We start from the raw sequence: 143,666 nt of genomic DNA, 5'->3' as shown, positions 1-143,666 counted from the left end.
CTCCTGCCAGATCACGGGAGCCGTGGTGGCACGCCTGCGAGTGAGAGGCTGTGCACTGTGAGGCACATGTGCTAAAGAAGGCGGTGAGCCTTGTACTCACGCCTGCCACTTCCACCAAACCCATCAAAACGCGGCCAAAATGGATTGTCGGGTGCACTAGATAGTCCCAGGGGAGTTGGTGGGTTAGGCGTGCACCTCCTGCCAAGTCACGGGAGCCGTGGTGGCACGCCTGCGAGTGAGAGGCCGTGCACTGTGAGGCACATGTGCTAAAGAAGGCGGTGAGCCTTGTACTCACGCCTGCCACTTCCAGCAAACCCATCAGAACGCGGCCAAAATGGATTCTCGGGTGCACTAGATAGTCCCAGGGGAATTGGTGGGGTAGGCGCGCACCTCCTGCAAGTCACGGGAGCCGTGGTGGCACGCCTGCGAGTGAGAGGCCGTGCACTGTGAGGCACATGTGCTAAAGAAGGCGGTGAGCCTTGTACTCACGCCTGTCACTTCCACCAAACCCATCAGAACGCGGCCAAAATGAAATCCCAGGTGCACTAGACCCAGGGAAACCTCGCCAATGGACGCGCAACTCCGGCAAATGACGGGCGACGGAGTGGCATGCGTGAGAGTGAGAGGATGTGCAAGAGGAAGGGGTGAGCCTTGTACTCACGCCTGCTACTTCCACGAAACACATCACCACGCGGCCAAAACGGATTCCCGGGTGCACTAGATAGTCCCAGGGGAGTTGGAGAGTAGGCGCGCACCTCCTGCCAGATCACGGGAGCCCTGGTGGCACGCCTGCGAGTGAGAGGCTGTGCACTGTGAGGCACATGTGCTAAAGAAGGCGGTGAGCCTTGTACTCACGCCTGCCACTTCCACCAAACCCATCAAAACGCGGCCAAAATGGATTCTCGGGTGCACTAGATAGTCCCAGGGGAATTGGTGGGGTAGGCGCGCACCTCCTGCAAGTCACGGGAGCCGTGGTGGCACGCCTGCGAGTGAGAGGCCGTGCACTGTGAGGCACATGTGCTAAAGAAGGCGGTGAGCCAATGTACTCACGCCTGCCACTTCCACCAAAGCCATCACAACGCGGCCAAAATGAAATGCCAGGTGCACTAGACCCAGGGGAACCTCGCCAATGGACGCGCAACTCCGGCAAATGACGGGCGACGGAGTGGCATGCGTGAGAGTGAGAGGATGTTTAAGAGGAAGGGGTGAGCCTTGTACTCACGCCTGCTACTTCCACGAAACACATCACCACGCGGCCAAAACGGATTCCCGGGTGCACTAGATAGTCCCAGGGGAGTTAAAGAGTAGGCGCGCACCTCCTGCCAGATCACGGGAGCCCTGGTGGCACGCCTGCGAGTGAGAGGCTGTGCACTGTGAGGCACGTGTGCTAAAGAAGGCGGTGAGTCTTGTACTCACGCCTGCCACCTCCACCAAACACATCACCACGCGGCCAAAAGGGATTCTCGGGTGCACTAGATAGTCCCAGGGGAGTTGGGGGGGTAGGCGTGCACCTCCTGCCAAATCACGGGAGCCGTGGGGGCACGCCTGCGAGTGAGAGGCCGTGCACTGTGAGGCACATGTGCTAAAGAAGGCGGTGAGCCTTGTACTCACGCCTGCCACTTCCAGCAAACCCATCAGAAAGCAGCCAAAATGGATTCTCGGGTGCACTAGATAGTCCCAGGGGAATTGGTGGGGTAGGCGCGCACCTCCTGCAAGTCACGGGAGCCGTGGTGGCACGCCTGCGAGTGAGAGGCCGTGCACTGTGAGGCACATGTGCTAAAGAAGGCGGTGAGCCAATGTACTCACGCCTGCCACTTCCACCAAACCCATCACAACGCGGCCAAAATGAAATCCCAGGTGCACTAGACCCAGGGGAACCTCGCCAATGGACGCGCAACTCCGGCAAATGACGGGCGACGGAGTGGCATGCGTGAGAGTGAGAGGATGTGCAAGAGGAAGGGGTAAGCCTTGTACTCACGCCTGCTACTTCCACGAAACACATCACCACGCGGCCAAAACGGATTCCCGGGTGCACTAGATAGTCCCAGGGGAGTTGGAGAGTAGGCGCGCACCTCCTGCCAGATCACGGGAGCCGTGGTGGCACGCCTGCGAGTGAGAGGCTGTGCACTGTGAGGCACATGTGCTAAAGAAGGCGGTGAGCCTTGTACTCACGCCTGCCACTTCCACCAAACCCATCAAAACGCGGCCAAAATGGATTCTCGGGTGCACTAGATAGTCCCAGGGGAGTTGGTGGGTTAGGCGTGCACCTCCTGCCAAGTCACGGGAGCCGTGGTGGCACGCCTGCGAGTGAGAGGCCGTGCACTGTGAGGCACATGTGCTAAAGAAGGCGGTGAGCCTTGTACTCACGCCTGCCACTTCCAGCAAACCCATCAGAACGCGGCCAAAATGGATTCTCGGGTGCACTAGATAGTCCCAGGGGAATTGGTGGGGTAGGCGCGCACCTCCTGCAAGTCACGGGAGCCGTGGTGGCACGCCTGCGAGTGAGAGGCCGTGCACTGTGAGGCACATGTGCTAAAGAAGGCGGTGAGCCTTGTACTCCCGCCTGTCACTTCCACCAAACCCATCAGAACGCGGCCAAAATGAAATCCCAGGTGCACTAGACCCAGGGAAACCTCGCCAATGGACGCGCAACTCCGGCAAATGACGGGCGACGGAGTGGCATGCGTGAGAGTGAGAGGATGTGCAAGAGGAAGGGGTGAGCCTTGTACTCACGCCTGCTACTTCCACGAAACACATCACCACGCGGCCAAAACGGATTCCCGGGTGCACTAGATAGTCCCAGGGGAGTTGGAGAGTAGGCGCGCACCTCCTGCCAGATCACGGGAGCCCTGGTGGCACGCCTGCGAGTGAGAGGCTGTGCACTGTGAGGCACATGTGCTAAAGAAGGCGGTGAGCCTTGTACTCACGCCTGCCACTTCCACCAAACCCATCAAAACGCGGCCAAAATGGATTCTCGGGTGCACTAGATAGTCCCAGGGGAATTGGTGGGGTAGGCGCGCACCTCCTGCAAGTCACGGGAGCCGTGGTGGCACGCCTGCGAGTGAGAGGCCGTGCACTGTGAGGCACATGTGCTAAAGAAGGCGGTGAGCCAATGTACTCACGCCTGCCACTTCCACCAAAGCCATCACAACGCGGCCAAAATGAAATGCCAGGTGCACTAGACCCAGGGGAACCTCGCCAATGGACGCGCAACTCCGGCAAATGACGGGCGACGGAGTGGCATGCGTGAGAGTGAGAGGATGTTTAAGAGGAAGGGGTGAGCCTTGTACTCACGCCTGCTACTTCCACGAAACACATCACCACGCGGCCAAAACGGATTCCCGGGTGCACTAGATAGTCCCAGGGGAGTTAAAGAGTAGGCGCGCACCTCCTGCCAGATCACGGGAGCCCTGGTGGCACGCCTGCGAGTGAGAGGCTGTGCACTGTGAGGCACGTGTGCTAAAGAAGGCGGTGAGTCTTGTACTCACGCCTGCCACCTCCACCAAACACATCACCACGCGGCCAAAAGGGATTCTCGGGTGCACTAGATAGTCCCAGGGGAGTTGGGGGGGTAGGCGTGCACCTCCTGCCAAATCACGGGAGCCGTGGGGGCACGCCTGCGAGTGAGAGGCCGTGCACTGTGAGGCACATGTGCTAAAGAAGGCGGTGAGCCTTGTACTCACGCCTGCCACTTCCAGCAAACCCATCAGAAAGCGGCCAAAATGGATTCTCGGGTGCACTAGATAGTCCCAGGGGAATTGGTGGGGTAGGCGCGCACCTCCTGCAAGTCACGGGAGCCGTGGTGGCACGCCTGCGAGTGAGAGGCCGTGCACTGTGAGGCACATGTGCTAAAGAAGGCGGTGAGCCAATGTACTCACGCCTGCCACTTCCACCAAACCCATCACAACGCGGCCAAAATGAAATCCCAGGTGCACTAGACCCAGGGGAACCTCGCCAATGGACGCGCAACTCCGGCAAATGACGGGCGACGGAGTGGCATGCGTGAGAGTGAGAGGATGTGCAAGAGGAAGGGGTAAGCCTTGTACTCACGCCTGCTACTTCCACGAAACACATCACCACGCGGCCAAAACGGATTCCCGGGTGCACTAGATAGTCCCAGGGGAGTTGGAGAGTAGGCGCGCACCTCCTGCCAGATCACGGGAGCCGTGGTGGCACGCCTGCGAGTGAGAGGCTGTGCACTGTGAGGCACATGTGCTAAAGAAGGCGGTGAGCCTTGTACTCACGCCTGCCACTTCCACCAAACCCATCAAAACGCGGCCAAAATGGATTCTCGGGTGCACTAGATAGTCCCAGGGGAGTTGGTGGGTTAGGCGTGCACCTCCTGCCAAGTCACGGGAGCCGTGGTGGCACGCCTGCGAGTGAGAGGCCGTGCACTGTGAGGCACATGTGCTAAAGAAGGCGGTGAGCCTTGTACTCACGCCTGCCACTTCCAGCAAACCCATCAGAACGCGGCCAAAATGGATTCTCGGGTGCACTAGATAGTCCCAGGGGAATTGGTGGGGTAGGCGCGCACCTCCTGCAAGTCACGGGAGCCGTGGTGGCACGCCTGCGAGTGAGAGGCCGTGCACTGTGAGGCACATGTGCTAAAGAAGGCGGTGAGCCTTGTACTCACGCCTGTCACTTCCACCAAACCCATCAGAACGCGGCCAAAATGAAATCCCAGGTGCACTAGACCCAGGGAAACCTCGCCAATGGACGCGCAACTCCGGCAAATGACGGGCGACGGAGTGGCATGCGTGAGAGTGAGAGGATGTGCAAGAGGAAGGGGTGAGCCTTGTACTCACGCCTGCTACTTCCACGAAACACATCACCACGCGGCCAAAACGGATTCCCGGGTGCACTAGATAGTCCCAGGGGAGTTGGAGAGTAGGCGCGCACCTCCTGCCAGATCACGGGAGCCCTGGTGGCACGCCTGCGAGTGAGAGGCTGTGCACTGTGAGGCACATGTGCTAAAGAAGGCGGTGAGCCTTGTACTCACGCCTGCCACTTCCACCAAACCCATCAAAACGCGGCCAAAATGGATTCTCGGGTGCACTAGATAGTCCCAGGGGAATTGGTGGGGTAGGCGCGCACCTCCTGCAAGTCACGGGAGCCGTGGTGGCACGCCTGCGAGTGAGAGGCCGTGCACTGTGAGGCACATGTGCTAAAGAAGGCGGTGAGCCAATGTACTCACGCCTGCCACTTCCACCAAAGCCATCACAACGCGGCCAAAATGAAATGCCAGGTGCACTAGACCCAGGGGAACCTCGCCAATGGACGCGCAACTCCGGCAAATGACGGGCGACGGAGTGGCATGCGTGAGAGTGAGAGGATGTTTAAGAGGAAGGGGTGAGCCTTGTACTCACGCCTGCTACTTCCACGAAACACATCACCACGCGGCCAAAACGGATTCCCGGGTGCACTAGATAGTCCCAGGGGAGTTAAAGAGTAGGCGCGCACCTCCTGCCAGATCACGGGAGCCCTGGTGGCACGCCTGCGAGTGAGAGGCTGTGCACTGTGAGGCACGTGTGCTAAAGAAGGCGGTGAGTCTTGTACTCACGCCTGCCACCTCCACCAAACACATCACCACGCGGCCAAAAGGGATTCTCGGGTGCACTAGATAGTCCCAGGGGAGTTGGGGGGGTAGGCGTGCACCTCCTGCCAAATCACGGGAGCCGTGGGGGCACGCCTGCGAGTGAGAGGCCGTGCACTGTGAGGCACATGTGCTAAAGAAGGCGGTGAGCCTTGTACTCACGCCTGCCACTTCCAGCAAACCCATCAGAAAGCGGCCAAAATGGATTCTCGGGTGCACTAGATAGTCCCAGGGGAATTGGTGGGGTAGGCGCGCACCTCCTGCAAGTCACGGGAGCCGTGGTGGCACGCCTGCGAGTGAGAGGCCGTGCACTGTGAGGCACATGTGCTAAAGAAGGCGGTGAGCCAATGTACTCACGCCTGCCACTTCCACCAAACCCATCACAACGCGGCCAAAATGAAATCCCAGGTGCACTAGACCCAGGGGAACCTCGCCAATGGACGCGCAACTCCGGCAAATGACGGGCGACGGAGTGGCATGCGTGAGAGTGAGAGGATGTGCAAGAGGAAGGGGTAAGCCTTGTACTCACGCCTGCTACTTCCACGAAACACATCACCACGCGGCCAAAACGGATTCCCGGGTGCACTAGATAGTCCCAGGGGAGTTGGAGAGTAGGCGCGCACCTCCTGCCAGATCACGGGAGCCGTGGTGGCACGCCTGCGAGTGAGAGGCTGTGCACTGTGAGGCACATGTGCTAAAGAAGGCGGTGAGCCTTGTACTCACGCCTGCCACTTCCACCAAACCCATCAAAACGCGGCCAAAATGGATTCTCGGGTGCACTAGATAGTCCCAGGGGAGTTGGTGGGTTAGGCGTGCACCTCCTGCCAAGTCACGGGAGCCGTGGTGGCACGCCTGCGAGTGAGAGGCCGTGCACTGTGAGGCACATGTGCTAAAGAAGGCGGTGAGCCTTGTACTCACGCCTGCCACTTCCAGCAAACCCATCAGAACGCGGCCAAAATGGATTCTCGGGTGCACTAGATAGTCCCAGGGGAATTGGTGGGGTAGGCGCGCACCTCCTGCAAGTCACGGGAGCCGTGGTGGCACGCCTGCGAGTGAGAGGCCGTGCACTGTGAGGCACATGTGCTAAAGAAGGCGGTGAGCCTTGTACTCACGCCTGTCACTTCCACCAAACCCATCAGAACGCGGCCAAAATGAAATCCCAGGTGCACTAGACCCAGGGAAACCTCGCCAATGGACGCGCAACTCCGGCAAATGACGGGCGACGGAGTGGCATGCGTGAGAGTGAGAGGATGTGCAAGAGGAAGGGGTGAGCCTTGTACTCACGCCTGCTACTTCCACGAAACACATCACCACGCGGCCAAAACGGATTCCCGGGTGCACTAGATAGTCCCAGGGGAGTTGGAGAGTAGGCGCGCACCTCCTGCCAGATCACGGGAGCCCTGGTGGCACGCCTGCGAGTGAGAGGCTGTGCACTGTGAGGCACATGTGCTAAAGAAGGCGGTGAGCCTTGTACTCACGCCTGCCACTTCCACCAAACCCATCAAAACGCGGCCAAAATGGATTCTCGGGTGCACTAGATAGTCCCAGGGGAATTGGTGGGGTAGGCGCGCACCTCCTGCAAGTCACGGGAGCCGTGGTGGCACGCCTGCGAGTGAGAGGCCGTGCACTGTGAGGCACATGTGCTAAAGAAGGCGGTGAGCCAATGTACTCACGCCTGCCACTTCCACCAAAGCCATCACAACGCGGCCAAAATGAAATGCCAGGTGCACTAGACCCAGGGGAACCTCGCCAATGGACGCGCAACTCCGGCAAATGACGGGCGACGGAGTGGCATGCGTGAGAGTGAGAGGATGTTTAAGAGGAAGGGGTGAGCCTTGTACTCACGCCTGCTACTTCCACGAAACACATCACCACGCGGCCAAAACGGATTCCCGGGTGCACTAGATAGTCCCAGGGGAGTTAAAGAGTAGGCGCGCACCTCCTGCCAGATCACGGGAGCCCTGGTGGCACGCCTGCGAGTGAGAGGCTGTGCACTGTGAGGCACGTGTGCTAAAGAAGGCGGTGAGTCTTGTACTCACGCCTGCCACCTCCACCAAACACATCACCACGCGGCCAAAAGGGATTCTCGGGTGCACTAGATAGTCCCAGGGGAGTTGGGGGGGTAGGCGTGCACCTCCTGCCAAATCACGGGAGCCGTGGGGGCACGCCTGCGAGTGAGAGGCCGTGCACTCTGAGGCACATGTGCTAAAGAAGGCGGTGAGCCTTGTACTCACGCCTGCCACTTCCAGCAAACCCATCAGAAAGCGGCCAAAATGGATTCTCGGGTGCACTAGATAGTCCCAGGGGAATTGGTGGGGTAGGCGCGCACCTCCTGCAAGTCACGGGAGCCGTGGTGGCACGCCTGCGAGTGAGAGGCCGTGCACTGTGAGGCACATGTGCTAAAGAAGGCGGTGAGCCAATGTACTCACGCCTGCCACTTCCACCAAACCCATCACAACGCGGCCAAAATGAAATCCCAGGTGCACTAGACCCAGGGGAACCTCGCCAATGGACGCGCAACTCCGGCAAATGACGGGCGACGGAGTGGCATGCGTGAGAGTGAGAGGATGTGCAAGAGGAAGGGGTAAGCCTTGTACTCACGCCTGCTACTTCCACGAAACACATCACCACGCGGCCAAAACGGATTCCCGGGTGCACTAGATAGTCCCAGGGGAGTTGGAGAGTAGGCGCGCACCTCCTGCCAGATCACGGGAGCCGTGGTGGCACGCCTGCGAGTGAGAGGCTGTGCACTGTGAGGCACATGTGCTAAAGAAGGCGGTGAGCCTTGTACTCACGCCTGCCACTTCCACCAAACCCATCAAAACGCGGCCAAAATGGATTCTCGGGTGCACTAGATAGTCCCAGGGGAGTTGGTGGGTTAGGCGTGCACCTCCTGCCAAGTCACGGGAGCCGTGGTGGCACGCCTGCGAGTGAGAGGCCGTGCACTGTGAGGCACATGTGCTAAAGAAGGCGGTGAGCCTTGTACTCACGCCTGCCACTTCCAGCAAACCCATCAGAACGCGGCCAAAATGGATTCTCGGGTGCACTAGATAGTCCCAGGGGAATTGGTGGGGTAGGCGCGCACCTCCTGCAAGTCACGGGAGCCGTGGTGGCACGCCTGCGAGTGAGAGGCCGTGCACTGTGAGGCACATGTGCTAAAGAAGGCGGTGAGCCTTGTACTCACGCCTGTCACTTCCACCAAACCCATCAGAACGCGGCCAAAATGAAATCCCAGGTGCACTAGACCCAGGGAAACCTCGCCAATGGACGCGCAACTCCGGCAAATGACGGGCGACGGAGTGGCATGCGTGAGAGTGAGAGGATGTGCAAGAGGAAGGGGTGAGCCTTGTACTCACGCCTGCTACTTCCACGAAACACATCACCACGCGGCCAAAACGGATTCCCGGGTGCACTAGATAGTCCCAGGGGAGTTGGAGAGTAGGCGCGCACCTCCTGCCAGATCACGGGAGCCCTGGTGGCACGCCTGCGAGTGAGAGGCTGTGCACTGTGAGGCACATGTGCTAAAGAAGGCGGTGAGCCTTGTACTCACGCCTGCCACTTCCACCAAACCCATCAAAACGCGGCCAAAATGGATTCTCGGGTGCACTAGATAGTCCCAGGGGAATTGGTGGGGTAGGCGCGCACCTCCTGCAAGTCACGGGAGCCGTGGTGGCACGCCTGCGAGTGAGAGGCCGTGCACTGTGAGGCACATGTGCTAAAGAAGGCGGTGAGCCAATGTACTCACGCCTGCCACTTCCACCAAAGCCATCACAACGCGGCCAAAATGAAATGCCAGGTGCACTAGACCCAGGGGAACCTCGCCAATGGACGCGCAACTCCGGCAAATGACGGGCGACGGAGTGGCATGCGTGAGAGTGAGAGGATGTTTAAGAGGAAGGGGTGAGCCTTGTACTCACGCCTGCTACTTCCACGAAACACATCACCACGCGGCCAAAACGGATTCCCGGGTGCACTAGATAGTCCCAGGGGAGTTAAAGAGTAGGCGCGCACCTCCTGCCAGATCACGGGAGCCCTGGTGGCACGCCTGCGAGTGAGAGGCTGTGCACTGTGAGGCACGTGTGCTAAAGAAGGCGGTGAGTCTTGTACTCACGCCTGCCACCTCCACCAAACACATCACCACGCGGCCAAAAGGGATTCTCGGGTGCACTAGATAGTCCCAGGGGAGTTGGGGGGGCTAGGCGTGCACCTCCTGCCAAATCACGGGAGCCGTGGGGGCACGCCTGCGAGTGAGAGGCCGTGCACTGTGAGGCACATGTGCTAAAGAAGGCGGTGAGCCTTGTACTCACGCCTGCCACTTCCAGCAAACCCATCAGAAAGCGGCCAAAATGGATTCTCGGGTGCACTAGATAGTCCCAGGGGAATTGGTGGGGTAGGCGCGCACCTCCTGCAAGTCACGGGAGCCGTGGTGGCACGCCTGCGAGTGAGAGGCCGTGCACTGTGAGGCACATGTGCTAAAGAAGGCGGTGAGCCAATGTACTCACGCCTGCCACTTCCACCAAACCCATCACAACGCGGCCAAAATGAAATCCCAGGTGCACTAGACCCAGGGGAACCTCGCCAATGGACGCGCAACTCCGGCAAATGACGGGCGACGGAGTGGCATGCGTGAGAGTGAGAGGATGTGCAAGAGGAAGGGGTAAGCCTTGTACTCACGCCTGCTACTTCCACGAAACACATCACCACGCGGCCAAAACGGATTCCCGGGTGCACTAGATAGTCCCAGGGGAGTTGGAGAGTAGGCGCGCACCTCCTGCCAGATCACGGGAGCCGTGGTGGCACGCCTGCGAGTGAGAGGCTGTGCACTGTGAGGCACATGTGCTAAAGAAGGCGGTGAGCCTTGTACTCACGCCTGCCACTTCCACCAAACCCATCAAAACGCGGCCAAAATGGATTGTCGGGTGCACTAGATAGTCCCAGGGGAGTTGGTGGGTTAGGCGTGCACCTCCTGCCAAGTCACGGGAGCCGTGGTGGCACGCCTGCGAGTGAGAGGCCGTGCACTGTGAGGCACATGTGCTAAAGAAGGCGGTGAGCCTTGTACTCACGCCTGCCACTTCCAGCAAACCCATCAGAACGCGGCCAAAATGGATTCTCGGGTGCACTAGATAGTCCCAGGGGAATTGGTGGGGTAGGCGCGCACCTCCTGCAAGTCACGGGAGCCGTGGTGGCACGCCTGCGAGTGAGAGGCCGTGCACTGTGAGGCACATGTGCTAAAGAAGGCGGTGAGCCTTGTACTCACGCCTGTCACTTCCACCAAACCCATCAGAACGCGGCCAAAATGAAATCCCAGGTGCACTAGACCCAGGGAAACCTCGCCAATGGACGCGCAACTCCGGCAAATGACGGGCGACGGAGTGGCATGCGTGAGAGTGAGAGGATGTGCAAGAGGAAGGGGTGAGCCTTGTACTCACGCCTGCTACTTCCACGAAACACATCACCACGCGGCCAAAACGGATTCCCGGGTGCACTAGATAGTCCCAGGGGAGTTGGAGAGTAGGCGCGCACCTCCTGCCAGATCACGGGAGCCCTGGTGGCACGCCTGCGAGTGAGAGGCTGTGCACTGTGAGGCACATGTGCTAAAGAAGGCGGTGAGCCTTGTACTCACGCCTGCCACTTCCACCAAACCCATCAAAACGCGGCCAAAATGGATTCTCGGGTGCACTAGATAGTCCCAGGGGAATTGGTGGGGTAGGCGCGCACCTCCTGCAAGTCACGGGAGCCGTGGTGGCACGCCTGCGAGTGAGAGGCCGTGCACTGTGAGGCACATGTGCTAAAGAAGGCGGTGAGCCAATGTACTCACGCCTGCCACTTCCACCAAAGCCATCACAACGCGGCCAAAATGAAATGCCAGGTGCACTAGACCCAGGGGAACCTCGCCAATGGACGCGCAACTCCGGCAAATGACGGGCGACGGAGTGGCATGCGTGAGAGTGAGAGGATGTTTAAGAGGAAGGGGTGAGCCTTGTACTCACGCCTGCTACTTCCACGAAACACATCACCACGCGGCCAAAACGGATTCCCGGGTGCACTAGATAGTCCCAGGGGAGTTAAAGAGTAGGCGCGCACCTCCTGCCAGATCACGGGAGCCCTGGTGGCACGCCTGCGAGTGAGAGGCTGTGCACTGTGAGGCACGTGTGCTAAAGAAGGCGGTGAGTCTTGTACTCACGCCTGCCACCTCCACCAAACACATCACCACGCGGCCAAAAGGGATTCTCGGGTGCACTAGATAGTCCCAGGGGAGTTGGGGGGGTAGGCGTGCACCTCCTGCCAAATCACGGGAGCCGTGGGGGCACGCCTGCGAGTGAGAGGCCGTGCACTGTGAGGCACATGTGCTAAAGAAGGCGGTGAGCCTTGTACTCACGCCTGCCACTTCCAGCAAACCCATCAGAAAGCGGCCAAAATGGATTCTCGGGTGCACTAGATAGTCCCAGGGGAATTGGTGGGGTAGGCGCGCACCTCCTGCAAGTCACGGGAGCCGTGGTGGCACGCCTGCGAGTGAGAGGCCGTGCACTGTGAGGCACATGTGCTAAAGAAGGCGGTGAGCCAATGTACTCACGCCTGCCACTTCCACCAAACCCATCACAACGCGGCCAAAATGAAATCCCAGGTGCACTAGACCCAGGGGAACCTCGCCAATGGACGCGCAACTCCGGCAAATGACGGGCGACGGAGTGGCATGCGTGAGAGTGAGAGGATGTGCAAGAGGAAGGGGTAAGCCTTGTACTCACGCCTGCTACTTCCACGAAACACATCACCACGCGGCCAAAACGGATTCCCGGGTGCACTAGATAGTCCCAGGGGAGTTGGAGAGTAGGCGCGCACCTCCTGCCAGATCACGGGAGCCGTGGTGGCACGCCTGCGAGTGAGAGGCTGTGCACTGTGAGGCACATGTGCTAAAGAAGGCGGTGAGCCTTGTACTCACGCCTGCCACTTCCACCAAACCCATCAAAACGCGGCCAAAATGGATTGTCGGGTGCACTAGATAGTCCCAGGGGAGTTGGTGGGTTAGGCGTGCACCTCCTGCCAAGTCACGGGAGCCGTGGTGGCACGCCTGCGAGTGAGAGGCCGTGCACTGTGAGGCACATGTGCTAAAGAAGGCGGTGAGCCTTGTACTCACGCCTGCCACTTCCAGCAAACCCATCAGAACGCGGCCAAAATGGATTCTCGGGTGCACTAGATAGTCCCAGGGGAATTGGTGGGGTAGGCGCGCACCTCCTGCAAGTCACGGGAGCCGTGGTGGCACGCCTGCGAGTGAGAGGCCGTGCACTGTGAGGCACATGTGCTAAAGAAGGCGGTGAGCCTTGTACTCACGCCTGTCACTTCCACCAAACCCATCAGAACGCGGCCAAAATGAAATCCCAGGTGCACTAGACCCAGGGAAACCTCGCCAATGGACGCGCAACTCCGGCAAATGACGGGCGACGGAGTGGCATGCGTGAGAGTGAGAGGATGTGCAAGAGGAAGGGGTGAGCCTTGTACTCACGCCTGCTACTTCCACGAAACACATCACCACGCGGCCAAAACGGATTCCCGGGTGCACTAGATAGTCCCAGGGGAGTTGGAGAGTAGGCGCGCACCTCCTGCCAGATCACGGGAGCCCTGGTGGCACGCCTGCGAGTGAGAGGCTGTGCACTGTGAGGCACATGTGCTAAAGAAGGCGGTGAGCCTTGTACTCACGCCTGCCACTTCCACCAAACCCATCAAAACGCGGCCAAAATGGATTCTCGGGTGCACTAGATAGTCCCAGGGGAATTGGTGGGGTAGGCGCGCACCTCCTGCAAGTCACGGGAGCCGTGGTGGCACGCCTGCGAGTGAGAGGCCGTGCACTGTGAGGCACATGTGCTAAAGAAGGCGGTGAGCCAATGTACTCACGCCTGCCACTTCCACCAAAGCCATCACAACGCGGCCAAAATGAAATGCCAGGTGCACTAGACCCAGGGGAACCTCGCCAATGGACGCGCAACTCCGGCAAATGACGGGCGACGGAGTGGCATGCGTGAGAGTGAGAGGATGTTTAAGAGGAAGGGGTGAGCCTTGTACTCACGCCTGCTACTTCCACGAAACACATCACCACGCGGCCAAAACGGATTCCCGGGTGCACTAGATAGTCCCAGGGGAGTTAAAGAGTAGGCGCGCACCTCCTGCCAGATCACGGGAGCCCTGGTGGCACGCCTGCGAGTGAGAGGCTGTGCACTGTGAGGCACGTGTGCTAAAGAAGGCGGTGAGTCTTGTACTCACGCCTGCCACCTCCACCAAACACATCACCACGCGGCCAAAAGGGATTCTCGGGTGCACTAGATAGTCCCAGGGGAGTTGGGGGGGTAGGCGTGCACCTCCTGCCAAATCACGGGAGCCGTGGGGGCACGCCTGCGAGTGAGAGGCCGTGCACTGTGAGGCACATGTGCTAAAGAAGGCGGTGAGCCTTGTACTCACGCCTGCCACTTCCAGCAAACCCATCAGAAAGCGGCCAAAATGGATTCTCGGGTGCACTAGATAGTCCCAGGGGAATTGGTGGGGTAGGCGCGCACCTCCTGCAAGTCACGGGAGCCGTGGTGGCACGCCTGCGAGTGAGAGGCCGTGCACTGTGAGGCACATGTGCTAAAGAAGGCGGTGAGCCAATGTACTCACGCCTGCCACTTCCACCAAACCCATCACAACGCGGCCAAAATGAAATCCCAGGTGCACTAGACCCAGGGGAACCTCGCCAATGGACGCGCAACTCCGGCAAATGACGGGCGACGGAGTGGCATGCGTGAGAGTGAGAGGATGTGCAAGAGGAAGGGGTAAGCCTTGTACTCACGCCTGCTACTTCCACGAAACACATCACCACGCGGCCAAAACGGATTCCCGGGTGCACTAGATAGTCCCAGGGGAGTTGGAGAGTAGGCGCGCACCTCCTGCCAGATCACGGGAGCCGTGGTGGCACGCCTGCGAGTGAGAGGCTGTGCACTGTGAGGCACATGTGCTAAAGAAGGCGGTGAGCCTTGTACTCACGCCTGCCACTTCCACCAAACCCATCAAAACGCGGCCAAAATGGATTGTCGGGTGCACTAGATAGTCCCAGGGGAGTTGGTGGGTTAGGCGTGCACCTCCTGCCAAGTCACGGGAGCCGTGGTGGCACGCCTGCGAGTGAGAGGCCGTGCACTGTGAGGCACATGTGCTAAAGAAGGCGGTGAGCCTTGTACTCACGCCTGCCACTTCCAGCAAACCCATCAGAACGCGGCCAAAATGGATTCTCGGGTGCACTAGATAGTCCCAGGGGAATTGGTGGGGTAGGCGCGCACCTCCTGCAAGTCACGGGAGCCGTGGTGGCACGCCTGCGAGTGAGAGGCCGTGCACTGTGAGGCACATGTGCTAAAGAAGGCGGTGAGCCTTGTACTCACGCCTGTCACTTCCACCAAACCCATCAGAACGCGGCCAAAATGAAATCCCAGGTGCACTAGACCCAGGGAAACCTCGCCAATGGACGCGCAACTCCGGCAAATGACGGGCGACGGAGTGGCATGCGTGAGAGTGAGAGGATGTGCAAGAGGAAGGGGTGAGCCTTGTACTCACGCCTGCTACTTCCACGAAACACATCACCACGCGGCCAAAACGGATTCCCGGGTGCACTAGATAGTCCCAGGGGAGTTGGAGAGTAGGCGCGCACCTCCTGCCAGATCACGGGAGCCCTGGTGGCACGCCTGCGAGTGAGAGGCTGTGCACTGTGAGGCACATGTGCTAAAGAAGGCGGTGAGCCTTGTACTCACGCCTGCCACTTCCACCAAACCCATCAAAACGCGGCCAAAATGGATTCTCGGGTGCACTAGATAGTCCCAGGGGAATTGGTGGGGTAGGCGCGCACCTCCTGCAAGTCACGGGAGCCGTGGTGGCACGCCTGCGAGTGAGAGGCCGTGCACTGTGAGGCACATGTGCTAAAGAAGGCGGTGAGCCAATGTACTCACGCCTGCCACTTCCACCAAAGCCATCACAACGCGGCCAAAATGAAATGCCAGGTGCACTAGACCCAGGGGAACCTCGCCAATGGACGCGCAACTCCGGCAAATGACGGGCGACGGAGTGGCATGCGTGAGAGTGAGAGGATGTTTAAGAGGAAGGGGTGAGCCTTGTACTCACGCCTGCTACTTCCACGAAACACATCACCACGCGGCCAAAACGGATTCCCGGGTGCACTAGATAGTCCCAGGGGAGTTAAAGAGTAGGCGCGCACCTCCTGCCAGATCACGGGAGCCCTGGTGGCACGCCTGCGAGTGAGAGGCTGTGCACTGTGAGGCACGTGTGCTAAAGAAGGCGGTGAGTCTTGTACTCACGCCTGCCACCTCCACCAAACACATCACCACGCGGCCAAAAGGGATTCTCGGGTGCACTAGATAGTCCCAGGGGAGTTGGGGGGGTAGGCGTGCACCTCCTGCCAAATCACGGGAGCCGTGGGGGCACGCCTGCGAGTGAGAGGCCGTGCACTGTGAGGCACATGTGCTAAAGAAGGCGGTGAGCCTTGTACTCACGCCTGCCACTTCCAGCAAACCCATCAGAAAGCGGCCAAAATGGATTCTCGGGTGCACTAGATAGTCCCAGGGGAATTGGTGGGGTAGGCGCGCACCTCCTGCAAGTCACGGGAGCCGTGGTGGCACGCCTGCGAGTGAGAGGCCGTGCACTGTGAGGCACATGTGCTAAAGAAGGCGGTGAGCCAATGTACTCACGCCTGCCACTTCCACCAAACCCATCACAACGCGGCCAAAATGAAATCCCAGGTGCACTAGACCCAGGGGAACCTCGCCAATGGACGCGCAACTCCGGCAAATGACGGGCGACGGAGTGGCATGCGTGAGAGTGAGAGGATGTGCAAGAGGAAGGGGTAAGCCTTGTACTCACGCCTGCTACTTCCACGAAACACATCACCACGCGGCCAAAACGGATTCCCGGGTGCACTAGATAGTCCCAGGGGAGTTGGAGAGTAGGCGCGCACCTCCTGCCAGATCACGGGAGCCGTGGTGGCACGCCTGCGAGTGAGAGGCTGTGCACTGTGAGGCACATGTGCTAAAGAAGGCGGTGAGCCTTGTACTCACGCCTGCCACTTCCACCAAACCCATCAAAACGCGGCCAAAATGGATTGTCGGGTGCACTAGATAGTCCCAGGGGAGTTGGTGGGTTAGGCGTGCACCTCCTGCCAAGTCACGGGAGCCGTGGTGGCACGCCTGCGAGTGAGAGGCCGTGCACTGTGAGGCACATGTGCTAAAGAAGGCGGTGAGCCTTGTACTCACGCCTGCCACTTCCAGCAAACCCATCAGAACGCGGCCAAAATGGATTCTCGGGTGCACTAGATAGTCCCAGGGGAATTGGTGGGGTAGGCGCGCACCTCCTGCAAGTCACGGGAGCCGTGGTGGCACGCCTGCGAGTGAGAGGCCGTGCACTGTGAGGCACATGTGCTAAAGAAGGCGGTGAGCCTTGTACTCACGCCTGTCACTTCCACCAAACCCATCAGAACGCGGCCAAAATGAAATCCCAGGTGCACTAGACCCAGGGAAACCTCGCCAATGGACGCGCAACTCCGGCAAATGACGGGCGACGGAGTGGCATGCGTGAGAGTGAGAGGATGTGCAAGAGGAAGGGGTGAGCCTTGTACTCACGCCTGCTACTTCCACGAAACACATCACCACGCGGCCAAAACGGATTCCCGGGTGCACTAGATAGTCCCAGGGGAGTTGGAGAGTAGGCGCGCACCTCCTGCCAGATCACGGGAGCCCTGGTGGCACGCCTGCGAGTGAGAGGCTGTGCACTGTGAGGCACATGTGCTAAAGAAGGCGGTGAGCCTTGTACTCACGCCTGCCACTTCCACCAAACCCATCAAAACGCGGCCAAAATGGATTCTCGGGTGCACTAGATAGTCCCAGGGGAATTGGTGGGGTAGGCGCGCACCTCCTGCAAGTCACGGGAGCCGTGGTGGCACGCCTGCGAGTGAGAGGCCGTGCACTGTGAGGCACATGTGCTAAAGAAGGCGGTGAGCCAATGTACTCACGCCTGCCACTTCCACCAAAGCCATCACAACGCGGCCAAAATGAAATGCCAGGTGCACTAGACCCAGGGGAACCTCGCCAATGGACGCGCAACTCCGGCAAATGACGGGCGACGGAGTGGCATGCGTGAGAGTGAGAGGATGTTTAAGAGGAAGGGGTGAGCCTTGTACTCACGCCTGCTACTTCCACGAAACACATCACCACGCGGCCAAAACGGATTCCCGGGTGCACTAGATAGTCCCAGGGGAGTTAAAGAGTAGGCGCGCACCTCCTGCCAGATCACGGGAGCCCTGGTGGCACGCCTGCGAGTGAGAGGCTGTGCACTGTGAGGCACGTGTGCTAAAGAAGGCGGTGAGTCTTGTACTCACGCCTGCCACCTCCACCAAACACATCACCACGCGGCCAAAAGGGATTCTCGGGTGCACTAGATAGTCCCAGGGGAGTTGGGGGGGTAGGCGTGCACCTCCTGCCAAATCACGGGAGCCGTGGGGGCACGCCTGCGAGTGAGAGGCCGTGCACTGTGAGGCACATGTGCTAAAGAAGGCGGTGAGCCTTGTACTCACGCCTGCCACTTCCAGCAAACCCATCAGAAAGCGGCCAAAATGGATTCTCGGGTGCACTAGATAGTCCCAGGGGAATTGGTGGGGTAGGCGCGCACCTCCTGCAAGTCACGGGAGCCGTGGTGGCACGCCTGCGAGTGAGAGGCCGTGCACTGTGAGGCACATGTGCTAAAGAAGGCGGTGAGCCAATGTACTCACGCCTGCCACTTCCACCAAACCCATCACAACGCGGCCAAAATGAAATCCCAGGTGCACTAGACCCAGGGGAACCTCGCCAATGGACGCGCAACTCCGGCAAATGACGGGCGACGGAGTGGCATGCGTGAGAGTGAGAGGATGTGCAAGAGGAAGGGGTAAGCCTTGTACTCACGCCTGCTACTTCCACGAAACACATCACCACGCGGCCAAAACGGATTCCCGGGTGCACTAGATAGTCCCAGGGGAGTTGGAGAGTAGGCGCGCACCTCCTGCCAGATCACGGGAGCCGTGGTGGCACGCCTGCGAGTGAGAGGCTGTGCACTGTGAGGCACATGTGCTAAAGAAGGCGGTGAGCCTTGTACTCACGCCTGCCACTTCCACCAAACCCATCAAAACGCGGCCAAAATGGATTCTCGGGTGCACTAGATAGTCCCAGGGGAGTTGGTGGGTTAGGCGTGCACCTCCTGCCAAGTCACGGGAGCCGTGGTGGCACGCCTGCGAGTGAGAGGCCGTGCACTGTGAGGCACATGTGCTAAAGAAGGCGGTGAGCCTTGTACTCACGCCTGCCACTTCCAGCAAACCCATCAGAACGCGGCCAAAATGGATTCTCGGGTGCACTAGATAGTCCCAGGGGAATTGGTGGGGTAGGCGCGCACCTCCTGCAAGTCACGGGAGCCGTGGTGGTACGCCTGCGAGTGAGAGGCCGTGCACTGTGAGGCACATGTGCTAAAGAAGGCGGTGAGCCTTGTACTCACGCCTGTCACTTCCACCAAACCCATCAGAACGCGGCCAAAATGAAATCCCAGGTGCACTAGACCCAGGGAAACCTCGCCAATGGACGCGCAACTCCGGCAAATGACGGGCGACGGAGTGGCATGCGTGAGAGTGAGAGGATGTGCAAGAGGAAGGGGTGAGCCTTGTACTCACGCCTGCTACTTCCACGAAACACATCACCACGCGGCCAAAACGGATTCCCGGGTGCACTAGATAGTCCCAGGGGAGTTGGAGAGTAGGCGCGCACCTCCTGCCAGATCACGGGAGCCCTGGTGGCACGCCTGCGAGTGAGAGGCTGTGCACTGTGAGGCACATGTGCTAAAGAAGGCGGTGAGCCTTGTACTCACGCCTGCCACTTCCACCAAACCCATCAAAACGCGGCCAAAATGGATTCTCGGGTGCACTAGATAGTCCCAGGGGAATTGGTGGGGTAGGCGCGCACCTCCTGCAAGTCACGGGAGCCGTGGTGGCACGCCTGCGAGTGAGAGGCCGTGCACTGTGAGGCACATGTGCTAAAGAAGGCGGTGAGCCAATGTACTCACGCCTGCCACTTCCACCAAAGCCATCACAACGCGGCCAAAATGAAATGCCAGGTGCACTAGACCCAGGGGAACCTCGCCAATGGACGCGCAACTCCGGCAAATGACGGGCGACGGAGTGGCATGCGTGAGAGTGAGAGGATGTTTAAGAGGAAGGGGTGAGCCTTGTACTCACGCCTGCTACTTCCACGAAACACATCACCACGCGGCCAAAACGGATTCCCGGGTGCACTAGATAGTCCCAGGGGAGTTAAAGAGTAGGCGCGCACCTCCTGCCAGATCACGGGAGCCCTGGTGGCACGCCTGCGAGTGAGAGGCTGTGCACTGTGAGGCACGTGTGCTAAAGAAGGCGGTGAGTCTTGTACTCACGCCTGCCACCTCCACCAAACACATCACCACGCGGCCAAAAGGGATTCTCGGGTGCACTAGATAGTCCCAGGGGAGTTGGGGGGGTAGGCGTGCACCTCCTGCCAAATCACGGGAGCCGTGGGGGCACGCCTGCGAGTGAGAGGCCGTGCACTGTGAGGCACATGTGCTAAAGAAGGCGGTGAGCCTTGTACTCACGCCTGCCACTTCCAGCAAACCCATCAGAAAGCGGCCAAAATGGATTCTCGGGTGCACTAGATAGTCCCAGGGGAATTGGTGGGGTAGGCGCGCACCTCCTGCAAGTCACGGGAGCCGTGGTGGCACGCCTGCGAGTGAGAGGCCGTGCACTGTGAGGCACATGTGCTAAAGAAGGCGGTGAGCCAATGTACTCACGCCTGCCACTTCCACCAAACCCATCACAACGCGGCCAAAATGAAATCCCAGGTGCACTAGACCCAGGGGAACCTCGCCAATGGACGCGCAACTCCGGCAAATGACGGGCGACGGAGTGGCATGCGTGAGAGTGAGAGGATGTGCAAGAGGAAGGGGTAAGCCTTGTACTCACGCCTGCTACTTCCACGAAACACATCACCACGCGGCCAAAACGGATTCCCGGGTGCACTAGATAGTCCCAGGGGAGTTGGAGAGTAGGCGCGCACCTCCTGCCAGATCACGGGAGCCGTGGTGGCACGCCTGCGAGTGAGAGGCTGTGCACTGTGAGGCACATGTGCTAAAGAAGGCGGTGAGCCTTGTACTCACGCCTGCCACTTCCACCAAACCCATCAAAACGCGGCCAAAATGGATTGTCGGGTGCACTAGATAGTCCCAGGGGAGTTGGTGGGTTAGGCGTGCACCTCCTGCCAAGTCACGGGAGCCGTGGTGGCACGCCTGCGAGTGAGAGGCCGTGCACTGTGAGGCACATGTGCTAAAGAAGGCGGTGAGCCTTGTACTCACGCCTGCCACTTCCAGCAAACCCATCAGAACGCGGCCAAAATGGATTCTCGGGTGCACTAGATAGTCCCAGGGGAATTGGTGGGGTAGGCGCGCACCTCCTGCAAGTCACGGGAGCCGTGGTGGCACGCCTGCGAGTGAGAGGCCGTGCACTGTGAGGCACATGTGCTAAAGAAGGCGGTGAGCCTTGTACTCCCGCCTGTCACTTCCACCAAACCCATCAGAACGCGGCCAAAATGAAATCCCAGGTGCACTAGACCCAGGGAAACCTCGCCAATGGACGCGCAACTCCGGCAAATGACGGGCGACGGAGTGGCATGCGTGAGAGTGAGAGGATGTGCAAGAGGAAGGGGTGAGCCTTGTACTCACGCCTGCTACTTCCACGAAACACATCACCACGCGGCCAAAACGGATTCCCGGGTGCACTAGATAGTCCCAGGGGAGTTGGAGAGTAGGCGCGCACCTCCTGCCAGATCACGGGAGCCCTGGTGGCACGCCTGCGAGTGAGAGGCTGTGCACTGTGAGGCACATGTGCTAAAGAAGGCGGTGAGCCTTGTACTCACGCCTGCCACTTCCACCAAACCCATCAAAACGCGGCCAAAATGGATTCTCGGGTGCACTAGATAGTCCCAGGGGAATTGGTGGGGTAGGCGCGCACCTCCTGCAAGTCACGGGAGCCGTGGTGGCACGCCTGCGAGTGAGAGGCCGTGCACTGTGAGGCACATGTGCTAAAGAAGGCGGTGAGCCAATGTACTCACGCCTGCCACTTCCACCAAAGCCATCACAACGCGGCCAAAATGAAATGCCAGGTGCACTAGACCCAGGGGAACCTCGCCAATGGACGCGCAACTCCGGCAAATGACGGGCGACGGAGTGGCATGCGTGAGAGTGAGAGGATGTTTAAGAGGAAGGGGTGAGCCTTGTACTCACGCCTGCTACTTCCACGAAACACATCACCACGCGGCCAAAACGGATTCCCGGGTGCACTAGATAGTCCCAGGGGAGTTAAAGAGTAGGCGCGCACCTCCTGCCAGATCACGGGAGCCCTGGTGGCACGCCTGCGAGTGAGAGGCTGTGCACTGTGAGGCACGTGTGCTAAAGAAGGCGGTGAGTCTTGTACTCACGCCTGCCACCTCCACCAAACACATCACCACGCGGCCAAAAGGGATTCTCGGGTGCACTAGATAGTCCCAGGGGAGTTGGGGGGGTAGGCGTGCACCTCCTGCCAAATCACGGGAGCCGTGGGGGCACGCCTGCGAGTGAGAGGCCGTGCACTGTGAGGCACATGTGCTAAAGAAGGCGGTGAGCCTTGTACTCACGCCTGCCACTTCCAGCAAACCCATCAGAAAGCGGCCAAAATGGATTCTCGGGTGCACTAGATAGTCCCAGGGGAATTGGTGGGGTAGGCGCGCACCTCCTGCAAGTCACGGGAGCCGTGGTGGCACGCCTGCGAGTGAGAGGCCGTGCACTGTGAGGCACATGTGCTAAAGAAGGCGGTGAGCCAATGTACTCACGCCTGCCACTTCCACCAAACCCATCACAACGCGGCCAAAATGAAATCCCAGGTGCACTAGACCCAGGGGAACCTCGCCAATGGACGCGCAACTCCGGCAAATGACGGGCGACGGAGTGGCATGCGTGAGAGTGAGAGGATGTGCAAGAGGAAGGGGTAAGCCTTGTACTCACGCCTGCTACTTCCACGAAACACATCACCACGCGGCCAAAACGGATTCCCGGGTGCACTAGATAGTCCCAGGGGAGTTGGAGAGTAGGCGCGCACCTCCTGCCAGATCACGGGAGCCGTGGTGGCACGCCTGCGAGTGAGAGGCTGTGCACTGTGAGGCACATGTGCTAAAGAAGGCGGTGAGCCTTGTACTCACGCCTGCCACTTCCACCAAACCCATCAAAACGCGGCCAAAATGGATTGTCGGGTGCACTAGATAGTCCCAGGGGAGTTGGTGGGTTAGGCGTGCACCTCCTGCCAAGTCACGGGAGCCGTGGTGGCACGCCTGCGAGTGAGAGGCCGTGCACTGTGAGGCACATGTGCTAAAGAAGGCGGTGAGCCTTGTACTCACGCCTGCCACTTCCAGCAAACCCATCAGAACGCGGCCAAAATGGATTCTCGGGTGCACTAGATAGTCCCAGGGGAATTGGTGGGGTAGGCGCGCACCTCCTGCAAGTCACGGGAGCCGTGGTGGCACGCCTGCGAGTGAGAGGCCGTGCACTGTGAGGCACATGTGCTAAAGAAGGCGGTGAGCCTTGTACTCACGCCTGTCACTTCCACCAAACCCATCAGAACGCGGCCAAAATGAAATCCCAGGTGCACTAGACCCAGGGAAACCTCGCCAATGGACGCGCAACTCCGGCAAATGACGGGCGACGGAGTGGCATGCGTGAGAGTGAGAGGATGTGCAAGAGGAAGGGGTGAGCCTTGTACTCACGCCTGCTACTTCCACGAAACACATCACCACGCGGCCAAAACGGATTCCCGGGTGCACTAGATAGTCCCAGGGGAGTTGGAGAGTAGGCGCGCACCTCCTGCCAGATCACGGGAGCCCTGGTGGCACGCCTGCGAGTGAGAGGCTGTGCACTGTGAGGCACATGTGCTAAAGAAGGCGGTGAGCCTTGTACTCACGCCTGCCACTTCCACCAAACCCATCAAAACGCGGCCAAAATGGATTCTCGGGTGCACTAGATAGTCCCAGGGGAATTGGTGGGGTAGGCGCGCACCTCCTGCAAGTCACGGGAGCCGTGGTGGCACGCCTGCGAGTGAGAGGCCGTGCACTGTGAGGCACATGTGCTAAAGAAGGCGGTGAGCCAATGTACTCACGCCTGCCACTTCCACCAAAGCCATCACAACGCGGCCAAAATGAAATGCCAGGTGCACTAGACCCAGGGGAACCTCGCCAATGGACGCGCAACTCCGGCAAATGACGGGCGACGGAGTGGCATGCGTGAGAGTGAGAGGATGTTTAAGAGGAAGGGGTGAGCCTTGTACTCACGCCTGCTACTTCCACGAAACACATCACCACGCGGCCAAAACGGATTCCCGGGTGCACTAGATAGTCCCAGGGGAGTTAAAGAGTAGGCGCGCACCTCCTGCCAGATGACGGGAGCCGTGGTGGCACGCCTGCGAGTGAGAGGCTGTGCACTGTGAGGCACGTGTGCTAAAGAAGGCGGTGAGTCTTGTACTCACGCCTGCCACCTCCACCAAACACATCACCACGCGGCCAAAAGGGATTCTCGGGTGCACTAGATAGTCCCAGGGGAGTTGGGGGGGTAGGCGTGCACCTCCTGCCAAATCACGGGAGCCGTGGGGGCACGCCTGCGAGTGAGAGGCCGTGCACTGTGAGGCACATGTGCTAAAGAAGGCGGTGAGCCTTGTACTCACGCCTGCCACTTCCAGCAAACCCATCAGAAAGCGGCCAAAATGGATTCTCGGGTGCACTAGATAGTCCCAGGGGAATTGGTGGGGTAGGCGCGCACCTCCTGCAAGTCACGGGAGCCGTGGTGGCACGCCTGCGAGTGAGAGGCCGTGCACTGTGAGGCACATGTGCTAAAGAAGGCGGTGAGCCAATGTACTCACGCCTGCCACTTCCACCAAACCCATCACAACGCGGCCAAAATGAAATCCCAGGTGCACTAGACCCAGGGGAACCTCGCCAATGGACGCGCAACTCCAGCAAATGACGGGCGACGGAGTGGCATGCGTGAGAGTGAGAGGATGTGCAAGAGGAAGGGGTAAGCCTTGTACTCACGCCTGCTACTTCCACGAAACACATCACCACGCGGCCAAAACGGATTCCCGGGTGCACTAGATAGTCCCAGGGGAGTTGGAGAGTAGGCGCGCACCTCCTGCCAGATGACGGGAGCCGTGGTGGCACGCCTGCGAGTGAGAGGCTGTGCACTGTGAGGCACATGTGCTAAAGAAGGCGGTGAGCCTTGTACTCACGCCTGCCACTTCCACCAAACCCATCAAAACGCGGCCAAAATGGATTCTCGGGTGCACTAGATAGTCCCAGGGGAGTTGGTGGGTTAGGCGTGCACCTCCTGCCAAGTCACGGGAGCCGTGGTGGCACGCCTGCGAGTGAGAGGCCGTGCACTGTGAGGCACATGTGCTAAAGAAGGCGGTGAGCCTTGTACTCACGCCTGCCACTTCCAGCAAACCCATCAGAACGCGGCCAAAATGGATTCTCGGGTGCACTAGATAGTCCCAGGGGAATTGGTGGGGTAGGCGCGCACCTCCTGCAAGTCACGGGAGCCGTGGTGGCACGCCTGCGAGTGAGAGGCCGTGCACTGTGAGGCACATGTGCTAAAGAAGGCGGTGAGCCTTGTACTCACGCCTGTCACTTCCACCAAACCCATCAGAACGCGGCCAAAATGAAATCCCAGGTGCACTAGACCCAGGGAAACCTCGCCAATGGACGCGCAACTCCGGCAAATGACGGGCGACGGAGTGGCATGCGTGAGAGTGAGAGGATGTGCAAGAGGAAGGGGTGAGCCTTGTACTCACGCCTGCTACTTCCACGAAACACATCACCACGCGGCCAAAACGGATTCCCGGGTGCACTAGATAGTCCCAGGGGAGTTGGAGAGTAGGCGCGCACCTCCTGCCAGATCACGGGAGCCCTGGTGGCACGCATGCGAGTGAGAGGCTGTGCACTGTGAGGCACATGTGCTAAAGAAGGCGGTGAGCCTTGTACTCACGCCTGCCACTTCCACCAAACCCATCAAAACGCGGCCAAAATGGATTCTCGGGTGCACTAGATAGTCCCAGGGGAATTGGTGGGGTAGGCGCGCACCTCCTGCAAGTCACGGGAGCCGTGGTGGCACGCCTGCGAGTGAGAGGCCGTGCACTGTGAGGCACATGTGCTAAAGAAGGCGGTGAGCCAATGTACTCACGCCTGCCACTTCCACCAAAGCCATCACAACGCGGCCAAAATGAAATGCCAGGTGCACTAGACCCAGGGGAACCTCGCCAATGGACGCGCAACTCCGGCAAATGACGGGCGACGGAGTGGCATGCGTGAGAGTGAGAGGATGTTTAAGAGGAAGGGGTGAGCCTTGTACTCACGCCTGCTACTTCCACGAAACACATCACCACGCGGCCAAAACGGATTCCCGGGTGCACTAGATAGTCCCAGGGGAGTTAAAGAGTAGGCGCGCACCTCCTGCCAGATCACGGGAGCCCTGGTGGCACGCCTGCGAGTGAGAGGCTGTGCACTGTGAGGCACGTGTGCTAAAGAAGGCGGTGAGTCTTGTACTCACGCCTGCCACCTCCACCAAACACATCACCACGCGGCCAAAAGGGATTCTCGGGTGCACTAGATAGTCCCAGGGGAGTTGGGGGGGTAGGCGTGCACCTCCTGCCAAATCACGGGAGCCGTGGGGGCACGCCTGCGAGTGAGAGGCCGTGCACTCTGAGGCACATGTGCTAAAGAAGGCGGTGAGCCTTGTACTCACGCCTGCCACTTCCAGCAAACCCATCAGAAAGCGGCCAAAATGGATTCTCGGGTGCACTAGATAGTCCCAGGGGAATTGGTGGGGTAGGCGCGCACCTCCTGCAAGTCACGGGAGCCGTGGTGGCACGCCTGCGAGTGAGAGGCCGTGCACTGTGAGGCACATGTGCTAAAGAAGGCGGTGAGCCAATGTACTCACGCCTGCCACTTCCACCAAACCCATCACAACGCGGCCAAAATGAAATCCCAGGTGCACTAGACCCAGGGGAACCTCGCCAATGGACGCGCAACTCCGGCAAATGACGGGCGACGGAGTGGCATGCGTGAGAGTGAGAGGATGTGCAAGAGGAAGGGGTAAGCCTTGTACTCACGCCTGCTACTTCCACGAAACACATCACCACGCGGCCAAAACGGATTCCCGGGTGCACTAGATAGTCCCAGGGGAGTTGGAGAGTAGGCGCGCACCTCCTGCCAGATCACGGGAGCCGTGGTGGCACGCCTGCGAGTGAGAGGCTGTGCACTGTGAGGCACATGTGCTAAAGAAGGCGGTGAGCCTTGTACTCACGCCTGCCACTTCCACCAAACCCATCAAAACGCGGCCAAAATGGATTCTCGGGTGCACTAGATAGTCCCAGGGGAGTTGGTGGGTTAGGCGTGCACCTCCTGCCAAGTCACGGGAGCCGTGGTGGCACGCCTGCGAGTGAGAGGCCGTGCACTGTGAGGCACATGTGCTAAAGAAGGCGGTGAGCCTTGTACTCACGCCTGCCACTTCCAGCAAACCCATCAGAACGCGGCCAAAATGGATTCTCGGGTGCACTAGATAGTCCCAGGGGAATTGGTGGGGTAGGCGCGCACCTCCTGCAAGTCACGGGAGCCGTGGTGGCACGCCTGCGAGTGAGAGGCCGTGCACTGTGAGGCACATGTGCTAAAGAAGGCGGTGAGCCTTGTACTCACGCCTGTCACTTCCACCAAACCCATCAGAACGCGGCCAAAATGAAATCCCAGGTGCACTAGACCCAGGGAAACCTCGCCAATGGACGCGCAACTCCGGCAAATGACGGGCGACGGAGTGGCATGCGTGAGAGTGAGAGGATGTGCAAGAGGAAGGGGTGAGCCTTGTACTCACGCCTGCTACTTCCACGAAACACATCACCACGCGGCCAAAACGGATTCCCGGGTGCACTAGATAGTCCCAGGGGAGTTGGAGAGTAGGCGCGCACCTCCTGCCAGATCACGGGAGCCCTGGTGGCACGCCTGCGAGTGAGAGGCTGTGCACTGTGAGGCACATGTGCTAAAGAAGGCGGTGAGCCTTGTACTCACGCCTGCCACTTCCACCAAACCCATCAAAACGCGGCCAAAATGGATTCTCGGGTGCACTAGATAGTCCCAGGGGAATTGGTGGGGTAGGCGCGCACCTCCTGCAAGTCACGGGAGCCGTGGTGGCACGCCTGCGAGTGAGAGGCCGTGCACTGTGAGGCACATGTGCTAAAGAAGGCGGTGAGCCAATGTACTCACGCCTGCCACTTCCACCAAAGCCATCACAACGCGGCCAAAATGAAATGCCAGGTGCACTAGACCCAGGGGAACCTCGCCAATGGACGCGCAACTCCGGCAAATGACGGGCGACGGAGTGGCATGCGTGAGAGTGAGAGGATGTTTAAGAGGAAGGGGTGAGCCTTGTACTCACGCCTGCTACTTCCACGAAACACATCACCACGCGGCCAAAACGGATTCCCGGGTGCACTAGATAGTCCCAGGGGAGTTAAAGAGTAGGCGCGCACCTCCTGCCAGATCACGGGAGCCCTGGTGGCACGCCTGCGAGTGAGAGGCTGTGCACTGTGAGGCACGTGTGCTAAAGAAGGCGGTGAGTCTTGTACTCACGCCTGCCACCTCCACCAAACACATCACCACGCGGCCAAAAGGGATTCTCGGGTGCACTAGATAGTCCCAGGGGAGTTGGGGGGGTAGGCGTGCACCTCCTGCCAAATCACGGGAGCCGTGGGGGCACGCCTGCGAGTGAGAGGCCGTGCACTGTGAGGCACATGTGCTAAAGAAGGCGGTGAGCCTTGTACTCACGCCTGCCACTTCCAGCAAACCCATCAGAAAGCAACCAAAATGGATTCTCGGGTGCACTAGATAGTCCCAGGGGAATTGGTGGGGTAGGCGCGCACCTCCTGCAAGTCACGGGAGCCGTGGTGGCACGCCTGCGAGTGAGAGGCCGTGCACTGTGAGGCACATGTGCTAAAGAAGGCGGTGAGCCAATGTACTCACGCCTGCCACTTCCACCAAACCCATCACAACGCGGCCAAAATGAAATCCCAGGTGCACTAGACCCAGGGGAACCTCGCCAATGGACGCGCAACTCCGGCAAATGACGGGCGACGGAGTGGCATGCGTGAGAGTGAGAGGATGTGCAAGAGGAAGGGGTAAGCCTTGTACTCACGCCTGCTACTTCCACGAAACACATCACCACGCGGCCAAAACGGATTCCCGGGTGCACTAGATAGTCCCAGGGGAGTTGGAGAGTAGGCGCGCACCTCCTGCCAGATCACGGGAGCCGTGGTGGCACGCCTGCGAGTGAGAGGCTGTGCACTGTGAGGCACATGTGCTAAAGAAGGCGGTGAGCCTTGTACTCACGCCTGCCACTTCCACCAAACCCATCAAAACGCGGCCAAAATGGATTGTCGGGTGCACTAGATAGTCCCAGGGGAGTTGGTGGGTTAGGCGTGCACCTCCTGCCAAGTCACGGGAGCCGTGGTGGCACGCCTGCGAGTGAGAGGCCGTGCACTGTGAGGCACATGTGCTAAAGAAGGCGGTGAGCCTTGTACTCACGCCTGCCACTTCCAGCAAACCCATCAGAACGCGGCCAAAATGGATTCTCGGGTGCACTAGATAGTCCCAGGGGAATTGGTGGGGTAGGCGCGCACCTCCTGCAAGTCACGGGAGCCGTGGTGGCACGCCTGCGAGTGAGAGGCCGTGCACTGTGAGGCACATGTGCTAAAGAAGGCGGTGAGCCTTGTACTCACGCCTGTCACTTCCACCAAACCCATCAGAACGCGGCCAAAATGAAATCCCAGGTGCACTAGACCCAGGGAAACCTCGCCAATGGACGCGCAACTCCGGCAAATGACGGGCGACGGAGTGGCATGCGTGAGAGTGAGAGGATGTGCAAGAGGAAGGGGTGAGCCTTGTACTCACGCCTGCTACTTCCACGAAACACATCACCACGCGGCCAAAACGGATTCCCGGGTGCACTAGATAGTCCCAGGGGAGTTGGAGAGTAGGCGCGCACCTCCTGCCAGATCACGGGAGCCCTGGTGGCACGCCTGCGAGTGAGAGGCTGTGCACTGTGAGGCACATGTGCTAAAGAAGGCGGTGAGCCTTGTACTCACGCCTGCCACTTCCACCAAACCCATCAAAACGCGGCCAAAATGGATTCTCGGGTGCACTAGATAGTCCCAGGGGAATTGGTGGGGTAGGCGCGCACCTCCTGCAAGTCACGGGAGCCGTGGTGGCACGCCTGCGAGTGAGAGGCCGTGCACTGTGAGGCACATGTGCTAAAGAAGGCGGTGAGCCAATGTACTCACGCCTGCCACTTCCACCAAAGCCATCACAACGCGGCCAAAATGAAATGCCAGGTGCACTAGACCCAGGGGAACCTCGCCAATGGACGCGCAACTCCGGCAAATGACGGGCGACGGAGTGGCATGCGTGAGAGTGAGAGGATGTTTAAGAGGAAGGGGTGAGCCTTGTACTCACGCCTGCTACTTCCACGAAACACATCACCACGCGGCCAAAACGGATTCCCGGGTGCACTAGATAGTCCCAGGGGAGTTAAAGAGTAGGCGCGCACCTCCTGCCAGATCACGGGAGCCCTGGTGGCACGCCTGCGAGTGAGAGGCTGTGCACTGTGAGGCACGTGTGCTAAAGAAGGCGGTGAGTCTTGTACTCACGCCTGCCACCTCCACCAAACACATCACCACGCGGCCAAAAGGGATTCTCGGGTGCACTAGATAGTCCCAGGGGAGTTGGGGGGGTAGGCGTGCACCTCCTGCCAAATCACGGGAGCCGTGGGGGCACGCCTGCGAGTGAGAGGCCGTGCACTGTGAGGCACATGTGCTAAAGAAGGCGGTGAGCCTTGTACTCACGCCTGCCACTTCCAGCAAACCCATCAGAAAGCGGCCAAAATGGATTCTCGGGTGCACTAGATAGTCCCAGGGGAATTGGTGGGGTAGGCGCGCACCTCCTGCAAGTCACGGGAGCCGTGGTGGCACGCCTGCGAGTGAGAGGCCGTGCACTGTGAGGCACATGTGCTAAAGAAGGCGGTGAGCCAATGTACTCACGCCTGCCACTTCCACCAAACCCATCACAACGCGGCCAAAATGAAATCCCAGGTGCACTAGACCCAGGGGAACCTCGCCAATGGACGCGCAACTCCGGCAAATGACGGGCGACGGAGTGGCATGCGTGAGAGTGAGAGGATGTGCAAGAGGAAGGGGTAAGCCTTGTACTCACGCCTGCTACTTCCACGAAACACATCACCACGCGGCCAAAACGGATTCCCGGGTGCACTAGATAGTCCCAGGGGAGTTGGAGAGTAGGCGCGCACCTCCTGCCAGATCACGGGAGCCGTGGTGGCACGCCTGCGAGTGAGAGGCTGTGCACTGTGAGGCACATGTGCTAAAGAAGGCGGTGAGCCTTGTACTCACGCCTGCCACTTCCACCAAACCCATCAAAACGCGGCCAAAATGGATTGTCGGGTGCACTAGATAGTCCCAGGGGAGTTGGTGGGTTAGGCGTGCACCTCCTGCCAAGTCACGGGAGCCGTGGTGGCACGCCTGCGAGTGAGAGGCCGTGCACTGTGAGGCACATGTGCTAAAGAAGGCGGTGAGCCTTGTACTCACGCCTGCCACTTCCAGCAAACCCATCAGAACGCGGCCAAAATGGATTCTCGGGTGCACTAGATAGTCCCAGGGGAATTGGTGGGGTAGGCGCGCACCTCCTGCAAGTCACGGGAGCCGTGGTGGCACGCCTGCGAGTGAGAGGCCGTGCACTGTGAGGCACATGTGCTAAAGAAGGCGGTGAGCCTTGTACTCACGCCTGTCACTTCCACCAAACCCATCAGAACGCGGCCAAAATGAAATCCCAGGTGCACTAGACCCAGGGAAACCTCGCCAATGGACGCGCAACTCCGGCAAATGACGGGCGACGGAGTGGCATGCGTGAGAGTGAGAGGATGTGCAAGAGGAAGGGGTGAGCCTTGTACTCACGCCTGCTACTTCCACGAAACACATCACCACGCGGCCAAAACGGATTCCCGGGTGCACTAGATAGTCCCAGGGGAGTTGGAGAGTAGGCGCGCACCTCCTGCCAGATCACGGGAGCCCTGGTGGCACGCCTGCGAGTGAGAGGCTGTGCACTGTGAGGCACATGTGCTAAAGAAGGCGGTGAGCCTTGTACTCACGCCTGCCACTTCCACCAAACCCATCAAAACGCGGCCAAAATGGATTCTCGGGTGCACTAGATAGTCCCAGGGGAATTGGTGGGGTAGGCGCGCACCTCCTGCAAGTCACGGGAGCCGTGGTGGCACGCCTGCGAGTGAGAGGCCGTGCACTGTGAGGCACATGTGCTAAAGAAGGCGGTGAGCCAATGTACTCACGCCTGCCACTTCCACCAAAGCCATCACAACGCGGCCAAAATGAAATGCCAGGTGCACTAGACCCAGGGGAACCTCGCCAATGGACGCGCAACTCCGGCAAATGACGGGCGACGGAGTGGCATGCGTGAGAGTGAGAGGATGTTTAAGAGGAAGGGGTGAGCCTTGTACTCACGCCTGCTACTTCCACGAAACACATCACCACGCGGCCAAAACGGATTCCCGGGTGCACTAGATAGTCCCAGGGGAGTTAAAGAGTAGGCGCGCACCTCCTGCCAGATCACGGGAGCCCTGGTGGCACGCCTGCGAGTGAGAGGCTGTGCACTGTGAGGCACGTGTGCTAAAGAAGGCGGTGAGTCTTGTACTCACGCCTGCCACCTCCACCAAACACATCACCACGCGGCCAAAAGGGATTCTCGGGTGCACTAGATAGTCCCAGGGGAGTTGGGGGGGTAGGCGTGCACCTCCTGCCAAATCACGGGAGCCGTGGGGGCACGCCTGCGAGTGAGAGGCCGTGCACTGTGAGGCACATGTGCTAAAGAAGGCGGTGAGCCTTGTACTCACGCCTGCCACTTCCAGCAAACCCATCAGAAAGCGGCCAAAATGGATTCTCGGGTGCACTAGATAGTCCCAGGGGAATTGGTGGGGTAGGCGCGCACCTCCTGCAAGTCACGGGAGCCGTGGTGGCACGCCTGCGAGTGAGAGGCCGTGCACTGTGAGGCACATGTGCTAAAGAAGGCGGTGAGCCAATGTACTCACGCCTGCCACTTCCACCAAACCCATCACAACGCGGCCAAAATGAAATCCCAGGTGCACTAGACCCAGGGGAACCTCGCCAATGGACGCGCAACTCCGGCAAATGACGGGCGACGGAGTGGCATGCGTGAGAGTGAGAGGATGTGCAAGAGGAAGGGGTAAGCCTTGTACTCACGCCTGCTACTTCCACGAAACACATCACCACGCGGCCAAAACGGATTCCCGGGTGCACTAGATAGTCCCAGGGGAGTTGGAGAGTACGCGCGCACCTCCTGCCAGATCACGGGAGCCGTGGTGGCACGCCTGCGAGTGAGAGGCTGTGCACTGTGAGGCACATGTGCTAAAGAAGGCGGTGAGCCTTGTACTCACGCCTGCCACTTCCACCAAACCCATCAAAACGCGGCCAAAATGGATTGTCGGGTGCACTAGATAGTCCCAGGGGAGTTGGTGGGTTAGGCGTGCACCTCCTGCCAAGTCACGGGAGCCGTGGTGGCACGCCTGCGAGTGAGAGGCCGTGCACTGTGAGGCACATGTGCTAAAGAAGGCGGTGAGCCTTGTACTCACGCCTGCCACTTCCAGCAAACCCATCAGAACGCGGCCAAAATGGATTCTCGGGTGCACTAGATAGTCCCAGGGGAATTGGTGGGGTAGGCGCGCACCTCCTGCAAGTCACGGGAGCCGTGGTGGCACGCCTGCGAGTGAGAGGCCGTGCACTGTGAGGCACATGTGCTAAAGAAGGCGGTGAGCCTTGTACTCACGCCTGTCACTTCCACCAAACCCATCAGAACGCGGCCAAAATGAAATCCCAGGTGCACTAGACCCAGGGAAACCTCGCCAATGGACGCGCAACTCCGGCAAATGACGGGCGACGGAGTGGCATGCGTGAGAGTGAGAGGATGTGCAAGAGGAAGGGGTGAGCCTTGTACTCACGCCTGCTACTTCCACGAAACACATCACCACGCGGCCAAAACGGATTCCCGGGTGCACTAGATAGTCCCAGGGGAGTTGGAGAGTAGGCGCGCACCTCCTGCCAGATCACGGGAGCCCTGGTGGCACGCCTGCGAGTGAGAGGCTGTGCACTGTGAGGCACATGTGCTAAAGAAGGCGGTGAGCCTTGTACTCACGCCTGCCACTTCCACCAAACCCATCAAAACGCGGCCAAAATGGATTCTCGGGTGCACTAGATAGTCCCAGGGGAATTGGTGGGGTAGGCGCGCACCTCCTGCAAGTCACGGGAGCCGTGGTGGCACGCCTGCGAGTGAGAGGCCGTGCACTGTGAGGCACATGTGCTAAAGAAGGCGGTGAGCCAATGTACTCACGCCTGCCACTTCCACCAAAGCCATCACAACGCGGCCAAAATGAAATGCCAGGTGCACTAGACCCAGGGGAACCTCGCCAATGGACGCGCAACTCCGGCAAATGACGGGCGACGGAGTGGCATGCGTGAGAGTGAGAGGATGTTTAAGAGGAAGGGGTGAGCCTTGTACTCACGCCTGCTACTTCCACGAAACACATCACCACGCGGCCAAAACGGATTCCCGGGTGCACTAGATAGTCCCAGGGGAGTTAAAGAGTAGGCGCGCACCTCCTGCCAGATCACGGGAGCCCTGGTGGCACGCCTGCGAGTGAGAGGCTGTGCACTGTGAGGCACGTGTGCTAAAGAAGGCGGTGAGTCTTGTACTCACGCCTGCCACCTCCACCAAACACATCACCACGCGGCCAAAAGGGATTCTCGGGTGCACTAGATAGTCCCAGGGGAGTTGGGGGGGTAGGCGTGCACCTCCTGCCAAATCACGGGAGCCGTGGGGGCACGCCTGCGAGTGAGAGGCCGTGCACTGTGAGGCACATGTGCTAAAGAAGGCGGTGAGCCTTGTACTCACGCCTGCCACTTCCAGCAAACCCATCAGAAAGCGGCCAAAATGGATTCTCGGGTGCACTAGATAGTCCCAGGGGAATTGGTGGGGTAGGCGCGCACCTCCTGCAAGTCACGGGAGCCGTGGTGGCACGCCTGCGAGTGAGAGGCCGTGCACTGTGAGGCACATGTGCTAAAGAAGGCGGTGAGCCAATGTACTCACGCCTGCCACTTCCACCAAACCCATCACAACGCGGCCAAAATGAAATCCCAGGTGCACTAGACCCAGGGGAACCTCGCCAATGGACGCGCAACTCCGGCAAATGACGGGCGACGGAGTGGCATGCGTGAGAGTGAGAGGATGTGCAAGAGGAAGGGGTAAGCCTTGTACTCACGCCTGCTACTTCCACGAAACACATCACCACGCGGCCAAAACGGATTCCCGGGTGCACTAGATAGTCCCAGGGGAGTTGGAGAGTAGGCGCGCACCTCCTGCCAGATCACGGGAGCCGTGGTGGCACGCCTGCGAGTGAGAGGCTGTGCACTGTGAGGCACATGTGCTAAAGAAGGCGGTGAGCCTTGTACTCACGCCTGCCACTTCCACCAAACCCATCAAAACGCGGCCAAAATGGATTGTCGGGTGCACTAGATAGTCCCAGGGGAGTTGGTGGGTTAGGCGTGCACCTCCTGCCAAGTCACGGGAGCCGTGGTGGCACGCCTGCGAGTGAGAGGCCGTGCACTGTGAGGCACATGTGCTAAAGAAGGCGGTGAGCCTTGTACTCACGCCTGCCACTTCCAGCAAACCCATCAGAACGCGGCCAAAATGGATTCTCGGGTGCACTAGATAGTCCCAGGGGAATTGGTGGGGTAGGCGCGCACCTCCTGCAAGTCACGGGAGCCGTGGTGGCACGCCTGCGAGTGAGAGGCCGTGCACTGTGAGGCACATGTGCTAAAGAAGGCGGTGAGCCTTGTACTCACGCCTGTCACTTCCACCAAACCCATCAGAACGCGGCCAAAATGAAATCCCAGGTGCACTAGACCCAGGGAAACCTCGCCAATGGACGCGCAACTCCGGCAAATGACGGGCGACGGAGTGGCATGCGTGAGAGTCAGAGGATGTGCAAGAGGAAGGAGTGAGCCTTGTACTCACGCCTGCTACTTCCACGAAACACATCACCACGCGGCCAAAACGGATTCCCGGGTGCACTAGATAGTCCCAGGGGAGTTGGAGAGTAGGCGCGCACCTCCTGCCAGATCACGGGAGCCCTGGTGGCACGCCTGCGAGTGAGAGGCTGTGCACTGTGAGGCACATGTGCTAAAGAAGGCGGTGAGCCTTGTACTCACGCCTGCCACTTCCACCAAACCCATCAAAACGCGGCCAAAATGGATTGTCGGGTGCACTAGATAGTCCCAGGGGAGTTGGTGGGTTAGGCGTGCACCTCCTGCCAAGTCACGGGAGCCGTGGTGGCACGCCTGCGAGTGAGAGGCCGTGCACTGTGAGGCACATGTGCTAAAGAAGGCGGTGAGCCTTGTACTCACGCCTGCCACTTCCAGCAAACCCATCAGAACGCGGCCAAAATGGATTCTCGGGTGCACTAGATAGTCCCAGGGGAATTGGTGGGGTAGGCGCGCACCTCCTGCAAGTCACGGGAGCGGTGGTGGCACGCCTGCGAGTGAGAGGCCGTGCACTGTGAGGCACATGTGCTAAAGAAGGCGGTGAGCCTTGTACTCACGCCTGTCACTTCCACCAAACCCATCAGAACGCGGCCAAAATGAAATCCCAGGTGCACTAGACCCAGGGAAACCTCGCCAATGGACGCGCAACTCCGGCAAATGACGGGCGACGGAGTGGCATGCGTGAGAGTGAGAGGATGTGCAAGAGGAAGGGGTGAGCCTTGTACTCACGCCTGCTACTTCCACGAAACACATCACCACGCGGCCAAAACGGATTCCCGGGTGCACTAGATAGTCCCAGGGGAGTTGGAGAGTAGGCGCGCACCTCCTGCCAGATCACGGGAGCCCTGGTGGCACGCCTGCGAGTGAGAGGCTGTGCACTGTGAGGCACATGTGCTAAAGAAGGCGGTGAGCCTTGTACTCACGCCTGCCACTTCCACCAAACCCATCAAAACGCGGCCAAAATGGATTCTCGGGTGCACTAGATAGTCCCAGGGGAATTGGTGGGGTAGGCGCGCACCTCCTGCAAGTCACGGGAGCCGTGGTGGCACGCCTGCGAGTGAGAGGCCGTGCACTGTGAGGCACATGTGCTAAAGAAGGCGGTGAGCCAATGTACTCACGCCTGCCACTTCCACCAAAGCCATCACAACGCGGCCAAAATGAAATGCCAGGTGCACTAGACCCAGGGGAACCTCGCCAATGGACGCGCAACTCCGGCAAATGACGGGCGACGGAGTGGCATGCGTGAGAGTGAGAGGATGTTTAAGAGGAAGGGGTGAGCCTTGTACTCACGCCTGCTACTTCCACGAAACACATCACCACGCGGCCAAAACGGATTCCCGGGTGCACTAGATAGTCCCAGGGGAGTTAAAGAGTAGGCGCGCACCTCCTGCCAGATCACGGGAGCCCTGGTGGCACGCCTGCGAGTGAGAGGCTGTGCACTGTGAGGCACGTGTGCTAAAGAAGGCGGTGAGTCTTGTACTCACGCCTGCCACCTCCACCAAACACATCACCACGCGGCCAAAAGGGATTCTCGGGTGCACTAGATAGTCCCAGGGGAGTTGGGGGGGTAGGCGTGCACCTCCTGCCAAATCACGGGAGCCGTGGGGGCACGCCTGCGAGTGAGAGGCCGTGCACTGTGAGGCACATGTGCTAAAGAAGGCGGTGAGCCTTGTACTCACGCCTGCCACTTCCAGCAAACCCATCAGAAAGCGGCCAAAATGGATTCTCGGGTGCACTAGATAGTCCCAGGGGAATTGGTGGGGTAGGCGCGCACCTCCTGCAAGTCACGGGAGCCGTGGTGGCACGCCTGCGAGTGAGAGGCCGTGCACTGTGAGGCACATGTGCTAAAGAAGGCGGTGAGCCAATGTACTCACGCCTGCCACTTCCACCAAACCCATCACAACGCGGCCAAAATGAAATCCCAGGTGCACTAGACCCAGGGGAACCTCGCCAATGGACGCGCAACTCCGGCAAATGACGGGCGACGGAGTGGCATGCGTGAGAGTGAGAGGATGTGCAAGAGGAAGGGGTAAGCCTTGTACTCACGCCTGCTACTTCCACGAAACACATCACCACGCGGCCAAAACGGATTCCCGGGTGCACTAGATAGTCCCAGGGGAGTTGGAGAGTAGGCGCGCACCTCCTGCCAGATCACGGGAGCCGTGGTGGCACGCCTGCGAGTGAGAGGCTGTGCACTGTGAGGCACATGTGCTAAAGAAGGCGGTGAGCCTTGTACTCACGCCTGCCACTTCCACCAAACCCATCAAAACGCGGCCAAAATGGATTGTCGGGTGCACTAGATAGTCCCAGGGGAGTTGGTGGGTTAGGCGTGCACCTCCTGCCAAGTCACGGGAGCCGTGGTGGCACGCCTGCGAGTGAGAGGCCGTGCACTGTGAGGCACATGTGCTAAAGAAGGCGGTGAGCCTTGTACTCACGCCTGCCACTTCCAGCAAACCCATCAGAACGCGGCCAAAATGGATTCTCGGGTGCACTAGATAGTCCCAGGGGAATTGGTGGGGTAGGCGCGCACCTCCTGCAAGTCACGGGAGCCGTGGTGGCACGCCTGCGAGTGAGAGGCCGTGCACTGTGAGGCACATGTGCTAAAGAAGGCGGTGAGCCTTGTACTCACGCCTGTCACTTCCACCAAACCCATCAGAACGCGGCCAAAATGAAATCCCAGGTGCACTAGACCCAGGGAAACCTCGCCAATGGACGCGCAACTCCGGCAAATGACGGGCGACGGAGTGGCATGCGTGAGAGTGAGAGGATGTGCAAGAGGAAGGGGTGAGCCTTGTACTCACGCCTGCTACTTCCACGAAACACATCACCACGCGGCCAAAACGGATTCCCGGGTGCACTAGATAGTCCCAGGGGAGTTGGAGAGTAGGCGCGCACCTCCTGCCAGATCACGGGAGCCCTGGTGGCACGCCTGCGAGTGAGAGGCTGTGCACTGTGAGGCACATGTGCTAAAGAAGGCGGTGAGCCTTGTACTCACGCCTGCCACTTCCACCAAACCCATCAAAACGCGGCCAAAATGGATTCTCGGGTGCACTAGATAGTCCCAGGGGAATTGGTGGGGTAGGCGCGCACCTCCTGCAAGTCACGGGAGCCGTGGTGGCACGCCTGCGAGTGAGAGGCCGTGCACTGTGAGGCACATGTGCTAAAGAAGGCGGTGAGCCAATGTACTCACGCCTGCCACTTCCACCAAAGCCATCACAACGCGGCCAAAATGAAATGCCAGGTGCACTAGACCCAGGGGAACCTCGCCAATGGACGCGCAACTCCGGCAAATGACGGGCGACGGAGTGGCATGCGTGAGAGTGAGAGGATGTTTAAGAGGAAGGGGTGAGCCTTGTACTCACGCCTGCTACTTCCACGAAACACATCACCACGCGGCCAAAACGGATTCCCGGGTGCACTAGATAGTCCCAGGGGAGTTAAAGAGTAGGCGCGCACCTCCTGCCAGATCACGGGAGCCCTGGTGGCACGCCTGCGAGTGAGAGGCTGTGCACTGTGAGGCACGTGTGCTAAAGAAGGCGGTGAGTCTTGTACTCACGCCTGCCACCTCCACCAAACACATCACCACGCGGCCAAAAGGGATTCTCGGGTGCACTAGATAGTCCCAGGGGAGTTGGGGGGGTAGGCGTGCACCTCCTGCCAAATCACGGGAGCCGTGGGGGCACGCCTGCGAGTGAGAGGCCGTGCACTGTGAGGCACATGTGCTAAAGAAGGCGGTGAGCCTTGTACTCACGCCTGCCACTTCCAGCAAACCCATCAGAAAGCGGCCAAAATGGATTCTCGGGTGCACTAGATAGTCCCAGGGGAATTGGTGGGGTAGGCGCGCACCTCCTGCAAGTCACGGGAGCCGTGGTGGCACGCCTGCGAGTGAGAGGCCGTGCACTGTGAGGCACATGTGCTAAAGAAGGCGGTGAGCCAATGTACTCACGCCTGCCACTTCCACCAAACCCATCACAACGCGGCCAAAATGAAATCCCAGGTGCACTAGACCCAGGGGAACCTCGCCAATGGACGCGCAACTCCGGCAAATGACGGGCGACGGAGTGGCATGCGTGAGAGTGAGAGGATGTGCAAGAGGAAGGGGTAAGCCTTGTACTCACGCCTGCTACTTCCACGAAACACATCACCACGCGGCCAAAACGGATTCCCGGGTGCACTAGATAGTCCCAGGGGAGTTGGAGAGTAGGCGCGCACCTCCTGCCAGATCACGGGAGCCGTGGTGGCACGCCTGCGAGTGAGAGGCTGTGCACTGTGAGGCACATGTGCTAAAGAAGGCGGTGAGCCTTGTACTCACGCCTGCCACTTCCACCAAACCCATCAAAACGCGGCCAAAATGGATTGTCGGGTGCACTAGATAGTCCCAGGGGAGTTGGTGGGTTAGGCGTGCACCTCCTGCCAAGTCACGGGAGCCGTGGTGGCACGCCTGCGAGTGAGAGGCCGTGCACTGTGAGGCACATGTGCTAAAGAAGGCGGTGAGCCTTGTACTCACGCCTGCCACTTCCAGCAAACCCATCAGAACGCGGCCAAAATGGATTCTCGGGTGCACTAGATAGTCCCAGGGGAATTGGTGGGGTAGGCGCGCACCTCCTGCAAGTCACGGGAGCCGTGGTGGCACGCCTGCGAGTGAGAGGCCGTGCACTGTGAGGCACATGTGCTAAAGAAGGCGGTGAGCCTTGTACTCACGCCTGTCACTTCCACCAAACCCATCAGAACGCGGCCAAAATGAAATCCCAGGTGCACTAGACCCAGGGAAACCTCGCCAATGGACGCGCAACTCCGGCAAATGACGGGCGACGGAGTGGCATGCGTGAGAGTGAGAGGATGTGCAAGAGGAAGGGGTGAGCCTTGTACTCACGCCTGCTACTTCCACGAAACACATCACCACGCGGCCAAAACGGATTCCCGGGTGCACTAGATAGTCCCAGGGGAGTTGGAGAGTAGGCGCGCACCTCCTGCCAGATCACGGGAGCCCTGGTGGCACGCCTGCGAGTGAGAGGCTGTGCACTGTGAGGCACATGTGCTAAAGAAGGCGGTGAGCCTTGTACTCACGCCTGCCACTTCCACCAAACCCATCAAAACGCGGCCAAAATGGATTCTCGGGTGCACTAGATAGTCCCAGGGGAATTGGTGGGGTAGGCGCGCACCTCCTGCAAGTCACGGGAGCCGTGGTGGCACGCCTGCGAGTAAGAGGCCGTGCACTGTGAGGCACATGTGCTAAAGAAGGCGGTGAGCCAATGTACTCACGCCTGCCACTTCCACCAAAGCCATCACAACGCGGCCAAAATGAAATGCCAGGTGCACTAGACCCAGGGGAACCTCGCCAATGGACGCGCAACTCCGGCAAATGACGGGCGACGGAGTGGCATGCGTGAGAGTGAGAGGATGTTTAAGAGGAAGGGGTGAGCCTTGTACTCACGCCTGCTACTTCCACGAAACACATCACCACGCGGCCAAAACGGATTCCCGGGTGCACTAGATAGTCCCAGGGGAGTTAAAGAGTAGGCGCGCACCTCCTGCCAGATCACGGGAGCCCTGGTGGCACGCCTGCGAGTGAGAGGCTGTGCACTGTGAGGCACGTGTGCTAAAGAAGGCGGTGAGTCTTGTACTCACGCCTGCCACCTCCACCAAACACATCACCACGCGGCCAAAAGGGATTCTCGGGTGCACTAGATAGTCCCAGGGGAGTTGGGGGGGTAGGCGTGCACCTCCTGCCAAATCACGGGAGCCGTGGGGGCACGCCTGCGAGTGAGAGGCCGTGCACTGTGAGGCACATGTGCTAAAGAAGGCGGTGAGCCTTGTACTCACGCCTGCCACTTCCAGCAAACCCATCAGAAAGCGGCCAAAATGGATTCTCGGGTGCACTAGATAGTCCCAGGGGAATTGGTGGGGTAGGCGCGCACCTCCTGCAAGTCACGGGAGCCGTGGTGGCACGCCTGCGAGTGAGAGGCCGTGCACTGTGAGGCACATGTGCAAAAGAAGGCGGTGAGCCAATGTACTCACGCCTGCCACTTCCACCAAACCCATCACAACGCGGCCAAAATGAAATCCCAGGTGCACTAGACCCAGGGGAACCTCGCCAATGGACGTGCAACTCCGGCAAATGACGGGCGACGGAGTGGCATGCGTGAGAGTGAGAGGATGTGCAAGAGGAAGGGGTAAGCCTTGTACTCACGCCTGCTACTTCCACGAAACACATCACCACGCGGCCAAAACGGATTCCCGGGTGCACTAGATAGTCCCAGGGGAGTTGGAGAGTAGGCGCGCACCTCCTGCCAGATCACGGGAGCCGTGGTGGCACGCCTGCGAGTGAGAGGCTGTGCACTGTGAGGCACATGTGCTAAAGAAGGCGGTGAGCCTTGTACTCACGCCTGCCACTTCCACCAAACCCATCAAAACGCGGCCAAAATGGATTGTCGGGTGCACTAGATAGTCCCAGGGGAGTTGGTGGGTTAGGCGTGCACCTCCTGCCAAGTCACGGGAGCCGTGGTGGCACGCCTGCGAGTGAGAGGCCGTGCACTGTGAGGCACATGTGCTAAAGAAGGCGGTGAGCCTTGTACTCACGCCTGCCACTTCCAGCAAACCCATCAGAACGCGGCCAAAATGGATTCTCGGGTGCACTAGATAGTCCCAGGGGAATTGGTGGGGTAGGCGCGCACCTCCTGCAAGTCACGGGAGCCGTGGTGGCACGCCTGCGAGTGAGAGGCCGTGCACTGTGAGGCACATGTGCTAAAGAAGGCGGTGAGCCTTGTACTCACGCCTGTCACTTCCACCAAACCCATCAGAACGCGGCCAAAATGAAATCCCAGGTGCACTAGACCCAGGGAAACCTCGCCAATGGACGCGCAACTCCGGCAAATGACGGGCGACGGAGTGGCATGCGTGAGAGTGAGAGGATGTGCAAGAGGAAGGGGTGAGCCTTGTACTCACGCCTGCTACTTCCACGAAACACATCACCACGCGGCCAAAACGGATTCCCGGGTGCACTAGATAGTCCCAGGGGAGTTGGAGAGTAGGCGCGCACCTCCTGCCAGATCACGGGAGCCCTGGTGGCACGCCTGCGAGTGAGAGGCTGTGCACTGTGAGGCACATGTGCTAAAGAAGGCGGTGAGCCTTGTACTCACGCCTGCCACTTCCACCAAACCCATCAAAACGCGGCCAAAATGGATTCTCGGGTGCACTAGATAGTCCCAGGGGAATTGGTGGGGTAGGCGCGCACCTCCTGCAAGTCACGGGAGCCGTGGTGGCACGCCTGCGAGTGAGAGGCCGTGCACTGTGAGGCACATGTGCTAAAGAAGGCGGTGAGCCAATGTACTCACGCCTGCCACTTCCACCAAAGCCATCACAACGCGGCCAAAATGAAATGCCAGGTGCACTAGACCCAGGGGAACCTCGCCAATGGACGCGCAACTCCGGCAAATGACGGGCGACGGAGTGGCATGCGTGAGAGTGAGAGGATGTTTAAGAGGAAGGGGTGAGCCTTGTACTCACGCCTGCTACTTCCACGAAACACATCACCACGCGGCCAAAACGGATTCCCGGGTGCACTAGATAGTCCCAGGGGAGTTAAAGAGTAGGCGCGACCCTCCTGCCAGATCACGGGAGCCCTGGTGGCACGCCTGCGAGTGAGAGGCTGTGCACTGTGAGGCACGTGTGCTAAAGAAGGCGGTGAGTCTTGTACTCACGCCTGCCACCTCCACCAAACACATCACCACGCGGCCAAAAGGGATTCTCGGGTGCACTAGATAGTCCCAGGGGAGTTGGGGGGGTAGGCGTGCACCTCCTGCCAAATCACGGGAGCCGTGGGGGCACGCCTGCGAGTGAGAGGCCGTGCACTGTGAGGCACATGTGCTAAAGAAGGCGGTGAGCCTTGTACTCACGCCTGCCACTTCCAGCAAACCCATCAGAAAGCGGCCAAAATGGATTCTCGGGTGCACTAGATAGTCCCAGGGGAATTGGTGGGGTAGGCGCGCACCTCCTGCAAGTCACGGGAGCCGTGGTGGCACGCCTGCGAGTGAGAGGCCGTGCACTGTGAGGCACATGTGCTAAAGAAGGCGGTGAGCCAATGTACTCACGCCTGCCACTTCCACCAAACCCATCACAACGCGGCCAAAATGAAATCCCAGGTGCACTAGACCCAGGGGAACCTCGCCAATGGACGCGCAACTCCGGCAAATGACGGGCGACGGAGTGGCATGCGTGAGAGTGAGAGGATGTGCAAGAGGAAGGGGTAAGCCTTGTACTCACGCCTGCTACTTCCACGAAACACATCACCACGCGGCCAAAACGGATTCCCGGGTGCACTAGATAGTCCCAGGGGAGTTGGAGAGTAGGCGCGCACCTCCTGCCAGATCACGGGAGCCGTGGTGGCACGCCTGCGAGTGAGAGGCTGTGCACTGTGAGGCACATGTGCTAAAGAAGGCGGTGAGCCTTGTACTCACGCCTGCCACTTCCACCAAACCCATCAAAACGCGGCCAAAATGGATTGTCGGGTGCACTAGATAGTCCCAGGGGAGTTGGTGGGTTAGGCGTGCACCTCCTGCCAAGTCACGGGAGCCGTGGTGGCACGCCTGCGAGTGAGAGGCCGTGCACTGTGAGGCACATGTGCTAAAGAAGGCGGTGAGCCTTGTACTCACGCCTGCCACTTCCAGCAAACCCATCAGAACGCGGCCAAAATGGATTCTCGGGTGCACTAGATAGTCCCAGGGGAATTGGTGGGGTAGGCGCGCACCTCCTGCAAGTCACGGGAGCCGTGGTGGCACGCCTGCGAGTGAGAGGCCGTGCACTGTGAGGCACATGTGCTAAAGAAGGCGGTGAGCCTTGTACTCACGCCTGTCACTTCCACCAAACCCATCAGAACGCGGCCAAAATGAAATCCCAGGTGCACTAGACCCAGGGAAACCTCGCCAATGGACGCGCAACTCCGGCAAATGACGGGCGACGGAGTGGCATGCGTGAGAGTGAGAGGATGTGCAAGAGGAAGGGGTGAGCCTTGTACTCACGCCTGCTACTTCCACGAAACACATCACCACGCGGCCAAAACGGATTCCCGGGTGCACTAGATAGTCCCAGGGGAGTTGGAGAGTAGGCGCGCACCTCCTGCCAGATCACGGGAGCCCTGGTGGCACGCCTGCGAGTGAGAGGCTGTGCACTGTGAGGCACATGTGCTAAAGAAGGCGGTGAGCCTTGTACTCACGCCTGCCACTTCCACCAAACCCATCAAAACGCGGCCAAAATGGATTCTCGGGTGCACTAGATAGTCCCAGGGGAATTGGTGGGGTAGGCGCGCACCTCCTGCAAGTCACGGGAGCCGTGGTGGCACGCCTGCGAGTGAGAGGCCGTGCACTGTGAGGCACATGTGCTAAAGAAGGCGGTGAGCCAATGTACTCACGCCTGCCACTTCCACCAAAGCCATCACAACGCGGCCAAAATGAAATGCCAGGTGCACTAGACCCAGGGGAACCTCGCCAATGGACGCGCAACTCCGGCAAATGACGGGCGACGGAGTGGCATGCGTGAGAGTGAGAGGATGTTTAAGAGGAAGGGGTGAGCCTTGTACTCACGCCTGCTACTTCCACGAAACACATCACCACGCGGCCAAAACGGATTCCCGGGTGCACTAGATAGTCCCAGGGGAGTTAAAGAGTAGGCGCGCACCTCCTGCCAGATCACGGGAGCCCTGGTGGCACGCCTGCGAGTGAGAGGCTGTGCACTGTGAGGCACGTGTGCTAAAGAAGGCGGTGAGTCTTGTACTCACGCCTGCCACCTCCACCAAACACATCACCACGCGGCCAAAAGGGATTCTCGGGTGCACTAGATAGTCCCAGGGGAGTTGGGGGGGTAGGCGTGCACCTCCTGCCAAATCACGGGAGCCGTGGGGGCACGCCTGCGAGTGAGAGGCCGTGCACTGTGAGGCACATGTGCTAAAGAAGGCGGTGAGCCTTGTACTCACGCCTGCCACTTCCAGCAAACCCATCAGAAAGCGGCCAAAATGGATTCTCGGGTGCACTAGATAGTCCCAGGGGAATTGGTGGGGTAGGCGCGCACCTCCTGCAAGTCACGGGAGCCGTGGTGGCACGCCTGCGAGTGAGAGGCCGTGCACTGTGAGGCACATGTGCTAAAGAAGGCGGTGAGCCAATGTACTCACGCCTGCCACTTCCACCAAACCCATCACAACGCGGCCAAAATGAAATCCCAGGTGCACTAGACCCAGGGGAACCTCGCCAATGGACGCGCAACTCCGGCAAATGACGGGCGACGGAGTGGCATGCGTGAGAGTGAGAGGATGTGCAAGAGGAAGGGGTAAGCCTTGTACTCACGCCTGCTACTTCCACGAAACACATCACCACGCGGCCAAAACGGATTCCCGGGTGCACTAGATAGTCCCAGGGGAGTTGGAGAGTAGGCGCGCACCTCCTGCCAGATCACGGGAGCCGTGGTGGCACGCCTGCGAGTGAGAGGCTGTGCACTGTGAGGCACATGTGCTAAAGAAGGCGGTGAGCCTTGTACTCACGCCTGCCACTTCCACCAAACCCATCAAAACGCGGCCAAAATGGATTGTCGGGTGCACTAGATAGTCCCAGGGGAGTTGGTGGGTTAGGCGTGCACCTCCTGCCAAGTCACGGGAGCCGTGGTGGCACGCCTGCGAGTGAGAGGCCGTGCACTGTGAGGCACATGTGCTAAAGAAGGCGGTGAGCCTTGTACTCACGCCTGCCACTTCCAGCAAACCCATCAGAACGCGGCCAAAATGGATTCTCGGGTGCACTAGATAGTCCCAGGGGAATTGGTGGGGTAGGCGCGCACCTCCTGCAAGTCACGGGAGCCGTGGTGGCACGCCTGCGAGTGAGAGGCCGTGCACTGTGAGGCACATGTGCTAAAGAAGGCGGTGAGCCTTGTACTCACGCCTGTCACTTCCACCAAACCCATCAGAACGCGGCCAAAATGAAATCCCAGGTGCACTAGACCCAGGGAAACCTCGCCAATGGACGCGCAACTCCGGCAAATGACGGGCGACGGAGTGGCATGCGTGAGAGTGAGAGGATGTGCAAGAGGAAGGGGTGAGCCTTGTACTCACGCCTGCTACTTCCACGAAACACATCACCACGCGGCCAAAACGGATTCCCGGGTGCACTAGATAGTCCCAGGGGAGTTGGAGAGTAGGCGCGCACCTCCTGCCAGATCACGGGAGCCCTGGTGGCACGCCTGCGAGTGAGAGGCTGTGCACTGTGAGGCACATGTGCTAAAGAAGGCGGTGAGCCTTGTACTCACGCCTGCCACTTCCACCAAACCCATCAAAACGCGGCCAAAATGGATTCTCGGGTGCACTAGATAGTCCCAGGGGAATTGGTGGGGTAGGCGCGCACCTCCTGCAAGTCACGGGAGCCGTGGTGGCACGCCTGCGAGTGAGAGGCCGTGCACTGTGAGGCACATGTGCTAAAGAAGGCGGTGAGCCAATGTACTCACGCCTGCCACTTCCACCAAAGCCATCACAACGCGGCCAAAATGAAATGCCAGGTGCACTAGACCCAGGGGAACCTCGCCAATGGACGCGCAACTCCGGCAAATGACGGGCGACGGAGTGGCATGCGTGAGAGTGAGAGGATGTTTAAGAGGAAGGGGTGAGCCTTGTACTCACGCCTGCTACTTCCACGAAACACATCACCACGCGGCCAAAACGGATTCCCGGGTGCACTAGATAGTCCCAGGGGAGTTAAAGAGTAGGCGCGCACCTCCTGCCAGATCACGGGAGCCCTGGTGGCACGCCTGCGAGTGAGAGGCTGTGCACTGTGAGGCACGTGTGCTAAAGAAGGCGGTGAGTCTTGTACTCACGCCTGCCACCTCCACCAAACACATCACCACGCGGCCAAAAGGGATTCTCGGGTGCACTAGATAGTCCCAGGGGAGTTGGGGGGGTAGGCGTGCACCTCCTGCCAAATCACGGGAGCCGTGGGGGCACGCCTGCGAGTGAGAGGCCGTGCACTGTGAGGCACATGTGCTAAAGAAGGCGGTGAGCCTTGTACTCACGCCTGCCACTTCCAGCAAACCCATCAGAAAGCGGCCAAAATGGATTCTCGGGTGCACTAGATAGTCCCAGGGGAATTGGTGGGGTAGGCGCGCACCTCCTGCAAGTCACGGGAGCCGTGGTGGCACGCCTGCGAGTGAGAGGCCGTGCACTGTGAGGCACATGTGCTAAAGAAGGCGGTGAGCCAATGTACTCACGCCTGCCACTTCCACCAAACCCATCACAACGCGGCCAAAATGAAATCCCAGGTGCACTAGACCCAGGGGAACCTCGCCAATGGACGCGCAACTCCGGCAAATGACGGGCGACGGAGTGGCATGCGTGAGAGTGAGAGGATGTGCAAGAGGAAGGGGTAAGCCTTGTACTCACGCCTGCTACTTCCACGAAACACATCACCACGCGGCCAAAACGGATTCCCGGGTGCACTAGATAGTCCCAGGGGAGTTGGAGAGTAGGCGCGCACCTCCTGCCAGATCACGGGAGCCGTGGTGGCACGCCTGCGAGTGAGAGGCTGTGCACTGTGAGGCACATGTGCTAAAGAAGGCGGTGAGCCTTGTACTCACGCCTGCCACTTCCACCAAACCCATCAAAACGCGGCCAAAATGGATTGTCGGGTGCACTAGATAGTCCCAGGGGAGTTGGTGGGTTAGGCGTGCACCTCCTGCCAAGTCACGGGAGCCGTGGTGGCACGCCTGCGAGTGAGAGGCCGTGCACTGTGAGGCACATGTGCTAAAGAAGGCGGTGAGCCTTGTACTCACGCCTGCCACTTCCAGCAAACCCATCAGAACGCGGCCAAAATGGATTCTCGGGTGCACTAGATAGTCCCAGGGGAATTGGTGGGGTAGGCGCGCACCTCCTGCAAGTCACGGGAGCCGTGGTGGCACGCCTGCGAGTGAGAGGCCGTGCACTGTGAGGCACATGTGCTAAAGAAGGCGGTGAGCCTTGTACTCACGCCTGTCACTTCCACCAAACCCATCAGAACGCGGCCAAAATGAAATCCCAGGTGCACTAGACCCAGGGAAACCTCGCCAATGGACGCGCAACTCCGGCAAATGACGGGCGACGGAGTGGCATGCGTGAGAGTGAGAGGATGTGCAAGAGGAAGGGGTGAGCCTTGTACTCACGCCTGCTACTTCCACGAAACACATCACCACGCGGCCAAAACGGATTCCCGGGTGCACTAGATAGTCCCAGGGGAGTTGGAGAGTAGGCGCGCACCTCCTGCCAGATCACGGGAGCCCTGGTGGCACGCCTGCGAGTGAGAGGCTGTGCACTGTGAGGCACATGTGCTAAAGAAGGCGGTGAGCCTTGTACTCACGCCTGCCACTTCCACCAAACCCATCAAAACGCGGCCAAAATGGATTCTCGGGTGCACTAGATAGTCCCAGGGGAATTGGTGGGGTAGGCGCGCACCTCCTGCAAGTCACGGGAGCCGTGGTGGCACGCCTGCGAGTGAGAGGCCGTGCACTGTGAGGCACATGTGCTAAAGAAGGCGGTGAGCCAATGTACTCACGCCTGCCACTTCCACCAAAGCCATCACAACGCGGCCAAAATGAAATGCCAGGTGCACTAGACCCAGGGGAACCTCGCCAATGGACGCGCAACTCCGGCAAATGACGGGCGACGGAGTGGCATGCGTGAGAGTGAGAGGATGTTTAAGAGGAAGGGGTGAGCCTTGTACTCACGCCTGCTACTTCCACGAAACACATCACCACGCGGCCAAAACGGATTCCCGGGTGCACTAGATAGTCCCAGGGGAGTTAAAGAGTAGGCGCGCACCTCCTGCCAGATCACGGGAGCCCTGGTGGCACGCCTGCGAGTGAGAGGCTGTGCACTGTGAGGCACGTGTGCTAAAGAAGGCGGTGAGTCTTGTACTCACGCCTGCCACCTCCACCAAACACATCACCACGCGGCCAAAAGGGATTCTCGGGTGCACTAGATAGTCCCAGGGGAGTTGGGGGGGTAGGCGTGCACCTCCTGCCAAATCACGGGAGCCGTGGGGGCACGCCTGCGAGTGAGAGGCCGTGCACTGTGAGGCACATGTGCTAAAGAAGGCGGTGAGCCTTGTACTCACGCCTGCCACTTCCAGCAAACCCATCAGAAAGCGGCCAAAATGGATTCTCGGGTGCACTAGATAGTCCCAGGGGAATTGGTGGGGTAGGCGCGCACCTCCTGCAAGTCACGGGAGCCGTGGTGGCACGCCTGCGAGTGAGAGGCCGTGCACTGTGAGGCACATGTGCTAAAGAAGGCGGTGAGCCAATGTACTCACGCCTGCCACTTCCACCAAACCCATCACAACGCGGCCAAAATGAAATCCCAGGTGCACTAGACCCAGGGGAACCTCGCCAATGGACGCGCAACTCCGGCAAATGACGGGCGACGGAGTGGCATGCGTGAGAGTGAGAGGATGTGCAAGAGGAAGGGGTAAGCCTTGTACTCACGCCTGCTACTTCCACGAAACACATCACCACGCGGCCAAAACGGATTCCCGGGTGCACTAGATAGTCCCAGGGGAGTTGGAGAGTAGGCGCGCACCTCCTGCCAGATCACGGGAGCCGTGGTGGCACGCCTGCGAGTGAGAGGCTGTGCACTGTGAGGCACATGTGCTAAAGAAGGCGGTGAGCCTTGTACTCACGCCTGCCACTTCCACCAAACCCATCAAAACGCGGCCAAAATGGATTGTCGGGTGCACTAGATAGTCCCAGGGGAGTTGGTGGGTTAGGCGTGCACCTCCTGCCAAGTCACGGGAGCCGTGGTGGCACGCCTGCGAGTGAGAGGCCGTGCACTGTGAGGCACATGTGCTAAAGAAGGCGGTGAGCCTTGTACTCACGCCTGCCACTTCCAGCAAACCCATCAGAACGCGGCCAAAATGGATTCTCGGGTGCACTAGATAGTCCCAGGGGAATTGGTGGGGTAGGCGCGCACCTCCTGCAAGTCACGGGAGCCGTGGTGGCACGCCTGCGAGTGAGAGGCCGTGCACTGTGAGGCACATGTGCTAAAGAAGGCGGTGAGCCTTGTACTCACGCCTGTCACTTCCACCAAACCCATCAGAACGCGGCCAAAATGAAATCCCAGGTGCACTAGACCCAGGGAAACCTCGCCAATGGACGCGCAACTCCGGCAAATGACGGGCGACGGAGTGGCATGCGTGAGAGTGAGAGGATGTGCAAGAGGAAGGGGTGAGCCTTGTACTCACGCCTGCTACTTCCACGAAACACATCACCACGCGGCCAAAACGGATTCCCGGGTGCACTAGATAGTCCCAGGGGAGTTGGAGAGTAGGCGCGCACCTCCTGCCAGATCACGGGAGCCCTGGTGGCACGCCTGCGAGTGAGAGGCTGTGCACTGTGAGGCACATGTGCTAAAGAAGGCGGTGAGCCTTGTACTCACGCCTGCCACTTCCACCAAACCCATCAAAACGCGGCCAAAATGGATTCTCGGGTGCACTAGATAGTCCCAGGGGAATTGGTGGGGTAGGCGCGCACCTCCTGCAAGTCACGGGAGCCGTGGTGGCACGCCTGCGAGTGAGAGGCCGTGCACTGTGAGGCACATGTGCTAAAGAAGGCGGTGAGCCAATGTACTCACGCCTGCCACTTCCACCAAAGCCATCACAACGCGGCCAAAATGAAATGCCAGGTGCACTAGACCCAGGGGAACCTCGCCAATGGACGCGCAACTCCGGCAAATGACGGGCGACGGAGTGGCATGCGTGAGAGTGAGAGGATGTTTAAGAGGAAGGGGTGAGCCTTGTACTCACGCCTGCTACTTCCACGAAACACATCACCACGCGGCCAAAACGGATTCCCGGGTGCACTAGATAGTCCCAGGGGAGTTAAAGAGTAGGCGCGCACCTCCTGCCAGATCACGGGAGCCCTGGTGGCACGCCTGCGAGTGAGAGGCTGTGCACTGTGAGGCACGTGTGCTAAAGAAGGCGGTGAGTCTTGTACTCACGCCTGCCACCTCCACCAAACACATCACCACGCGGCCAAAAGGGATTCTCGGGTGCACTAGATAGTCCCAGGGGAGTTGGGGGGGTAGGCGTGCACCTCCTGCCAAATCACGGGAGCCGTGGGGGCACGCCTGCGAGTGAGAGGCCGTGCACTGTGAGGCACATGTGCTAAAGAAGGCGGTGAGCCTTGTACTCACGCCTGCCACTTCCAGCAAACCCATCAGAAAGCGGCCAAAATGGATTCTCGGGTGCACTAGATAGTCCCAGGGGAATTGGTGGGGTAGGCGCGCACCTCCTGCAAGTCACGGGAGCCGTGGTGGCACGCCTGCGAGTGAGAGGCCGTGCACTGTGAGGCACATGTGCTAAAGAAGGCGGTGAGCCAATGTACTCACGCCTGCCACTTCCACCAAACCCATCACAACGCGGCCAAAATGAAATCCCAGGTGCACTAGACCCAGGGGAACCTCGCCAATGGACGCGCAACTCCGGCAAATGACGGGCGACGGAGTGGCATGCGTGAGAGTGAGAGGATGTGCAAGAGGAAGGGGTAAGCCTTGTACTCACGCCTGCTACTTCCACGAAACACATCACCACGCGGCCAAAACGGATTCCCGGGTGCACTAGATAGTCCCAGGGGAGTTGGAGAGTAGGCGCGCACCTCCTGCCAGATCACGGGAGCCGTGGTGGCACGCCTGCGAGTGAGAGGCTGTGCACTGTGAGGCACATGTGCTAAAGAAGGCGGTGAGCCTTGTACTCACGCCTGCCACTTCCACCAAACCCATCAAAACGCGGCCAAAATGGATTGTCGGGTGCACTAGATAGTCCCAGGGGAGTTGGTGGGTTAGGCGTGCACCTCCTGCCAAGTCACGGGAGCCGTGGTGGCACGCCTGCGAGTGAGAGGCCGTGCACTGTGAGGCACATGTGCTAAAGAAGGCGGTGAGCCTTGTACTCACGCCTGCCACTTCCAGCAAACCCATCAGAACGCGGCCAAAATGGATTCTCGGGTGCACTAGATAGTCGCAGGGGAATTGGTGGGGTAGGCGCGCACCTCCTGCAAGTCACGGGAGCCGTGGTGGCACGCCTGCGAGTGAGAGGCCGTGCACTGTGAGGCACATGTGCTAAAGAAGTCGGTGAGCCTTGTACTCACGCCTGTCACTTCCACCAAACCCATCAGAACGCGGCCAAAATGAAATCCCAGGTGCACTAGACCCAGGGAAACCTCGCCAATGGACGCGCAACTCCGGCAAATGACGGGCGACGGAGTGGCATGCGTGAGAGTGAGAGGATGTGCAAGAGGAAGGGGTGAGCCTTGTACTCACGCCTGCTACTTCCACGAAACACATCACCACGCGGCCAAAACGGATTCCCGGGTGCACTAGATAGTCCCAGGGGAGTTGGAGAGTAGGCGCGCACCTCCTGCCAGATCACGGGAGCCCTGGTGGCACGCCTGCGAGTGAGAGGCTGTGCACTGTGAGGCACATGTGCTAAAGAAGGCGGTGAGCCTTGTACTCACGCCTGCCACTTCCACCAAACCCATCAAAACGCGGCCAAAATGGATTCTCGGGTGCACTAGATAGTCCCAGGGGAATTGGTGGGGTAGGCGCGCACCTCCTGCAAGTCACGGGAGCCGTGGTGGCACGCCTGCGAGTGAGAGGCCGTGCACTGTGAGGCACATGTGCTAAAGAAGGCGGTGAGCCAATGTACTCACGCCTGCCACTTCCACCAAAGCCATCACAACGCGGCCAAAATGAAATGCCAGGTGCACTAGACCCAGGGGAACCTCGCCAATGGACGCGCAACTCCGGCAAATGACGGGCGACGGAGTGGCATGCGTGAGAGTGAGAGGATGTTTAAGAGGAAGGGGTGAGCCTTGTACTCACGCCTGCTACTTCCACGAAACACATCACCACGCGGCCAAAACGGATTCCCGGGTGCACTAGATAGTCCCAGGGGAGTTAAAGAGTAGGCGCGCACCTCCTGCCAGATCACGGGAGCCCTGGTGGCACGCCTGCGAGTGAGAGGCTGTGCACTGTGAGGCACGTGTGCTAAAGAAGGCGGTGAGTCTTGTACTCACGCCTGCCACCTCCACCAAACACATCACCACGCGGCCAAAAGGGATTCTCGGGTGCACTAGATAGTCCCAGGGGAGTTGGGGGGGTAGGCGTGCACCTCCTGCCAAATCACGGGAGCCGTGGGGGCACGCCTGCGAGTGAGAGGCCGTGCACTGTGAGGCACATGTGCTAAAGAAGGCGGTGAGCCTTGTACTCACGCCTGCCACTTCCAGCAAACCCATCAGAAAGCGGCCAAAATGGATTCTCGGGTGCACTAGATAGTCCCAGGGGAATTGGTGGGGTAGGCGCGCACCTCCTGCAAGTCACGGGAGCCGTGGTGGCACGCCTGCGAGTGAGAGGCCGTGCACTGTGAGGCACATGTGCTAAAGAAGGCGGTGAGCCAATGTACTCACGCCTGCCACTTCCACCAAACCCATCACAACGCGGCCAAAATGAAATCCCAGGTGCACTAGACCCAGGGGAACCTCGCCAATGGACGCGCAACTCCGGCAAATGACGGGCGACGGAGTGGCATGCGTGAGAGTGAGAGGATGTGCAAGAGGAAGGGGTAAGCCTTGTACTCACGCCTGCTACTTCCACGAAACACATCACCACGCGGCCAAAACGGATTCCCGGGTGCACTAGATAGTCCCAGGGGAGTTGGAGAGTAGGCGCGCACCTCCTGCCAGATCACGGGAGCCGTGGTGGCACGCCTGCGAGTGAGAGGCTGTGCACTGTGAGGCACATGTGCTAAAGAAGGCGGTGAGCCTTGTACTCACGCCTGCCACTTCCACCAAACCCATCAAAACGCGGCCAAAATGGATTGTCGGGTGCACTAGATAGTCCCAGGGGAGTTGGTGGGTTAGGCGTGCACCTCCTGCCAAGTCACGGGAGCCGTGGTGGCACGCCTGCGAGTGAGAGGCCGTGCACTGTGAGGCACATGTGCTAAAGAAGGCGGTGAGCCTTGTACTCACGCCTGCCACTTCCAGCAAACCCATCAGAACGCGGCCAAAATGGATTCTCGGGTGCACTAGATAGTCCCAGGGGAATTGGTGGGGTAGGCGCGCACCTCCTGCAAGTCACGGGAGCCGTGGTGGCACGCCTGCGAGTGAGAGGCCGTGCACTGTGAGGCACATGTGCTAAAGAAGGCGGTGAGCCTTGTACTCACGCCTGTCACTTCCACCAAACCCATCAGAACGCGGCCAAAATGAAATCCCAGGTGCACTAGACCCAGGGAAACCTCGCCAATGGACGCGCAACTCCGGCAAATGACGGGCGACGGAGTGGCATGCGTGAGAGTGAGAGGATGTGCAAGAGGAAGGGGTGAGCCTTGTACTCACGCCTGCTACTTCCACGAAACACATCACCACGCGGCCAAAACGGATTCCCGGGTGCACTAGATAGTCCCAGGGGAGTTGGAGAGTAGGCGCGCACCTCCTGCCAGATCACGGGAGCCCTGGTGGCACGCCTGCGAGTGAGAGGCTGTGCACTGTGAGGCACATGTGCTAAAGAAGGCGGTGAGCCTTGTACTCACGCCTGCCACTTCCACCAAACCCATCAAAACGCGGCCAAAATGGATTCTCGGGTGCACTAGATAGTCCCAGGGGAATTGGTGGGGTAGGCGCGCACCTCCTGCAAGTCACGGGAGCCGTGGTGGCACGCCTGCGAGTGAGAGGCCGTGCACTGTGAGGCACATGTGCTAAAGAAGGCGGTGAGCCAATGTACTCACGCCTGCCACTTCCACCAAAGCCATCACAACGCGGCCAAAATGAAATGCCAGGTGCACTAGACCCAGGGGAACCTCGCCAATGGACGCGCAACTCCGGCAAATGACGGGCGACGGAGTGGCATGCGTGAGAGTGAGAGGATGTTTAAGAGGAAGGGGTGAGCCTTGTACTCACGCCTGCTACTTCCACGAAACACATCACCACGCGGCCAAAACGGATTCCCGGGTGCACTAGATAGTCCCAGGGGAGTTAAAGAGTAGGCGCGCACCTCCTGCCAGATCACGGGAGCCCTGGTGGCACGCCTGCGAGTGAGAGGCTGTGCACTGTGAGGCACGTGTGCTAAAGAAGGCGGTGAGTCTTGTACTCACGCCTGCCACCTCCACCAAACACATCACCACGCGGCCAAAAGGGATTCTCGGGTGCACTAGATAGTCCCAGGGGAGTTGGGGGGGTAGGCGTGCACCTCCTGCCAAATCACGGGAGCCGTGGGGGCACGCCTGCGAGTGAGAGGCCGTGCACTGTGAGGCACATGTGCTAAAGAAGGCGGTGAGCCTTGTACTCACGCCTGCCACTTCCAGCAAACCCATCAGAAAGCGGCCAAAATGGATTCTCGGGTGCACTAGATAGTCCCAGGGGAATTGGTGGGGTAGGCGCGCACCTCCTGCAAGTCACGGGAGCCGTGGTGGCACGCCTGCGAGTGAGAGGCCGTGCACTGTGAGGCACATGTGCTAAAGAAGGCGGTGAGCCAATGTACTCACGCCTGCCACTTCCACCAAACCCATCACAACGCGGCCAAAATGAAATCCCAGGTGCACTAGACCCAGGGGAACCTCGCCAATGGACGCGCAACTCCGGCAAATGACGGGCGACGGAGTGGCATGCGTGAGAGTGAGAGGATGTGCAAGAGGAAGGGGTAAGCCTTGTACTCACGCCTGCTACTTCCACGAAACACATCACCACGCGGCCAAAACGGATTCCCGGGTGCACTAGATAGTCCCAGGGGAGTTGGAGAGTAGGCGCGCACCTCCTGCCAGATCACGGGAGCCGTGGTGGCACGCCTGCGAGTGAGAGGCTGTGCACTGTGAGGCACATGTGCTAAAGAAGGCGGTGAGCCTTGTACTCACGCCTGCCACTTCCACCAAACCCATCAAAACGCGGCCAAAATGGATTGTCGGGTGCACTAGATAGTCCCAGGGGAGTTGGTGGGTTAGGCGTGCACCTCCTGCCAAGTCACGGGAGCCGTGGTGGCACGCCTGCGAGTGAGAGGCCGTGCACTGTGAGGCACATGTGCTAAAGAAGGCGGTGAGCCTTGTACTCACGCCTGCCACTTCCAGCAAACCCATCAGAACGCGGCCAAAATGGATTCTCGGGTGCACTAGATAGTCTCAGGGGAATTGGTGGGGTAGGCGCGCACCTCCTGCAAGTCACGGGAGCCGTGGTGGCACGCCTGCGAGTGAGAGGCCGTGCACTGTGAGGCACATGTGCTAAAGAAGGCGGTGAGCCTTGTACTCACGCCTGTCACTTCCACCAAACCCATCAGAACGCGGCCAAAATGAAATCCCAGGTGCACTAGACCCAGGGAAACCTCGCCAATGGACGCGCAACTCCGGCAAATGACGGGCGACGGAGTGGCATGCGTGAGAGTGAGAGGATGTGCAAGAGGAAGGGGTGAGCCTTGTACTCACGCCTGCTACTTCCACGAAACACATCACCACGCGGCCAAAACGGATTCCCGGGTGCACTAGATAGTCCCAGGGGAGTTGGAGAGTAGGCGCGCACCTCCTGCCAGATCACGGGAGCCCTGGTGGCACGCCTGCGAGTGAGAGGCTGTGCACTGTGAGGCACATGTGCTAAAGAAGGCGGTGAGCCTTGTACTCACGCCTGCCACTTCCACCAAACCCATCAAAACGCGGCCAAAATGGATTCTCGGGTGCACTAGATAGTCCCAGGGGAATTGGTGGGGTAGGCGCGCACCTCCTGCAAGTCACGGGAGCCGTGGTGGCACGCCTGCGAGTGAGAGGCCGTGCACTGTGAGGCACACGTGCTAAAGAAGGCGGTGAGCCAATGTACTCACGCCTGCCACTTCCACCAAAGCCATCACAACGCGGCCAAAATGAAACGCCAGGTGCACTAGACCCAGGGGAACCTCGCCAATGGACGCGCAACTCCGGCAAATAACGGGCGACGGAGTGGCATGCGTGAGAGTGAGAGGATGTTTAAGAGGAAGGGGTGAGCCTTGTACTCACGCCTGCTACTTCCACGAAACACATCACCACGCGGCCAAAACGGATTCCCGGGTGCACTAGATAGTCCCAGGGGAGTTAAAGAGTAGGCGCGCACCTCCTGCCAGATCACGGGAGCCCTGGTGGCACGCCTGCGAGTGAGAGGCTGTGCACTGTGAGGCACGTGTGCTAAAGAAGGCGGTGAGTCTTGTACTCACGCCTGCCACCTCCACCAAACACATCACCACGCGGCCAAAAGGGATTCTCGGGTGCACTAGATAGTCTAAGGGGAGTTGGGGGGGTAGGCGTGCACCTCCTGCCAAATCACGGGAGCCGTGGGGGCACGCCTGCGAGTGAGAGGCCGTGCACTGTGAGGCACATGTGCTAAAGAAGGCGGTGAGCCTTGTACTCACGCCTGCCACTTCCAGCAAACCCATCAGAAAGCGGCCAAAATGGATTCTCGGGTGCACTAGATAGTCCCAGGGGAATTGGTGGGGTAGGCGCGCACCTCCTGCAAGTCACGGGAGCCGTGGTGGCACGCCTGCGAGTGAGAGGCCGTGCACTGTGAGGCACATGTGCTAAAGAAGGCGGTGAGCCAATGTACTCACGCCTGCCACTTCCACCAAACCCATCACAACGCGGCCAAAATGAAATCCCAGGTGCACTAGACCCAGGGGAACCTCGCCAATGGACGCGCAACTCCGGCAAATGACGGGCGACGGAGTGGCATGCGTGAGAGTGAGAGGATGTGCAAGAGGAAGGGGTAAGCCTTGTACTCACGCCTGCTACTTCCACGAAACACATCACCACGCGGCCAAAACGGATTCCCGGGTGCACTAGATAGTCCCAGGGGAGTTGGAGAGTAGGCGCGCACCTCCTGCCAGATCACGGGAGCCGTGGTGGCACGCCTGCGAGTGAGAGGCTGTGCACTGTGAGGCACATGTGCTAAAGAAGGCGGTGAGCCTTGTACTCACGCCTGCCACTTCCACCAAACCCATCAAAACGCGGCCAAAATGGATTGTCGGGTGCACTAGATAGTCCCAGGGGAGTTGGTGGGTTAGGCGTGCACCTCCTGCCAAGTCACGGGAGCCGTGGTGGCACGCCTGCGAGTGAGAGGCCGTGCACTGTGAGGCACATGTGCTAAAGAAGGCGGTGAGCCTTGTACTCACGCCTGCCACTTCCAGCAAACCCATCAGAACGCGGCCAAAATGGATTCTCGGGTGCACTAGATAGTCTCAGGGGAATTGGTGGGGTAGGCGCGCACCTCCTGCAAGTCACGGGAGCCGTGGTGGCACGCCTGCGAGTGAGAGGCCGTGCACTGTGAGGCACATGTGCTAAAGAAGGCGGTGAGCCTTGTACTCACGCCTGTCACTTCCACCAAACCCATCAGAACGCGGCCAAAATGAAATCCCAGGTGCACTAGACCCAGGGAAACCTCGCCAATGGACGCGCAACTCCGGCAAATGACGGGCGACGGAGTGGCATGCGTGAGAGTGAGAGGATGTGCAAGAGGAAGGGGTGAGCCTTGTACTCACGCCTGCTACTTCCACGAAACACATCACCACGCGGCCAAAACGGATTCCCGGGTGCACTAGATAGTCCCAGGGGAGTTGGAGAGTAGGCGCGCACCTCCTGCCAGATCACGGGAGCCCTGGTGGCACGCCTGCGAGTGAGAGGCTGTGCACTGTGAGGCACATGTGCTAAAGAAGGCGGTGAGCCTTGTACTCACGCCTGCCACTTCCACCAAACCCATCAAAACGCGGCCAAAATGGATTCTCGGGTGCACTAGATAGTCCCAGGGGAATTGGTGGGGTAGGCGCGCACCTCCTGCAAGTCACGGGAGCCGTGGTGGCACGCCTGCGAGTGAGAGGCCGTGCACTGTGAGGCACACGTGCTAAAGAAGGCGGTGAGCCAATGTACTCACGCCTGCCACTTCCACCAAAGCCATCACAACGCGGCCAAAATGAAACGCCAGGTGCACTAGACCAAGGGGAACCTCGCCAATGGACGCGCAACTCCGGCAAATGACGGGCGACGGAGTGGCATGCGTGAGAGTGAGAGGATGTTTAAGAGGAAGGGGTGAGCCTTGTACTCACGCCTGCTACTTCCACGAAACACATCACCACGCGGCCAAAACGGATTCCCGGGTGCACTAGATAGTCCCAGGGGAGTTAAAGAGTAGGCGCGCACCTCCTGCCAGATCACGGGAGCCCTGGTGGCACGCCTGCGAGTGAGAGGCTGTGCACTGTGAGGCACGTGTGCTAAAGAAGGCGGTGAGTCTTGTACTCACGCCTGCCACCTCCACCAAACACATCACCACGCGGCCAAAAGGGATTCTCGGGTGCACTAGATAGTCTAAGGGGAGTTGGGGGGGTAGGCGTGCACCTCCTGCCAAATCACGGGAGCCGTGGGGGCACGCCTGCGAGTGAGAGGCCGTGCACTGTGAGGCACATGTGCTAAAGAAGGCGGTGAGCCTTGTACTCACGCCTGCCACTTCCAGCAAACCCATCAGAAAGCGGCCAAAATGGATTCTCGGGTGCACTAGATAGTCCCAGGGGAATTGGTGGGGTAGGCGCGCACCTCCTGCAAGTCACGGGAGCCGTGGTGGCACGCCTGCGAGTGAGAGGCCGTGCACTGTGAGGCACATGTGCTAAAGAAGGCGGTGAGCCAATGTACTCACGCCTGCCACTTCCACCAAACCCATCACAACGCGGCCAAAATGAAATCCCAGGTGCACTAGACCCAGGGGAACCTCGCCAATGGACGCGCAACTCCGGCAAATGACGGGCGACGGAGTGGCATGCGTGAGAGTGAGAGGATGTGCAAGAGGAAGGGGTAAGCCTTGTACTCACGCCTGCTACTTCCACGAAACACATCACCACGCGGCCAAAACGGATTCCCGGGTGCACTAGATAGTCCCAGGGGAGTTGGAGAGTAGGCGCGCACCTCCTGCCAGATCACGGGAGCCGTGGTGGCACGCCTGCGAGTGAGAGGCTGTGCACTGTGAGGCACATGTGCTAAAGAAGGCGGTGAGCCTTGTACTCACGCCTGCCACTTCCACCAAACCCATCAAAACGCGGCCAAAATGGATTGTCGGGTGCACTAGATAGTCCCAGGGGAGTTGGTGGGTTAGGCGTGCACCTCCTGCCAAGTCACGGGAGCCGTGGTGGCACGCCTGCGAGTGAGAGGCCGTGCACTGTGAGGCACATGTGCTAAAGAAGGCGGTGAGCCTTGTACTCACGCCTGCCACTTCCAGCAAACCCATCAGAACGCGGCCAAAATGGATTCTCGGGTGCACTAGATAGTCCCAGGGGAATTGGTGGGGTAGGCGCGCACCTCCTGCAAGTCACGGGAGCCGTGGTGGCACGCCTGCGAGTGAGAGGCCGTGCACTGTGAGGCACATGTGCTAAAGAAGGCGGTGAGCCTTGTACTCACGCCTGTCACTTCCACCAAACCCATCAGAACGCGGCCAAAATGAAATCCCAGGTGCACTAGACCCAGGGAAACCTCGCCAATGGACGCGCAACTCCGGCAAATGACGGGCGACGGAGTGGCATGCGTGAGAGTGAGAGGATGTGCAAGAGGAAGGGGTGAGCCTTGTACTCACGCCTGCTACTTCCACGAAACACATCACCACGCGGCCAAAACGGATTCCCGGGTGCACTAGATAGTCCCAGGGGAGTTGGAGAGTAGGCGCGCACCTCCTGCCAGATCACGGGAGCCCTGGTGGCACGCCTGCGAGTGAGAGGCTGTGCACTGTGAGGCACATGTGCTAAAGAAGGCGGTGAGCCTTGTACTCACGCCTGCCACTTCCACCAAACCCATCAAAACGCGGCCAAAATGGATTCTCGGGTGCACTAGATAGTCCCAGGGGAATTGGTGGGGTAGGCGCGCACCTCCTGCAAGTCACGGGAGCCGTGGTGGCACGCCTGCGAGTGAGAGGCCGTGCACTGTGAGGCACATGTGCTAAAGAAGGCGGTGAGCCAATGTACTCACGCCTGCCACTTCCACCAAAGCCATCACAACGCGGCCAAAATGAAATGCCAGGTGCACTAGACCCAGGGGAACCTCGCCAATGGACGCGCAACTCCGGCAAATGACGGGCGACGGAGTGGCATGCGTGAGAGTGAGAGGATGTTTAAGAGGAAGGGGTGAGCCTTGTACTCACGCCTGCTACTTCCACGAAACACATCACCACGCGGCCAAAACGGATTCCCGGGTGCACTAGATAGTCCCAGGGGAGTTAAAGAGTAGGCGCGCACCTCCTGCCAGATCACGGGAGCCCTGGTGGCACGCCTGCGAGTGAGAGGCTGTGCACTGTGAGGCACGTGTGCTAAAGAAGGCGGTGAGTCTTGTACTCACGCCTGCCACCTCCACCAAACACATCACCACGCGGCCAAAAGGGATTCTCGGGTGCACTAGATAGTCCCAGGGGAGTTGGGGGGGTAGGCGTGCACCTCCTGCCAAATCACGGGAGCCGTGGGGGCACGCCTGCGAGTGAGAGGCCGTGCACTGTGAGGCACATGTGCTAAAGAAGGCGGTGAGCCTTGTACTCACGCCTGCCACTTCCAGCAAACCCATCAGAAAGCGGCCAAAATGGATTCTCGGGTGCACTAGATAGTCCCAGGGGAATTGGTGGGGTAGGCGCGCACCTCCTGCAAGTCACGGGAGCCGTGGTGGCACGCCTGCGAGTGAGAGGCCGTGCACTGTGAGGCACATGTGCTAAAGAAGGCGGTGAGCCAATGTACTCACGCCTGCCACTTCCACCAAACCCATCACAACGCGGCCAAAATGAAATCCCAGGTGCACTAGACCCAGGGGAACCTCGCCAATGGACGCGCAACTCCGGCAAATGACGGGCGACGGAGTGGCATGCGTGAGAGTGAGAGGATGTGCAAGAGGAAGGGGTAAGCCTTGTACTCACGCCTGCTACTTCCACGAAACACATCACCACGCGGCCAAAACGGATTCCCGGGTGCACTAGATAGTCCCAGGGGAGTTGGAGAGTAGGCGCGCACCTCCTGCCAGATCACGGGAGCCGTGGTGGCACGCCTGCGAGTGAGAGGCTGTGCACTGTGAGGCACATGTGCTAAAGAAGGCGGTGAGCCTTGTACTCACGCCTGCCACTTCCACCAAACCCATCAAAACGCGGCCAAAATGGATTGTCGGGTGCACTAGATAGTCCCAGGGGAGTTGGTGGGTTAGGCGTGCACCTCCTGCCAAGTCACGGGAGCCGTGGTGGCACGCCTGCGAGTGAGAGGCCGTGCACTGTGAGGCACATGTGCTAAAGAAGGCGGTGAGCCTTGTACTCACGCCTGCCACTTCCAGCAAACCCATCAGAACGCGGCCAAAATGGATTCTCGGGTGCACTAGATAGTCCCAGGGGAATTGGTGGGGTAGGCGCGCACCTCCTGCAAGTCACGGGAGCCGTGGTGGCACGCCTGCGAGTGAGAGGCCGTGCACTGTGAGGCACATGTGCTAAAGAAGGCGGTGAGCCTTGTACTCACGCCTGTCACTTCCACCAAACCCATCAGAACGCGGCCAAAATGAAATCCCAGGTGCACTAGACCCAGGGAAACCTCGCCAATGGACGCGCAACTCCGGCAAATGACGGGCGACGGAGTGGCATGCGTGAGAGTGAGAGGATGTGCAAGAGGAAGGGGTGAGCCTTGTACTCACGCCTGCTACTTCCACGAAACACATCACCACGCGGCCAAAACGGATTCCCGGGTGCACTAGATAGTCCCAGGGGAGTTGGAGAGTAGGCGCGCACCTCCTGCCAGATCACGGGAGCCCTGGTGGCACGCCTGCGAGTGAGAGGCTGTGCACTGTGAGGCACATGTGCTAAAGAAGGCGGTGAGCCTTGTACTCACGCCTGCCACTTCCACCAAACCCATCAAAACGCGGCCAAAATGGATTCTCGGGTGCACTAGATAGTCCCAGGGGAATTGGTGGGGTAGGCGCGCACCTCCTGCAAGTCACGGGAGCCGTGGTGGCACGCCTGCGAGTGAGAGGCCGTGCACTGTGAGGCACATGTGCTAAAGAAGGCGGTGAGCCAATGTACTCACGCCTGCCACTTCCACCAAAGCCATCACAACGCGGCCAAAATGAAATGCCAGGTGCACTAGACCCAGGGGAACCTCGCCAATGGACGCGCAACTCCGGCAAATGACGGGCGACGGAGTGGCATGCGTGAGAGTGAGAGGATGTTTAAGAGGAAGGGGTGAGCCTTGTACTCACGCCTGCTACTTCCACGAAACACATCACCACGCGGCCAAAACGGATTCCCGGGTGCACTAGATAGTCCCAGGGGAGTTAAAGAGTAGGCGCGCACCTCCTGCCAGATCACGGGAGCCCTGGTGGCACGCCTGCGAGTGAGAGGCTGTGCACTGTGAGGCACGTGTGCTAAAGAAGGCGGTGAGTCTTGTACTCACGCCTGCCACCTCCACCAAACACATCACCACGCGGCCAAAAGGGATTCTCGGGTGCACTAGATAGTCCCAGGGGAGTTGGGGGGGTAGGCGTGCACCTCCTGCCAAATCACGGGAGCCGTGGGGGCACGCCTGCGAGTGAGAGGCCGTGCACTGTGAGGCACATGTGCTAAAGAAGGCGGTGAGCCTTGTACTCACGCCTGCCACTTCCAGCAAACCCATCAGAAAGCGGCCAAAATGGATTCTCGGGTGCACTAGATAGTCCCAGGGGAATTGGTGGGGTAGGCGCGCACCTCCTGCAAGTCACGGGAGCCGTGGTGGCACGCCTGCGAGTGAGAGGCCGTGCACTGTGAGGCACATGTGCTAAAGAAGGCGGTGAGCCAATGTACTCACGCCTGCCACTTCCACCAAACCCATCACAACGCGGCCAAAATGAAATCCCAGGTGCACTAGACCCAGGGGAACCTCGCCAATGGACGCGCAACTCCGGCAAATGACGGGCGACGGAGTGGCATGCGTGAGAGTGAGAGGATGTGCAAGAGGAAGGGGTAAGCCTTGTACTCACGCCTGCTACTTCCACGAAACACATCACCACGCGGCCAAAACGGATTCCCGGGTGCACTAGATAGTCCCAGGGGAGTTGGAGAGTAGGCGCGCACCTCCTGCCAGATCACGGGAGCCGTGGTGGCACGCCTGCGAGTGAGAGGCTGTGTACTGTGAGGCACATGTGCTAAAGAAGGCGGTGAGCCTTGTACTCACGCCTGCCACTTCCACCAAACCCATCAAAACGCGGCCAAAATGGATTGTCGGGTGCACTAGATAGTCCCAGGGGAGTTGGTGGGTTAGGCGTGCACCTCCTGCCAAGTCACGGGAGCCGTGGTGGCACGCCTGCGAGTGAGAGGCCGTGCACTGTGAGGCACATGTGCTAAAGAAGGCGGTGAGCCTTGTACTCACGCCTGCCACTTCCAGCAAACCCATCAGAACGCGGCCAAAATGGATTCTCGGGTGCACTAGATAGTCCCAGGGGAATTGGTGGGGTAGGCGCGCACCTCCTGCAAGTCACGGGAGCCGTGGTGGCACGCCTGCGAGTGAGAGGCCGTGCACTGTGAGGCACATGTGCTAAAGAAGGCGGTGAGCCTTGTACTCACGCCTGTCACTTCCACCAAACCCATCAGAACGCGGCCAAAATGAAATCCCAGGTGCACTAGACCCAGGGAAACCTCGCCAATGGACGCGCAACTCCGGCAAATGACGGGCGACGGAGTGGCATGCGTGAGAGTGAGAGGATGTGCAAGAGGAAGGGGTGAGCCTTGTACTCACGCCTGCTACTTCCACGAAACACATCACCACGCGGCCAAAACGGATTCCCGGGTGCACTAGATAGTCCCAGGGGAGTTGGAGAGTAGGCGCGCACCTCCTGCCAGATCACGGGAGCCCTGGTGGCACGCCTGCGAGTGAGAGGCTGTGCACTGTGAGGCACATGTGCTAAAGAAGGCGGTGAGCCTTGTACTCACGCCTGCCACTTCCACCAAACCCATCAAAACGCGGCCAAAATGGATTCTCGGGTGCACTAGATAGTCCCAGGGGAATTGGTGGGGTAGGCGCGCACCTCCTGCAAGTCACGGGAGCCGTGGTGGCACGCCTGCGAGTGAGAGGCCGTGCACTGTGAGGCACATGTGCTAAAGAAGGCGGTGAGCCAATGTACTCACGCCTGCCACTTCCACCAAAGCCATCACAACGCGGCCAAAATGAAATGCCAGGTGCACTAGACCCAGGGGAACCTCGCCAATGGACGCGCAACTCCGGCAAATGACGGGCGACGGAGTGGCATGCGTGAGAGTGAGAGGATGTTTAAGAGGAAGGGGTGAGCCTTGTACTCACGCCTGCTACTTCCACGAAACACATCACCACGCGGCCAAAACGGATTCCCGGGTGCACTAGATAGTCCCAGGGGAGTTAAAGAGTAGGCGCGCACCTCCTGCCAGATCACGGGAGCCCTGGTGGCACGCCTGCGAGTGAGAGGCTGTGCACTGTGAGGCACGTGTGCTAAAGAAGGCGGTGAGTCTTGTACTCACGCCTGCCACCTCCACCAAACACATCACCACGCGGCCAAAAGGGATTCTCGGGTGCACTAGATAGTCCCAGGGGAGTTGGGGGGGTAGGCGTGCACCTCCTGCCAAATCACGGGAGCCGTGGGGGCACGCCTGCGAGTGAGAGGCCGTGCACTGTGAGGCACATGTGCTAAAGAAGGCGGTGAGCCTTGTACTCACGCCTGCCACTTCCAGCAAACCCATCAGAAAGCGGCCAAAATGGATTCTCGGGTGCACTAGATAGTCCCAGGGGAATTGGTGGGGTAGGCGCGCACCTCCTGCAAGTCACGGGAGCCGTGGTGGCACGCCTGCGAGTGAGAGGCCGTGCACTGTGAGGCACATGTGCTAAAGAAGGCGGTGAGCCAATGTACTCACGCCTGCCACTTCCACCAAACCCATCACAACGCGGCCAAAATGAAATCCCAGGTGCACTAGACCCAGGGGAACCTCGCCAATGGACGCGCAACTCCGGCAAATGACGGGCGACGGAGTGGCATGCGTGAGAGTGAGAGGATGTGCAAGAGGAAGGGGTAAGCCTTGTACTCACGCCTGCTACTTCCACGAAACACATCACCACGCGGCCAAAACGGATTCCCGGGTGCACTAGATAGTCCCAGGGGAGTTGGAGAGTAGGCGCGCACCTCCTGCCAGATCACGGGAGCCGTGGTGGCACGCCTGCGAGTGAGAGGCTGTGCACTGTGAGGCACATGTGCTAAAGAAGGCGGTGAGCCTTGTACTCACGCCTGCCACTTCCACCAAACCCATCAAAACGCGGCCAAAATGGATTGTCGGGTGCACTAGATAGTCCCAGGGGAGTTGGTGGGTTAGGCGTGCACCTCCTGCCAAGTCACGGGAGCCGTGGTGGCACGCCTGCGAGTGAGAGGCCGTGCACTGTGAGGCACATGTGCTAAAGAAGGCGGTGAGCCTTGTACTCACGCCTGCCACTTCCAGCAAACCCATCAGAACGCGGCCAAAATGGATTCTCGGGTGCACTAGATAGTCCCAGGGGAATTGGTGGGGTAGGCGCGCACCTCCTGCAAGTCACGGGAGCCGTGGTGGCACGCCTGCGAGTGAGAGGCCGTGCACTGTGAGGCACATGTGCTAAAGAAGGCGGTGAGCCTTGTACTCACGCCTGTCACTTCCACCAAACCCATCAGAACGCGGCCAAAATGAAATCCCAGGTGCACTAGACCCAGGGAAACCTCGCCAATGGACGCGCAACTCCGGCAAATGACGGGCGACGGAGTGGCATGCGTGAGAGTGAGAGGATGTGCAAGAGGAAGGGGTGAGCCTTGTACTCACGCCTGCTACTTCCACGAAACACATCACCACGCGGCCAAAACGGATTCCCGGGTGCACTAGATAGTCCCAGGGGAGTTGGAGAGTAGGCGCGCACCTCCTGCCAGATCACGGGAGCCCTGGTGGCACGCCTGCGAGTGAGAGGCTGTGCACTGTGAGGCACATGTGCTAAAGAAGGCGGTGAGCCTTGTACTCACGCCTGCCACTTCCACCAAACCCATCAAAACGCGGCCAAAATGGATTCTCGGGTGCACTAGATAGTCCCAGGGGAATTGGTGGGGTAGGCGCGCACCTCCTGCAAGTCACGGGAGCCGTGGTGGCACGCCTGCGAGTGAGAGGCCGTGCACTGTGAGGCACATGTGCTAAAGAAGGCGGTGAGCCAATGTACTCACGCCTGCCACTTCCACCAAAGCCATCACAACGCGGCCAAAATGAAATGCCAGGTGCACTAGACCCAGGGGAACCTCGCCAATGGACGCGCAACTCCGGCAAATGACGGGCGACGGAGTGGCATGCGTGAGAGTGAGAGGATGTTTAAGAGGAAGGGGTGAGCCTTGTACTCACGCCTGCTACTTCCACGAAACACATCACCACGCGGCCAAAACGGATTCCCGGGTGCACTAGATAGTCCCAGGGGAGTTAAAGAGTAGGCGCGCACCTCCTGCCAGATCACGGGAGCCCTGGTGGCACGCCTGCGAGTGAGAGGCTGTGCACTGTGAGGCACGTGTGCTAAAGAAGGCGGTGAGTCTTGTACTCACGCCTGCCACCTCCACCAAACACATCACCACGCGGCCAAAAGGGATTCTCGGGTGCACTAGATAGTCCCAGGGGAGTTGGGGGGGTAGGCGTGCACCTCCTGCCAAATCACGGGAGCCGTGGGGGCACGCCTGCGAGTGAGAGGCCGTGCACTGTGAGGCACATGTGCTAAAGAAGGCGGTGAGCCTTGTACTCACGCCTGCCACTTCCAGCAAACCCATCAGAAAGCGGCCAAAATGGATTCTCGGGTGCACTAGATAGTCCCAGGGGAATTGGTGGGGTAGGCGCGCACCTCCTGCAAGTCACGGGAGCCGTGGTGGCACGCCTGCGAGTGAGAGGCCGTGCACTGTGAGGCACATGTGCTAAAGAAGGCGGTGAGCCAATGTACTCACGCCTGCCACTTCCACCAAACCCATCACAACGCGGCCAAAATGAAATCCCAGGTGCACTAGACCCAGGGGAACCTCGCCAATGGACGCGCAACTCCGGCAAATGACGGGCGACGGAGTGGCATGCGTGAGAGTGAGAGGATGTGCAAGAGGAAGGGGTAAGCCTTGTACTCACGCCTGCTACTTCCACGAAACACATCACCACGCGGCCAAAACGGATTCCCGGGTGCACTAGATAGTCCCAGGGGAGTTGGAGAGTAGGCGCGCACCTCCTGCCAGATCACGGGAGCCGTGGTGGCACGCCTGCGAGTGAGAGGCTGTGCACTGTGAGGCACATGTGCTAAAGAAGGCGGTGAGCCTTGTACTCACGCCTGCCACTTCCACCAAACCCATCAAAACGCGGCCAAAATGGATTGTCGGGTGCACTAGATAGTCCCAGGGGAGTTGGTGGGTTAGGCGTGCACCTCCTGCCAAGTCACGGGAGCCGTGGTGGCACGCCTGCGAGTGAGAGGCCGTGCACTGTGAGGCACATGTGCTAAAGAAGGCGGTGAGCCTTGTACTCACGCCTGCCACTTCCAGCAAACCCATCAGAACGCGGCCAAAATGGATTCTCGGGTGCACTAGATAGTCCCAGGGGAATTGGTGGGGTAGGCGCGCACCTCCTGCAAGTCACGGGAGCCGTGGTGGCACGCCTGCGAGTGAGAGGCCGTGCACTGTGAGGCACATGTGCTAAAGAAGGCGGTGAGCCTTGTACTCACGCCTGTCACTTCCACCAAACCCATCAGAACGCGGCCAAAATGAAATCCCAGGTGCACTAGACCCAGGGAAACCTCGCCAATGGACGCGCAACTCCGGCAAATGACGGGCGACGGAGTGGCATGCGTGAGAGTGAGAGGATGTGCAAGAGGAAGGGGTGAGCCTTGTACTCACGCCTGCTACTTCCACGAAACACATCACCACGCGGCCAAAACGGATTCCCGGGTGCACTAGATAGTCCCAGGGGAGTTGGAGAGTAGGCGCGCACCTCCTGCCAGATCACGGGAGCCCTGGTGGCACGCCTGCGAGTGAGAGGCTGTGCACTGTGAGGCACATGTGCTAAAGAAGGCGGTGAGCCTTGTACTCACGCCTGCCACTTCCACCAAACCCATCAAAACGCGGCCAAAATGGATTCTCGGGTGCACTAGATAGTCCCAGGGGAATTGGTGGGGTAGGCGCGCACCTCCTGCAAGTCACGGGAGCCGTGGTGGCACGCCTGCGAGTGAGAGGCCGTGCACTGTGAGGCACATGTGCTAAAGAAGGCGGTGAGCCAATGTACTCACGCCTGCCACTTCCACCAAAGCCATCACAACGCGGCCAAAATGAAATGCCAGGTGCACTAGACCCAGGGGAACCTCGCCAATGGACGCGCAACTCCGGCAAATGACGGGCGACGGAGTGGCATGCGTGAGAGTGAGAGGATGTTTAAGAGGAAGGGGTGAGCCTTGTACTCACGCCTGCTACTTCCACGAAACACATCACCACGCGGCCAAAACGGATTCCCGGGTGCACTAGATAGTCCCAGGGGAGTTAAAGAGTAGGCGCGCACCTCCTGCCAGATCACGGGAGCCCTGGTGGCACGCCTGCGAGTGAGAGGCTGTGCACTGTGAGGCACGTGTGCTAAAGAAGGCGGTGAGTCTTGTACTCACGCCTGCCACCTCCACCAAACACATCACCACGCGGCCAAAAGGGATTCTCGGGTGCACTAGATAGTCCCAGGGGAGTTGGGGGGGTAGGCGTGCACCTCCTGCCAAATCACGGGAGCCGTGGGGGCACGCCTGCGAGTGAGAGGCCGTGCACTGTGAGGCACATGTGCTAAAGAAGGCGGTGAGCCTTGTACTCACGCCTGCCACTTCCAGCAAACCCATCAGAAAGCGGCCAAAATGGATTCTCGGGTGCACTAGATAGTCCCAGGGGAATTGGTGGGGTAGGCGCGCACCTCCTGCAAGTCACGGGAGCCGTGGTGGCACGCCTGCGAGTGAGAGGCCGTGCACTGTGAGGCACATGTGCTAAAGAAGGCGGTGAGCCAATGTACTCACGCCTGCCACTTCCACCAAACCCATCACAACGCGGCCAAAATGAAATCCCAGGTGCACTAGACCCAGGGGAACCTCGCCAATGGACGCGCAACTCCGGCAAATGACGGGCGACGGAGTGGCATGCGTGAGAGTGAGAGGATGTGCAAGAGGAAGGGGTAAGCCTTGTACTCACGCCTGCTACTTCCACGAAACACATCACCACGCGGCCAAAACGGATTCCCGGGTGCACTAGATAGTCCCAGGGGAGTTGGAGAGTAGGCGCGCACCTCCTGCCAGATCACGGGAGCCGTGGTGGCACGCCTGCGAGTGAGAGGCTGTGCACTGTGAGGCACATGTGCTAAAGAAGGCGGTGAGCCTTGTACTCACGCCTGCCACTTCCACCAAACCCATCAAAACGCGGCCAAAATGGATTGTCGGGTGCACTAGATAGTCCCAGGGGAGTTGGTGGGTTAGGCGTGCACCTCCTGCCAAGTCACGGGAGCCGTGGTGGCACGCCTGCGAGTGAGAGGCCGTGCACTGTGAGGCACATGTGCTAAAGAAGGCGGTGAGCCTTGTACTCACGCCTGCCACTTCCAGCAAACCCATCAGAACGCGGCCAAAATGGATTCTCGGGTGCACTAGATAGTCCCAGGGGAATTGGTGGGGTAGGCGCGCACCTCCTGCAAGTCACGGGAGCCGTGGTGGCACGCCTGCGAGTGAGAGGCCGTGCACTGTGAGGCACATGTGCTAAAGAAGGCGGTGAGCCTTGTACTCACGCCTGTCACTTCCACCAAACCCATCAGAACGCGGCCAAAATGAAATCCCAGGTGCACTAGACCCAGGGAAACCTCGCCAATGGACGCGCAACTCCGGCAAATGACGGGCGACGGAGTGGCATGCGTGAGAGTGAGAGGATGTGCAAGAGGAAGGGGTGAGCCTTGTACTCACGCCTGCTACTTCCACGAAACACATCACCACGCGGCCAAAACGGATTCCCGGGTGCACTAGATAGTCCCAGGGGAGTTGGAGAGTAGGCGCGCACCTCCTGCCAGATCACGGGAGCCCTGGTGGCACGCCTGCGAGTGAGAGGCTGTGCACTGTGAGGCACATGTGCTAAAGAAGGCGGTGAGCCTTGTACTCACGCCTGCCACTTCCACCAAACCCATCAAAACGCGGCCAAAATGGATTCTCGGGTGCACTAGATAGTCCCAGGGGAATTGGTGGGGTAGGCGCGCACCTCCTGCAAGTCACGGGAGCCGTGGTGGCACGCCTGCGAGTGAGAGGCCGTGCACTGTGAGGCACATGTGCTAAAGAAGGCGGTGAGCCAATGTACTCACGCCTGCCACTTCCACCAAAGCCATCACAACGCGGCCAAAATGAAATGCCAGGTGCACTAGACCCAGGGGAACCTCGCCAATGGACGCGCAACTCCGGCAAATGACGGGCGACGGAGTGGCATGCGTGAGAGTGAGAGGATGTTTAAGAGGAAGGGGTGAGCCTTGTACTCACGCCTGCTACTTCCACGAAACACATCACCACGCGGCCAAAACGGATTCCCGGGTGCACTAGATAGTCCCAGGGGAGTTAAAGAGTAGGCGCGCACCTCCTGCCAGATCACGGGAGCCCTGGTGGCACGCCTGCGAGTGAGAGGCTGTGCACTGTGAGGCACGTGTGCTAAAGAAGGCGGTGAGTCTTGTACTCACGCCTGCCACCTCCACCAAACACATCACCACGCGGCCAAAAGGGATTCTCGGGTGCACTAGATAGTCCCAGGGGAGTTGGGGGGGTAGGCGTGCACCTCCTGCCAAATCACGGGAGCCGTGGGGGCACGCCTGCGAGTGAGAGGCCGTGCACTGTGAGGCACATGTGCTAAAGAAGGCGGTGAGCCTTGTACTCACGCCTGCCACTTCCAGCAAACCCATCAGAAAGCGGCCAAAATGGATTCTCGGGTGCACTAGATAGTCCCAGGGGAATTGGTGGGGTAGGCGCGCACCTCCTGCAAGTCACGGGAGCCGTGGTGGCACGCCTGCGAGTGAGAGGCCGTGCACTGTGAGGCACATGTGCTAAAGAAGGCGGTGAGCCAATGTACTCACGCCTGCCACTTCCACCAAACCCATCACAACGCGGCCAAAATGAAATCCCAGGTGCACTAGACCCAGGGGAACCTCGCCAATGGACGCGCAACTCCGGCAAATGACGGGCGACGGAGTGGCATGCGTGAGAGTGAGAGGATGTGCAAGAGGAAGGGGTAAGCCTTGTACTCACGCCTGCTACTTCCACGAAACACATCACCACGCGGCCAAAACGGATTCCCGGGTGCACTAGATAGTCCCAGGGGAGTTGGAGAGTAGGCGCGCACCTCCTGCCAGATCACGGGAGCCGTGGTGGCACGCCTGCGAGTGAGAGGCTGTGCACTGTGAGGCACATGTGCTAAAGAAGGCGGTGAGCCTTGTACTCACGCCTGCCACTTCCACCAAACCCATCAAAACGCGGCCAAAATGGATTGTCGGGTGCACTAGATAGTCCCAGGGGAGTTGGTGGGTTAGGCGTGCACCTCCTGCCAAGTCACGGGAGCCGTGGTGGCACGCCTGCGAGTGAGAGGCCGTGCACTGTGAGGCACATGTGCTAAAGAAGGCGGTGAGCCTTGTACTCACGCCTGCCACTTCCAGCAAACCCATCAGAACGCGGCCAAAATGGATTCTCGGGTGCACTAGATAGTCCCAGGGGAATTGGTGGGGTAGGCGCGCACCTCCTGCAAGTCACGGGAGCCGTGGTGGCACGCCTGCGAGTGAGAGGCCGTGCACTGTGAGGCACATGTGCTAAAGAAGGCGGTGAGCCTTGTACTCACGCCTGTCACTTCCACCAAACCCATCAGAACGCGGCCAAAATGAAATCCCAGGTGCACTAGACCCAGGGAAACCTCGCCAATGGTTGCGCAACTCCGGCAAATGACGGGCGACGGAGTGGCATGCGTGAGAGTGAGAGGATGTGCAAGAGGAAGGGGTGAGCCTTGTACTCACGCCTGCTACTTCCACGAAACACATCACCACGCGGCCAAAACGGATTCCCGGGTGCACTAGATAGTCCCAGGGGAGTTGGAGAGTAGGCGCGCACCTCCTGCCAGATCACGGGAGCCCTGGTGGCACGCCTGCGAGTGAGAGGCTGTGCACTGTGAGGCACATGTGCTAAAGAAGGCGGTGAGCCTTGTACTCACGCCTGCCACTTCCACCAAACCCATCAAAACGCGGCCAAAATGGATTCTCGGGTGCACTAGATAGTCCCAGGGGAATTGGTGGGGTAGGCGCGCACCTCCTGCAAGTCACGGGAGCCGTGGTGGCACGCCTGCGAGTGAGAGGCCGTGCACTGTGAGGCACATGTGCTAAAGAAGGCGGTGAGCCAATGTACTCACGCCTGCCACTTCCACCAAAGCCATCACAACGCGGCCAAAATGAAATGCCAGGTGCACTAGACCCAGGGGAACCTCGCCAATGGACGCGCAACTCCGGCAAATGACGGGCGACGGAGTGGCATGCGTGAGAGTGAGAGGATGTTTAAGAGGAAGGGGTGAGCCTTGTACTCACGCCTGCTACTTCCACGAAACACATCACCACGCGGCCAAAACGGATTCCCGGGTGCACTAGATAGTCCCAGGGGAGTTAAAGAGTAGGCGCGCACCTCCTGCCAGATCACGGGAGCCGTGGTGGCACGCCTGCGAGTGAGAGGCTGTGCACTGTGAGGCACGTGTGCTAAAGAAGGCGGTGAGTCTTGTACTCACGCCTGCCACCTCCACCAAACACATCACCACGCGGCCAAAAGGGATTCTCGGGTGCACTAGATAGTCCCAGGGGAGTTGGGGGGGTAGGCGTGCACCTCCTGCCAAATCACGGGAGCCGTGGGGGCACGCCTGCGAGTGAGAGGCCGTGCACTGTGAGGCACATGTGCTAAAGAAGGCGGTGAGCCTTGTACTCACGCCTGCCACTTCCAGCAAACCCATCAGAAAGCGGCCAAAATGGATTCTCGGGTGCACTAGATAGTCCCAGGGGAATTGGTGGGGTAGGCGCGCACCTCCTGCAAGTCACGGGAGCCGTGGTGGCACGCCTGCGAGTGAGAGGCCGTGCACTGTGAGGCACATGTGCTAAAGAAGGCGGTGAGCCAATGTACTCACGCCTGCCACTTCCACCAAACCCATCACAACGCGGCCAAAATGAAATCCCAGGTGCACTAGACCCAGGGGAACCTCGCCAATGGACGCGCAACTCCGGCAAATGACGGGCGACGGAGTGGCATGCGTGAGAGTGAGAGGATGTGCAAGAGGAAGGGGTAAGCCTTGTACTCACGCCTGCTACTTCCACGAAACACATCACCACGCGGCCAAAACGGATTCCCGGGTGCACTAGATAGTCCCAGGGGAGTTGGAGAGTAGGCGCGCACCTCCTGCCAGATCACGGGAGCCGTGGTGGCACGCCTGCGAGTGAGAGGCTGTGCACTGTGAGGCACATGTGCTAAAGAAGGCGGTGAGCCTTGTACTCACGCCTGCCACTTCCACCAAACCCATCAAAACGCGGCCAAAATGGATTGTCGGGTGCACTAGATAGTCCCAGGGGAGTTGGTGGGTTAGGCGTGCACCTCCTGCCAAGTCACGGGAGCCGTGGTGGCACGCCTGCGAGTGAGAGGCCGTGCACTGTGAGGCACATGTGCTAAAGAAGGCGGTGAGCCTTGTACTCACGCCTGCCACTTCCAGCAAACCCATCAGAACGCGGCCAAAATGGATTCTCGGGTGCACTAGATAGTCCCAGGGGAATTGGTGGGGTAGGCGCGCACCTCCTGCAAGTCACGGGAGCCGTGGTGGCACGCCTGCGAGTGAGAGGCCGTGCACTGTGAGGCACATGTGCTAAAGAAGGCGGTGAGCCTTGTACTCACGCCTGTCACTTCCACCAAACCCATCAGAACGCGGCCAAAATGAAATCCCAGGTGCACTAGACCCAGGGAAACCTCGCCAATGGACGCGCAACTCCGGCAAATGACGGGCGACGGAGTGGCATGCGTGAGAGTGAGAGGATGTGCAAGAGGAAGGGGTGAGCCTTGTACTCACGCCTGCTACTTCCACGAAACACATCACCACGCGGCCAAAACGGATTCCCGGGTGCACTAGATAGTCCCAGGGGAGTTGGAGAGTAGGCGCGCACCTCCTGCCAGATCACGGGAGCCCTGGTGGCACGCCTGCGAGTGAGAGGCTGTGCACTGTGAGGCACATGTGCTAAAGAAGGCGGTGAGCCTTGTACTCACGCCTGCCACTTCCACCAAACCCATCAAAACGCGGCCAAAATGGATTCTCGGGTGCACTAGATAGTCCCAGGGGAATTGGTGGGGTAGGCGCGCACCTCCTGCAAGTCACGGGAGCCGTGGTGGCACGCCTGCGAGTGAGAGGCCGTGCACTGTGAGGCACATGTGCTAAAGAAGGCGGTGAGCCAATGTACTCACGCCTGCCACTTCCACCAAAGCCATCACAACGCGGCCAAAATGAAATGCCAGGTGCACTAGACCCAGGGGAACCTCGCCAATGGACGCGCAACTCCGGCAAATGACGGGCGACGGAGTGGCATGCGTGAGAGTGAGAGGATGTTTAAGAGGAAGGGGTGAGCCTTGTACTCACGCCTGCTACTTCCACGAAACACATCACCACGCGGCCAAAACGGATTCCCGGGTGCACTAGATAGTCCCAGGGGAGTTAAAGAGTAGGCGCGCACCTCCTGCCAGATCACGGGAGCCCTGGTGGCACGCCTGCGAGTGAGAGGCTGTGCACTGTGAGGCACGTGTGCTAAAGAAGGCGGTGAGTCTTGTACTCACGCCTGCCACCTCCACCAAACACATCACCACGCGGCCAAAAGGGATTCTCGGGTGCACTAGATAGTCCCAGGGGAGTTGGGGGGGTAGGCGTGCACCTCCTGCCAAATCACGGGAGCCGTGGGGGCACGCCTGCGAGTGAGAGGCCGTGCACTGTGAGGCACATGTGCTAAAGAAGGCGGTGAGCCTTGTACTCACGCCTGCCACTTCCAGCAAACCCATCAGAAAGCGGCCAAAATGGATTCTCGGGTGCACTAGATAGTCCCAGGGGAATTGGTGGGGTAGGCGCGCACCTCCTGCAAGTCACGGGAGCCGTGGTGGCACGCCTGCGAGTGAGAGGCCGTGCACTGTGAGGCACATGTGCTAAAGAAGGCGGTGAGCCAATGTACTCACGCCTGCCACTTCCACCAAACCCATCACAACGCGGCCAAAATGAAATCCCAGGTGCACTAGACCCAGGGGAACCTCGCCAATGGACGCGCAACTCCGGCAAATGACGGGCGACGGAGTGGCATGCGTGAGAGTGAGAGGATGTGCAAGAGGAAGGGGTAAGCCTTGTACTCACGCCTGCTACTTCCACGAAACACATCACCACGCGGCCAAAACGGATTCCCGGGTGCACTAGATAGTCCCAGGGGAGTTGGAGAGTAGGCGCGCACCTCCTGCCAGATCACGGGAGCCGTGGTGGCACGCCTGCGAGTGAGAGGCTGTGCACTGTGAGGCACATGTGCTAAAGAAGGCGGTGAGCCTTGTACTCACGCCTGCCACTTCCACCAAACCCATCAAAACGCGGCCAAAATGGATTGTCGGGTGCACTAGATAGTCCCAGGGGAGTTGGTGGGTTAGGCGTGCACCTCCTGCCAAGTCACGGGAGCCGTGGTGGCACGCCTGCGAGTGAGAGGCCGTGCACTGTGAGGCACATGTGCTAAAGAAGGCGGTGAGCCTTGTACTCACGCCTGCCACTTCCAGCAAACCCATCAGAACGCGGCCAAAATGGATTCTCGGGTGCACTAGATAGTCCCAGGGGAATTGGTGGGGTAGGCGCGCACCTCCTGCAAGTCACGGGAGCCGTGGTGGCACGCCTGCGAGTGAGAGGCCGTGCACTGTGAGGCACATGTGCTAAAGAAGGCGGTGAGCCTTGTACTCACGCCTGTCACTTCCACCAAACCCATCAGAACGCGGCCAAAATGAAATCCCAGGTGCACTAGACCCAGGGAAACCTCGCCAATGGACGCGCAACTCCGGCAAATGACGGGCGACGGAGTGGCATGCGTGAGAGTGAGAGGATGTGCAAGAGGAAGGGGTGAGCCTTGTACTCACGCCTGCTACTTCCACGAAACACATCACCACGCGGCCAAAACGGATTCCCGGGTGCACTAGATAGTCCCAGGGGAGTTGGAGAGTAGGCGCGCACCTCCTGCCAGATCACGGGAGCCCTGGTGGCACGCCTGCGAGTGAGAGGCTGTGCACTGTGAGGCACATGTGCTAAAGAAGGCGGTGAGCCTTGTACTCACGCCTGCCACTTCCACCAAACCCATCAAAACGCGGCCAAAATGGATTCTCGGGTGCACTAGATAGTCCCAGGGGAATTGGTGGGGTAGGCGCGCACCTCCTGCAAGTCACGGGAGCCGTGGTGGCACGCCTGCGAGTGAGAGGCCGTGCACTGTGAGGCACATGTGCTAAAGAAGGCGGTGAGCCAATGTACTCACGCCTGCCACTTCCACCAAAGCCATCACAACGCGGCCAAAATGAAATGCCAGGTGCACTAGACCCAGGGGAACCTCGCCAATGGACGCGCAACTCCGGCAAATGACGGGCGACGGAGTGGCATGCGTGAGAGTGAGAGGATGTTTAAGAGGAAGGGGTGAGCCTTGTACTCACGCCTGCTACTTCCACGAAACACATCACCACGCGGCCAAAACGGATTCCCGGGTGCACTAGATAGTCCCAGCGGAGTTAAAGAGTAGGCGCGCACCTCCTGCCAGATCACGGGAGCCCTGGTGGCACGCCTGCGAGTGAGAGGCTGTGCACTGTGAGGCACGTGTGCTAAAGAAGGCGGTGAGTCTTGTACTCACGCCTGCCACCTCCACCAAACACATCACCACGCGGCCAAAAGGGATTCTCGGGTGCACTAGATAGTCCCAGGGGAGTTGGGGGGGTAGGCGTGCACCTCCTGCCAAATCACGGGAGCCGTGGGGGCACGCCTGCGAGTGAGAGGCCGTGCACTGTGAGGCACATGTGCTAAAGAAGGCGGTGAGCCTTGTACTCACGCCTGCCACTTCCAGCAAACCCATCAGAAAGCGGCCAAAATGGATTCTCGGGTGCACTAGATAGTCCCAGGGGAATTGGTGGGGTAGGCGCGCACCTCCTGCAAGTCACGGGAGCCGTGGTGGCACGCCTGCGAGTGAGAGGCCGTGCACTGTGAGGCACATGTGCTAAAGAAGGCGGTGAGCCAATGTACTCACGCCTGCCACTTCCACCAAACCCATCACAACGCGGCCAAAATGAAATCCCAGGTGCACTAGACCCAGGGGAACCTCGCCAATGGACGCGCAACTCCGGCAAATGACGGGCGACGGAGTGGCATGCGTGAGAGTGAGAGGATGTGCAAGAGGAAGGGGTAAGCCTTGTACTCACGCCTGCTACTTCCACGAAACACATCACCACGCGGCCAAAACGGATTCCCGGGTGCACTAGATAGTCCCAGGGGAGTTGGAGAGTAGGCGCGCACCTCCTGCCAGATCACGGGAGCCGTGGTGGCACGCCTGCGAGTGAGAGGCTGTGCACTGTGAGGCACATGTGCTAAAGAAGGCGGTGAGCCTTGTACTCACGCCTGCCACTTCCACCAAACCCATCAAAACGCGGCCAAAATGGATTGTCGGGTGCACTAGATAGTCCCAGGGGAGTTGGTGGGTTAGGCGTGCACCTCCTGCCAAGTCACGGGAGCCGTGGTGGCACGCCTGCGAGTGAGAGACCGTGCACTGTGAGGCACATGTGCTAAAGAAGGCGGTGAGCCTTGTACTCACGCCTGCCACTTCCAGCAAACCCATCAGAACGCGGCCAAAATGGATTCTCGGGTGCACTAGATAGTCCCAGGGGAATTGGTGGGGTAGGCGCGCACCTCCTGCAAGTCACGGGAGCCGTGGTGGCACGCCTGCGAGTGAGAGGCCGTGCACTGTGAGGCACATGTGCTAAAGAAGGCGGTGAGCCTTGTACTCACGCCTGTCACTTCCACCAAACCCATCAGAACGCGGCCAAAATGAAATCCCAGGTGCACTAGACCCAGGGAAACCTCGCCAATGGACGCGCAACTCCGGCAAATGACGGGCGACGGAGTGGCATGCGTGAGAGTGAGAGGATGTGCAAGAGGAAGGGGTGAGCCTTGTACTCACGCCTGCTACTTCCACGAAACACATCACCACGCGGCCAAAACGGATTCCCGGGTGCACTAGATAGTCCCAGGGGAGTTGGAGAGTAGGCGCGCACCTCCTGCCAGATCACGGGAGCCCTGGTGGCACGCCTGCGAGTGAGAGGCTGTGCACTGTGAGGCACATGTGCTAAAGAAGGCGGTGAGCCTTGTACTCACGCCTGCCACTTCCACCAAACCCATCAAAACGCGGCCAAAATGGATTCTCGGGTGCACTAGATAGTCCCAGGGGAATTGGTGGGGTAGGCGCGCACCTCCTGCAAGTCACGGGAGCCGTGGTGGCACGCCTGCGAGTGAGAGGCCGTGCACTGTGAGGCACATGTGCTAAAGAAGGCGGTGAGCCAATGTACTCACGCCTGCCACTTCCACCAAAGCCATCACAACGCGGCCAAAATGAAATGCCAGGTGCACTAGACCCAGGGGAACCTCGCCAATGGACGCGCAACTCCGGCAAATGACGGGCGACGGAGTGGCATGCGTGAGAGTGAGAGGATGTTTAAGAGGAAGGGGTGAGCCTTGTACTCACGCCTGCTACTTCCACGAAACACATCACCACGCGGCCAAAACGGATTCCCGGGTGCACTAGATAGTCCCAGGGGAGTTAAAGAGTAGGCGCGCACCTCCTGCCAGATCACGGGAGCCCTGGTGGCACGCCTGCGAGTAAGAGGCTGTGCACTGTGAGGCACGTGTGCTAAAGAAGGCGGTGAGTCTTGTACTCACGCCTGCCACTTCCACCAAACCCATCACCACGCGGCCAAAAGGGATTCTCGGGTGCACTAGATAGTCCCAGGGGAGTTGGTGGGTTAGGCGTGCACCTCCTGCCAAGTCACGGGAGCCGTGGTGGCACGCCTGCGAGTGAGAGGCCGTGCACTGTGAGGCACATGTGCTAAAGAAGGCGGTGAGCCTTGTACTCACGCCTGCCACTTCCAGCAAACCCATCAGAACGCGGCCAAAATGGATTCTCGGGTGCCCTAGATAGTCCCAGGGGAATTGGTGGGGTAGGCGCGCACCTCCTGCAAGTCACGGGAGCCGTGGTGGCACGCCTGCGAGTGAGAGGCCGTGCACTGTGAGGCACATGTGCTAAAGAAGGCGGTGAGCCTTGTACTCACGCCTGTCACTTCCACCAAACCCATCAGAACGCGGCCAAAATGAAATCCCAGGTGCACTAGACCCAGGGAAACCTCGCCAATGGACGCGCAACTCCGGCAAATGACGGGCGACGGAGTGGCATGCGTGAGAGTGAGAGGATGTGCAAGAGGAAGGGGTGAGCCTTGTACTCACGCCTGCTACTTCCACGAAACACATCACCACGCGGCCAAAACGGATTCCCGGGTGCACTAGATAGTCCCAGGGGAGTTGGAGAGTAGGCGCGCACCTCCTGCCAGATCACGGGAGCCCTGGTGGCACGCCTGCGAGTGAGAGGCTGTGCACTGTGAGGCACATGTGCTAAAGAAGGCGGTGAGCCTTGTACTCACGCCTGCCACTTCCACCAAACCCATCAAAACGCGGCCAAAATGGATTCTCGGGTGCACTAGATAGTCCCAGGGGAATTGGTGGGGTAGGCGCGCACCTCCTGCAAGTCACGGGAGCCGTGGTGGCACGCCTGCGAGTGAGAGGCCGTGCACTGTGAGGCACATGTGCTAAAGAAGGCGGTGAGCCAATGTACTCACGCCTGCCACTTCCACCAAAGCCATCACAACGCGGCCAAAATGAAATGCCAGGTGCACTAGACCCAGGGGAACCTCGCCAATGGACGCGCAACTCCGGCAAATGACGGGCGACGGAGTGGCATGCGTGAGAGTGAGAGGATGTTTAAGAGGAAGGGGTGAGCCTTGTACTCACGCCTGCTACTTCCACGAAACACATCACCACGCGGCCAAAACGGATTCCCGGGTGCACTAGATAGTCCCAGGGGAGTTAAAGAGTAGGCGCGCACCTCCTGCCAGATCACGGGAGCCCTGGTGGCACGCCTGCGAGTGAGAGGCTGTGCACTGTGAGGCACGTGTGCTAAAGAAGGCGGTGAGTCTTGTACTCACGCCTGCCACCTCCACCAAACACATCACCACGCGGCCAAAAGGGATTCTCGGGTGCACTAGATAGTCCCAGGGGAGTTGGGGGGGTAGGCGTGCACCTCCTGCCAAATCACGGGAGCCGTGGGGGCACGCCTGCGAGTGAGAGGCCGTGCACTGTGAGGCACATGTGCTAAAGAAGGCGGTGAGCCTTGTACTCACGCGTGCCACTTCCAGCAAACCCATCAGAAAGCGGCCAAAATGGATTCTCGGGTGCACTAGATAGTCCCAGGGGAATTGGTGGGGTAGGCGCGCACCTCCTGCAAGTCACGGGAGCCGTGGTGGCACGCCTGCGAGTGAGAGGCCGTGCACTGTGAGGCACATGTGCTAAAGAAGGCGGTGAGCCAATGTACTCACGCCTGCCACTTCCACCAAACCCATCACAACGCGGCCAAAATGAAATCCCAGGTGCACTAGACCCAGGGGAACCTCGCCAATGGACGCGCAACTCCGGCAAATGACGGGCGACGGAGTGGCATGCGTGAGAGTGAGAGGATGTGCAAGAGGAAGGGGTAAGCCTTGTACTCACGCCTGCTACTTCCACGAAACACATCACCACGCGGCCAAAACGGATTCCCGGGTGCACTAGATAGTCCCAGGGGAGTTGGAGAGTAGGCGCGCACCTCCTGCCAGATCACGGGAGCCGTGGTGGCACGCCTGCGAGTGAGAGGCTGTGCACTGTGAGGCACATGTGCTAAAGAAGGCGGTGAGCCTTGTACTCACGCCTGCCACTTCCACCAAACCCATCAAAACGCGGCCAAAATGGATTGTCGGGTGCACTAGATAGTCCCAGGGGAGTTGGTGGGTTAGGCGTGCACCTCCTGCCAAGTCACGGGAGCCGTGGTGGCACGCCTGCGAGTGAGAGGCCGTGCACTGTGAGGCACATGTGCTAAAGAAGGCGGTGAGCCTTGTACTCACGCCTGCCACTTCCAGCAAACCCATCAGAACGCGGCCAAAATGGATTCTCGGGTGCACTAGATAGTCCCAGGGGAATTGGTGGGGTAGGCGCGCACCTCCTGCAAGTCACGGGAGCCGTGGTGGCACGCCTGCGAGTGAGAGGCCGTGCACTGTGAGGCACATGTGCTAAAGAAGGCGGTGAGCCTTGTACTCACGCCTGTCACTTCCACCAAACCCATCAGAACGCGGCCAAAATGAAATCCCAGGTGCACTAGACCCAGGGAAACCTCGCCAATGGACGCGCAACTCCGGCAAATGACGGGCGACGGAGTGGCATGCGTGAGAGTGAGAGGATGTGCAAGAGGAAGGGGTGAGCCTTGTACTCACGCCTGCTACTTCCACGAAACACATCACCACGCGGCCAAAACGGATTCCCGGGTGCACTAGATAGTCCCAGGGGAGTTGGAGAGTAGGCGCGCACCTCCTGCCAGATCACGGGAGCCCTGGTGGCACGCCTGCGAGTGAGAGGCTGTGCACTGTGAGGCACATGTGCTAAAGAAGGCGGTGAGCCTTGTACTCACGCCTGCCACTTCCACCAAACCCATCAAAACGCGGCCAAAATGGATTCTCGGGTGCACTAGATAGTCCCAGGGGAATTGGTGGGGTAGGCGCGCACCTCCTGCAAGTCACGGGAGCCGTGGTGGCACGCCTGCGAGTGAGAGGCCGTGCACTGTGAGGCACATGTGCTAAAGAAGGCGGTGAGCCAATGTACTCACGCCTGCCACTTCCACCAAAGCCATCACAACGCGGCCAAAATGAAATGCCAGGTGCACTAGACCCAGGGGAACCTCGCCAATGGACGCGCAACTCCGGCAAATGACGGGCGACGGAGTGGCATGCGTGAGAGTGAGAGGATGTTTAAGAGGAAGGGGTGAGCCTTGTACTCACGCCTGCTACTTCCACGAAACACATCACCACGCGGCCAAAACGGATTCCCGGGTGCACTAGATAGTCCCAGGGGAGTTAAAGAGTAGGCGCGCACCTCCTGCCAGATCACGGGAGCCCTGGTGGCACGCCTGCGAGTGAGAGGCTGTGCACTGTGAGGCACGTGTGCTAAAGAAGGCGGTGAGTCTTGTACTCACGCCTGCCACTTCCACCAAACCCATCACCACGCGGCCAAAAGGGATTCTCGGGTGCACTAGATAGTCCCAGGGGAGTTGGTGGGTTAGGCGTGCACCTCCTGCCAAGTCACGGGAGCCGTGGTGGCACGCCTGCGAGTGAGAGGCCGTGCACTGTGAGGCACATGTGCTAAAGAAGGCGGTGAGCCTTGTACTCACGCCTGCCACTTCCAGCAAACCCATCAGAACGCGGCCAAAATGGATTCTCGGGTGCACTAGATAGTCCCAGGGGAATTGGTGGGGTAGGCGCGCACCTCCTGCAAGTCACGGGAGCCGTGGTGGCACGCCTGCGAGTGAGAGGCCGTGCACTGTGAGGCACATGTGCTAAAGAAGGCGGTGAGCCTTGTACTCACGCCTGTCACTTCCACCAAACCCATCAGAACGCGGCCAAAATGAAATCCCAGGTGCACTAGACCCAGGGAAACCTCGCCAATGGACGCGCAACTCCGGCAAATGACGGGCGACGGAGTGGCATGCGTGAGAGTGAGAGGATGTGCAAGAGGAAGGGGTGAGCCTTGTACTCACGCCTGCTACTTCCACGAAACACATCACCACGCGGCCAAAACGGATTCCCGGGTGCACTAGATAGTCCCAGGGGAGTTGGAGAGTAGGCGCGCACCTCCTGCCAGATCACGGGAGCCCTGGTGGCACGCCTGCGAGTGAGAGGCTGTGCACTGTGAGGCACATGTGCTAAAGAAGGCGGTGAGCCTTGTACTCACGCCTGCCACTTCCACCAAACCCATCAAAACGCGGCCAAAATGGATTCTCGGGTGCACTAGATAGTCCCAGGGGAATTGGTGGGGTAGGCGCGCACCTCCTGCAAGTCACGGGAGCCGTGGTGGCACGCCTGCGAGTGAGAGGCCGTGCACTGTGAGGCACATGTGCTAAAGAAGGCGGTGAGCCAATGTACTCACGCCTGCCACTTCCACCAAAGCCATCACAACGCGGCCAAAATGAAATGCCAGGTGCACTAGACCCAGGGGAACCTCGCCAATGGACGCGCAACTCCGGCAAATGACGGGCGACGGAGTGGCATGCGTGAGAGTGAGAGGATGTTTAAGAGGAAGGGGTGAGCCTTGTACTCACGCCTGCTACTTCCACGAAACACATCACCACGCGGCCAAAACGGATTCCCGGGTGCACTAGATAGTCCCAGGGGAGTTAAAGAGTAGGCGCGCACCTCCTGCCAGATCACGGGAGCCCTGGTGGCACGCCTGCGAGTGAGAGGCTGTGCACTGTGAGGCACGTGTGCTAAAGAAGGCGGTGAGTCTTGTACTCACGCCTGCCACCTCCACCAAACACATCACCACGCGGCCAAAAGGGATTCTCGGGTGCACTAGATAGTCCCAGGGGAGTTGGGGGGGTAGGCGTGCACCTCCTGCCAAATCACGGGAGCCGTGGGGGCACGCCTGCGAGTGAGAGGCCGTGCACTGTGAGGCACATGTGCTAAAGAAGGCGGTGAGCCTTGTACTCACGCCTGCCACTTCCAGCAAACCCATCAGAAAGCGGCCAAAATGGATTCTCGGGTGCACTAGATAGTCCCAGGGGAATTGGTGGGGTAGGCGCGCACCTCCTGCAAGTCACGGGAGCCGTGGTGGCACGCCTGCGAGTGAGAGGCCGTGCACTGTGAGGCACATGTGCTAAAGAAGGCGGTGAGCCAATGTACTCACGCCTGCCACTTCCACCAAACCCATCACAACGCGGCCAAAATGAAATCCCAGGTGCACTAGACCCAGGGGAACCTCGCCAATGGACGCGCAACTCCGGCAAATGACGGGCGACGGAGTGGCATGCGTGAGAGTGAGAGGATGTGCAAGAGGAAGGGGTAAGCCTTGTACTCACGCCTGCTACTTCCACGAAACACATCACCACGCGGCCAAAACGGATTCCCGGGTGCACTAGATAGTCCCAGGGGAGTTGGAGAGTAGGCGCGCACCTCCTGCCAGATCACGGGAGCCGTGGTGGCACGCCTGCGAGTGAGAGGCTGTGCACTGTGAGGCACATGTGCTAAAGAAGGCGGTGAGCCTTGTACTCACGCCTGCCACTTCCACCAAACCCATCAAAACGCGGCCAAAATGGATTGTCGGGTGCACTAGATAGTCCCAGGGGAGTTGGTGGGTTAGGCGTGCACCTCCTGCCAAGTCACGGGAGCCGTGGTGGCACGCCTGCGAGTGAGAGGCCGTGCACTGTGAGGCACATGTGCTAAAGAAGGCGGTGAGCCTTGTACTCACGCCTGCCACTTCCAGCAAACCCATCAGAACGCGGCCAAAATGGATTCTCGGGTGCACTAGATAGTCCCAGGGGAATTGGTGGGGTAGGCGCGCACCTCCTGCAAGTCACGGGAGCCGTGGTGGCACGCCTGCGAGTGAGAGGCCGTGCACTGTGAGGCACATGTGCTAAAGAAGGCGGTGAGCCTTGTACTCACGCCTGTCACTTCCACCAAACCCATCAGAACGCGGCCAAAATGAAATCCCAGGTGCACTAGACCCAGGGAAACCTCGCCAATGGACGCGCAACTCCGGCAAATGACGGGCGACGGAGTGGCATGCGTGAGAGTGAGAGGATGTGCAAGAGGAAGGGGTGAGCCTTGTACTCACGCCTGCTACTTCCACGAAACACATCACCACGCGGCCAAAACGGATTCCCGGGTGCACTAGATAGTCCCAGGGGAGTTGGAGAGTAGGCGCGCACCTCCTGCCAGATCACGGGAGCCCTGGTGGCACGCCTGCGAGTGAGAGGCTGTGCACTGTGAGGCACATGTGCTAAAGAAGGCGGTGAGCCTTGTACTCACGCCTGCCACTTCCACCAAACCCATCAAAACGCGGCCAAAATGGATTCTCGGGTGCACTAGATAGTCCCAGGGGAATTGGTGGGGTAGGCGCGCACCTCCTGCAAGTCACGGGAGCCGTGGTGGCACGCCTGCGAGTGAGAGGCCGTGCACTGTGAGGCACATGTGCTAAAGAAGGCGGTGAGCCAATGTACTCACGCCTGCCACTTCCACCAAAGCCATCACAACGCGGCCAAAATGAAATGCCAGGTGCACTAGACCCAGGGGAACCTCGCCAATGGACGCGCAACTCCGGCAAATGACGGGCGACGGAGTGGCATGCGTGAGAGTGAGAGGATGTTTAAGAGGAAGGGGTGAGCCTTGTACTCACGCCTGCTACTTCCACGAAACACATCACCACGCGGCCAAAACGGATTCCCGGGTGCACTAGATAGTCCCAGGGGAGTTAAAGAGTAGGCGCGCACCTCCTGCCAGATCACGGGAGCCCTGGTGGCACGCCTGCGAGTGAGAGGCTGTGCACTGTGAGGCACGTGTGCTAAAGAAGGCGGTGAGTCTTGTACTCACGCCTGCCACCTCCACCAAACACATCACCACGCGGCCAAAAGGGATTCTCGGGTGCACTAGATAGTCCCAGGGGAGTTGGGGGGGTAGGCGTGCACCTCCTGCCAAATCACGGGAGCCGTGGGGGCACGCCTGCGAGTGAGAGGCCGTGCACTGTGAGGCACATGTGCTAAAGAAGGCGGTGAGCCTTGTACTCACGCCTGCCACTTCCAGCAAACCCATCAGAAAGCGGCCAAAATGGATTCTCGGGTGCACTAGATAGTCCCAGGGGAATTGGTGGGGTAGGCGCGCACCTCCTGCAAGTCACGGGAGCCGTGGTGGCACGCCTGCGAGTGAGAGGCCGTGCACTGTGAGGCACATGTGCTAAAGAAGGCGGTGAGCCAATGTACTCACGCCTGCCACTTCCACCAAACCCATCACAACGCGGCCAAAATGAAATGCCAGGTGCACTAGACCCAGGGGAACCTCGCCAATGGACGCGCAACTCCGGCAAATGACGGGCGACGGAGTGGCATGCGTGAGAGTGAGAGGATGTGCAAGAGGAAGGGGTAAGCCTTGTACTCACGCCTGCTACTTCCACGAAACACATCACCACGCGGCCAAAACGGATTCCCGGGTGCACTAGATAGTCCCAGGGGAGTTGGAGAGTAGGCGCGCACCTCCTGCCAGATCACGGGAGCCGTGGTGGCACGCCTGCGAGTGAGAGGCTGTGCACTGTGAGGCACATGTGCTAAAGAAGGCGGTGAGCCTTGTACTCACGCCTGCCACTTCCACCAAACCCATCAAAACGCGGCCAAAATGGATTGTCGGGTGCACTAGATAGTCCCAGGGGAGTTGGTGGGTTAGGCGTGCACCTCCTGCCAAGTCACGGGAGCCGTGGTGGCACGCCTGCGAGTGAGAGGCCGTGCACTGTGAGGCACATGTGCTAAAGAAGGCGGTGAGCCTTGTACTCACGCCTGCCACTTCCAGCAAACCCATCAGAACGCGGCCAAAATGGATTCTCGGGTGCACTAGATAGTCCCAGGGGAATTGGTGGGGTAGGCGCGCACCTCCTGCAAGTCACGGGAGCCGTGGTGGCACGCCTGCGAGTGAGAGGCCGTGCACTGTGAGGCACATGTGCTAAAGAAGGCGGTGAGCCTTGTACTCACGCCTGTCACTTCCACCAAACCCATCAGAACGCGGCCAAAATGAAATCCCAGGTGCACTAGACCCAGGGAAACCTCGCCAATGGACGCGCAACTCCGGCAAATGACGGGCGACGGAGTGGCATGCGTGAGAGTGAGAGGATGTGCAAGAGGAAGGGGTGAGCCTTGTACTCACGCCTGCTACTTCCACGAAACACATCACCACGCGGCCAAAACGGATTCCCGGGTGCACTAGATAGTCCCAGGGGAGTTGGAGAGTAGGCGCGCACCTCCTGCCAGATCACGGGAGCCCTGGTGGCACGCCTGCGAGTGAGAGGCTGTGCACTGTGAGGCACATGTGCTAAAGAAGGCGGTGAGCCTTGTACTCACGCCTGCCACTTCCACCAAACCCATCAAAACGCGGCCAAAATGGATTCTCGGGTGCACTAGATAGTCCCAGGGGAATTGGTGGGGTAGGCGCGCACCTCCTGCAAGTCACGGGAGCCGTGGTGGCACGCCTGCGAGTGAGAGGCCGTGCACTGTGAGGCACATGTGCTAAAGAAGGCGGTGAGCCAATGTACTCACGCCTGCCACTTCCACCAAAGCCATCACAACGCGGCCAAAATGAAATGCCAGGTGCACTAGACCCAGGGGAACCTCGCCAATGGACGCGCAACTCCGGCAAATGACGGGCGACGGAGTGGCATGCGTGAGAGTGAGAGGATGTTTAAGAGGAAGGGGTGAGCCTTGTACTCACGCCTGCTACTTCCACGAAACACATCACCACGCGGCCAAAACGGATTCCCGGGTGCACTAGATAGTCCCAGGGGAGTTAAAGAGTAGGCGCGCACCTCCTGCCAGATCACGGGAGCCCTGGTGGCACGCCTGCGAGTGAGAGGCTGTGCACTGTGAGGCACGTGTGCTAAAGAAGGCGGTGAGTCTTGTACTCACGCCTGCCACCTCCACCAAACACATCACCACGCGGCCAAAAGGGATTCTCGGGTGCACTAGATAGTCCCAGGGGAGTTGGGGGGGTAGGCGTGCACCTCCTGCCAAATCACGGGAGCCGTGGGGGCACGCCTGCGAGTGAGAGGCCGTGCACTGTGAGGCACATGTGCTAAAGAAGGCGGTGAGCCTTGTACTCACGCCTGCCACTTCCAGCAAACCCATCAGAAAGCGGCCAAAATGGATTCTCGGGTGCACTAGATAGTCCCAGGGGAATTGGTGGGGTAGGCGCGCACCTCCTGCAAGTCACGGGAGCCGTGGTGGCACGCCTGCGAGTGAGAGGCCGTGCACTGTGAGGCACATGTGCTAAAGAAGGCGGTGAGCCAATGTACTCACGCCTGCCACTTCCACCAAACCCATCACAACGCGGCCAAAATGAAATCCCAGGTGCACTAGACCCAGGGGAACCTCGCCAATGGACGCGCAACTCCGGCAAATGACGGGCGACGGAGTGGCATGCGTGAGAGTGAGAGGATGTGCAAGAGGAAGGGGTAAGCCTTGTACTCACGCCTGCTACTTCCACGAAACACATCACCACGCGGCCAAAACGGATTCCCGGGTGCACTAGATAGTCCCAGGGGAGTTGGAGAGTAGGCGCGCACCTCCTGCCAGATCACGGGAGCCGTGGTGGCACGCCTGCGAGTGAGAGGCTGTGCACTGTGAGGCACATGTGCTAAAGAAGGCGGTGAGCCTTGTACTCACGCCTGCCACTTCCACCAAACCCATCAAAACGCGGCCAAAATGGATTGTCGGGTGCACTAGATAGTCCCAGGGGAGTTGGTGGGTTAGGCGTGCACCTCCTGCCAAGTCACGGGAGCCGTGGTGGCACGCCTGCGAGTGAGAGGCCGTGCACTGTGAGGCACATGTGCTAAAGAAGGCGGTGAGCCTTGTACTCACGCCTGCCACTTCCAGCAAACCCATCAGAACGCGGCCAAAATGGATTCTCGGGTGCACTAGATAGTCCCAGGGGAATTGGTGGGGTAGGCGCGCACCTCCTGCAAGTCACGGGAGCCGTGGTGGCACGCCTGCGAGTGAGAGGCCGTGCACTGTGAGGCACATGTGCTAAAGAAGGCGGTGAGCCTTGTACTCACGCCTGTCACTTCCACCAAACCCATCAGAACGCGGCCAAAATGAAATCCCAGGTGCACTAGACCCAGGGAAACCTCGCCAATGGACGCGCAACTCCGGCAAATGACGGGCGACGGAGTGGCATGCGTGAGAGTGAGAGGATGTGCAAGAGGAAGGGGTGAGCCTTGTACTCACGCCTGCTACTTCCACGAAACACATCACCACGCGGCCAAAACGGATTCCCGGGTGCACTAGATAGTCCCAGGGGAGTTGGAGAGTAGGCGCGCACCTCCTGCCAGATCACGGGAGCCCTGGTGGCACGCCTGCGAGTGAGAGGCTGTGCACTGTGAGGCACATGTGCTAAAGAAGGCGGTGAGCCTTGTACTCACGCCTGCCACTTCCACCAAACCCATCAAAACGCGGCCAAAATGGATTCTCGGGTGCACTAGATAGTCCCAGGGGAATTGGTGGGGTAGGCGCGCACCTCCTGCAAGTCACGGGAGCCGTGGTGGCACGCCTGCGAGTGAGAGGCCGTGCACTGTGAGGCACATGTGCTAAAGAAGGCGGTGAGCCAATGTACTCACGCCTGCCACTTCCACCAAAGCCATCACAACGCGGCCAAAATGAAATGCCAGGTGCACTAGACCCAGGGGAACCTCGCCAATGGACGCGCAACTCCGGCAAATGACGGGCGACGGAGTGGCATGCGTGAGAGTGAGAGGATGTTTAAGAGGAAGGGGTGAGCCTTGTACTCACGCCTGCTACTTCCACGAAACACATCACCACGCGGCCAAAACGGATTCCCGGGTGCACTAGATAGTCCCAGGGGAGTTAAAGAGTAGGCGCGCACCTCCTGCCAGATCACGGGAGCCCTGGTGGCACGCCTGCGAGTGAGAGGCTGTGCACTGTGAGGCACGTGTGCTAAAGAAGGCGGTGAGTCTTGTACTCACGCCTGCCACCTCCACCAAACACATCACCACGCGGCCAAAAGGGATTCTCGGGTGCACTAGATAGTCCCAGGGGAGTTGGGGGGGTAGGCGTGCACCTCCTGCCAAATCACGGGAGCCGTGGGGGCACGCCTGCGAGTGAGAGGCCGTGCACTGTGAGGCACATGTGCTAAAGAAGGCGGTGAGCCTTGTACTCACGCCTGCCACTTCCAGCAAACCCATCAGAAAGCGGCCAAAATGGATTCTCGGGTGCACTAGATAGTCCCAGGGGAATTGGTGGGGTAGGCGCGCACCTCCTGCAAGTCACGGGAGCCGTGGTGGCACGCCTGCGAGTGAGAGGCCGTGCACTGTGAGGCACATGTGCTAAAGAAGGCGGTGAGCCAATGTACTCACGCCTGCCACTTCCACCAAACCCATCACAACGCGGCCAAAATGAAATCCCAGGTGCACTAGACCCAGGGGAACCTCGCCAATGGACGCGCAACTCCGGCAAATGACGGGCGACGGAGTGGCATGCGTGAGAGTGAGAGGATGTGCAAGAGGAAGGGGTAAGCCTTGTACTCACGCCTGCTACTTCCACGAAACACATCACCACGCGGCCAAAACGGATTCCCGGGTGCACTAGATAGTCCCAGGGGAGTTGGAGAGTAGGCGCGCACCTCCTGCCAGATCACGGGAGCCGTGGTGGCACGCCTGCGAGTGAGAGGCTGTGCACTGTGAGGCACATGTGCTAAAGAAGGCGGTGAGCCTTGTACTCACGCCTGCCACTTCCACCAAACCCATCAAAACGCGGCCAAAATGGATTGTCGGGTGCACTAGATAGTCCCAGGGGAGTTGGTGGGTTAGGCGTGCACCTCCTGCCAAGTCACGGGAGCCGTGGTGGCACGCCTGCGAGTGAGAGGCCGTGCACTGTGAGGCACATGTGCTAAAGAAGGCGGTGAGCCTTGTACTCACGCCTGCCACTTCCAGCAAACCCATCAGAACGCGGCCAAAATGGATTCTCGGGTGCACTAGATAGTCCCAGGGGAATTGGTGGGGTAGGCGCGCACCTCCTGCAAGTCACGGGAGCCGTGGTGGCACGCCTGCGAGTGAGAGGCCGTGCACTGTGAGGCACATGTGCTAAAGAAGGCGGTGAGCCTTGTACTCACGCCTGTCACTTCCACCAAACCCATCAGAACGCGGCCAAAATGAAATCCCAGGTGCACTAGACCCAGGGAAACCTCGCCAATGGACGCGCAACTCCGGCAAATGACGGGCGACGGAGTGGCATGCGTGAGAGTGAGAGGATGTGCAAGAGGAAGGGGTGAGCCTTGTACTCACGCCTGCTACTTCCACGAAACACATCACCACGCGGCCAAAACGGATTCCCGGGTGCACTAGATAGTCCCAGGGGAGTTGGAGAGTAGGCGCGCACCTCCTGCCAGATCACGGGAGCCCTGGTGGCACGCCTGCGAGTGAGAGGCTGTGCACTGTGAGGCACATGTGCTAAAGAAGGCGGTGAGCCTTGTACTCACGCCTGCCACTTCCACCAAACCCATCAAAACGCGGCCAAAATGGATTCTCGGGTGCACTAGATAGTCCCAGGGGAATTGGTGGGGTAGGCGCGCACCTCCTGCAAGTCACGGGAGCCGTGGTGGCACGCCTGCGAGTGAGAGGCCGTGCACTGTGAGGCACATGTGCTAAAGAAGGCGGTGAGCCAATGTACTCACGCCTGCCACTTCCACCAAAGCCATCACAACGCGGCCAAAATGAAATGCCAGGTGCACTAGACCCAGGGGAACCTCGCCAATGGACGCGCAACTCCGGCAAATGACGGGCGACGGAGTGGCATGCGTGAGAGTGAGAGGATGTTTAAGAGGAAGGGGTGAGCCTTGTACTCACGCCTGCTACTTCCACGAAACACATCACCACGCGGCCAAAACGGATTCCCGGGTGCACTAGATAGTCCCAGGGGAGTTAAAGAGTAGGCGCGCACCTCCTGCCAGATCACGGGAGCCCTGGTGGCACGCCTGCGAGTGAGAGGCTGTGCACTGTGAGGCACGTGTGCTAAAGAAGGCGGTGAGTCTTGTACTCACGCCTGCCACTTCCACCAAACCCATCACCACGCGGCCAAAAGGGATTCTCGGGTGCACTAGATAGTCCCAGGGGAGTTGGTGGGTTAGGCGTGCACCTCCTGCCAAGTCACGGGAGCCGTGGTGGCACGCCTGCGAGTGAGAGGCCGTGCACTGTGAGGCACATGTGCTAAAGAAGGCGGTGAGCCTTGTACTCACGCCTGCCACTTCCAGCAAACCCATCAGAACGCGGCCAAAATGGATTCTCGGGTGCACTAGATAGTCCCAGGGGAGTTGGTGGGGTAGGCGCGCACCTCCTGCAAGTCACGGGAGCCGTGGTGGCACGCCTGCGAGTGAGAGGCCGTGCACTGTGAGGCACATGTGCTAAAGAAGGCGGTGAGCCTTGTACTCACGCCTGTCACTTCCACCAAACCCATCAGAACGCGGCCAAAATGAAATCCCAGGTGCACTAGACCCAGGGAAACCTCGCCAATGGACGCGCAACTCCGGCAAATGACGGGCGACGGAGTGGCATGCGTGAGAGTGAGAGGATGTGCAAGAGGAAGGGGTGAGCCTTGTACTCACGCCTGCTACTTCCACGAAACACATCACCACGCGGCCAAAACGGATTCCCGGGTGCACTAGATAGTCCCAGGGGAGTTGGAGAGTAGGCGCGCACCTCCTGCCAGATCACGGGAGCCCTGGTGGCACGCCTGCGAGTGAGAGGCTGTGCACTGTGAGGCACATGTGCTAAAGAAGGCGGTGAGCCTTGTACTCACGCCTGCCACTTCCACCAAACCCATCAAAACGCGGCCAAAATGGATTCTCGGGTGCACTAGATAGTCCCAGGGGAATTGGTGGGGTAGGCGCGCACCTCCTGCAAGTCACGGGAGCCGTGGTGGCACGCCTGCGAGTGAGAGGCCGTGCACTGTGAGGCACATGTGCTAAAGAAGGCGGTGAGCCAATGTACTCACGCCTGCCACTTCCACCAAAGCCATCACAACGCGGCCAAAATGAAATGCCAGGTGCACTAGACCCAGGGGAACCTCGCCAATGGACGCGCAACTCCGGCAAATGACGGGCGACGGAGTGGCATGCGTGAGAGTGAGAGGATGTTTAAGAGGAAGGGGTGAGCCTTGTACTCACGCCTGCTACTTCCACGAAACACATCACCACGCGGCCAAAACGGATTCCCGGGTGCACTAGATAGTCCCAGGGGAGTTAAAGAGTAGGCGCGCACCTCCTGCCAGATCACGGGAGCCCTGGTGGCACGCCTGCGAGTGAGAGGCTGTGCACTGTGAGGCACGTGTGCTAAAGAAGGCGGTGAGTCTTGTACTCACGCCTGCCACCTCCACCAAACACATCACCACGCGGCCAAAAGGGATTCTCGGGTGCACTAGATAGTCCCAGGGGAGTTGGGGGGGTAGGCGTGCACCTCCTGCCAAATCACGGGAGCCGTGGGGGCACGCCTGCGAGTGAGAGGCCGTGCACTGTGAGGCACATGTGCTAAAGAAGGCGGTGAGCCTTGTACTCACGCCTGCCACTTCCAGCAAACCCATCAGAAAGCGGCCAAAATGGATTCTCGGGTGCACTAGATAGTCCCAGGGGAATTGGTGGGGTAGGCGCGCACCTCCTGCAAGTCACGGGAGCCGTGGTGGCACGCCTGCGAGTGAGAGGCCGTGCACTGTGAGGCACATGTGCTAAAGAAGGCGGTGAGCCAATGTACTCACGCCTGCCACTTCCACCAAACCCATCACAACGCGGCCAAAATGAAATCCCAGGTGCACTAGACCCAGGGGAACCTCGCCAATGGACGCGCAACTCCGGCAAATGACGGGCGACGGAGTGGCATGCGTGAGAGTGAGAGGATGTGCAAGAGGAAGGGGTAAGCCTTGTACTCACGCCTGCTACTTCCACGAAACACATCACCACGCGGCCAAAACGGATTCCCGGGTGCACTAGATAGTCCCAGGGGAGTTGGAGAGTAGGCGCGCACCTCCTGCCAGATCACGGGAGCCGTGGTGGCACGCCTGCGAGTGAGAGGCTGTGCACTGTGAGGCACATGTGCTAAAGAAGGCGGTGAGCCTTGTACTCACGCCTGCCACTTCCACCAAACCCATCAAAACGCGGCCAAAATGGATTGTCGGGTGCACTAGATAGTCCCAGGGGAGTTGGTGGGTTAGGCGTGCACCTCCTGCCAAGTCACGGGAGCCGTGGTGGCACGCCTGCGAGTGAGAGGCCGTGCACTGTGAGGCACATGTGCTAAAGAAGGCGGTGAGCCTTGTACTCACGCCTGCCACTTCCAGCAAACCCATCAGAACGCGGCCAAAATGGATTCTCGGGTGCACTAGATAGTCCCAGGGGAATTGGTGGGGTAGGCGCGCACCTCCTGCAAGTCACGGGAGCCGTGGTGGCACGCCTGCGAGTGAGAGGCCGTGCACTGTGAGGCACATGTGCTAAAGAAGGCGGTGAGCCTTGTACTCACGCCTGTCACTTCCACCAAACCCATCAGAACGCGGCCAAAATGAAATCCCAGGTGCACTAGACCCAGGGAAACCTCGCCAATGGACGCGCAACTCCGGCAAATGACGGGCGACGGAGTGGCATGCGTGAGAGTGAGAGGATGTGCAAGAGGAAGGGGTGAGCCTTGTACTCACGCCTGCTACTTCCACGAAACACATCACCACGCGGCCAAAACGGATTCCCGGGTGCACTAGATAGTCCCAGGGGAGTTGGAGAGTAGGCGCGCACCTCCTGCCAGATCACGGGAGCCCTGGTGGCACGCCTGCGAGTGAGAGGCTGTGCACTGTGAGGCACATGTGCTAAAGAAGGCGGTGAGCCTTGTACTCACGCCTGCCACTTCCACCAAACCCATCAAAACGCGGCCAAAATGGATTCTCGGGTGCACTAGATAGTCCCAGGGGAATTGGTGGGGTAGGCGCGCACCTCCTGCAAGTCACGGGAGCCGTGGTGGCACGCCTGCGAGTGAGAGGCCGTGCACTGTGAGGCACATGTGCTAAAGAAGGCGGTGAGCCAATGTACTCACGCCTGCCACTTCCACCAAAGCCATCACAACGCGGCCAAAATGAAATGCCAGGTGCACTAGACCCAGGGGAACCTCGCCAATGGACGCGCAACTCCGGCAAATGACGGGCGACGGAGTGGCATGCGTGAGAGTGAGAGGATGTTTAAGAGGAAGGGGTGAGCCTTGTACTCACGCCTGCTACTTCCACGAAACACATCACCACGCGGCCAAAACGGATTCCCGGGTGCACTAGATAGTCCCAGGGGAGTTAAAGAGTAGGCGCGCACCTCCTGCCAGATCACGGGAGCCCTGGTGGCACGCCTGCGAGTGAGAGGCTGTGCACTGTGAGGCACGTGTGCTAAAGAAGGCGGTGAGTCTTGTACTCACGCCTGCCACCTCCACCAAACACATCACCACGCGGCCAAAAGGGATTCTCGGGTGCACTAGATAGTCCCAGGGGAGTTGGGGGGGTAGGCGTGCACCTCCTGCCAAATCACGGGAGCCGTGGGGGCACGCCTGCGAGTGAGAGGCCGTGCACTGTGAGGCACATGTGCTAAAGAAGGCGGTGAGCCTTGTACTCACGCCTGCCACTTCCAGCAAACCCATCAGAAAGCGGCCAAAATGGATTCTCGGGTGCACTAGATAGTCCCAGGGGAATTGGTGGGGTAGGCGCGCACCTCCTGCAAGTCACGGGAGCCGTGGTGGCACGCCTGCGAGTGAGAGGCCGTGCACTGTGAGGCACATGTGCTAAAGAAGGCGGTGAGCCAATGTACTCACGCCTGCCACTTCCACCAAACCCATCACAACGCGGCCAAAATGAAATCCCAGGTGCACTAGACCCAGGGGAACTTCGCCAATGGACGCGCAACTCCGGCAAATGACGGGCGACGGAGTGGCATGCGTGAGAGTGAGAGGATGTGCAAGAGGAAGGGGTAAGCCTTGTACTCACGCCTGCTACTTCCACGAAACACATCACCACGCGGCCAAAACGGATTCCCGGGTGCACTAGATAGTCCCAGGGGAGTTGGAGAGTAGGCGCGCACCTCCTGCCAGATCACGGGAGCCGTGGTGGCACGCCTGCGAGTGAGAGGCTGTGCACTGTGAGGCACATGTGCTAAAGAAGGCGGTGAGCCTTGTACTCACGCCTGCCACTTCCACCAAACCCATCAAAACGCGGCCAAAATGGATTGTCGGGTGCACTAGATAGTCCCAGGGGAGTTGGTGGGTTAGGCGTGCACCTCCTGCCAAGTCACGGGAGCCGTGGTGGCACGCCTGCGAGTGAGAGGCCGTGCACTGTGAGGCACATGTGCTAAAGAAGGCGGTGAGCCTTGTACTCACGCCTGCCACTTCCAGCAAACCCATCAGAACGCGGCCAAAATGGATTCTCGGGTGCACTAGATAGTCCCAGGGGAATTGGTGGGGTAGGCGCGCACCTCCTGCAAGTCACGGGAGCCGTGGTGGCACGCCTGCGAGTGAGAGGCCGTGCACTGTGAGGCACATGTGCTAAAGAAGGCGGTGAGCCTTGTACTCACGCCTGTCACTTCCACCAAACCCATCAGAACGCGGCCAAAATGAAATCCCAGGTGCACTAGACCCAGGGAAACCTCGCCAATGGACGCGCAACTCCGGCAAATGACGGGCGACGGAGTGGCATGCGTGAGAGTGAGAGGATGTGCAAGAGGAAGGGGTGAGCCTTGTACTCACGCCTGCTACTTCCACGAAACACATCACCACGCGGCCAAAACGGATTCCCGGGTGCACTAGATAGTCCCAGGGGAGTTGGAGAGTAGGCGCGCACCTCCTGCCAGATCACGGGAGCCCTGGTGGCACGCCTGCGAGTGAGAGGCTGTGCACTGTGAGGCACATGTGCTAAAGAAGGCGGTGAGCCTTGTACTCACGCCTGCCACTTCCACCAAACCCATCAAAACGCGGCCAAAATGGATTCTCGGGTGCACTAGATAGTCCCAGGGGAATTGGTGGGGTAGGCGCGCACCTCCTGCAAGTCACGGGAGCCGTGGTGGCACGCCTGCGAGTGAGAGGCCGTGCACTGTGAGGCACATGTGCTAAAGAAGGCGGTGAGCCAATGTACTCACGCCTGCCACTTCCACCAAAGCCATCACAACGCGGCCAAAATGAAATGCCAGGTGCACTAGACCCAGGGGAACCTCGCCAATGGACGCGCAACTCCGGCAAATGACGGGCGACGGAGTGGCATGCGTGAGAGTGAGAGGATGTTTAAGAGGAAGGGGTGAGCCTTGTACTCACGCCTGCTACTTCCACGAAACACATCACCACGCGGCCAAAACGGATTCCCGGGTGCACTAGATAGTCCCAGGGGAGTTAAAGAGTAGGCGCGCACCTCCTGCCAGATCACGGGAGCCCTGGTGGCACGCCTGCGAGTGAGAGGCTGTGCACTGTGAGGCACGTGTGCTAAAGAAGGCGGTGAGTCTTGTACTCACGCCTGCCACTTCCACCAAACCCATCACCACGCGGCCAAAAGGGATTCTCGGGTGCACTAGATAGTCCCAGGGGAGTTGGTGGGTTAGGCGTGCACCTCCTGCCAAGTCACGGGAGCCGTGGTGGCACGCCTGCGAGTGAGAGGCCGTGCACTGTGAGGCACATGTGCTAAAGAAGGCGGTGAGCCTTGTACTCACGCCTGCCACTTCCAGCAAACCCATCAGAACGCGGCCAAAATGGATTCTCGGGTGCACTAGATAGTCCCAGGGGAATTGGTGGGGTAGGCGCGCACCTCCTGCAAGTCACGGGAGCCGTGGTGGCACGCCTGCGAGTGAGAGGCCGTGCACTGTGAGGCACATGTGCTAAAGAAGGCGGTGAGCCTTGTACTCACGCCTGTCACTTCCACCAAACCCATCAGAACGCGGCCAAAATGAAATCCCAGGTGCACTAGACCCAGGGAAACCTCGCCAATGGACGCGCAACTCCGGCAAATGACGGGCGACGGAGTGGCATGCGTGAGAGTGAGAGGATGTGCAAGAGGAAGGGGTGAGCCTTGTACTCACGCCTGCTACTTCCACGAAACACATCACCACGCGGCCAAAACGGATTCCCGGGTGCACTAGATAGTCCCAGGGGAGTTGGAGAGTAGGCGCGCACCTCCTGCCAGATCACGGGAGCCCTGGTGGCACGCCTGCGAGTGAGAGGCTGTGCACTGTGAGGCACATGTGCTAAAGAAGGCGGTGAGCCTTGTACTCACGCCTGCCACTTCCACCAAACCCATCAAAACGCGGCCAAAATGGATTCTCGGGTGCACTAGATAGTCCCAGGGGAATTGGTGGGGTAGGCGCGCACCTCCTGCAAGTCACGGGAGCCGTGGTGGCACGCCTGCGAGTGAGAGGCCGTGCACTGTGAGGCACATGTGCTAAAGAAGGCGGTGAGCCAATGTACTCACGCCTGCCACTTCCACCAAAGCCATCACAACGCGGCCAAAATGAAATGCCAGGTGCACTAGACCCAGGGGAACCTCGCCAATGGACGCGCAACTCCGGCAAATGACGGGCGACGGAGTGGCATGCGTGAGAGTGAGAGGATGTTTAAGAGGAAGGGGTGAGCCTTGTACTCACGCCTGCTACTTCCACGAAACACATCACCACGCGGCCAAAACGGATTCCCGGGTGCACTAGATAGTCCCAGGGGAGTTAAAGAGTAGGCGCGCACCTCCTGCCAGATCACGGGAGCCCTGGTGGCACGCCTGCGAGTGAGAGGCTGTGCACTGTGAGGCACGTGTGCTAAAGAAGGCGGTGAGTCTTGTACTCACGCCTGCCACCTCCACCAAACACATCACCACGCGGCCAAAAGGGATTCTCGGGTGCACTAGATAGTCCCAGGGGAGTTGGGGGGGTAGGCGTGCACCTCCTGCCAAATCACGGGAGCCGTGGGGGCACGCCTGCGAGTGAGAGGCCGTGCACTGTGAGGCACATGTGCTAAAGAAGGCGGTGAGCCTTGTACTCACGCCTGCCACTTCCAGCAAACCCATCAGAAAGCGGCCAAAATGGATTCTCGGGTGCACTAGATAGTCCCAGGGGAATTGGTGGGGTAGGCGCGCACCTCCTGCAAGTCACGGGAGCCGTGGTGGCACGCCTGCGAGTGAGAGGCCGTGCACTGTGAGGCACATGTGCTAAAGAAGGCGGTGAGCCAATGTACTCACGCCTGCCACTTCCACCAAACCCATCACAACGCGGCCAAAATGAAATCCCAGGTGCACTAGACCCAGGGGAACCTCGCCAATGGACGCGCAACTCCGGCAAATGACGGGCGACGGAGTGGCATGCGTGAGAGTGAGAGGATGTGCAAGAGGAAGGGGTAAGCCTTGTACTCACGCCTGCTACTTCCACGAAACACATCACCACGCGGCCAAAACGGATTCCCGGGTGCACTAGATAGTCCCAGGGGAGTTGGAGAGTAGGCGCGCACCTCCTGCCAGATCACGGGAGCCGTGGTGGCACGCCTGCGAGTGAGAGGCTGTGCACTGTGAGGCACATGTGCTAAAGAAGGCGGTGAGCCTTGTACTCACGCCTGCCACTTCCACCAAACCCATCACCACGCGGCCAAAATGGATTGTCGGGTGCACTAGATAGTCCCAGGGGAGTTGGTGGGTTAGGCGTGCACCTCCTGCCAAGTCACGGGAGCCGTGGTGGCACGCCTGCGAGTGAGAGGCCGTGCACTGTGAGGCACATGTGCTAAAGAAGGCGGTGAGCCTTGTACTCACGCCTGCCACTTCCAGCAGACCCATCAGAACGCGGTCAAAATGGATTCTCGGGTGCACTAGATAGTCCCAGGGGAATTGGTGGGGTAGGCGCGCACCTCCTGCAAGTCACGGGAGCCGTGGTGGCACGCCTGCGAGTGAGAGGCCGTGCACTGTGAGGCACATGTGCTAAAGAAGGCGGTGAGCCTTGTACTCACGCCTGTCACTTCCACCAAACCCATCAGAACGCGGCCAAAATGAAATCCCAGGTGCACTAGACCCAGGGAAACCTCGCCAATGGACGCGCAACTCCGGCAAATGACGGGCGACGGAGTGGCATGCGTGAGAGTGAGAGGATGTGCAAGAGGAAGGGGTGAGCCTTGTACTCACGCCTGCTACTTCCACGAAACACATCACCACGCGGCCAAAACGGATTCCCGGGTGCACTAGATAGTCCCAGGGGAGTTGGAGAGTAGGCGCGCACCTCCTGCCAGATCACGGGAGCCCTGGTGGCACGCCTGCGAGTGAGAGGCTGTGCACTGTGAGGCACATGTGCTAAAGAAGGCGGTGAGCCTTGTACTCACGCCTGCCACTTCCACCAAACCCATCAAAACGCGGCCAAAATGGATTCTCGGGTGCACTAGATAGTCCCAGGGGAATTGGTGGGGTAGGCGCGCACCTCCTGCAAGTCACGGGAGCCGTGGTGGCACGCCTGCGAGTGAGAGGCCGTGCACTGTGAGGCACATGTGCTAAAGAAGGCGGTGAGCCAATGTACTCACGCCTGCCACTTCCACCAAAGCCATCACAACGCGGCCAAAATGAAATGCCAGGTGCACTAGACCCAGGGGAACCTCGCCAATGGACGCGCAACTCCGGCAAATGACGGGCGACGGAGTGGCATGCGTGAGAGTGAGAGGATGTTTAAGAGGAAGGGGTGAGCCTTGTACTCACGCCTGCTACTTCCACGAAACACATCACCACGCGGCCAAAACGGATTCCCGGGTGCACTAGATAGTCCCAAGGGAGTTAAAGAGTAGGCGCGCACCTCCTGCCAGATCACGGGAGCCCTGGTGGCACGCCTGCGAGTGAGAGGCTGTGCACTGTGAGGCACGTGTGCTAAAGAAGGCGGTGAGTCTTGTACTCACGCCTGCCACTTCCACCAAACCCATCACCACGCGGCCAAAAGGGATTCTCGGGTGCACTAGATAGTCCCAGGGGAGTTGGTGGGTTAGGCGTGCACCTCCTGCCAAGTCACGGGAGCCGTGGTGGCACGCCTGCGAGTGAGAGGCCGTGCACTGTGAGGCACATGTGCTAAAGAAGGCGGTGAGCCTTGTACTCACGCCTGCCACTTCCAGCAAACCCATCAGAACGCGGCCAAAATGGATTCTCGGGTGCACTAGATAGTCCCAGGGGAATTGGTGGGGTAGGCGCGCACCTCCTGCAAGTCACGGGAGCCGTGGTGGCACGCCTGCGAGTGAGAGGCCGTGCACTGTGAGGCACATGTGCTAAAGAAGGCGGTGAGCCTTGTACTCACGCCTGTCACTTCCACCAAACCCATCAGAACGCGGCCAAAATGAAATCCCAGGTGCACTAGACCCAGGGAAACCTCGCCAATGGACGCGCAACTCCGGCAAATGACGGGCGACGGAGTGGCATGCGTGAGAGTGAGAGGATGTGCAAGAGGAAGGGGTGAGCCTTGTACTCACGCCTGCTACTTCCACGAAACACATCACCACGCGGCCAAAACGGATTCCCGGGTGCACTAGATAGTCCCAGGGGAGTTGGAGAGTAGGCGCGCACCTCCTGCCAGATCACGGGAGCCCTGGTGGCACGCCTGCGAGTGAGAGGCTGTGCACTGTGAGGCACATGTGCTAAAGAAGGCGGTGAGCCTTGTACTCACGCCTGCCACTTCCACCAAACCCATCAAAACGCGGCCAAAATGGATTCTCGGGTGCACTAGATAGTCCCAGGGGAATTGGTGGGGTAGGCGCGCACCTCCTGCAAGTCACGGGAGCCGTGGTGGCACGCCTGCGAGTGAGAGGCCGTGCACTGTGAGGCACATGTGCTAAAGAAGGCGGTGAGCCAATGTACTCACGCCTGCCACTTCCACCAAAGCCATCACAACGCGGCCAAAATGAAATGCCAGGTGCACTAGACCCAGGGGAACCTCGCCAATGGACGCGCAACTCCGGCAAATGACGGGCGACGGAGTGGCATGCGTGAGAGTGAGAGGATGTTTAAGAGGAAGGGGTGAGCCTTGTACTCACGCCTGCTACTTCCACGAAACACATCACCACGCGGCCAAAACGGATTCCCGGGTGCACTAGATAGTCCCAGGGGAGTTAAAGAGTAGGCGCGCACCTCCTGCCAGATCACGGGAGCCCTGGTGGCACGCCTGCGAGTGAGAGGCTGTGCACTGTGAGGCACGTGTGCTAAAGAAGGCGGTGAGTCTTGTACTCACGCCTGCCACCTCCACCAAACACATCACCACGCGGCCAAAAGGGATTCTCGGGTGCACTAGATAGTCCCAGGGGAGTTGGGGGGGTAGGCGTGCACCTCCTGCCAAATCACGGGAGCCGTGGGGGCACGCCTGCGAGTGAGAGGCCGTGCACTGTGAGGCACATGTGCTAAAGAAGGCGGTGAGCCTTGTACTCACGCCTGCCACTTCCAGCAAACCCATCAGAAAGCGGCCAAAATGGATTCTCGGGTGCACTAGATAGTCCCAGGGGAATTGGTGGGGTAGGCGCGCACCTCCTGCAAGTCACGGGAGCCGTGGTGGCACGCCTGCGAGTGAGAGGCCGTGCACTGTGAGGCACATGTGCTAAAGAAGGCGGTGAGCCAATGTACTCACGCCTGCCACTTCCACCAAACCCATCACAACGCGGCCAAAATGAAATCCCAGGTGCACTAGACCCAGGGGAACCTCGCCAATGGACGCGCAACTCCGGCAAATGACGGGCGACGGAGTGGCATGCGTGAGAGTGAGAGGATGTGCAAGAGGAAGGGGTAAGCCTTGTACTCACGCCTGCTACTTCCACGAAACACATCACCACGCGGCCAAAACGGATTCCCGGGTGCACTAGATAGTCCCAGGGGAGTTGGAGAGTAGGCGCGCACCTCCTGCCAGATCACGGGAGCCGTGGTGGCACGCCTGCGAGTGAGAGGCTGTGCACTGTGAGGCACATGTGCTAAAGAAGGCGGTGAGCCTTGTACTCACGCCTGCCACTTCCACCAAACCCATCAAAACGCGGCCAAAATGGATTGTCGGGTGCACTAGATAGTCCCAGGGGAGTTGGTGGGTTAGGCGTGCACCTCCTGCCAAGTCACGGGAGCCGTGGTGGCACGCCTGCGAGTGAGAGGCCGTGCACTGTGAGGCACATGTGCTAAAGAAGGCGGTGAGCCTTGTACTCACGCCTGCCACTTCCAGCAAACCCATCAGAACGCGGCCAAAATGGATTCTCGGGTGCACTAGATAGTCCCAGGGGAATTGGTGGGGTAGGCGCGCACCTCCTGCAAGTCACGGGAGCCGTGGTGGCACGCCTGCGAGTGAGAGGCCGTGCACTGTGAGGCACATGTGCTAAAGAAGGCGGTGAGCCTTGTACTCACGCCTGTCACTTCCACCAAACCCATCAGAACGCGGCCAAAATGAAATCCCAGGTGCACTAGACCCAGGGAAACCTCGCCAATGGACGCGCAACTCCGGCAAATGACGGGCGACGGAGTGGCATGCGTGAGAGTGAGAGGATGTGCAAGAGGAAGGGGTGAGCCTTGTACTCACGCCTGCTACTTCCACGAAACACATCACCACGCGGCCAAAACGGATTCCCGGGTGCACTAGATAGTCCCAGGGGAGTTGGAGAGTAGGCGCGCACCTCCTGCCAGATCACGGGAGCCCTGGTGGCACGCCTGCGAGTGAGAGGCTGTGCACTGTGAGGCACATGTGCTAAAGAAGGCGGTGAGCCTTGTACTCACGCCTGCCACTTCCACCAAACCCATCAAAACGCGGCCAAAATGGATTCTCGGGTGCACTAGATAGTCCCAGGGGAATTGGTGGGGTAGGCGCGCACCTCCTGCAAGTCACGGGAGCCGTGGTGGCACGCCTGCGAGTGAGAGGCCGTGCACTGTGAGGCACATGTGCTAAAGAAGGCGGTGAGCCAATGTACTCACGCCTGCCACTTCCACCAAAGCCATCACAACGCGGCCAAAATGAAATGCCAGGTGCACTAGACCCAGGGGAACCTCGCCAATGGACGCGCAACTCCGGCAAATGACGGGCGACGGAGTGGCATGCGTGAGAGTGAGAGGATGTTTAAGAGGAAGGGGTGAGCCTTGTACTCACGCCTGCTACTTCCACGAAACACATCACCACGCGGCCAAAACGGATTCCCGGGTGCACTAGATAGTCCCAGGGGAGTTAAAGAGTAGGCGCGCACCTCCTGCCAGATCACGGGAGCCCTGGTGGCACGCCTGCGAGTGAGAGGCTGTGCACTGTGAGGCACGTGTGCTAAAGAAGGCGGTGAGTCTTGTACTCACGCCTGCCACTTCCACCAAACCCATCACCACGCGGCCAAAAGGGATTCTCGGGTGCACTAGATAGTCCCAGGGGAGTTGGTGGGTTAGGCGTGCACCTCCTGCCAAGTCACGGGAGCCGTGGTGGCACGCCTGCGAGTGAGAGGCCGTGCACTGTGAGGCACATGTGCTAAAGAAGGCGGTGAGCCTTGTACTCACGCCTGCCACTTCCAGCAAACCCATCAGAACGCGGCCAAAATGGATTCTCGGGTGCACTAGATAGTCCCAGGGGAATTGGTGGGGTAGGCGCGCACCTCCTGCAAGTCACGGGAGCCGTGGTGGCACGCCTGCGAGTGAGAGGCCGTGCACTGTGAGGCACATGTGCTAAAGAAGGCGGTGATCCTTGTACTCACGCCTGTCACTTCCACCAAACCCATCAGAACGCGGCCAAAATGAAATCCCAGGTGCACTAGACCCAGGGAAACCTCGCCAATGGACGCGCAACTCCGGCAAATGACGGGCGACGGAGTGGCATGCGTGAGAGTGAGAGGATGTGCAAGAGGAAGGGGTGAGCCTTGTACTCACGCCTGCTACTTCCACGAAACACATCACCACGCGGCCAAAACGGATTCCCGGGTGCACTAGATAGTCCCAGGGGAGTTGGAGAGTAGGCGCGCACCTCCTGCCAGATCACGGGAGCCCTGGTGGCACGCCTGCGAGTGAGAGGCTGTGCACTGTGAGGCACATGTGCTAAAGAAGGCGGTGAGCCTTGTACTCACGCCTGCCACTTCCACCAAACCCATCAAAACGCGGCCAAAATGGATTCTCGGGTGCACTAGATAGTCCCAGGGGAATTGGTGGGGTAGGCGCGCACCTCCTGCAAGTCACGGGAGCCGTGGTGGCACGCCTGCGAGTGAGAGGCCGTGCACTGTGAGGCACATGTGCTAAAGAAGGCGGTGAGCCAATGTACTCACGCCTGCCACTTCCACCAAAGCCATCACAACGCGGCCAAAATGAAATGCCAGGTGCACTAGACCCAGGGGAACCTCGCCAATGGACGCGCAACTCCGGCAAATGACGGGCGACGGAGTGGCATGCGTGAGAGTGAGAGGATGTTTAAGAGGAAGGGGTGAGCCTTGTACTCACGCCTGCTACTTCCACGAAACACATCACCACGCGGCCAAAACGGATTCCCGGGTGCACTAGATAGTCCCAGGGGAGTTAAAGAGTAGGCGCGCACCTCCTGCCAGATCACGGGAGCCCTGGTGGCACGCCTGCGAGTGAGAGGCTGTGCACTGTGAGGCACGTGTGCTAAAGAAGGCGGTGAGTCTTGTACTCACGCCTGCCACCTCCACCAAACACATCACCACGCGGCCAAAAGGGATTCTCGGGTGCACTAGATAGTCCCAGGGGAGTTGGGGGGGTAGGCGTGCACCTCCTGCCAAATCACGGGAGCCGTGGGGGCACGCCTGCGAGTGAGAGGCCGTGCACTGTGAGGCACATGTGCTAAAGAAGGCGGTGAGCCTTGTACTCACGCCTGCCACTTCCAGCAAACCCATCAGAAAGCGGCCAAAATGGATTCTCGGGTGCACTAGATAGTCCCAGGGGAATTGGTGGGGTAGGCGCGCACCTCCTGCAAGTCACGGGAGCCGTGGTGGCACGCCTGCGAGTGAGAGGCCGTGCACTGTGAGGCACATGTGCTAAAGAAGGCGGTGAGCCAATGTACTCACGCCTGCCACTTCCACCAAACCCATCACAACGCGGCCAAAATGAAATCCCAGGTGCACTAGACCCAGGGGAACCTCGCCAATGGACGCGCAACTCCGGCAAATGACGGGCGACGGAGTGGCATGCGTGAGAGTGAGAGGATGTGCAAGAGGAAGGGGTAAGCCTTGTACTCACGCCTGCTACTTCCACGAAACACATCACCACGCGGCCAAAACGGATTCCCGGGTGCACTAGATAGTCCCAGGGGAGTTGGAGAGTAGGCGCGCACCTCCTGCCAGATCACGGGAGCCGTGGTGGCACGCCTGCGAGTGAGAGGCTGTGCACTGTGAGGCACATGTGCTAAAGAAGGCGGTGAGCCTTGTACTCACGCCTGCCACTTCCACCAAACCCATCAAAACGCGGCCAAAATGGATTGTCGGGTGCACTAGATAGTCCCAGGGGAGTTGGTGGGTTAGGCGTGCACCTCCTGCCAAGTCACGGGAGCCGTGGTGGCACGCCTGCGAGTGAGAGGCCGTGCACTGTGAGGCACATGTGCTAAAGAAGGCGGTGAGCCTTGTACTCACGCCTGCCACTTCCAGCAAACCCATCAGAACGCGGCCAAAATGGATTCTCGGGTGCACTAGATAGTCCCAGGGGAATTGGTGGGGTAGGCGCGCACCTCCTGCAAGTCACGGGAGCCGTGGTGGCACGCCTGCGAGTGAGAGGCCGTGCACTGTGAGGCACATGTGCTAAAGAAGGCGGTGAGCCTTGTACTCACGCCTGTCACTTCCACCAAACCCATCAGAACGCGGCCAAAATGAAATCCCAGGTGCACTAGACCCAGGGAAACCTCGCCAATGGACGCGCAACTCCGGCAAATGACGGGCGACGGAGTGGCATGCGTGAGAGTGAGAGGATGTGCAAGAGGAAGGGGTGAGCCTTGTACTCACGCCTGCTACTTCCACGAAACACATCACCACGCGGCCAAAACGGATTCCCGGGTGCACTAGATAGTCCCAGGGGAGTTGGAGAGTAGGCGCGCACCTCCTGCCAGATCACGGGAGCCCTGGTGGCACGCCTGCGAGTGAGAGGCTGTGCACTGTGAGGCACATGTGCTAAAGAAGGCGGTGAGCCTTGTACTCACGCCTGCCACTTCCACCAAACCCATCAAAACGCGGCCAAAATGGATTCTCGGGTGCACTAGATAGTCCCAGGGGAATTGGTGGGGTAGGCGCGCACCTCCTGCAAGTCACGGGAGCCGTGGTGGCACGCCTGCGAGTGAGAGGCCGTGCACTGTGAGGCACATGTGCTAAAGAAGGCGGTGAGCCAATGTACTCACGCCTGCCACTTCCACCAAAGCCATCACAACGCGGCCAAAATGAAATGCCAGGTGCACTAGACCCAGGGGAACCTCGCCAATGGACGCGCAACTCCGGCAAATGACGGGCGACGGAGTGGCATGCGTGAGAGTGAGAGGATGTTTAAGAGGAAGGGGTGAGCCTTGTACTCACGCCTGCTACTTCCACGAAACACATCACCACGCGGCCAAAACGGATTCCCGGGTGCACTAGATAGTCCCAGGGGAGTTAAAGAGTAGGCGCGCACCTCCTGCCAGATCACGGGAGCCCTGGTGGCACGCCTGCGAGTGAGAGGCTGTGCACTGTGAGGCACGTGTGCTAAAGAAGGCGGTGAGTCTTGTACTCACGCCTGCCACTTCCACCAAACCCATCACCACGCGGCCAAAAGGGATTCTCGGGTGCACTAGATAGTCCCAGGGGAGTTGGTGGGTTAGGCGTGCACCTCCTGCCAAGTCACGGGAGCCGTGGTGGCACGCCTGCGAGTGAGAGGCCGTGCACTGTGAGGCACATGTGCTAAAGAAGGCGGTGAGCCTTGTACTCACGCCTGCCACTTCCAGCAAACCCATCAGAACGCGGCCAAAATGGATTCTCGGGTGCACTAGATAGTCCCAGGGGAATTGGTGGGGTAGGCGCGCACCTCCTGCAAGTCACGGGAGCCGTGGTGGCACGCCTGCGAGTGAGAGGCCGTGCACTGTGAGGCACATGTGCTAAAGAAGGCGGTGAGCCTTGTACTCACGCCTGTCACTTCCACCAAACCCATCAGAACGCGGCCAAAATGAAATCCCAGGTGCACTAGACCCAGGGAAACCTCGCCAATGGACGCGCAACTCCGGCAAATGACGGGCGACGGAGTGGCATGCGTGAGAGTGAGAGGATGTGCAAGAGGAAGGGGTGAGCCTTGTACTCACGCCTGCTACTTCCACGAAACACATCACCACGCGGCCAAAACGGATTCCCGGGTGCACTAGATAGTCCCAGGGGAGTTGGAGAGTAGGCGCGCACCTCCTGCCAGATCACGGGAGCCCTGGTGGCACGCCTGCGAGTGAGAGGCTGTGCACTGTGAGGCACATGTGCTAAAGAAGGCGGTGAGCCTTGTACTCACGCCTGCCACTTCCACCAAACCCATCAAAACGCGGCCAAAATGGATTCTCGGGTGCACTAGATAGTCCCAGGGGAATTGGTGGGGTAGGCGCGCACCTCCTGCAAGTCACGGGAGCCGTGGTGGCACGCCTGCGAGTGAGAGGCCGTGCACTGTGAGGCACATGTGCTAAAGAAGGCGGTGAGCCAATGTACTCACGCCTGCCACTTCCACCAAAGCCATCACAACGCGGCCAAAATGAAATGCCAGGTGCACTAGACCCAGGGGAACCTCGCCAATGGACGCGCAACTCCGGCAAATGACGGGCGACGGAGTGGCATGCGTGAGAGTGAGAGGATGTTTAAGAGGAAGGGGTGAGCCTTGTACTCACGCCTGCTACTTCCACGAAACACATCACCACGCGGCCAAAACGGATTCCCGGGTGCACTAGATAGTCCCAGGGGAGTTAAAGAGTAGGCGCGCACCTCCTGCCAGATCACGGGAGCCCTGGTGGCACGCCTGCGAGTGAGAGGCTGTGCACTGTGAGGCACGTGTGCTAAAGAAGGCGGTGAGTCTTGTACTCACGCCTGCCACCTCCACCAAACACATCACCACGCGGCCAAAAGGGATTCTCGGGTGCACTAGATAGTCCCAGGGGAGTTGGGGGGGTAGGCGTGCACCTCCTGCGAAATCACGGGAGCCGTGGGGGCACGCCTGCGAGTGAGAGGCCGTGCACTGTGAGGCACATGTGCTAAAGAAGGCGGTGAGCCTTGTACTCACGCCTGCCACTTCCAGCAAACCCATCAGAAAGCGGCCAAAATGGATTCTCGGGTGCACTAGATAGTCCCAGGGGAATTGGTGGGGTAGGCGCGCACCTCCTGCAAGTCACGGGAGCCGTGGTGGCACGCCTGCGAGTGAGAGGCCGTGCACTGTGAGGCACATGTGCTAAAGAAGGCGGTGAGCCAATGTACTCACGCCTGCCACTTCCACCAAACCCATCACAACGCGGCCAAAATGAAATCCCAGGTGCACTAGACCCAGGGGAACCTCGCCAATGGACGCGCAACTCCGGCAAATGACGGGCGACGGAGTGGCATGCGTGAGAGTGAGAGGATGTGCAAGAGGAAGGGGTAAGCCTTGTACTCACGCCTGCTACTTCCACGAAACACATCACCACGCGGCCAAAACGGATTCCCGGGTGCACTAGATAGTCCCAGGGGAGTTGGAGAGTAGGCGCGCACCTCCTGCCAGATCACGGGAGCCGTGGTGGCACGCCTGCGAGTGAGAGGCTGTGCACTGTGAGGCACATGTGCTAAAGAAGGCGGTGAGCCTTGTACTCACGCCTGCCACTTCCACCAAACCCATCAAAACGCGGCCAAAATGGATTGTCGGGTGCACTAGATAGTCCCAGGGGAGTTGGTGGGTTAGGCGTGCACCTCCTGCCAAGTCACGGGAGCCGTGGTGGCACGCCTGCGAGTGAGAGGCCGTGCACTGTGAGGCACATGTGCTAAAGAAGGCGGTGAGCCTTGTACTCACGCCTGCCACTTCCAGCAAACCCATCAGAACGCGGCCAAAATGGATTCTCGGGTGCACTAGATAGTCCCAGGGGAATTGGTGGGGTAGGCGCGCACCTCCTGCAAGTCACGGGAGCCGTGGTGGCACGCCTGCGAGTGAGAGGCCGTGCACTGTGAGGCACATGTGCTAAAGAAGGCGGTGAGCCTTGTACTCACGCCTGTCACTTCCACCAAACCCATCAGAACGCGGCCAAAATGAAATCCCAGGTGCACTAGACCCAGGGAAACCTCGCCAATGGACGCGCAACTCCGGCAAATGACGGGCGACGGAGTGGCATGCGTGAGAGTGAGAGGATGTGCAAGAGGAAGGGGTGAGCCTTGTACTCACGCCTGCTACTTCCACGAAACACATCACCACGCGGCCAAAACGGATTCCCGGGTGCACTAGATAGTCCCAGGGGAGTTGGAGAGTAGGCGCGCACCTCCTGCCAGATCACGGGAGCCCTGGTGGCACGCCTGCGAGTGAGAGGCTGTGCACTGTGAGGCACATGTGCTAAAGAAGGCGGTGAGCCTTGTACTCACGCCTGCCACTTCCACCAAACCCATCAAAACGCGGCCAAAATGGATTCTCGGGTGCACTAGATAGTCCCAGGGGAATTGGTGGGGTAGGCGCGCACCTCCTGCAAGTCACGGGAGCCGTGGTGGCACGCCTGCGAGTGAGAGGCCGTGCACTGTGAGGCACATGTGCTAAAGAAGGCGGTGAGCCAATGTACTCACGCCTGCCACTTCCACCAAAGCCATCACAACGCGGCCAAAATGAAATGCCAGGTGCACTAGACCCAGGGGAACCTCGCCAATGGACGCGCAACTCCGGCAAATGACGGGCGACGGAGTGGCATGCGTGAGAGTGAGAGGATGTTTAAGAGGAAGGGGTGAGCCTTGTACTCACGCCTGCTACTTCCACGAAACACATCACCACGCGGCCAAAACGGATTCCCGGGTGCACTAGATAGTCCCAGGGGAGTTAAAGAGTAGGCGCGCACCTCCTGCCAGATCACGGGAGCCCTGGTGGCACGCCTGTGAGTGAGAGGCTGTGCACTGTGAGGCACGTGTGCTAAAGAAGGCGGTGAGTCTTGTACTCACGCCTGCCACTTCCACCAAACCCATCACCACGCGGCCAAAAGGGATTCTCGGGTGCACTAGATAGTCCCAGGGGAGTTGGTGGGTTAGGCGTGCACCTCCTGCCAAGTCACGGGAGCCGTGGTGGCACGCCTGCGAGTGAGAGGCCGTGCACTGTGAGGCACATGTGCTAAAGAAGGCGGTGAGCCTTGTACTCACGCCTGCCACTTCCAGCAAACCCATCAGAACGCGGCCAAAATGGATTCTCGGGTGCACTAGATAGTCCCAGGGGAATTGGTGGGGTAGGCGCGCACCTCCTGCAAGTCACGGGAGCCGTGGTGGCACGCCTGCGAGTGAGAGGCCGTGCACTGTGAGGCACATGTGCTAAAGAAGGCGGTGAGCCTTGTACTCACGCCTGTCACTTCCACCAAACCCATCAGAACGCGGCCAAAATGAAATCCCAGGTGCACTAGACCCAGGGAAACCTCGCCAATGGACGCGCAACTCCGGCAAATGACGGGCGACGGAGTGGCATGCGTGAGAGTGAGAGGATGTGCAAGAGGAAGGGGTGAGCCTTGTACTCACGCCTGCTACTTCCACGAAACACATCACCACGCGGCCAAAACGGATTCCCGGGTGCACTAGATAGTCCCAGGGGAGTTGGAGAGTAGGCGCGCACCTCCTGCCAGATCACGGGAGCCCTGGTGGCACGCCTGCGAGTGAGAGGCTGTGCACTGTGAGGCACATGTGCTAAAGAAGGCGGTGAGCCTTGTACTCACGCCTGCCACTTCCACCAAACCCATCAAAACGCGGCCAAAATGGATTCTCGGGTGCACTAGATAGTCCCAGGGGAATTGGTGGGGTAGGCGCGCACCTCCTGCAAGTCACGGGAGCCGTGGTGGCACGCCTGCGAGTGAGAGGCCGTGCACTGTGAGGCACATGTGCTAAAGAAGGCGGTGAGCCAATGTACTCACGCCTGCCACTTCCACCAAAGCCATCACAACGCGGCCAAAATGAAATGCCAGGTGCACTAGACCCAGGGGAACCTCGCCAATGGACGCGCAACTCCGGCAAATGACGGGCGACGGAGTGGCATGCGTGAGAGTGAGAGGATGTTTAAGAGGAAGGGGTGAGCCTTGTACTCACGCCTGCTACTTCCACGAAACACATCACCACGCGGCCAAAACGGATTCCCGGGTGCACTAGATAGTCCCAGGGGAGTTAAAGAGTAGGCGCGCACCTCCTGCCAGATCACGGGAGCCCTGGTGGCACGCCTGCGAGTGAGAGGCTGTGCACTGTGAGGCACGTGTGCTAAAGAAGGCGGTGAGTCTTGTACTCACGCCTGCCACCTCCACCAAACACATCACCACGCGGCCAAAAGGGATTCTCGGGTGCACTAGATAGTCCCAGGGGAGTTGGGGGGGTAGGCGTGCACCTCCTGCCAAATCACGGGAGCCGTGGGGGCACGCCTGCGAGTGAGAGGCCGTGCACTGTGAGGCACATGTGCTAAAGAAGGCGGTGAGCCTTGTACTCACGCCTGCCACTTCCAGCAAACCCATCAGAAAGCGGCCAAAATGGATTCTCGGGTGCACTAGATAGTCCCAGGGGAATTGGTGGGGTAGGCGCGCACCTCCTGCAAGTCACGGGAGCCGTGGTGGCACGCCTGCGAGTGAGAGGCCGTGCACTGTGAGGCACATGTGCTAAAGAAGGCGGTGAGCCAATGTACTCACGCCTGCCACTTCCACCAAACCCATCACAACGCGGCCAAAATGAAATCCCAGGTGCACTAGACCCAGGGGAACCTCGCCAATGGACGCGCAACTCCGGCAAATGACGGGCGACGGAGTGGCATGCGTGAGAGTGAGAGGATGTGCAAGAGGAAGGGGTAAGCCTTGTACTCACGCCTGCTACTTCCACGAAACACATCACCACGCGGCCAAAACGGATTCCCGGGTGCACTAGATAGTCCCAGGGGAGTTGGAGAGTAGGCGCGCACCTCCTGCCAGATCACGGGAGCCGTGGTGGCACGCCTGCGAGTGAGAGGCTGTGCACTGTGAGGCACATGTGCTAAAGAAGGCGGTGAGCCTTGTACTCACGCCTGCCACTTCCACCAAACCCATCAAAACGCGGCCAAAATGGATTGTCGGGTGCACTAGATAGTCCCAGGGGAGTTGGTGGGTTAGGCGTGCACCTCCTGCCAAGTCACGGGAGCCGTGGTGGCACGCCTGCGAGTGAGAGGCCGTGCACTGTGAGGCACATGTGCTAAAGAAGGCGGTGAGCCTTGTACTCACGCCTGCCACTTCCAGCAAACCCATCAGAACGCGGCCAAAATGGATTCTCGGGTGCACTAGATAGTCCCAGGGGAATTGGTGGGGTAGGCGCGCACCTCCTGCAAGTCACGGGAGCCGTGGTGGCACGCCTGCGAGTGAGAGGCCGTGCACTGTGAGGCACATGTGCTAAAGAAGGCGGTGAGCCTTGTACTCACGCCTGTCACTTCCACCAAACCCATCAGAACGCGGCCAAAATGAAATCCCAGGTGCACTAGACCCAGGGAAACCTCGCCAATGGACGCGCAACTCCGGCAAATGACGGGCGACGGAGTGGCATGCGTGAGAGTGAGAGGATGTGCAAGAGGAAGGGGTGAGCCTTGTACTCACGCCTGCTACTTCCACGAAACACATCACCACGCGGCCAAAACGGATTCCCGGGTGCACTAGATAGTCCCAGGGGAGTTGGAGAGTAGGCGCGCACCTCCTGCCAGATCACGGGAGCCCTGGTGGCACGCCTGCGAGTGAGAGGCTGTGCACTGTGAGGCACATGTGCTAAAGAAGGCGGTGAGCCTTGTACTCACGCCTGCCACTTCCACCAAACCCATCAAAACGCGGCCAAAATGGATTCTCGGGTGCACTAGATAGTCCCAGGGGAATTGGTGGGGTAGGCGCGCACCTCCTGCAAGTCACGGGAGCCGTGGTGGCACGCCTGCGAGTGAGAGGCCGTGCACTGTGAGGCACATGTGCTAAAGAAGGCGGTGAGCCAATGTACTCACGCCTGCCACTTCCACCAAAGCCATCACAACGCGGCCAAAATGAAATGCCAGGTGCACTAGACCCAGGGGAACCTCGCCAATGGACGCGCAACTCCGGCAAATGACGGGCGACGGAGTGGCATGCGTGAGAGTGAGAGGATGTTTAAGAGGAAGGGGTGAGCCTTGTACTCACGCCTGCTACTTCCACGAAACACATCACCACGCGGCCAAAACGGATTCCCGGGTGCACTAGATAGTCCCAGGGGAGTTAAAGAGTAGGCGCGCACCTCCTGCCAGATCACGGGAGCCCTGGTGGCACGCCTGCGAGTGAGAGGCTGTGCACTGTGAGGCACGTGTGCTAAAGAAGGCGGTGAGTCTTGTACTCACGCCTGCCACTTCCACCAAACCCATCACCACGCGGCCAAAAGGGATTCTCGGGTGCACTAGATAGTCCCAGGGGAGTTGGTGGGTTAGGCGTGCACCTCCTGCCAAGTCACGGGAGCCGTGGTGGCACGCCTGCGAGTGAGAGGCCGTGCACTGTGAGGCACATGTGCTAAAGAAGGCGGTGAGCCTTGTACTCACGCCTGCCACTTCCAGCAAACCCATCAGAACGCGGCCAAAATGGATTCTCGGGTGCACTAGATAGTCCCAGGGGAATTGGTGGGGTAGGCGCGCACCTCCTGCAAGTCACGGGAGCCGTGGTGGCACGCCTGCGAGTGAGAGGCCGTGCACTGTGAGGCACATGTGCTAAAGAAGGCGGTGAGCCTTGTACTCACGCCTGTCACTTCCACCAAACCCATCAGAACGCGGCCAAAATGAAATCCCAGGTGCACTAGACCCAGGGAAACCTCGCCAATGGACGCGCAACTCCGGCAAATGACGGGCGACGGAGTGGCATGCGTGAGAGTGAGAGGATGTGCAAGAGGAAGGGGTGAGCCTTGTACTCACGCCTGCTACTTCCACGAAACACATCACCACGCGGCCAAAACGGATTCCCGGGTGCACTAGATAGTCCCAGGGGAGTTGGAGAGTAGGCGCGCACCTCCTGCCAGATCACGGGAGCCCTGGTGGCACGCCTGCGAGTGAGAGGCTGTGCACTGTGAGGCACATGTGCTAAAGAAGGCGGTGAGCCTTGTACTCACGCCTGCCACTTCCACCAAACCCATCAAAACGCGGCCAAAATGGATTCTCGGGTGCACTAGATAGTCCCAGGGGAATTGGTGGGGTAGGCGCGCACCTCCTGCAAGTCACGGGAGCCGTGGTGGCACGCCTGCGAGTGAGAGGCCGTGCACTGTGAGGCACATGTGCTAAAGAAGGCGGTGAGCCAATGTACTCACGCCTGCCACTTCCACCAAAGCCATCACAACGCGGCCAAAATGAAATGCCAGGTGCACTAGACCCAGGGGAACCTCGCCAATGGACGCGCAACTCCGGCAAATGACGGGCGACGGAGTGGCATGCGTGAGAGTGAGAGGATGTTTAAGAGGAAGGGGTGAGCCTTGTACTCACGCCTGCTACTTCCACGAAACACATCACCACGCGGCCAAAACGGATTCCCGGGTGCACTAGATAGTCCCAGGGGAGTTAAAGAGTAGGCGCGCACCTCCTGCCAGATCACGGGAGCCCTGGTGGCACGCCTGCGAGTGAGAGGCTGTGCACTGTGAGGCACGTGTGCTAAAGAAGGCGGTGAGTCTTGTACTCACGCCTGCCACCTCCACCAAACACATCACCACGCGGCCAAAAGGGATTCTCGGGTGCACTAGATAGTCCCAGGGGAGTTGGGGGGGTAGGCGTGCACCTCCTGCCAAATCACGGGAGCCGTGGGGGCACGCCTGCGAGTGAGAGGCCGTGCACTGTGAGGCACATGTGCTAAAGAAGGCGGTGAGCCTTGTACTCACGCCTGCCACTTCCAGCAAACCCATCAGAAAGCGGCCAAAATGGATTCTCGGGTGCACTAGATAGTCCCAGGGGAATTGGTGGGGTAGGCGCGCACCTCCTGCAAGTCACGGGAGCCGTGGTGGCACGCCTGCGAGTGAGAGGCCGTGCACTGTGAGGCACATGTGCTAAAGAAGGCGGTGAGCCAATGTACTCACGCCTGCCACTTCCACCAAACCCATCACAACGCGGCCAAAATGAAATCCCAGGTGCACTAGACCCAGGGGAACCTCGCCAATGGACGCGCAACTCCGGCAAATGACGGGCGACGGAGTGGCATGCGTGAGAGTGAGAGGATGTGCAAGAGGAAGGGGTAAGCCTTGTACTCACGCCTGCTACTTCCACGAAACACATCACCACGCGGCCAAAACGGATTCCCGGGTGCACTAGATAGTCCCAGGGGAGTTGGAGAGTAGGCGCGCACCTCCTGCCAGATCACGGGAGCCGTGGTGGCACGCCTGCGAGTGAGAGGCTGTGCACTGTGAGGCACATGTGCTAAAGAAGGCGGTGAGCCTTGTACTCACGCCTGCCACTTCCACCAAACCCATCAAAACGCGGCCAAAATGGATTGTCGGGTGCACTAGATAGTCCCAGGGGAGTTGGTGGGTTAGGCGTGCACCTCCTGCCAAGTCACGGGAGCCGTGGTGGCACGCCTGCGAGTGAGAGGCCGTGCACTGTGAGGCACATGTGCTAAAGAAGGCGGTGAGCCTTGTACTCACGCCTGCCACTTCCAGCAAACCCATCAGAACGCGGCCAAAATGGATTCTCGGGTGCACTAGATAGTCCCAGGGGAATTGGTGGGGTAGGCGCGCACCTCCTGCAAGTCACGGGAGCCGTGGTGGCACGCCTGCGAGTGAGAGGCCGTGCACTGTGAGGCACATGTGCTAAAGAAGGCGGTGAGCCTTGTACTCACGCCTGTCACTTCCACCAAACCCATCAGAACGCGGCCAAAATGAAATCCCAGGTGCACTAGACCCAGGGAAACCTCGCCAATGGACGCGCAACTCCGGCAAATGACGGGCGACGGAGTGGCATGCGTGAGAGTGAGAGGATGTGCAAGAGGAAGGGGTGAGCCTTGTACTCACGCCTGCTACTTCCACGAAACACATCACCACGCGGCCAAAACGGATTCCCGGGTGCACTAGATAGTCCCAGGGGAGTTGGAGAGTAGGCGCGCACCTCCTGCCAGATCACGGGAGCCCTGGTGGCACGCCTGCGAGTGAGAGGCTGTGCACTGTGAGGCACATGTGCTAAAGAAGGCGGTGAGCCTTGTACTCACGCCTGCCACTTCCACCAAACCCATCAAAACGCGGCCAAAATGGATTCTCGGGTGCACTAGATAGTCCCAGGGGAATTGGTGGGGTAGGCGCGCACCTCCTGCAAGTCACGGGAGCCGTGGTGGCACGCCTGCGAGTGAGAGGCCGTGCACTGTGAGGCACATGTGCTAAAGAAGGCGGTGAGCCAATGTACTCACGCCTGCCACTTCCACCAAAGCCATCACAACGCGGCCAAAATGAAATGCCAGGTGCACTAGACCCAGGGGAACCTCGCCAATGGACGCGCAACTCCGGCAAATGACGGGCGACGGAGTGGCATGCGTGAGAGTGAGAGGATGTTTAAGAGGAAGGGGTGAGCCTTGTACTCACGCCTGCTACTTCCACGAAACACATCACCACGCGGCCAAAACGGATTCCCGGGTGCACTAGATAGTCCCAGGGGAGTTAAAGAGTAGGCGCGCACCTCCTGCCAGATCACGGGAGCCCTGGTGGCACGCCTGCGAGTGAGAGGCTGTGCACTGTGAGGCACGTGTGCTAAAGAAGGCGGTGAGTCTTGTACTCACGCCTGCCACTTCCACCAAACCCATCACCACGCGGCCAAAAGGGATTCTCGGGTGCACTAGATAGTCCCAGGGGAGTTGGTGGGTTAGGCGTGCACCTCCTGCCAAGTCACGGGAGCCGTGGTGGCACGCCTGCGAGTGAGAGGCCGTGCACTGTGAGGCACATGTGCTAAAGAAGGCGGTGAGCCTTGTACTCACGCCTGCCACTTCCAGCAAACCCATCAGAACGCGGCCAAAATGGATTCTCGGGTGCACTAGATAGTCCCAGGGGAATTGGTGGGGTAGGCGCGCACCTCCTGCAAGTCACGGGAGCCGTGGTGGCACGCCTGCGAGTGAGAGGCCGTGCACTGTGAGGCACATGTGCTAAAGAAGGCGGTGAGCCTTGTACTCACGCCTGTCACTTCCACCAAACCCATCAGAACGCGGCCAAAATGAAATCCCAGGTGCACTAGACCCAGGGAAACCTCGCCAATGGACGCGCAACTCCGGCAAATGACGGGCGACGGAGTGGCATGCGTGAGAGTGAGAGGATGTGCAAGAGGAAGGGGTGAGCCTTGTACTCACGCCTGCTACTTCCACGAAACACATCACCACGCGGCCAAAACGGATTCCCGGGTGCACTAGATAGTCCCAGGGGAGTTGGAGAGTAGGCGCGCACCTCCTGCCAGATCACGGGAGCCCTGGTGGCACGCCTGCGAGTGAGAGGCTGTGCACTGTGAGGCACATGTGCTAAAGAAGGCGGTGAGCCTTGTACTCACGCCTGCCACTTCCACCAAACCCATCAAAACGCGGCCAAAATGGATTCTCGGGTGCACTAGATAGTCCCAGGGGAATTGGTGGGGTAGGCGCGCACCTCCTGCAAGTCACGGGAGCCGTGGTGGCACGCCTGCGAGTGAGAGGCCGTGCACTGTGAGGCACATGTGCTAAAGAAGGCGGTGAGCCAATGTACTCACGCCTGCCACTTCCACCAAAGCCATCACAACGCGGCCAAAATGAAATGCCAGGTGCACTAGACCCAGGGGAACCTCGCCAATGGACGCGCAACTCCGGCAAATGACGGGCGACGGAGTGGCATGCGTGAGAGTGAGAGGATGTTTAAGAGGAAGGGGTGAGCCTTGTACTCACGCCTGCTACTTCCACGAAACACATCACCACGCGGCCAAAACGGATTCCCGGGTGCACTAGATAGTCCCAGGGGAGTTAAAGAGTAGGCGCGCACCTCCTGCCAGATCACGGGAGCCCTGGTGGCACGCCTGCGAGTGAGAGGCTGTGCACTGTGAGGCACGTGTGCTAAAGAAGGCGGTGAGTCTTGTACTCACGCCTGCCACCTCCACCAAACACATCACCACGCGGCCAAAAGGGATTCTCGGGTGCACTAGATAGTCCCAGGGGAATTGGGGGGGTAGGCGTGCACCTCCTGCCAAATCACGGGAGCCGTGGGGGCACGCCTGCGAGTGAGAGGCCGTGCACTGTGAGGCACATGTGCTAAAGAAGGCGGTGAGCCTTGTACTCACGCCTGCCACTTCCAGCAAACCCATCAGAAAGCGGCCAAAATGGATTCTCGGGTGCACTAGATAGTCCCAGGGGAATTGGTGGGGTAGGCGCGCACCTCCTGCAAGTCACGGGAGCCGTGGTGGCACGCCTGCGAGTGAGAGGCCGTGCACTGTGAGGCACATGTGCTAAAGAAGGCGGTGAGCCAATGTACTCACGCCTGCCACTTCCACCAAACCCATCACAACGCGGCCAAAATGAAATCCCAGGTGCACTAGACCCAGGGGAACCTCGCCAATGGACGCGCAACTCCGGCAAATGACGGGCGACGGAGTGGCATGCGTGAGAGTGAGAGGATGTGCAAGAGGAAGGGGTAAGCCTTGTACTCACGCCTGCTACTTCCACGAAACACATCACCACGCGGCCAAAACGGATTCCCGGGTGCACTAGATAGTCCCAGGGGAGTTGGAGAGTAGGCGCGCACCTCCTGCCAGATCACGGGAGCCGTGGTGGCACGCCTGCGAGTGAGAGGCTGTGCACTGTGAGGCACATGTGCTAAAGAAGGCGGTGAGCCTTGTACTCACGCCTGCCACTTCCACCAAACCCATCAAAACGCGGCCAAAATGGATTGTCGGGTGCACTAGATAGTCCCAGGGGAGTTGGTGCGTTAGGCGTGCACCTCCTGCCAAGTCACGGGAGCCGTGGTGGCACGCCTGCGAGTGAGAGGCCGTGCACTGTGAGGCACATGTGCTAAAGAAGGCGGTGAGCCTTGTACTCACGCCTGCCACTTCCAGCAAACCCATCAGAACGCGGCCAAAATGGATTCTCGGGTGCACTAGATAGTCCCAGGGGAATTGGTGGGGTAGGCGCGCACCTCCTGCAAGTCACGGGAGCCGTGGTGGCACGCCTGCGAGTGAGAGGCCGTGCACTGTGAGGCACATGTGCTAAAGAAGGCGGTGAGCCTTGTACTCACGCCTGTCACTTCCACCAAACCCATCAGAACGCGGCCAAAATGAAATCCCAGGTGCACTAGACCCAGGGAAACCTCGCCAATGGACGCGCAACTCCGGCAAATGACGGGCGACGGAGTGGCATGCGTGAGAGTGAGAGGATGTGCAAGAGGAAGGGGTGAGCCTTGTACTCACGCCTGCTACTTCCACGAAACACATCACCACGCGGCCAAAACGGATTCCCGGGTGCACTAGATAGTCCCAGGGGAGTTGGAGAGTAGGCGCGCACCTCCTGCCAGATCACGGGAGCCCTGGTGGCACGCCTGCGAGTGAGAGGCTGTGCACTGTGAGGCACATGTGCTAAAGAAGGCGGTGAGCCTTGTACTCACGCCTGCCACTTCCACCAAACCCATCAAAACGCGGCCAAAATGGATTCTCGGGTGCACTAGATAGTCCCAGGGGAATTGGTGGGGTAGGCGCGCACCTCCTGCAAGTCACGGGAGCCGTGGTGGCACGCCTGCGAGTGAGAGGCCGTGCACTGTGAGGCACATGTGCTAAAGAAGGCGGTGAGCCAATGTACTCACGCCTGCCACTTCCACCAAAGCCATCACAACGCGGCCAAAATGAAATGCCAGGTGCACTAGACCCAGGGGAACCTCGCCAATGGACGCGCAACTCCGGCAAATGACGGGCGACGGAGTGGCATGCGTGAGAGTGAGAGGATGTTTAAGAGGAAGGGGTGAGCCTTGTACTCACGCCTGCTACTTCCACGAAACACATCACCACGCGGCCAAAACGGATTCCCGGGTGCACTAGATAGTCCCAGGGGAGTTAAAGAGTAGGCGCGCACCTCCTGCCAGATCACGGGAGCCCTGGTGGCACGCCTGCGAGTGAGAGGCTGTGCACTGTGAGGCACGTGTGCTAAAGAAGGCGGTGAGTCTTGTACTCACGCCTGCCACTTCCACCAAACCCATCACCACGCGGCCAAAAGGGATTCTCGGGTGCACTAGATAGTCCCAGGGGAGTTGGTGGGTTAGGCGTGCACCTCCTGCCAAGTCACGGGAGCCGTGGTGGCACGCCTGCGAGTGAGAGGCCGTGCACTGTGAGGCACATGTGCTAAAGAAGGCGGTGAGCCTTGTACTCACGCCTGCCACTTCCAGCAAACCCATCAGAACGCGGCCAAAATGGATTCTCGGGTGCACTAGATAGTCCCAGGGGAATTGGTGGGGTAGGCGCGCACCTCCTGCAAGTCACGGGAGCCGTGGTGGCACGCCTGCGAGTGAGAGGCCGTGCACTGTGAGGCACATGTGCTAAAGAAGGCGGTGAGCCTTGTACTCACGCCTGTCACTTCCACCAAACCCATCAGAACGCGGCCAAAATGAAATCCCAGGTGCACTAGACCCAGGGAAACCTCGCCAATGGACGCGCAACTCCGGCAAATGACGGGCGACGGAGTGGCATGCGTGAGAGTGAGAGGATGTGCAAGAGGAAGGGGTGAGCCTTGTACTCACGCCTGCTACTTCCACGAAACACATCACCACGCGGCCAAAACGGATTCCCGGGTGCACTAGATAGTCCCAGGGGAGTTGGAGAGTAGGCGCGCACCTCCTGCCAGATCACGGGAGCCCTGGTGGCACGCCTGCGAGTGAGAGGCTGTGCACTGTGAGGCACATGTGCTAAAGAAGGCGGTGAGCCTTGTACTCACGCCTGCCACTTCCACCAAACCCATCAAAACGCGGCCAAAATGGATTCTCGGGTGCACTAGATAGTCCCAGGGGAATTGGTAGGGTAGGCGCGCACCTCCTGCAAGTCACGGGAGCCGTGGTGGCACGCCTGCGAGTGAGAGGCCGTGCACTGTGAGGCACATGTGCTAAAGAAGGCGGTGAGCCAATGTACTCACGCCTGCCACTTCCACCAAAGCCATCACAACGCGGCCAAAATGAAATGCCAGGTGCACTAGACCCAGGGGAACCTCGCCAATGGACGCGCAACTCCGGCAAATGACGGGCGACGGAGTGGCATGCGTGAGAGTGAGAGGATGTTTAAGAGGAAGGGGTGAGCCTTGTACTCACGCCTGCTACTTCCACGAAACACATCACCACGCGGCCAAAACGGATTCCCGGGTGCACTAGATAGTCCCAGGGGAGTTAAAGAGTAGGCGCGCACCTCCTGCCAGATCACGGGAGCCCTGGTGGCACGCCTGCGAGTGAGAGGCTGTGCACTGTGAGGCACGTGTGCTAAAGAAGGCGGTGAGTCTTGTACTCACGCCTGCCACTTCCACCAAACCCATCACCACGCGGCCAAAAGGGATTCTCGGGTGCACTAGATAGTCCCAGGGGAGTTGGTGGGTTAGGCGTGCACCTCCTGCCAAGTCACGGGAGCCGTGGTGGCACGCCTGCGAGTGAGAGGCCGTGCACTGTGAGGCACATGTGCTAAAGAAGGCGGTGAGCCTTGTACTCACGCCTGCCACTTCCAGCAAACCCATCAGAACGCGGCCAAAATGGATTCTCGGGTGCACTAGATAGTCCCAGGGGAATTGGTGGGGTAGGCGCGCACCTCCTGCAAGTCACGGGAGCCGTGGTGGCACGCCTGCGAGTGAGAGGCCGTGCACTGTGAGGCACATGTGCTAAAGAAGGCGGTGAGCCTTGTACTCACGCCTGTCACTTCCACCAAACCCATCAGAACGCGGCCAAAATGAAATCCCAGGTGCACTAGACCCAGGGAAACCTCGCCAATGGATGCGCAACTCCGGCAAATGACGGGCGACGGAGTGGCATGCGTGAGAGTGAGAGGATGTGCAAGAGGAAGGGGTGAGCCTTGTACTCACGCCTGCTACTTCCACGAAACACATCACCACGCGGCCAAAACGGATTCCCGGGTGCACTAGATAGTCCCAGGGGAGTTGGAGAGTAGGCGCGCACCTCCTGCCAGATCACGGGAGCCCTGGTGGCACGCCTGCGAGTGAGAGGCTGTGCACTGTGAGGCACATGTGCTAAAGAAGGCGGTGAGCCTTGTACTCACGCCTGCCACTTCCACCAAACCCATCAAAACGCGGCCAAAATGGATTCTCGGGTGCACTAGATAGTCCCAGGGGAATTGGTGGGGTAGGCGCGCACCTCCTGCAAGTCACGGGAGCCGTGGTGGCACGCCTGCGAGTGAGAGGCCGTGCACTGTGAGGCACATGTGCTAAAGAAGGCGGTGAGCCAATGTACTCACGCCTGCCACTTCCACCAAAGCCATCACAACGCGGCCAAAATGAAATGCCAGGTGCACTAGACCCAGGGGAACCTCGCCAATGGACGCGCAACTCCGGCAAATGACGGGCGACGGAGTGGCATGCGTGAGAGTGAGAGGATGTTTAAGAGGAAGGGGTGAGCCTTGTACTCACGCCTGCTACTTCCACGAAACACATCACCACGCGGCCAAAACGGATTCCCGGGTGCACTAGATAGTCCCAGGGGAGTTAAAGAGTAGGCGCGCACCTCCTGCCAGATCACGGGAGCCCTGGTGGCACGCCTGCGAGTGAGAGGCTGTGCACTGTGAGGCACGTGTGCTAAAGAAGGCGGTGAGTCTTGTACTCACGCCTGCCACCTCCACCAAACACATCACCACGCGGCCAAAAGGGATTCTCGGGTGCACTAGATAGTCCCAGGGGAGTTGGGGGGGTAGGCGTGCACCTCCTGCCAAATCACGGGAGCCGTGGGGGCACGCCTGCGAGTGAGAGGCCGTGCACTGTGAGGCACATGTGCTAAAGAAGGCGGTGAGCCTTGTACTCACGCCTGCCACTTCCAGCAAACCCATCAGAAAGCGGCCAAAATGGATTCTCGGGTGCACTAGATAGTCCCAGGGGAATTGGTGGGGTAGGCGCGCACCTCCTGCAAGTCACGGGAGCCGTGGTGGCACGCCTGCGAGTGAGAGGCCGTGCACTGTGAGGCACATGTGCTAAAGAAGGCGGTGAGCCAATGTACTCACGCCTGCCACTTCCACCAAACCCATCACAACGCGGCCAAAATGAAATCCCAGGTGCACTAGACCCAGGGGAACCTCGCCAATGGACGCGCAACTCCGGCAAATGACGGGCGACGGAGTGGCATGCGTGAGAGTGAGAGGATGTGCAAGAGGAAGGGGTAAGCCTTGTACTCACGCCTGCTACTTCCACGAAACACATCACCACGCGGCCAAAACGGATTCCCGGGTGCACTAGATAGTCCCAGGGGAGTTGGAGAGTAGGCGCGCACCTCCTGCCAGATCACGGGAGCCGTGGTGGCACGCCTGCGAGTGAGAGGCTGTGCACTGTGAGGCACATGTGCTAAAGAAGGCGGTGAGCCTTGTACTCACGCCTGCCACTTCCACCAAACCCATCAAAACGCGGCCAAAATGGATTGTCGGGTGCACTAGATAGTCCCAGGGGAGTTGGTGGGTTAGGCGTGCACCTCCTGCCAAGTCACGGGAGCCGTGGTGGCACGCCTGCGAGTGAGAGGCCGTGCACTGTGAGGCACATGTGCTAAAGAAGGCGGTGAGCCTTGTACTCACGCCTGCCACTTCCAGCAAACCCATCAGAACGCGGCCAAAATGGATTCTCGGGTGCACTAGATAGTCCCAGGGGAATTGGTGGGGTAGGCGCGCACCTCCTGCAAGTCACGGGAGCCGTGGTGGCACGCCTGCGAGTGAGAGGCCGTGCACTGTGAGGCACATGTGCTAAAGAAGGCGGTGAGCCTTGTACTCACGCCTGTCACTTCCACCAAACCCATCAGAACGCGGCCAAAATGAAATCCCAGGTGCACTAGACCCAGGGAAACCTCGCCAATGGACGCGCAACTCCGGCAAATGACGGGCGACGGAGTGGCATGCGTGAGAGTGAGAGGATGTGCAAGAGGAAGGGGTGAGCCTTGTACTCACGCCTGCTACTTCCACGAAACACATCACCACGCGGCCAAAACGGATTCCCGGGTGCACTAGATAGTCCCAGGGGAGTTGGAGAGTAGGCGCGCACCTCCTGCCAGATCACGGGAGCCCTGGTGGCACGCCTGCGAGTGAGAGGCTGTGCACTGTGAGGCACATGTGCTAAAGAAGGCGGTGAGCCTTGTACTCACGCCTGCCACTTCCACCAAACCCATCAAAACGCGGCCAAAATGGATTCTCGGGTGCACTAGATAGTCCCAGGGGAATTGGTGGGGTAGGCGCGCACCTCCTGCAAGTCACGGGAGCCGTGGTGGCACGCCTGCGAGTGAGAGGCCGTGCACTGTGAGGCACATGTGCTAAAGAAGGCGGTGAGCCAATGTACTCACGCCTGCCACTTCCACCAAAGCCATCACAACGCGGCCAAAATGAAATGCCAGGTGCACTAGACCCAGGGGAACCTCGCCAATGGACGCGCAACTCCGGCAAATGACGGGCGACGGAGTGGCATGCGTGAGAGTGAGAGGATGTTTAAGAGGAAGGGGTGAGCCTTGTACTCACGCCTGCTACTTCCACGAAACACATCACCACGCGGCCAAAACGGATTCCCGGGTGCACTAGATAGTCCCAGGGGAGTTAAAGAGTAGGCGCGCACCTCCTGCCAGATCACGGGAGCCCTGGTGGCACGCCTGCGAGTGAGAGGCTGTGCACTGTGAGGCACGTGTGCTAAAGAAGGCGGTGAGTCTTGTACTCACGCCTGCCACCTCCACCAAACACATCACCACGCGGCCAAAAGGGATTCTCGGGTGCACTAGATAGTCCCAGGGGAGTTGGGGGGGTAGGCGTGCACCTCCTGCCAAATCACGGGAGCCGTGGGGGCACGCCTGCGAGTGAGAGGCCGTGCACTGTGAGGCACATGTGCTAAAGAAGGCGGTGAGCCTTGTACTCACGCCTGCCACTTCCAGCAAACCCATCAGAAAGCGGCCAAAATGGATTCTCGGGTGCACTAGATAGTCCCAGGGGAATTGGTGGGGTAGGCGCGCACCTCCTGCAAGTCACGGGAGCCGTGGTGGCACGCCTGCGAGTGAGAGGCCGTGCACTGTGAGGCACATGTGCTAAAGAAGGCGGTGAGCCAATGTACTCACGCCTGCCACTTCCACCAAACCCATCACAACGCGGCCAAAATGAAATCCCAGGTGCACTAGACCCAGGGGAACCTCGCCAATGGACGCGCAACTCCGGCAAATGACGGGCGACGGAGTGGCATGCGTGAGAGTGAGAGGATGTGCAAGAGGAAGGGGTAAGCCTTGTACTCACGCCTGCTACTTCCACGAAACACATCACCACGCGGCCAAAACGGATTCCCGGGTGCACTAGATAGTCCCAGGGGAGTTGGAGAGTAGGCGCGCACCTCCTGCCAGATCACGGGAGCCGTGGTGGCACGCCTGCGAGTGAGAGGCTGTGCACTGTGAGGCACATGTGCTAAAGAAGGCGGTGAGCCTTGTACTCACGCCTGCCACTTCCACCAAACCCATCAAAACGCGGCCAAAATGGATTGTCGGGTGCACTAGATAGTCCCAGGGGAGTTGGTGGGTTAGGCGTGCACCTCCTGCCAAGTCACGGGAGCCGTGGTGGCACGCCTGCGAGTGAGAGGCCGTGCACTGTGAGGCACATGTGCTAAAGAAGGCGGTGAGCCTTGTACTCACGCCTGCCACTTCCAGCAAACCCATCAGAACGCGGCCAAAATGGATTCTCGGGTGCACTAGATAGTCCCAGGGGAATTGGTGGGGTAGGCGCGCACCTCCTGCAAGTCACGGGAGCCGTGGTGGCACGCCTGCGAGTGAGAGGCCGTGCACTGTGAGGCACATGTGCTAAAGAAGGCGGTGAGCCTTGTACTCACGCCTGTCACTTCCACCAAACCCATCAGAACGCGGCCAAAATGAAATCCCAGGTGCACTAGACCCAGGGAAACCTCGCCAATGGACGCGCAACTCCGGCAAATGACGGGCGACGGAGTGGCATGCGTGAGAGTGAGAGGATGTGCAAGAGGAAGGGGTGAGCCTTGTACTCACGCCTGCTACTTCCACGAAACACATCACCACGCGGCCAAAACGGATTCCCGGGTGCACTAGATAGTCCCAGGGGAGTTGGAGAGTAGGCGCGCACCTCCTGCCAGATCACGGGAGCCCTGGTGGCACGCCTGCGAGTGAGAGGCTGTGCACTGTGAGGCACATGTGCTAAAGAAGGCGGTGAGCCTTGTACTCACGCCTGCCACTTCCACCAAACCCATCAAAACGCGGCCAAAATGGATTCTCGGGTGCACTAGATAGTCCCAGGGGAATTGGTGGGGTAGGCGCGCACCTCCTGCAAGTCACGGGAGCCGTGGTGGCACGCCTGCGAGTGAGAGGCCGTGCACTGTGAGGCACATGTGCTAAAGAAGGCGGTGAGCCAATGTACTCACGCCTGCCACTTCCACCAAAGCCATCACAACGCGGCCAAAATGAAATGCCAGGTGCACTAGACCCAGGGGAACCTCGCCAATGGACGCGCAACTCCGGCAAATGACGGGCGACGGAGTGGCATGCGTGAGAGTGAGAGGATGTTTAAGAGGAAGGGGTGAGCCTTGTACTCACGCCTGCTACTTCCACGAAACACATCACCACGCGGCCAAAACGGATTCCCGGGTGCACTAGATAGTCCCAGGGGAGTTAAAGAGTAGGCGCGCACCTCCTGCCAGATCACGGGAGCCCTGGTGGCACGCCTGCGAGTGAGAGGCTGTGCACTGTGAGGCACGTGTGCTAAAGAAGGCGGTGAGTCTTGTACTCACGCCTGCCACTTCCACCAAACCCATCACCACGCGGCCAAAAGGGATTCTCGGGTGCACTAGATAGTCCCAGGGGAGTTGGTGGGTTAGGCGTGCACCTCCTGCCAAGTCACGGGAGCCGTGGTGGCACGCCTGCGAGTGAGAGGCCGTGCACTGTGAGGCACATGTGCTAAAGAAGGCGGTGAGCCTTGTACTCACGCCTGCCACTTCCAGCAAACCCATCAGAACGCGGCCAAAATGGATTCTCGGGTGCACTAGATAGTCCCAGGGGAATTGGTGGGGTAGGCGCGCACCTCCTGCAAGTCACGGGAGCCGTGGTGGCACGCCTGCGAGTGAGAGGCCGTGCACTGTGAGGCACATGTGCTAAAGAAGGCGGTGAGCCTTGTACTCACGCCTGTCACTTCCACCAAACCCATCAGAACGCGGCCAAAATGAAATCCCAGGTGCACTAGACCCAGGGAAACCTCGCCAATGGACGCGCAACTCCGGCAAATGACGGGCGACGGAGTGGCATGCGTGAGAGTGAGAGGATGTGCAAGAGGAAGGGGTGAGCCTTGTACTCACGCCTGCTACTTCCACGAAACACATCACCACGCGGCCAAAACGGATTCCCGGGTGCACTAGATAGTCCCAGGGGAGTTGGAGAGTAGGCGCGCACCTCCTGCCAGATCACGGGAGCCCTGGTGGCACGCCTGCGAGTGAGAGGCTGTGCACTGTGAGGCACATGTGCTAAAGAAGGCGGTGAGCCTTGTACTCACGCCTGCCACTTCCACCAAACCCATCAAAACGCGGCCAAAATGGATTCTCGGGTGCACTAGATAGTCCCAGGGGAATTGGTGGGGTAGGCGCGCACCTCCTGCAAGTCACGGGAGCCGTGGTGGCACGCCTGCGAGTGAGAGGCCGTGCACTGTGAGGCACATGTGCTAAAGAAGGCGGTGAGCCAATGTACTCACGCCTGCCACTTCCACCAAAGCCATCACAACGCGGCCAAAATGAAATGCCAGGTGCACTAGACCCAGGGGAACCTCGCCAATGGACGCGCAACTCCGGCAAATGACGGGCGACGGAGTGGCATGCGTGAGAGTGAGAGGATGTTTAAGAGGAAGGGGTGAGCCTTGTACTCACGCCTGCTACTTCCACGAAACACATCACCACGCGGCCAAAACGGATTCCCGGGTGCACTAGATAGTCCCAGGGGAGTTAAAGAGTAGGCGCGCACCTCCTGCCAGATCACGGGAGCCCTGGTGGCACGCCTGCGAGTGAGAGGCTGTGCACTGTGAGGCACGTGTGCTAAAGAAGGCGGTGAGTCTTGTACTCACGCCTGCCACCTCCACCAAACACATCACCACGCGGCCAAAAGGGATTCTCGGGTGCACTAGATAGTCCCAGGGGAGTTGGGGGGGTAGGCGTGCACCTCCTGCCAAATCACGGGAGCCGTGGGGGCACGCCTGCGAGTGAGAGGCCGTGCACTGTGAGGCACATGTGCTAAAGAAGGCGGTGAGCCTTGTACTCACGCCTGCCACTTCCAGCAAACCCATCAGAAAGCGGCCAAAATGGATTCTCGGGTGCACTAGATAGTCCCAGGGGAATTGGTGGGGTAGGCGCGCACCTCCTGCAAGTCACGGGAGCCGTGGTGGCACGCCTGCGAGTGAGAGGCCGTGCACTGTGAGGCACATGTGCTAAAGAAGGCGGTGAGCCAATGTACTCACGCCTGCCACTTCCACCAAACCCATCACAACGCGGCCAAAATGAAATCCCAGGTGCACTAGACCCAGGGGAACCTCGCCAATGGACGCGCAACTCCGGCAAATGACGGGCGACGGAGTGGCATGCGTGAGAGTGAGAGGATGTGCAAGAGGAAGGGGTAAGCCTTGTACTCACGCCTGCTACTTCCACGAAACACATCACCACGCGGCCAAAACGGATTCCCGGGTGCACTAGATAGTCCCAGGGGAGTTGGAGAGTAGGCGCGCACCTCCTGCCAGATCACGGGAGCCGTGGTGGCACGCCTGCGAGTGAGAGGCTGTGCACTGTGAGGCACATGTGCTAAAGAAGGCGGTGAGCCTTGTACTCACGCCTGCCACTTCCACCAAACCCATCAAAACGCGGCCAAAATGGATTGTCGGGTGCACTAGATAGTCCCAGGGGAGTTGGTGGGTTAGGCGTGCACCTCCTGCCAAGTCACGGGAGCCGTGGTGGCACGCCTGCGAGTGAGAGGCCGTGCACTGTGAGGCACATGTGCTAAAGAAGGCGGTGAGCCTTGTACTCACGCCTGCCACTTCCAGCAAACCCATCAGAACGCGGCCAAAATGGATTTTCGGGTGCACTAGATAGTCCCAGGGGAATTGGTGGGGTAGGCGCGCACCTCCTGCAAGTCACGGGAGCCGTGGTGGCACGCCTGCGAGTGAGAGGCCGTGCACTGTGAGGCACATGTGCTAAAGAAGGCGGTGAGCCTTGTACTCACGCCTGTCACTTCCACCAAACCCATCAGAACGCGGCCAAAATGAAATCCCAGGTGCACTAGACCCAGGGAAACCTCGCCAATGGACGCGCAACTCCGGCAAATGACGGGCGACGGAGTGGCATGCGTGAGAGTGAGAGGATGTGCAAGAGGAAGGGGTGAGCCTTGTACTCACGCCTGCTACTTCCACGAAACACATCACCACGCGGCCAAAACGGATTCCCGGGTGCACTAGATAGTCCCAGGGGAGTTGGAGAGTAGGCGCGCACCTCCTGCCAGATCACGGGAGCCCTGGTGGCACGCCTGCGAGTGAGAGGCTGTGCACTGTGAGGCACATGTGCTAAAGAAGGCGGTGAGCCTTGTACTCACGCCTGCCACTTCCACCAAACCCATCAAAACGCGGCCAAAATGGATTCTCGGGTGCACTAGATAGTCCCAGGGGAATTGGTGGGGTAGGCGCGCACCTCCTGCAAGTCACGGGAGCCGTGGTGGCACGCCTGCGAGTGAGAGGCCGTGCACTGTGAGGCACATGTGCTAAAGAAGGCGGTGAGCCAATGTACTCACGCCTGCCACTTCCACCAAAGCCATCACAACGCGGCCAAAATGAAATGCCAGGTGCACTAGACCCAGGGGAACCTCGCCAATGGACGCGCAACTCCGGCAAATGACGGGCGACGGAGTGGCATGCGTGAGAGTGAGAGGATGTTTAAGAGGAAGGGGTGAGCCTTGTACTCACGCCTGCTACTTCCACGAAACACATCACCACGCGGCCAAAACGGATTCCCGGGTGCACTAGATAGTCCCAGGGGAGTTAAAGAGTAGGCGCGCACCTCCTGCCAGATCACGGGAGCCCTGGTGGCACGCCTGCGAGTGAGAGGCTGTGCACTGTGAGGCACGTGTGCTAAAGAAGGCGGTGAGTCTTGTACTCACGCCTGCCACTTCCACCAAACCCATCACCACGCGGCCAAAAGGGATTCTCGGGTGCACTAGATAGTCCCAGGGGAGTTGGTGGGTTAGGCGTGCACCTCCTGCCAAGTCACGGGAGCCGTGGTGGCACGCCTGCGAGTGAGAGGCCGTGCACTGTGAGGCACATGTGCTAAAGAAGGCGGTGAGCCTTGTACTCACGCCTGCCACTTCCAGCAAACCCATCAGAACGCGGCCAAAATGGATTCTCGGGTGCACTAGATAGTCCCAGGGGAATTGGTGGGGTAGGCGCGCACCTCCTGCAAGTCACGGGAGCCGTGGTGGCACGCCTGCGAGTGAGAGGCCGTGCACTGTGAGGCACATGTGCTAAAGAAGGCGGTGAGCCTTGTACTCACGCCTGTCACTTCCACCAAACCCATCAGAACGCGGCCAAAATGAAATCCCAGGTGCACTAGACCCAGGGAAACCTCGCCAATGGACGCGCAACTCCGGCAAATGACGGGCGACGGAGTGGCATGCGTGAGAGTGAGAGGATGTGCAAGAGGAAGGGGTGAGCCTTGTACTCACGCCTGCTACTTCCACGAAACACATCACCACGCGGCCAAAACGGATTCCCGGGTGCACTAGATAGTCCCAGGGGAGTTGGAGAGTAGGCGCGCACCTCCTGCCAGATCACGGGAGCCCTGGTGGCACGCCTGCGAGTGAGAGGCTGTGCACTGTGAGGCACATGTGCTAAAGAAGGCGGTGAGCCTTGTACTCACGCCTGCCACTTCCACCAAACCCATCAAAACGCGGCCAAAATGGATTCTCGGGTGCACTAGATAGTCCCAGGGGAATTGGTGGGGTAGGCGCGCACCTCCTGCAAGTCACGGGAGCCGTGGTGGCACGCCTGCGAGTGAGAGGCCGTGCACTGTGAGGCACATGTGCTAAAGAAGGCGGTGAGCCAATGTACTCACGCCTGCCACTTCCACCAAAGCCATCACAACGCGGCCAAAATGAAATGCCAGGTGCACTAGACCCAGGGGAACCTCGCCAATGGACGCGCAACTCCGGCAAATGACGGGCGACGGAGTGGCATGCGTGAGAGTGAGAGGATGTTTAAGAGGAAGGGGTGAGCCTTGTACTCACGCCTGCTACTTCCACGAAACACATCACCACGCGGCCAAAACGGATTCCCGGGTGCACTAGATAGTCCCAGGGGAGTTAAAGAGTAGGCGCGCACCTCCTGCCAGATCACGGGAGCCCTGGTGGCACGCCTGCGAGTGAGAGGCTGTGCACTGTGAGGCACGTGTGCTAAAGAAGGCGGTGAGTCTTGTACTCACGCCTGCCACCTCCACCAAACACATCACCACGCGGCCAAAAGGGATTCTCGGGTGCACTAGATAGTCCCAGGGGAGTTGGGGGGGTAGGCGTGCACCTCCTGCCAAATCACGGGAGCCGTGGGGGCACGCCTGCGAGTGAGAGGCCGTGCACTGTGAGGCACATGTGCTAAAGAAGGCGGTGAGCCTTGTACTCACGCCTGCCACTTCCAGCAAACCCATCAGAAAGCGGCCAAAATGGATTCTCGGGTGCACTAGATAGTCCCAGGGGAATTGGTGGGGTAGGCGCGCACCTCCTGCAAGTCACGGGAGCCGTGGTGGCACGCCTGCGAGTGAGAGGCCGTGCACTGTGAGGCACATGTGCTAAAGAAGGCGGTGAGCCAATGTACTCACGCCTGCCACTTCCACCAAACCCATCACAACGCGGCCAAAATGAAATCCCAGGTGCACTAGACCCAGGGGAACCTCGCCAATGGACGCGCAACTCCGGCAAATGACGGGCGACGGAGTGGCATGCGTGAGAGTGAGAGGATGTGCAAGAGGAAGGGGTAAGCCTTGTACTCACGCCTGCTACTTCCACGAAACACATCACCACGCGGCCAAAACGGATTCCCGGGTGCACTAGATAGTCCCAGGGGAGTTGGAGAGTAGGCGCGCACCTCCTGCCAGATCACGGGAGCCGTGGTGGCACGCCTGCGAGTGAGAGGCTGTGCACTGTGAGGCACATGTGCTAAAGAAGGCGGTGAGCCTTGTACTCACGCCTGCCACTTCCACCAAACCCATCAAAACGCGGCCAAAATGGATTGTCGGGTGCACTAGATAGTCCCAGGGGAGTTGGTGGGTTAGGCGTGCACCTCCTGCCAAGTCACGGGAGCCGTGGTGGCACGCCTGCGAGTGAGAGGCCGTGCACTGTGAGGCACATGTGCTAAAGAAGGCGGTGAGCCTTGTACTCACGCCTGCCACTTCCAGCAAACCCATCAGAACGCGGCCAAAATGGATTCTCCGGTGCACTAGATAGTCCCAGGGGAATTGGTGGGGTAGGCGCGCACCTCCTGCAAGTCACGGGAGCCGTGGTGGCACGCCTGCGAGTGAGAGGCCGTGCACTGTGAGGCACATGTGCTAAAGAAGGCGGTGAGCCTTGTACTCACGCCTGTCACTTCCACCAAACCCATCAGAACGCGGCCAAAATGAAATCCCAGGTGCACTAGACCCAGGGAAACCTCGCCAATGGACGCGCAACTCCGGCAAATGACGGGCGACGGAGTGGCATGCGTGAGAGTGAGAGGATGTGCAAGAGGAAGGGGTGAGCCTTGTACTCACGCCTGCTACTTCCACGAAACACATCACCACGCGGCCAAAACGGATTCCCGGGTGCACTAGATAGTCCCAGGGGAGTTGGAGAGTAGGCGCGCACCTCCTGCCAGATCACGGGAGCCCTGGTGGCACGCCTGCGAGTGAGAGGCTGTGCACTGTGAGGCACATGTGCTAAAGAAGGCGGTGAGCCTTGTACTCACGCCTGCCACTTCCACCAAACCCATCAAAACGCGGCCAAAATGGATTCTCGGGTGCACTAGATAGTCCCAGGGGAATTGGTGGGGTAGGCGCGCACCTCCTGCAAGTCACGGGAGCCGTGGTGGCACGCCTGCGAGTGAGAGGCCGTGCACTGTGAGGCACATGTGCTAAAGAAGGCGGTGAGCCAATGTACTCACGCCTGCCACTTCCACCAAAGCCATCACAACGCGGCCAAAATGAAATGCCAGGTGCACTAGACCCAGGGGAACCTCGCCAATGGACGCGCAACTCCGGCAAATGACGGGCGACGGAGTGGCATGCGTGAGAGTGAGAGGATGTTTAAGAGGAAGGGGTGAGCCTTGTACTCACGCCTGCTACTTCCACGAAACACATCACCACGCGGCCAAAACGGATTCCCGGGTGCACTAGATAGTCCCAGGGGAGTTAAAGAGTAGGCGCGCACCTCCTGCCAGATCACGGGAGCCCTGGTGGCACGCCTGCGAGTGAGAGGCTGTGCACTGTGAGGCACGTGTGCTAAAGAAGGCGGTGAGTCTTGTACTCACGCCTGCCACTTCCACCAAACCCATCACCACGCGGCCAAAAGGGATTCTCGGGTGCACTAGATAGTCCCAGGGGAGTTGGTGGGTTAGGCGTGCACCTCCTGCCAAGTCACGGGAGCCGTGGTGGCACGCCTGCGAGTGAGAGGCCGTGCACTGTGAGGCACATGTGCTAAAGAAGGCGGTGAGCCTTGTACTCACGCCTGCCACTTCCAGCAAACCCATCAGAACGCGGCCAAAATGGATTCTCGGGTGCACTAGATAGTCCCAGGGGAATTGGTGGGGTAGGCGCGCACCTCCTGCAAGTCACGGGAGCCGTGGTGGCACGCCTGCGAGTGAGAGGCCGTGCACTGTGAGGCACATGTGCTAAAGAAGGCGGTGAGCCTTGTACTCACGCCTGTCACTTCCACCAAACCCATCAGAACGCGGCCAAAATGAAATCCCAGGTGCACTAGACCCAGGGAAACCTCGCCAATGGACGCGCAACTCCGGCAAATGACGGGCGACGGAGTGGCATGCGTGAGAGTGAGAGGATGTGCAAGAGGAAGGGGTGAGCCTTGTACTCACGCCTGCTACTTCCACGAAACACATCACCACGCGGCCAAAACGGATTCCCGGGTGCACTAGATAGTCCCAGGGGAGTTGGAGAGTAGGCGCGCACCTCCTGCCAGATCACGGGAGCCCTGGTGGCACGCCTGCGAGTGAGAGGCTGTGCACTGTGAGGCACATGTGCTAAAGAAGGCGGTGAGCCTTGTACTCACGCCTGCCACTTCCACCAAACCCATCAAAACGCGGCCAAAATGGATTCTCGGGTGCACTAGATAGTCCCAGGGGAATTGGTGGGGTAGGCGCGCACCTCCTGCAAGTCACGGGAGCCGTGGTGGCACGCCTGCGAGTGAGAGGCCGTGCACTGTGAGGCACATGTGCTAAAGAAGGCGGTGAGCCAATGTACTCACGCCTGCCACTTCCACCAAAGCCATCACAACGCGGCCAAAATGAAATGCCAGGTGCACTAGACCCAGGGGAACCTCGCCAATGGACGCGCAACTCCGGCAAATGACGGGCGACGGAGTGGCATGCGTGAGAGTGAGAGGATGTTTAAGAGGAAGGGGTGAGCCTTGTACTCACGCCTGCTACTTCCACGAAACACATCACCACGCGGCCAAAACGGATTCCCGGGTGCACTAGATAGTCCCAGGGGAGTTAAAGAGTAGGCACGCACCTCCTGCCAGATCACGGGAGCCCTGGTGGCACGCCTGCGAGTGAGAGGCTGTGCACTGTGAGGCACGTGTGCTAAAGAAGGCGGTGAGTCTTGTACTCACGCCTGCCACCTCCACCAAACACATCACCACGCGGCCAAAAGGGATTCTCGGGTGCACTAGATAGTCCCAGGGGAGTTGGGGGGGTAGGCGTGCACCTCCTGCCAAATCACGGGAGCCGTGGGGGCACGCCTGCGAGTGAGAGGCCGTGCACTGTGAGGCACATGTGCTAAAGAAGGCGGTGAGCCTTGTACTCACGCCTGCCACTTCCAGCAAACCCATCAGAAAGCGGCCAAAATGGATTCTCGGGTGCACTAGATAGTCCCAGGCGAATTGGTGGGGTAGGCGCGCACCTCCTGCAAGTCACGGGAGCCGTGGTGGCACGCCTGCGAGTGAGAGGCCGTGCACTGTGAGGCACATGTGCTAAAGAAGGCGGTGAGCCAATGTACTCACGCCTGCCACTTCCACCAAACCCATCACAACGCGGCCAAAATGAAATCCCAGGTGCACTAGACCCAGGGGAACCTCGCCAATGGACGCGCAACTCCGGCAAATGACGGGCGACGGAGTGGCATGCGTGAGAGTGAGAGGATGTGCAAGAGGAAGGGGTAAGCCTTGTACTCACGCCTGCTACTTCCACGAAACACATCACCACGCGGCCAAAACGGATTCCCGGGTGCACTAGATAGTCCCAGGGGAGTTGGAGAGTAGGCGCGCACCTCCTGCCAGATCACGGGAGCCGTGGTGGCACGCCTGCGAGTGAGAGGCTGTGCACTGTGAGGCACATGTGCTAAAGAAGGCGGTGAGCCTTGTACTCACGCCTGCCACTTCCACCAAACCCATCAAAACGCGGCCAAAATGGATTGTCGGGTGCACTAGATAGTCCCAGGGGAGTTGGTGGGTTAGGCGTGCACCTCCTGCCAAGTCACGGGAGCCGTGGTGGCACGCCTGCGAGTGAGAGGCCGTGCACTGTGAGGCACATGTGCTAAAGAAGGCGGTGAGCCTTGTACTCACGCCTGCCACTTCCAGCAAACCCATCAGAACGCGGCCAAAATGGATTCTCGGGTGCACTAGATAGTCCCAGGGGAATTGGTGGGGTAGGCGCGCACCTTCTGCAAGTCACGGGAGCCGTGGTGGCACGCCTGCGAGTGAGAGGCCGTGCACTGTGAGGCACATGTGCTAAAGAAGGCGGTGAGCCTTGTACTCACGCCTGTCACTTCCACCAAACCCATCAGAACGCGGCCAAAATGAAATCCCAGGTGCACTAGACCCAGGGAAACCTCGCCATTGGACGCGCAACTCCGGCAAATGACGGGCGACGGAGTGGCATGCGTGAGAGTGAGAGGATGTGCAAGAGGAAGGGGTGAGCCTTGTACTCACGCCTGCTACTTCCACGAAACACATCACCACGCGGCCAAAACGGATTCCCGGGTGCACTAGATAGTCCCAGGGGAGTTGGAGAGTAGGCGCGCACCTCCTGCCAGATCACGGGAGCCCTGGTGGCACGCCTGCGAGTGAGAGGCTGTGCACTGTGAGGCACATGTGCTAAAGAAGGCGGTGAGCCTTGTACTCACGCCTGCCACTTCCACCAAACCCATCAAAACGCGGCCAAAATGGATTCTCGGGTGCACTAGATAGTCCCAGGGGAATTGGTGGGGTAGGCGCGCACCTCCTGCAAGTCACGGGAGCCGTGGTGGCACGCCTGCGAGTGAGAGGCCGTGCACTGTGAGGCACATGTGCTAAAGAAGGCGGTGAGCCAATGTACTCACGCCTGCCACTTCCACCAAAGCCATCACAACGCGGCCAAAATGAAATGCCAGGTGCACTAGACCCAGGGGAACCTCGCCAATGGACGCGCAACTCCGGCAAATGACGGGCGACGGAGTGGCATGCGTGAGAGTGAGAGGATGTTTAAGAGGAAGGGGTGAGCCTTGTACTCACGCCTGCTACTTCCACGAAACACATCACCACGCGGCCAAAACGGATTCCCGGGTGCACTAGATAGTCCCAGGGGAGTTAAAGAGTAGGCGCGCACCTCCTGCCAGATCACGGGAGCCCTGGTGGCACGCCTGCGAGTGAGAGGCTGTGCACTGTGAGGCACGTGTGCTAAAGAAGGCGGTGAGTCTTGTACTCACGCCTGCCACTTCCACCAAACCCATCACCACGCGGCCAAAAGGGATTCTCGGGTGCACTAGATAGTCCCAGGGGAGTTGGTGGGTTAGGCGTGCACCTCCTGCCAAGTCACGGGAGCCGTGGTGGCACGCCTGCGAGTGAGAGGCCGTGCACTGTGAGGCACATGTGCTAAAGAAGGCGGTGAGCCTTGTACTCACGCCTGCCACTTCCAGCAAACCCATCAGAACGCGGCCAAAATGGATTCTCGGGTGCACTAGATAGTCCCAGGGGAATTGGTGGGGTAGGCGCGCACCTCCTGCAAGTCACGGGAGCCGTGGTGGCACGCCTGCGAGTGAGAGGCCGTGCACTGTGAGGCACATGTGCTAAAGAAGGCGGTGAGCCTTGTACTCACGCCTGTCACTTCCACCAAACCCATCAGAACGCGGCCAAAATGAAATCCCAGGTGCACTAGACCCAGGGAAACCTCGCCAATGGACGCGCAACTCCGGCAAATGACGGGCGACGGAGTGGCATGCGTGAGAGTGAGAGGATGTGCAAGAGGAAGGGGTGAGCCTTGTACTCACGCCTGCTACTTCCACGAAACACATCACCACGCGGCCAAAACGGATTCCCGGGTGCACTAGATAGTCCCAGGGGAGTTGGAGAGTAGGCGCGCACCTCCTGCCAGATCACGGGAGCCCTGGTGGCACGCCTGCGAGTGAGAGGCTGTGCACTGTGAGGCACATGTGCTAAAGAAGGCGGTGAGCCTTGTACTCACGCCTGCCACTTCCACCAAACCCATCAAAACGCGGCCAAAATGGATTCTCGGGTGCACTAGATAGTCCCAGGGGAATTGGTGGGGTAGGCGCGCACCTCCTGCAAGTCACGGGAGCCGTGGTGGCACGCCTGCGAGTGAGAGGCCGTGCACTGTGAGGCACATGTGCTAAAGAAGGCGGTGAGCCAATGTACTCACGCCTGCCACTTCCACCAAAGCCATCACAACGCGGCCAAAATGAAATGCCAGGTGCACTAGACCCAGGGGAACCTCGCCAATGGACGCGCAACTCCGGCAAATGACGGGCGACGGAGTGGCATGCGTGAGAGTGAGAGGATGTTTAAGAGGAAGGGGTGAGCCTTGTACTCACGCCTGCTACTTCCACGAAACACATCACCACGCGGCCAAAACGGATTCCCGGGTGCACTAGATAGTCCCAGGGGAGTTAAAGAGTAGGCGCGCACCTCCTGCCAGATCACGGGAGCCCTGGTGGCACGCCTGCGAGTGAGAGGCTGTGCACTGTAAGGCACGTGTGCTAAAGAAGGCGGTGAGTCTTGTACTCACGCCTGCCACCTCCACCAAACACATCACCACGCGGCCAAAAGGGATTCTCGGGTGCACTAGATAGTCCCAGGGGAGTTGGGGGGGTAGGCGTGCACCTCCTGCCAAATCACGGGAGCCGTGGGGGCACGCCTGCGAGTGAGAGGCCGTGCACTGTGAGGCACATGTGCTAAAGAAGGCGGTGAGCCTTGTACTCACGCCTGCCACTTCCAGCAAACCCATCAGAAAGCGGCCAAAATGGATTCTCGGGTGCACTAGATAGTCCCAGGGGAATTGGTGGGGTAGGCGCGCACCTCCTGCAAGTCACGGGAGCCGTGGTGGCACGCCTGCGAGTGAGAGGCCGTGCACTGTGAGGCACATGTGCTAAAGAAGGCGGTGAGCCAATGTACTCACGCCTGCCACTTCCACCAAACCCATCACAACGCGGCCAAAATGAAATCCCAGGTGCACTAGACCCAGGGGAACCTCGCCAATGGACGCGCAACTCCGGCAAATGACGGGCGACGGAGTGGCATGCGTGAGAGTGAGAGGATGTGCAAGAGGAAGGGGTAAGCCTTGTACTCACGCCTGCTACTTCCACGAAACACATCACCACGCGGCCAAAACGGATTCCCGGGTGCACTAGATAGTCCCAGGGGAGTTGGAGAGTAGGCGCGCACCTCCTGCCAGATCACGGGAGCCGTGGTGGCACGCCTGCGAGTGAGAGGCTGTGCACTGTGAGGCACATGTGCTAAAGAAGGCGGTGAGCCTTGTACTCACGCCTGCCACTTCCACCAAACCCATCAAAACGCGGCCAAAATGGATTGTCGGGTGCACTAGATAGTCCCAGGGGAGTTGGTGGGTTAGGCGTGCACCTCCTGCCAAGTCACGGGAGCCGTGGTGGCACGCCTGCGAGTGAGAGGCCGTGCACTGTGAGGCACATGTGCTAAAGAAGGCGGTGAGCCTTGTACTCACGCCTGCCACTTCCAGCAAACCCATCAGAACGCGGCCAAAATGGATTCTCGGGTGCACTAGATAGTCCCAGGGGAATTGGTGGGGTAGGCGCGCACCTCCTGCAAGTCACGGGAGCCGTGGTGGCACGCCTGCGAGTGAGAGGCCGTGCACTGTGAGGCACATGTGCTAAAGAAGGCGGTGAGCCTTGTACTCACGCCTGTCACTTCCACCAAACCCATCAGAACGCGGCCAAAATGAAATCCCAGGTGCACTAGACCCAGGGAAACCTCGCCAATGGACGCGCAACTCCGGCAAATGACGGGCGACGGAGTGGCATGCGTGAGAGTGAGAGGATGTGCAAGAGGAAGGGGTGAGCCTTGTACTCACGCCTGCTACTTCCACGAAACACATCACCACGCGGCCAAAACGGATTCCCGGGTGCACTAGATAGTCCCAGGGGAGTTGGAGAGTAGGCGCGCACCTCCTGCCAGATCACGGGAGCCCTGGTGGCACGCCTGCGAGTGAGAGGCTGTGCACTGTGAGGCACATGTGCTAAAGAAGGCGGTGAGCCTTGTACTCACGCCTGCCACTTCCACCAAACCCATCAAAACGCGGCCAAAATGGATTCTCGGGTGCACTAGATAGTCCCAGGGGAATTGGTGGGGTAGGCGCGCACCTCCTGCAAGTCACGGGAGCCGTGGTGGCACGCCTGCGAGTGAGAGGCCGTGCACTGTGAGGCACATGTGCTAAAGAAGGCGGTGAGCCAATGTACTCACGCCTGCCACTTCCACCAAAGCCATCACAACGCGGCCAAAATGAAATGCCAGGTGCACTAGACCCAGGGGAACCTCGCCAATGGACGCGCAACTCCGGCAAATGACGGGCGACGGAGTGGCATGCGTGAGAGTGAGAGGATGTTTAAGAGGAAGGGGTGAGCCTTGTACTCACGCCTGCTACTTCCACGAAACACATCACCACGCGGCCAAAACGGATTCCCGGGTGCACTAGATAGTCCCAGGGGAGTTAAAGAGTAGGCGCGCACCTCCTGCCAGATCACGGGAGCCCTGGTGGCACGCCTGCGAGTGAGAGGCTGTGCACTGTGAGGCACGTGTGCTAAAGAAGGCGGTGAGTCTTGTACTCACGCCTGCCACTTCCACCAAACCCATCACCACGCGGCCAAAAGGGATTCTCGGGTGCACTAGATAGTCCCAGGGGAGTTGGTGGGTTAGGCGTGCACCTCCTGCCAAGTCACGGGAGCCGTGGTGGCACGCCTGCGAGTGAGAGGCCGTGCACTGTGAGGCACATGTGCTAAAGAAGGCGGTGAGCCTTGTACTCACGCCTGCCACTTCCAGCAAACCCATCAGAACGCGGCCAAAATGGATTCTCGGGTGCACTAGATAGTCC

Source organism: Stylophora pistillata, unplaced genomic scaffold (genome assembly GCF_964205215.1).
Source record: "Stylophora pistillata unplaced genomic scaffold, jaStyPist1.2 SCAFFOLD_43, whole genome shotgun sequence".
In the NCBI taxonomy this organism is placed as follows: Eukaryota; Metazoa; Cnidaria; class Anthozoa; order Scleractinia; family Pocilloporidae; genus Stylophora; species Stylophora pistillata.
The sequence above is the reverse complement of the archived record's forward strand: the minus strand, read 5'-3'. Positions refer to the sequence as shown.